This window comes from Pongo pygmaeus, chromosome 19, assembly GCF_028885625.2.
Source record: "Pongo pygmaeus isolate AG05252 chromosome 19, NHGRI_mPonPyg2-v2.0_pri, whole genome shotgun sequence".
Lineage (NCBI taxonomy): Eukaryota > Metazoa > Chordata > Mammalia > Primates > Hominidae > Pongo > Pongo pygmaeus.
Window position 1 is genome coordinate 69459433 of NC_072392.2, and position 143408 is coordinate 69602840.

The following is a 143408-nucleotide window of genomic DNA, read 5'->3' on the forward strand; positions in this document are numbered from 1 at the left end:
ATCCATCTACTTTTTTATCCACCTCCCTACCAAAAATTGCCAAGTGCCTATGCAAACCAGCTTTAGGTCCCAATTCGGGGCCTGCTGGAGTTCCGGCCTGGGCACCAGCATTTGGCGGCATGCAGGCGGGGCAGTGTGTGATGGACTGGGGAGCACAGGTGTCTGCCTAGGTCCACGTGTGGCCTCCATCCTGTTGCTGATGGAAGATTTGTGGATGAGGGCCCATGCGGCTGAACTGAGAAGGCAGGCCTCCGTCTTCCCAGCGGTTCCTGCGCAGATGCCGCTGAAGAGAGGTGCCGGGGAGGGGCAGAGAGGAAGTGGTCTGTCTGTTACCATAAGTCTGATTCTCTTTAACTGTGCGACCAGCAGAAACAGGTGTGTGTGAACTGGGCACAGATTGAAGAATCTGCCCGTTGAGGTGGGTGGGCCTGACTGTTGCCCCCCAGGGTCCTAAAACTTGGATGGACTTGGATAGTGAGAGAGGAGGCCTGGACCGAGATGTGAGTCCTGTTGAAGACTTCCTCTCTACCCCCCACCTTGGTCCCTCTCAAATACCCAGTGGAATTCCAACTTGAAGGATTGCATCCTGCTGGGGCTGAACATGCCTGCCAAAGACGTGTCCGACCTACGTTCCTGGCTCCCTCGTTCAGAGACTGCCCTTCTCATAGGCTCTATGCCTGCACTGGGAAGGAAACAACCATGGGAAGGAAACAAATGTGTATAAACTGCTGTCAATAAATGACACCCAGACCTTCTGGCTCAGCCATGGGTTGGTTTTTTGTTTGTGGGAGCCGTGGGATCAGAACAGAGTGTTCTAGCAGTTTTTGTGTGTACATGTTTGCATTGCCAGCTGGGACAGAGTCTCTAGTAAGGCAGAAAATGCTTTGTTTTCAGAAAACACTTTGTGCTGTGTTCCAGATCCATCCCCAACCCGAAGGGAATCTCTGTGGTAGCAGGTGAGGTTCGTCATGGGATAGGCAGTGAAGGTGGGTGGAGGGCAGTTAACTTGTTCTGTGTGTTTTGGTGCCACTACTCACTGGGAGTTACAGGCCTGCCCGCCAACTGCCAGCAACACCTTCCCCCATGCTAGGGAAGTGGTTGACGTAAATAATGTGTCCAGTAGCCCTCAGTTAGATGGCTTGGGGCACTCTGCAGTAGGTTTTTTTTTTTCTTGTTTTCTTTTCTTTTCTTTTTTTTTTTTTTTCTTTTTTGAGGCAGGGTCCCACTTTGTTGCCCAGGCTAGAGTGCAGTGGCATGAACATGGTTCACTGCAGCCTTGACCTCCTGGGCTGAAGCGATCCTCCTGCCCCAGCTCCCTGAGTATCTGGGACTACATGTGTGTGCCACTATGCTTGGCTAATTTTGTATTTTTTATAGAGACCAGGTCTCACCATGTTACCCAGGCTGATTTTGAACTCCTGGGCTCAAGTGATCCAGCCTTGGCCTCCCAAAGTGCTGGGATTACAGGTGTGAGCCACTGCGCCCAGCCAATGGGTTTGTACTGCTTATTCTGCTTTGCTTTGACAATAGGGAAATTGGAAATGCCTTGGCATTTAAGGGGAGCTGAGTTTGTGCATTTTGGATGATGGGGAGGGAAAGCCGACCTCAGGTTGAGAAATGAACTGTGTCAATCACCCACCCCAAATCCTTCTAGGAACAGAGTGGAAACAGCATGCAGTGAGTGGACAGCACTGACTGTGTTTTAAATCTGCTCTTCATTTAATCCCCAAGCTCACCACCTGGCCACAGAGAGGGGTCTTTAAGAAGACTCCACAGGCTGCTCTCTGACCTGGATTCCACATTTCCTCCCCCAGAGTGATTGGGCCACCACCTGTCAGCTGGGGAAGAGGGAGACCCAATGCACAGATTTGGGATGGAGCCAGGGATTGAGTTCTCCCAATCCCTGCATCCCGCACCCCTCCCAGGGCCTCCCAGCAGCCATCCCGGGAGCAGACCACAGTGTGTGGTGGGCTCCTGACCCTCCGCTGAACCTCAAACCTCCCTCCCGTGAGCCTCCCCACATCCAGCCCATCTCCCTGCCACCTCCCCAGCATCATTTATCTCAGGCCTCAGGATACTCTTCCCACTTTGGCTCTTTTGCTGTAAGAACAGGCTTTCGAATGATGAGGTGCCTGAACTCAAAGCGCGTTAAAGATTGGAGCAGAAAGAGCCTAATTCCTAAATAAGTTCCAGACCGGCTTCCGCTCTGCGCCCTTCCTCCTTTTCCTGCTGTTTATTGCTTTGGACACCCTTTTTGGGGGTGGGAGGGCAGGAGGCTCCTCTCTCTTTCCCAGGCTCTTTTTAAAAGAGCAGTTGTGTTTCCTGCATTGGCGGGAGACTGGGTTTCATCCTCCAGGTGTCTGTAAGGGAGCCCTGAGCTGCAAAGCTGCCCTGCACTGCTTTGAGGTTGCTAGTGCCTTCAGGTCAGCCCTTTCAGTGGCAGGCGGGCCAGGTTTCCTGCTGGCTTTGCCATTAGCCTCCCTGCCAGGGATGGCAAAGGCACATCCCAGTGGCAGCCCAGGGGCCTCATTTTGCCTTGACTTCCGCCAAGTAATTCTTTTCACAAATGTTCAAGGGCTGTTAACCAGCTTCTTAGCCCCTGATGGCCTCTGGGTTTCTCCAGAAACTGCCACAATGGGCCTTTATCAGCTCAGGATTCTCTGGGCCTTGGATCAAAAACCATGTCCTGTCCTGGCCAGGGAAGGGAGAGCAGGAAGTGTCTTCCTCCCTCTCCCCTTTGGTCGGGCTGAATAGTTCTCTTGTTCAGGCTATGAAGGGCGAAGAAGGCAGTGCACCCTGGGCAGGGAGAGGAGAGAAAAACCCTCAAAGGGTTGCCATTTTCCTGACTTCTGCTAGTTTTACACAACTTCCGCCAGTGTGGACTGATGGGGAGGAGGAGCGTTGTGTTAATCTCGATGGGTTTATTTGAAATACAGGGAAAGACAGTGGAATAGTAGTCAAATCCCGCCTTAGCAAATAATCTAGTTACATTCCAGCAGTCAGCCCCGGGATGTGCAGTTAGGACCTCCCCTTGACCTCTGCAATCCACCAATAATTGTGCCAAAGCAGCCCACCCAGATTGAAAATTACCTGGGTGAGAAGGACGCAGGAAGCTGCAACTGATTGGTCTGCCTCTCGTAGATCTTCCATTCATTCTGTACAGTGCTCCAAACTTCATTTTTCTTTTCTTTTTTTTTTTTTTTTTTTTTTTGACAAAGTCTCGCTCTGTCACCCAGGCTGGAATGTAGTGGCACAATCTCGGCTCACTGCAGCCTCTGCCTCTCAGGTTGAAGCGATTCTTCTGCCTCAGTCTCCTGAGTAGCTGGGATTACAGACATGCACTACCACACCCGGCTAATTTTTGAATTTTTAGTAGAGATGGGGTTTCACCATGTTGGCCAGACTGGTCTTGAACTCCTGGCCTCAAGTAATCTACCCACCTCAGCCTCCCAAAGTGCTGGGATTATAGGCGTGAGCCAACACGCCTGGCCCAAACTTCATTTTTCTAAAGCAGATCTCATCCCCTCCACAATGAAGAACCTTCAATCTAGTGCAATGTCTTGTCCTGACATTCAAGGTTCTCCGTGTACTGGCTACCCCTTTCTAGCCTAACAATAGTTTACTGCTTACCTCACAAACCTACCTAGTGGTTCTCACAGGGTGGGGAGTGCTGTTTGAAAATGCAAGCGGGCCAGGCACGGTGGCTCACGCCTGTAATCCCAGCACTTTGGGAGGCTGAGGCAGGTGGATCACCTGAGGTCAGGAGTTCAAGACCATCCTTGGCAACATGATGAAACCCTGTCTCTACTAAAAATACAAAATATTAGCTGAGCGTGGTGGCGGGCGCCTATAATCCCAGCTCCTCAGGAGGCTGAGGCAGGAGAATCGCTTGAACCCAGTAGGCGGAGGTTGTAGTGAGCCGAGATTGCACCACTGCACTCCAGCCTGGATGATAGAGTGAGACTCCAACTCAAAAAAAAAAAAAAACAAAAAAAAACATAGAGTTGTTCCTTTGGCCACATACATGCAAATCTACAAGAAAGGTGATATTGTAGACATCAAGGGAATGGGTGCTGTTCAAAAAGGAATTCCCCACAAACATTTCCATGGCAAAACTCAAAGAGTCTACAGTGTTACCAGCAAGCTATTGGCATTGTTGGAAACAAGGGCAAGATTCTTGTCAAGAGAATTAATGTACTTATTGAGCACATTAAGCACTCTGAGAGCTGGAATCACTTCCTGAAGCATATGAAAATAAATGATCAGAAAAAAAAAGACGCCAAAGAGAAAAGTACGTGGGTTCAACTGAAGCGCCAGCCTGCTCCACCCAGAGAAGCACGCATTGTGAAAACCAATGGAAAGGCGTCTGAGCTGCTGGAACCTGTTCCCTATGAATTCATAGCATAATAGGCACAAAATAAATAAATAAAAGACTTCTGGACTGTTAAAAAAAACCCAAAAAACAAAAACAGAGCTGGAAGTTGAGACTCTGAGTTCTCCTCTCATGCCATAGGTCAAGTTATCTCCAGCTGCTCTGAATCAGGGTTTTCTGGGTCTAACCGGCCAACCCAACCACTAATGCCACCTCCCTTCCCAAGACCAATTCCTCAGAATAATATCTATTTCACTTCCTATGGGTGTCCACTTGCGGACTGTCAGCCCTCCCTGTCGCCTACTCACAGCCCACTCTCTCCTGCTTCTGTCTGGAACACCACGCTTCTCTCTTCCCTCCTCTAATTCCTGTCCCTGTCCCTGTGAAGCTCAGCTTAAAATCCCCCTGCTCCAGGAATTCACCTCTAGCTGACCTCTTCCAAGCTTTCCTTGTATTTAAAATCTCCCTTAATAAAAGAGGCATTGGCTCCAGAGTTCTGGCAACACCAGGGTAGAGAATTTAACAAAATGGAGTGATGAGGCCTGCCCCAGCCAGTAGGGACTAAGGTGCCTTGGTAAGACCCAGGTGCACATAGTCGAGAGAGAGAATGGGTGGAAATGTACTGGGGAAACCAGTTTATAGCTAAACTGGGATGGGAAGGAGGGGTGGCTCTCTAGCACCCTCTAATCAAGCCACTTCAGAAGAGAAAATAAAGCTGAAAGGGTAAGGCTACTTTTAGGGAACTTCAAGCTGTTGCCATCCTTGGAGACTGGGACAACCCACTTGGATTAGCCAGAAAAGCTATGATCATTGAAAGGCTTGGACCATCTAAGTTTGGCTGAAAGAGGTGCAAACACTTTGGTCAGGAGTTGGCAAGCTATAACCTGTGGGCCAAATACAGCCTTTCACTTGTTTCTGTATAGCTCATGAGCTAAGAATGATGTTTACACTTTTTTTCCTTTCTGACGTTTAACTTGAATTTTTACACTTTTAAGTGCTTAGAACAAAGTCAAAAGAAGAGAATATTTTGTGACACATGAAGGCCAGGCGTGGTCACTCACGCCTGTAATTCCAACACTTTGGGAGGCCCATATGGGAGGATTGCTTGAGGCCAAGAGTCTGAGACCAGCCTGGGCAACATAGTGAGACCCCCATCTCTACAAAAAAAAAAAAAAAATCAAAAGATAAAAAATTAGCGGGCCAGGCGCGGTGGCTCGCGCCTGTAATCCCAGCACTTTGGGAGGCCAAGGCGGGCGGATCACGAGGTCATGAGATCAAGACCATCCTGGCTAACAGTGAAACCCCGTCTCTACTAAAAATACAAAAAATTAGCCAGGTGTGGTGGCGGGCGCCTGTAGTCCCAGCTACTCGGGAGGCTGAGGCAGGAGAATGGCGTTAACCCGGGGGGTGGAGCCTGCAGTGAGCCGAGATCGTGCCACTGCACTCCAGCCTGGGCAACAGAGCAAGACTCCATCTCAAAAAAAATAAAAAAATAAAAAATTAGCTAGGCGTAGGGGTGCGTGCCTGTAGTCCTAGCTACTCAGGAGGCTGAGGCAGAAGAATCACTTGAATCTAGGAGTTTAAGGTTTTAGTGAGCTATGATCAAGACACTGCACTCCAGTCTGGGTGACAGAGGAGACCCTGTCTCTAAAAAAATAATAGGGGCTAGGTACGGTGGCTCACGCCTGTAATCCTAGCACTTTGGGAGGCAGAGGCAAGTGAATCACCTGAGTCCAGGAGTTCAAGACCAGCCTGGACATAGCGAAGCCTCGTCTCATTAAAAAATAAAATAAAAATAAAAATAAATATTCTATAACATGAAAATTTGAAATTCATACTTCAGTCCATAAGTAAATTTTTTTGGAACATAGCTATGCTCCTCAGCACTACAACAGCAGAGCTAAATAGTTGCAACAGAAACCATATGGCTTGTACAGCCTAAAATATTTGCTATCTATTTCTTTATGGAAGAAGTTTGCTGACCCCTGGCTGGGGTGGTGACTCACATCTGTAATCCCAGCCCTTTGGGAGGCCGAAGCGGATGGATCACTTGAGGTTAGGAGTTCGAGACCAGCCTGGCCAACATAGTGAGACTCTGTCTCTACCAAAAATAAAAAATAAAAAAAAATTAGCTGGATATGGTGGCATGTGCCAGTAATCCCAACTACTTGGGAGGCTGAAGTGAGAAGCAGAGGTTTCAGTGAGCCAAGATCGAGCCACTGCTCTCCAGCCTGGGCTACAGAGCGAGACTCTGTCTCAAAAAAAAAAAAAAAAAGGTTGCTGACCCCTAACTTAGGGGATTTGATAGCCTTGGAGAAGAGAGGGAAGAACCCCAGAATTTGGAAGTCTCAGGCACCAGGAGTCAGATAGCAATGTAATTGTTACCAGTCTTTGATTGTGTCCAAGGCTATGGTAATCTGAGAAGCAAAGTCACATTGGGGCCCTGGCACACAGATTTATAACACCTGCTGTTCTCTGTGGCTTACACATGTTTCTGAAATGGCAGTAGATGAGAACGAGGATAGCAAACAGGTAGGAATTAGGAAGGAAGGTCTCCTGGTGGTCTGAGGTTGAAAACCACTTCTTTTCCACTCCTCTGGTCTCCAGGGAGTGTTTGCTGCTGGACTGTCTTTCCAGAGCAAGAAGAGGCCACGGCCAAGGAGGGGAGCCCAGTGCAGCAATGAATCCCAGACACTGGGGCCTCCAGGAGCTTTAGCCTCTGGGTGGAGGAGTGTCTTGACTAAGCCCATATTTGTCCCGGACAACTAGAAACTCCAAAAGAACCTACGGGTGCTCTTTATTGTGAACTGTGCCAGAGCTAATCTTTAAGAAGCATTCAAGAATGAGCTTTCTGTCTCTGGTGAGCAATCGCTTCTTTCCTTTGTTGCCTCTGCCAAGCTCTTATGTGCAGTGCCACTTCCCTCTTCCATGTCCTACCTTTCCCCTGCTCAAGGTTCTCTTCAACACTTACTTTCTTTAGGATTCCTCTCCTGTCTAGCTCCACCCCCATTGAAACTACAACAGCACAGAACTGAAGAGGAGGCTTTCAGATCCTCAGGAGCACCCCTTCCTTTGGGCGAGGAGGGTGAGGAGGTTTGCACAACGTCCCACAGGGTATGAGTAGCAAAGCCAGGGTTGGGATGTAGGTCCCCAAACTCTCTATCTAGTGCTGTTCCTATCCCATCTCTCAGCTTCAAATGCTCCAATATCTGGGGCACCTTGGCATATAAATCCTTCCTTTGCATCCACAGATGGGTGGCGGCATGTGTCCTGTCCATTCCCTTCATAAACACACTTTCATCCCCAGCTAGACTGGAAAAGTGGGGAGACAGAGACAATGTCTTCTCTTTTGAAAGTCCGTTCATGGGCTGGGCGCAGTGGCTCATGCCTGTAATCTCAGCACTTTGGGAGGCTGAGGCGGGCAAATCACCTGAGGTCAGGTGTTCGAGACCAGCCTGGCTAACATGTTGAAACCCTGTTTCTACTAAAAATACAAAAATTAGCCGGGTGTGATGGTGCATGCCTGTAATACCAGCTAGTCAGGAGGCTGAGGCAGGAGAATTGCTTGAACCAGGGAGGCAGAGGTTGCAGTGAGCCGAGATCGTGCCATTGCACTCTAGCTTGGGCAACAAGAGCAAAACTCTGTCTCAAAAAAAAAAAAAAAAAAGCCCCTCCTCTTCATGCCAGTGAACTACAGCAATGCTTGCTGACACTGAAACTGTGCTGGGCTGGACTTCCCAGGGTTCTCACTCCAGAAGGCAACTCAGTTTAGTGGAACTAGTGCAGGTTCTAGAACTAGAAAGATGTGGGTTTGGGCCAGGCGCGATGGCTCATGCCTGTAATCCCAACACTTTAGGAGGCCAAAGCAGGAGGATCATTTGAAGCCAAGAGTTTGAGACCAGCCTGGGCAGCACAGCGAGACCTCATCTCTACAAAAAAATCAAAAAATAAAAAATTAGCCAGGTGTGGTCATGCATACCTGTAGTCTCAGCCGCTTGGAAGGTGAGACTTCAAATCTCCCATTGAGGTGGGAGGATTGCTTGAGCACGGGAATTCACATCTGCAGTGAGCAACACTGCACTCCAGCCTAGGCAATAGTATTAAATCCTGTCAAAACAAACAAACAAACAAAGCCGGGCTTGTTGGCTCGCTCATGCCTGTAGTATCAGCAGTCTGGGAAGGTGAGGTGGGTGGATCACTTGAGCCCACGAGTTCAGGACCAGCCTGGGCAACATAGTGAGACCCTGACTCTACAAAAAATTTTAAAAATAGCCAGGCATGGTGGCACATGCCTGGCGTCCCAGCTACTCAGGCTGAGGTGGCAGGATTGCTTGAGCCTGGGAGGTCGAGGCTGCAGTGAGCTGTGATTGCACCACTGCGCTCCAGCCTGGGTGACGAGAGAGAGCCTGTGTCAAAAAAAAAAAAAAAAAATTCTGGGTTTGTATTCTGACTCTGCCACTGAATAGCTTCGGAAACCTTGGGTAAATTACTTAAATACTTCAAACAGCCTTATTTTTTTCCTCAAGAAACTAAAGATATGAATATTCACATTATAGTGTTATTGAAGAGTATATGAGGTGATTGATGTGAAGATGCTCTCAGCCAGAGCCATGATGCATTTATCAGTTTTACACGAGGGCCTTAGGCACTGCTGTTGTTAGAAGGAAGGGTTCTGCTGGGCGTGGTGGCTCATGCCTGTAATCCAAGCACTTTGAGGGCCCAGGCGGGTGGATCACCTGAGATCAGGGGTTAGAGACCAGCCTGACCAATATGGTGAAACCCCGTCTCTACTAAAAATACAAAAGTTAGCCAGGCATGGTGGCGTGCACCTGTAGTCCCAGCTACTCAGGAGGCTGAGATAGGAGAATTGCTTGAACCTAGGAGGCAGAGGTTGCAGTGAGCCAAGATTTCACTACTGCACTCCAGTCTGGCCAACAGAGCGAGACGTCTCAAAAAAAAAAAAAAAGAAGAAGAAGAAGAAAGAAGGGTTCTATGGCCAGGTGCTATGGTTCATGCCTGTAATCCCAGCACTTTGGGAGGCTGAGGCAGGTAGATCACTTGAGGTCAGGAGTTCAAGACCAGCCTGGCCAACATGGCGAAACCCTGTCTCTAAAAAAATAAATACGTAAAATAAATTTTAAAAGAAGGAAGGGTTCCATGGCTGTGGAAGTTTGAAATCCACTCTCCTAGAAGCGTTCCTCAAAAATTCTTTTCATCTCTTTAGTCTCAGACTGAGCCAGGCAAGGCTATGGCCCCTGTTCTCCACCAGATGGCAGCAACCTGCCTGTTACTAGCCGTGCCAGCCTGTGTCAACCAGCACAAGATGTTCAGAAAAATATCCCGGGGAAAGACTAGGAGAATGTTAGCACCAGTACTGAAGACAAGTAAACAGGTCGAAGTGACCCTCTGCAGACGACTTCCTGATACAGAACCCCCTGGGCATCTGTGGCTGTAAATATACCAACTGTCCTGCACCAGCCACCAGCCAAACTAGTGCTACCCATCTCTCTGCCAGGTGGGAGACCCACCACCCAGTTCTGTTTTAACTCCTTCTTAAACCAAGAAAGCTCTCAGGGCGCTGCATACACAGCCTTTGGTAGCCTAAGGTCAGTTTGGGCAGTTTACCCAGTTGTTAATAAATTAATATGGCACAGTGCGGCCAGGCACGGTCGCTCAGGCCTGTAATCACTTTGGGAGGCCGAGGCGGGCGGGTCACTTGAGGTCTGGAGTTCGAGACTAGCCTGACCAACATGGTGAAACCCTGTCTCTCCTGAAGATACAAAAATTAGCCAGCCATGGTGGTGGGCGCCTGTAATCCCAGCTACTTGGGAGGCTGAGGCAGGAGAATCGCTTGAACCTGGGAGGCGGAGGTTGCAGTGAGCTGAGATCACGCCACTGCACTCCAGCCTGGGTGACAGAGCGAGACTCCGTCTCAAAAAAAAAAAAAAGATACACAGAGGGGACATCAGATTCTCTTTCAGAGGCCCCAGGAGTTTCCTTCCAATTTACCAAAACACTTATGAGGAGGGGCAACGTTAAATCTGATAGGCTAAGTACTTGGGGAGGCTTGACCTTCTATCTTGTGGGTGCTTTTATCAAAGAACAGACTTGAAAAAGGACAAGTGCTGTGTACACAGTTGTTCCATTCACTCATCCAACAGGTATTATTGAGTACCTACTGTGTGCAGTCCTAGGCTACATGCTTCAGGGGATTCAAAGGTGAATTCCATTCAGGTCTTTCTTAAAGAGGTTAATATAACTTAGTCCAAATGACAGGTGATTGGGCCATGGGTATTGAAGTGCTGTACGTTGAGTTTTTGTTTCTTCTTTTTCTTCCTCCAGATTTCTGCTCCTTACTGTTTGGCTCAGGCCAAAAATTTAATGATGAGGCCGTGAAATGGGGAAGAAACAGGGAAAGGAAGTGGTTGGAAGGAAGCCAGAGAAGGCTCAAACATTTGCCACAGGACTCCGTGAAGCTGGTGGAGGCTCAGCCCAGGCGGGTTCTCGGCTTTGCCCAAGAAAGAATTCAAGGGTGAGCTGGTGGTGTTAGACAGCAACTTTTATTGAAGTGGCCGTGTCCAGCAGCAGCAAAGGTACTACTCTTTGCAGAGCAGGACTTCTCCATAGGCAGTGTGTCCAGAGCAGCAGCTCAGACAGAGGCAGGGCTGCAGTCATAGTTATACCCACTCTTAATTATATGCAAAATGAGGGGCAGATTCTGTAGACATTTCTAGAAAAGGGGTAGTTTTCCAGGTTATCAGGTCATTGCCATGGGAAGGGGCAGTAACTTCCAGGTGTTGCCATGGCATCAGTAAACTGACATGGCATGCTAGTGGGCATGTCTTATGGGGAGGTGTTTTCGCCCTGTCCCTGTTTTAGCTAGTCCTCAATTAGGCCCCGTGTCTGAGCTCCACCTCCGGACCTGAGCTGAGTCCTGCCTCCTACCTCAAAGTGAAGTGTAGAATCAGGGACACTGTTATTGATGTGTACAGATCTTAAAGCAAAGCATTTCTCCCATCATCTCCCATTGATTTTCCTGGAGAATTAGTGACCCTAGCTCTGACCTGTCTGATCTTGCAAATGCAGACTGCCTGATTCTTTAAATTGTCTTAAAAATAATACTTATCGGTTTAATGCATTTTGTTTTAAAAGATATAGACTGGGCCGGGTGCGGTGGCTCACGCCTGTAATCCCAGCACTTTGGGAGGCTAAGGCTGGTGGATCACCTGAGGTCAGGAGTTTGAGACCAGCCTGACCAACATGGTGAAACCCCATCTCTACTAAAAATACAAAAAATTAGCCAGGTGTGGTGGCAGGCACCTGTAATCCCAGCTACTAGGGAGGCAGGGGCAGGAGAATTGCTTGAACCTGGGAGGCGGAGGTTGCAGTGAGCCGAGATTGTGCTCCAGCCTGGATGACAAGAGTGAGACTCTGTTTTAAAAAAAAAAAGATACAGACCATGGCTGGGCGCAGTGGCTCACACCTGTAATCCCAGCACTTTGGGAGGCTGAGGCAGGCAGATCACGAGATTGAGAGATGGAGACCATCCTGGCCAACGTGGTGAAACCCCGTCTCTACTAAAAATGTAAAAATTAGCTGGGCATGGTGGCACGTGCCTGTAGTCCCAGCTACTTGGGAGGCTGAGGCAGGAGAATTGCTTGAACCCGGGAGGCGGAGGTTGCAGTGAGCCAAGATTGCGCCACTGCACTCCAGCCTGGTGATAGAGCGAGACTCCATCTCAAAAAAAAGGCCGGGCGCAGTGGCTCACACCTGTAATCCCAGGCTTTGGGAGGCCGTCTTAAACAAACAAACAAACAAACAAACAAACAAATAAATAAATAAAAGATACAGACCTTGAGGTCTCCTCTCTTGGCTTTGGAGCCCCCCTCCCTCTGTCTCCGTACAGGGGAGTTTCTTCCTTCTTTCTTCTCCCTTCTTTCTTACCTATTAAACTCTCCACTCCTAAAAAAAAAAAAAAAAGAAAGAAAGAAAGAAAAGAAAAAGAGAAAAAGATACAGACCTTGCCAGGTGCAGTGGCTCACGTTTATAAATCCCAGCACTTTGGGAGGCTGAGATGGGCGAATCACCTGAGGTCAGGAGTTTGAGACCAGCCTGGCCAAGATGGCAAAACCCTGTCTCTACTAAAAATACAAAAATTAGCTGGGTGTGGGGGTGGGCGCTTGTAATCCCAGTTACTCTGGAGGCTGAGGCACGAGAATCGCTTGAACCCAGGAGGCAGAGGTTGTGGTGAGCGGAGATCACACCACTGCACTCCATCCAGCCTGGGTGACATAGTGAGACACCATCTCAAAAAACAAGACAAAAAAAAAAGATACAGACCTAGGCTGGGCACAGTGGCTCACACCTGTAATCCCAGCACTTTGGGAGGCCAAGGCAGGTAGATCACCTGAGGTCAGAGGTTTGAGACCAGCCTGGCCAACATGGTGAAACCTTATCTCTCTTAAAAATACAAAAATCAGGGCCGGTCGCGGTCGCTCACGCCTGTAATCCCAGCACTTTGGGAGGCCAAAACGGGCAGATCACAAGGTCAAGAGATCGAGACCATCCTGGCTAACCCAGTGAAACCCCGTCTCTATTAAAAATACAAAAAATTAGCTGGGCATGGTGGCACGCGCCTGTAGTCCCAGCTACTCGGGAGGCTGAGGCAAGAGAATCGCTTGAACTGGGGAGGTGGAAGTTGCCTTGAGCCGAGATCGCGCCACTGCATTCCAGCCTGGGCAACAGAGCAAGACTCTGCCTCAAAAAAAAAAAATAAATAAAATACAAAAATTAGCCGGGTATAGTGGCGGGCACCTGTAATCCCAGCTACTCAGGAGGCTGAGGCAAGAGAATTGCTTGAACCTGGGAGACGGAGGTTGCAGTGAGTCTAAATTGCACCATTGCATTCCAGCCTGGGCAGTAGAGTAAGACTCTGTCTCAGAAAATAAAAAAACATACAGACCAGTCTGGGCAACATAGTGAGGCCTTCATCTCTACAAAAAAATTAAAAATTAGCTGGTCATGGTGGCACACGCCTGTAGTACCAGCTGCTTGGGAGGCTGAGGTGGGAGGATCGCTTGAGCCCAGCAGGTTGAGGCTGCAGTAAGCCAGGATCACGCCACTGCACTCTAGCCTGGGGGACAGAGCAAGACCCTGCTGCAAAAAACAAAAAACAAAAACAAAAACAAAAAACGAAATGTAAAGAATAAGACAGAATGAACCATAACTTCATTGTCCACAGGTAATATTTCCTAAATATATATACCTCACTATGCAATGTGAGAAAGATGAATAATGAAAAGAGAAAGCCCTCCCACCACTTTTCTCTCAAAATATTTCTAAAATAACCAGTTAGATTGTTTAAATTTCCTTCCAGAAAAAAAGAGTCATGCATTCAGCAGCTCATATATCTCTAAGCCCGTACATACTTACCCTCTGCTATTGTAATTATTTGCACAAAAGATCACACTGTACGTACTGTTCTGTTCTGCACCTTGTTTTCATTTATGGAAGTATCTTGGACATCTTGCCCTGTAGCACAAACTAATCCACCCCATTCTTTTAAATGGCTACATTGTTTTCCCTCATGTGGCTCTGTGATGTGTTGTCACCAGTCAGCTTTTGCTGTTGCAAAAAAACTGCCTGGTTCTTAAAAGGCCCAGCTATTTCTGCACACGATTTTCCCACAGGCCCCACAGTTGTGCCCGGGGTCTTAGGAAATAACCTTTGGGGTGAGGGGGAAGCCAATGCTTGGGCCCCTGGAGCTGCCCAGTGGCTTCATATTACGAATGTGTGGCTTTGACCTCTTTGGGGAAGTTGTCACTCCTCTACCTCCTGTTCCTGACAATCTGGCATGACTGCTCCCAGGCTGGCCCTCCGGACCATGGGCTGCCCTGGGATGGAGTCCTTGCATCTCGCAGCTGGGTGAGGGTTTGCTGGGTCAGCAGACGGGCTCCCTGGGGCTCTTGGCTCGGGCTGGGATTGCTGTGCTTGGTTGGTGTTCATGGCTGCACGGTGCTGCTCTGAGATTCATAAATAAACAGGAAGCCAGTCCACTTCCTCCTTGCTGGGGTTGGTCCCCAGTCCTTATCAGCCAGTTAGCCCAAAGGGGAAGGAGCAGCCCAGGATTCAGAAGGCTACTTCCTGGTAGAGGTGATGAGGGATTCTGGCCTCACTGCCAGCATAGCCTCCCCATCTCCATGCACCTATCTACCCAGCATGGATAGCCTTCCTGACAATCAAAGTTAGGCTCAAATTCTCCCCTTTGGGAAGATTTTTCTGATAAACGCTGACCTTATTTCTTTGGTTCTGAGGTCAAGTTCTTTTGAACTTGTAGGAAGCAACTGTCTAGGTGTTTGTGTGTGTTTTCTCCCTGAAGGCAGCACTGACACATTTTCTTCTGCTTCTTCCCAGTCCACACCCAGCATGGCTCTCTATTCATGGGGGATGCTCCACAGAGGTTTGAAGACTGAATTACCAATTATAAAAGCAGTGCCAGACAGGGCTGCAGCCTCAGCTCACAATGGGGCCAGAAAGCATTGCTTCTTGGGATCATGGGGCAGCTGAACAGGAGGGAGTGGTGAGGACTGTTACCAGAGTGTGAAGCTGAGGTGTGGCTGGGTGAGGCTGGTGATGAGAGCTGCAGATATTTTGTCTAGTCAACAAGTCCTGAAAGCCACTAGACCACATGGAAAATCAGTTCCCTAATTAAAGAGTCACTACATACATTATACCGGGGGTGCCCATTTTAAAGGAATTAGAATTTTAAAAATACAGTCAAACATAAACACAATGCGGAACATATTTAATCTTTTGCAGTGAGACTCAAAGCACACATCGGGATACCACTGTGCCTCAGGCAGTCATTATGACTATCAATTACTTTACAGAACATTAAACTTAGGCCTGCCAGCCTGGAGCAAGTGAGTCACTGTCAGTTGCTTTTTTTTTTTTTTTTTTTTTTTTTGAGATGGAGTCTCACTCTGTTGCCAGGCTGGAGAGCAGTGGCACGATGATCTTGACTCACTGCAACCTCTGCCTCCCAAGCTTAAGCGATTCTCCTGCCTCAGCCTCCCGAACAGCTGGGATTACAGGTACGCGCCACCAAGCCCAGCTAATTTTCATATTTTTAGTAGAGATGGGGTTTCACCATGTTGGCCAGGCTGGTCTCGAACTCCTGACCTCAAGTGATCCACCCACCTCGGCCTCCCAAAGTTCTGGGATTACAGGCATGAGTCACTGCGCTGGGCTTGTCAGTTCCTTTTTTAAAAATCTCTGCTATCACCTTGTTCAGTGGCCACCATTTTTTTTTTTAAGAAAGCTGGTGCAGAAACCAAACTAAAAAACAGACACTACAACCAAAACCTAAATGCCCAATTATCTCCACTTTGCAGCTGTACGGACTTCAAATAAAAGTTTCTCTATTAAGCACCTGGAGTGCAGAGAAGCATGGGACACATGAGGGTTGGAGACCCGCAGGTGAGGACGGAGTGGAGAGTGATGGGTGGGCCAGGCTGGGGGCTTAGGTAGGAGGACATTGAAGCAGAGACTTTCAAGGATGTGCAAGAGGGGCCAGGGAGTGAGGGCAGAGCTTTCTGAGCTGCACCTCAAGGCTGAGGCAGACGAAAGAGCACCTCTGAAGGCCCATAATCCCTCAGAAAGGCATCCATGTTTATAATGTGGATCACGAAAGTGGACTGAGGGATGATGCTGGTGGCTGTTCCAGGGACATGTGAAATTCAAGGTGTTTTTTGTTTGTTTGTTTTGAGACAAGGTCTTCTCTATCACCCAGACTGAAATGCAGTGGCTCAATCACGCCAGCTTTTTTTTTGTTTTTGTAGAAATGGGTGTCTCACTGTGTTGCCCAGGCTGTTCTCCAACTCCTGTGCTCAAGCAATCCTGCTACCTCAGCCTCCCAAGTGCTGGAATTACAGGGTAAGCCACTGCACCTGGCCTCAAAGTGCTCTTGATCTTCACCTAGCGGCAGCATCCTGGGAGTACGAGTGGGCATGGGGGGGGGGGGTGGAGGGGTGGAGGGGAGGGTGGGAAGTTCAGCTCCTTCCATGGCCTGCACAGTTTCCAAAGCTTCAACCCAAGGCCAGTTTAAGGTTATACTCCAGAAGTAGAGGAGGGGGAGCTCCATAGCTCCACAAAGATGGGTAAAGTCGGGGCAAAGGCTGGGCCTAGAGTGACGGATGCGGACTGTAGCCTCTGAGGCTAGCAAAACACTCCTAGCCCTTCAAGCACACTGGCACCCCTGCCCAGCCCAGTCCCAATCAGACAAGAAGAGATAAGTGGAAACCTCAGGTTAAAAATACCAAGTCTTGTAAAGAGAAATAAGAACAGGAAGGAAGTGTGGGGAGGCAAGGCGGAATAGAGAAAAAGCCCCAGAGAAGGAGATGTTCTGAGTGGCCAGAAGCTGATCAGGTGAAGCAGGTGTGGACACCGTCCAGGTGCCTGCTGAGTTGGTAGGCATAGCATGGGGTCGAGATGGGCTTTGCCTTCCTGGGCATAGTTCAGGCAGGTCCTCCCAGAGAAATGGTTTTGACTCACTAATACCAGGATTCAGATCCCCTCAAAGAGTTTCAGGCCAGGAGATGAGTGGATGAGCAGAGGGCCTCCTCCAAGGATGGTGGGGCATTCGTAACAGGAAGGGAGCCTGTCATATCTGTCACTTTCCCTGAGGGGGACGGGGCCAGCTAAGCCACCAGACCCTCAGCGTTGGGCAGGGTGGAAAGAGAGTTTAGCTGGCCTTGGGAACAGTAGCCACTCTTGTCAGAGGAAGTGGGGACAGTGAGAAGGCTGAGTAAGGCGGCACAGCGTTGTCTGTATGCCACAGAGGCTAATAGTAGGGCTCTGGATCTAGGGTGGCTGTGTTCGACTCCTGAGTCTGTCACCTAGCTGCATGACCTGGGACTAACATGTAATTTTGCTGTGTTTCAGTTTCCTCATCTGTAAAATGGGGCTAACAATAGGTGACCTCATGGCATTGTAGTGAGGGTAAGTGAGCTGATAAGCCCACGGCTGCTAGAACAGTATCTGGGCCCTAGTAATAGCTAACACTATTGGGGCTGGGGTTGAGGGCAGTGCAGCGGTGGATAGAAAAGACGTACCTAACACCTTATACCAGTGGAACAGTCCTTCACAGACAGGCTGACACCACAGCAGGCCAGGAGGGGGCTGGGAACAGCAGGCTGTAGAGATCAATAGAATACAGGCCCGAGTGCTCAGGAACCGATATCTTATGGAGGATACAAACAACTAAGCGACCACATTTGAGCATAACATAAGAGAGTTTCATACAAGCGCTACGGTGCCGAGACACAGAGCAACTTTATCTGCCTTCAGTGTTTGGAAGAGGCCAGGCAAGCTGGTCTTGGAGGTTAAGCAGGCCGAGAAGAAGGGACATGAAAAGATAGTCTAAGAAACAGGGAACACAGTGTACAAGGTGGCAGCTCCTGGGTGGCTGGCTGGGGCTTGAAAGTGAGTGGTGTGGCTGGGGGTGACCAGTTTGGAGCGGCCAGCAGGGACTGGTCTTGCAACACTCTGCCAAGAGTTTGCATTTTATCTTGTGGCAGGAGGCAAATGGAAAGACTAGGAAGTGGGGAAACCAATCAGATATGTGCACTTGAAAGATTTCTCGGCCAGGCGTGGTGGCTCACGCCTGTAATCCCAGCACTTTGGGAGGCTGAGGTGGGTGGATCGCTTGAGGTCAGGAGTTCGAGACCAGCCTGACCAGCATGGCGAAACCCTGTCTCTACTAAAAATACAAAAATTAGCCAGGTGTGGTGGCGGGTGCCTGCAATCCCAGGTACTCGGGAGGCTGAGGCAGGAGAATCACTTGAACCCAGGAGGCGGAGGTTGCAGTGAGCCGAGAGTGTGCCACTGCACTCCAGCCTTGGTGACAGAGTGAGACTCCATCTCGGAAAAAAAAAAAAAAAAGAGATTTATCTGGCAGAAGCATGGAGGGTAAATAAGAAGGGAAGGGAGCAGTGGCAGGGAGGTCCACTGGTTAAGTGGTCCCAGCAGCAGTCAGGACAAGAGACAATGAGGGAGGGGTCTTAGAAAGTGGATTTATCTGGAAGTATGACAAAGAGGAAGGGGTGGAGATCGGCAACTGGGCATTTAGTGATGTCCTTAATGGAGATCGGGAATACAGAGAGGGGAGTGGGGGTCTCGCTCCCATCGCTCAGACTGGAATGCAGTGGCGCAATCTCAGCTCACTTCAGCCTCAACTTCTTGAGCTCAGGTGATCCTCCCACCTCAACCTTCTGAGTAGCTGGGGCTACAGGCATGGACCACCACACCCACCTAATTTTTGTATGTTTAGTAGACTCGGGGTTTCACCATGTTGCCCAGGCTGGTCTCAAACTCCTGGGCTCAAGCGATCCACCCACCTCAGTCTCCCAAAGTGCTGGGATTACAGGCACAAGCCACCATGCCCGGCCTACAAAGAAGGTTTTAGAAAGGTAAGCTTGAAGTGGCTGAGACTGCCAGGAGGGCACAGGAGAGAACAGAAATGATGAGTGCCGCCATGACAAGGAGGTCCAGCAGGAGATGCCCTTCACGGTGAGTAGGGCAAGCTTTAACATGGTGCAAATATATGGACGGACACTGAGTCACAGGCAGAGTGTAGCATGTGGGGTCTCCTGCAGGAGGTGTGGGAAGTGTATTGCAGGGGCTGAGAGGGCTCCCTCGCTCCAGCTCATGGCCAGAAAATCGCAAAGGATCACAGCTTACATTGCCTGGTTAAATTACATAATGGAGTATATGATCTAACATAAACTAAATTAACCTTTACAGAATGAACAAGGGGTTTAAAAAGATTCCAGCAAAAACCCTGCAGATTAAAGATCATCCTAATTTAGCAACCACAGGCACACAAGAAAACGGAAAAGCTGGCCCTGCTCCTCACAGGAACTCTGCCAGCCCTGTTATGAGGCTAAAACAGTGACTGTCTAATCAGGGCTAACCGGAAGATGGCCAAAAGCTTTTTTTATTTTTAATTTTTATGGGTATATAATAGTTGTACCTATGTATGGGGTATGTGTGATATTGTAACACAAGCATACAGTGTGTAATGATCAAATCTGGGTAACCGGGATAGCCATCACCTCAAACATTGATCATTTCTTTGTGTTGGGAACATTCCAAATATTCTCTTCTAGCTATTTTAAAAAATACAATAAATGATTGTTAACTATAGTTGCCCTATTGTATTATCCAACACTAGAACTTATTCCTTCTTTTTTGTAATTTGTAATTATCAAGGTGACTATTTGAAATGTGGACTTTCACATCTACCATTGTTAAAAAAACGAACCTCACCCCAAATATATATTGTATCTTGAGGTCCTAATGAGAGTAGGTTGTGTACACAATGTATACATAATTGAACATATATTAAGGGTACATGCTCAAATGTTATGACTATGTGATGTAACACCTCAGTTTGGGGGTTTTCATCTCACACAGAATTTGATTTGGGCAAAAATTTTTAAGTCATGGGTTTTGGGTCTCGGGAATGAACGGGTTTCCTGCTTATCAGTTCCCCACATCTGAAATCCTATGTATTGCACTTACCTCTAAGAACAAAGGATGCTTGTATTCCAGAGCGTGGCTGCAATGGCTTGTTTGTCCTTCATTACCTTGGTCCTCTCTTCTTTCTGGAGATGAGAGAAAGATTAGCTGAGCTCCCTAGAGAAAAGCCTTACATAAACACAAAGTGTTGCTGAAGTTATTGTTACTATTTTCAACAACACTAAGAGGCAGCAATGGTGTATGGTGCTCCAAGGAGTTCTAATCAGGATCCAGGAGTGGAGCGGTTCTAACCTCTTAACACCATGTGAATCCAGGGTTCCTTCTGGCACATGAGTCCTATGGGGCCTGGAGGCTGCTGGGGCTTAGAAAAGATGACCCATGTGCAACACTTGCAGGGAATTAAAAAAATAAAACAAAATAAAAAGTAGAAAAGATGAAGCTCCCAAAGGGTGAGATTATCATTCTCTAACAAGGGAAGAACCCACCTTGTACTAGACAGAGTCTGAGATGGAACTGGACCAGCCACTCGTCAAGGAAAGGGTTCCTAGTGTCAGCCCAGGAGCCAAAGCCAGAGAGCTGATGTCTTCATGGAGACTTGGGTACCTGCATCCTACCTACAGAGGAGGCTGGGGTGGGGGTAAGGGGACTTCCTGGCCTTTGTACTCTTTATTTCTCTCTCAAGCCAATAATACACACTCAGAAAATGTTATATTAAATAAACATTTTGGAGCTAGGGAGACAGGGTCTTGCTCTGTCACTCAGGCTGGAGTGCAGTGTTATGATCTTGGCTCACTGCAACTTTTGCCTCCTCAGCTCAGTCAATCCTCCCACCTCAGCCTCCTGAGTAGCTGGGACAACAGGCATGGGCAACCATGCCTGGCTAATTTTATTTTTTGTAGAGATAGGGTCCCACTATGTTGCCCAAGCTGGTCTGAAACTCCTGGGCTCAAGCAATCCTCCTGCCTCGGCCTCCCAAAGTGCTGGGATTACAGGTGTGAGCCATCACACCTGGCCTAAAATAATTAGTTTTATTTTTTGAAGCACAATTGTGGGAGGATTTAATAGAGCGAGGATGATTATTCTCTACAATGTATGTCCGGAACTTATGTATTGATCCCTTGCCCTGTGTGCAAGGTGCTGTACTAGCCACCATGGAGACACAGAGATGAACGAGACATCGGGATGCTGATGATTAAGATATGCACACACCCACAGCACAGTGTGAGTACTGGGGCTTGAAAGGGTCTGAGGAAAAGGAAGTAGGGTTCCAAGGTGGATGAGGGTCAGGCATAATCATGGAGGAGATGGCCCCTGGCCTGGGCCTTGAAGGCTAGGAGGGTCTTGCCAGGTGGAGGTAGAGGTGGAAGGAATGACATTCCCAAAGAAGGAGCAAAATCCCCAAATGGAAAAGCATGGGATGTGCATGACCAACGATGAGTGCTTCCTTCTGGCTGGCATCCCAAAGGTGAAGGAGAAGAGTGGATTTGGAAAGGTGTTTTAGAACCAGATTTCAAATGGCCACGTACTAGACCACTAGATCCAGAGTTTATCTTCACTGAGCCATGGGGATCCTTGAAAAGCTTTTGGGCAGGCGAGGCAGTGAACCCAAAAAAGTTAAAAAACGAAACCAAACCTGTCCAGGGTCCTGTGGTGAGTTAGTTTAAGGCCCAGACCGGACTTGAATCCAGATTTGGATTGACACAAGCAAGGCACCTGGCCCTCACATTGACCAGACATAGATGGGTCTATGGGAAAGTGCTCCAGGCCAGGGGTGGGCAGACTGCTTCTCCCAGAAGCCATGGAGCACGAGTTTCCAAGTAGCTGGGCGTCTTACCCTGCTGCTGGCTTAGGTCTTGGAGCTGAATCTTCCCATGGAACCTGGTGGATGAGCCGGTGGCTGGACTGTAGTTCTTGGGAACCCAGATGGGTTGGGCTGGGAATGGCAGAGTGTGGGATCACTGCAATAAAATAAAGGGAGAGGAGCCCTTGCGATGTCCTGGGGTGTGAGGCACACAGGGCGTGGGGCCTTGCATTCCTGGATGGTTGAGATGCTGCAGCTGATTATTATCATTATTATTCCTGTTTTGGCTTCTCCGAGCTTTCATCCTGCAGGACCTTGCCTTGCTAGGCCAGCATCACCAACTAGCAAAGGGCGGGGCGGGGCAGGCGTCTCCTGGCTGCAAGAGAACACAGCATGACTATGGGTTTCTCTCCCAAGGCTGAGCTCCTTCCTAACCCTGGAAGAATTTCTCAAGGGGAAACTGAGGCACAGAGGCAAGGAATGATTTCACCAAGTTTCTGTAGTAGAGATTCCTTCTCTTCCCCATCACCTCCCACTCACTAGGCCATCCCTGTCCTCCCTCAGTTGGGGCAAATCTCGCTGGCCTGGAGGGGAGCCAGAGAAGGTGTGGATTCTAGAAGAGAGAACTGGGCTGCAGCCAGGACAGCAGAACTGGTACCCTCTGTGCCAGACGCTGCGGGCACCATGAGGTCAGGCTCCTGGTTTCGCGTCTCTCTGGAAGGTTCTGCCATATGGGTGGATCCTCCCCAACCCCCTGAGGGAAGGCAACACTGCAGACGTGCAAAATGCCCAGCTCCCTCCTGTCAGGGGCCAGATTCAGCATCCTTGGATACGAAAAGCCTGGATCTCTGGATCTCGTAAAGATGGGCCAGGCCCAGAGGCAGAGGTCCAGACAATGGCTCAGAGACAGGGAAAGGTGTGTATATGTGTGCTGTGTGCACATTTGCTAATGCCAGGCTTCCAGTGGTGGCATGTCCCTGCCTGCTGAGATGAGATGAAAGGGAGAGAGACTAGAAGGGAATGTGAGTGACACGCTGAGGAGTGGGTGCGAATAAGTGGAATATTCTACAAAATGCCTGGGCCCTGCCAGACAGTGGGTACCCCGAGGAGGAGGGAGTTGCAAGCTGCAGGTGGAGACCATTTCCTTCCTCAATACCTGCTGTCCATGTGGAGAGTAGCAACCTTTGGGGACATCTTCTGGCTTCAAGGAGAGGTGGGACAACACAGAAGGGTAGACTGAGAAAGTTGGAGGAGAAAGGACAATAAACACTGCTTCAGTGGCCTCCCCAAGCTCTGGCATCATCCATGCCTCCCAGAGCCAGCCAGGCAGCCAAGCATTCGTGTGTCAATTTATTAAGCAGCTTCTCTGTGCAAGGAGCTCCGCTTGGAGCTGTGAGTGTAGATGGATAAGACATGTCCTCTGCCTTTAGGATGCTCTCTCTGAAGAAAGACAGACCTTACTTTGGCTTCACTTCTACTCTCCACACCATCCAACACCAGACTCCTGGGCTGAACCCCAAGGCATCTTCTTCCTCCCTGGCCATTTTTGGCCATGACTGCACTGGCCCCTGCCTCTGCCATCAAATTGCCTATCAGCTCTCTGAGGTCACACGGGAACAGTGCTCACCAGAATTCTTAATTCTTGCTGGGTTTCTTGTTTTTTTTTGTTGTTGTTGTTGTTTTGTTTGTTTTTTGAGACAGGTTCTCACTCTGTCACCGAGGCTGGAGTGCAGCAGCATGATCACAGCTCAGTGAAGCCTCAACCTCCCAGGCTCGAGTGATCCTCCCCACTTCAGCCTCTGAAGGAGCTAGAAGCACAGGCACACGCCACCACACTTGGCTAATTTTGTTATGTTTTTATTTTTGTAGAGACAGGGCTTCCTTATGCTGCCCAGGCTTGTCTCAAACTCCTGGGCTTAAGGGATCCTCTGTCTCGGCCTCCCTAAGTGTTGGGATTACAGGCATGAGCCACCACGCCTGGCGTCTTGCTGGTTTCTTGACACCCACCCAGCTGAAACATTCAGCCCTCAGCCATAAAATTGTCTCCTGAGCTTGCCACTGTGATCAGGCTACTCCAAGACTCACTGTTTGTCTGTGATCCTACTATCTTCCAGATCAAATACACCTTTCAGCCTGGAAAGCCACCACCTGCTTGCCTACTGGTGACCTGAAGAACCTGCAGTGGCTCCCTGTTGCTTATCAGATACAATGTGAACTTTTTGGGCTATTTTCCAGGGCCGTCCCACATGTTTCAAGCACTTATTATTACCCAACAGTGTCCCTTCCTATCCCCAGCACACAAGTGTTTGTAATGTAACTCTGCATCTGAACAAGAATGAAGACCTTTTTAAGGGAATCATTTTGATGTTTATAGTTGATTTATTCAACAAACATTTACTGAATAACTGCTATGTGCCAGGCACCGTGACAGGTACTAAGACAGTTTTGATGGTGACTAGGGCAAACATGCCTGCTCTGGAGGAGCCCATGAGCTAGCAGGGAGGACAGGCACAATGATGAAAATAGAATGTGTTGGCCGGGTGCAGTGGCTCATGACTGTAATCCCAGAACTTTGGGAGGCCGAGGGGTGGGGGTGGATCACCTCAGGGTCAGAAGTTTGAGACCAGCCTGGGCAACATGGCGAAACCCCATCTCTACTAAAAATACAAAAGTTAGCTGGGCGTGGTGGCACATGCCTGTAGTCTCAGCTACATGGCAGGCTGAGGCAGGAGCATCGCTTGAATCTGGGAGGCAGAGGCTGCGGTGAGCCTAGATCACGCCACTACACTCCAGCCTGGGTGACACAGTGAGACTCCATCTCAAAATAAATAAATAAATAAATAAATAAATAAATAAAATGTGGTGAGTTGTCAGATGGGACAATTTTGGGGTCCCTGAGAGTCCTGCTGAGCTGCATTTCCACTGTGGCCTCATAGATTTTTTTTTTTTTTTTCCTGCCTGGGTTCTTCACAGAGCAGAGTGTGTCTTGCTGGGACAGAATGGAGACTGTTCCAGGAGGATGTTCACATGGCAAACCCAAAAGGGCGTCAGTCCCTAGTCTGTTCTTCCCATCATTGGTGAGGTCTCCCTCTTCCCAAATTCAGTGTCCTGTGGAAGTGACACGGGAAGCAGGGACAGAATTAAGTGTCTAAGAATTCCAAAAGCAAACCTTTTGGATGATGAAATTATGAAGGGCTGCAAAAAGCACTTCACAATTTCACCGTGTTAGGAAATATTAGCTCCCACCCTCTCCAGAAAGCAGCTTTTTCTGTCTTGTTGGGTGTGATCTATTCTCTTCTGTTCTGACTAAATTGCTTATGACAGGTGGTGCTCCCGTGTTTTTGAAACTTGTCCACGAATGAAGGCTCTGACTTCTCATGCCGTTGTTTGATGTTGAGTCAGTGTTTAACCACTATAATTGGCAGAAAAGTCTTCCAACTGTCTCACCAAGATGAGATGCTGCAAATTCCACCCTCTTGCTTGTCTGCTACCCTCTGCAGAATGGAGAAAACAAGGAAAAGTTATAAAGTATTCTCTACTCTGAATGCTCCATAAAAACTCCTACAAAACTGATATAAATAAGTAAAAAGCCATTGGATTTGATGACCCTCACTCTGTCAACATCCCCTATGGACAATTTTTAGAGGATGCGATAGGGGAAAGAAGACGACGTAGGGTTTGGGCATGCTTGGGTGCTCTCCGAGGGCCCTCTCCTGAATGGGATTTTCTCCCCATTGGTGCCTTTGTCACCAAGGCACATTGGGCTGAGGGTAACATTCCTGGTCGTGGAACTGGAATGGATCCCAAGAAGGCTGGGGCAGAGGGAGGATGTACACATGCAGCACAGCGGTAAAGCGTTCCTTTTTAGGTTTGCCTGTGAAAAGTGAAAGTGACTCAATTTCTAAAGGGAGAAAGGCATTGGAGAAAGAAAATTTTCTTTTTCTTTTTTTTCTTTCTTTTTTTTTTTTTTAAGACGGAATCCTGCTCTGTCACCCACGCTGGAGCGCAGTGGTGCAATCTCAGCTCACTGCAATCTCTGCCTCCCAGGTTCAAGCGATTCTCCTGCCTCAGCCTCCCAAGTAGCTGGGACTACAGGCTCATGCCACCACACCCAGCTAATTTTTTTGTACTTAGTAGAGATGGGGTTTCACCATGTTGGCCAGGCTGGTCTCAAACTCCTGACCTCACGTGATCTGCCCCCCTTGGCCTCCCAAAGTGCTGGCATTACAGGCGTAAGCCATGGCGCACAGCTGAGAAATAAATTTTCAAAGGCTGCTGCACAAAGTTTGTGGAAGTTTCCTAAATCAAAGGGCAAATCCTTTCCTCCCTCCCTCCTTTTCTTCTTTCCTCTGTCCCTCTCTTCTTTTCCTCCCGATTTCTTGCTTTCCCTCAGAGTCTAAAACAGTGAGTCCCCGCAGAAGGATGTCTTTGTTCTTGCTGGAGTCCACAACCTGGAACACCCTTCCCCTTTTCTCTTCCAGGCGCAATCTTACCATCCTTTCAGCTAAAGTCTAAAGTCCTTTATGCCCCCTTCCCCATCCAGATAAGCTCTGGCTGAACTCTCATTTCTCCCAATTCCCATTTAATTCCACTAAATGACGTGGCTTGATATGATTACATAATGTCTCATGTTCTCCGGCTGTGTAACGCAGTACATGAGTCTTGTCTCCCCAACAAGGTTGTAAACATCTGGAGGGCAGAGCCCAGGCCTTCCATCTGGGAGTCCCTCAGAACACTGAGCACAGGGCTGGGTGTGTAACAGGCTTTTATTGAGACCTTCACTTGCCTTTTGCTTCTCATTAAACATCAGAGAATTCATACTGGAGAAAACATTTATAAGTGTAATAAGTGTGCATAAGCCTTTATTTGAGTGGAGTAATCATATTCTACAACATCAGAGAATTCCTACTGGAAAGGAATCTTGTGTCTGGCTCTGTCGTGGGAGAGCCCTTGGGGGAATTTGGAGGCTTGGAAGGCACGCTTTACTCAATACCATGGAACTCAATTGCTTGAATGTAGTGACTGTGGGGAAACCTTCACTCAAGATGATATCCAACATCAGCAAGCACCTTAGAGAGGTGAAACTATGAATCTAAAGATTGTGAGACATCCGGGCACGGTGGTGCATGCCTGTAATCCCAACACTTCGGGAGGCCAAAGTGGGCAGATTACTTGAGCTCTCAGGAGTTCAAAACCAGCCTGGGCAACATAGTGGGACCCCATCTCTACAAAGAATTTTTTTTAAAAATAGCTGTGCATGGTGGTGTGCGCCTCTGGTCCCAGCTAGTTGGGAGGCTGAGGTGGGAGGATCACTTGAGCCCAGGAGGTCAAGGGTCAAGGCTGCAGTGAGCCATGATCGCACCACTGCACTCCAGCCTGGGTGACACAACAAGACCCTGTCTCAAAAAGAATGCGAGAAAGCCTCCTCTAAGATCTTCACCAGCTAACACCAGAGAATCCACCTGAGAGCAAAGAACAGTGCTAGATGCTGGGGATACAATGGGGTGCAAAGTAGGCACAGTTCCTGTCTTCATGAAGCTTGTCTCTAGATCCATTTCCCAAAGGGATTGATACTTGGAGAGGAAACATTATAGACCGTGGGTACAATTGAAATATTACAGGCCAGAGATGGGCTTATGCCTGTAGTCCTAGCACTTTGGGAGGCTGAGATGGGAGGATCGCTTAAGGCCAGGAGTTCTAGACCAGCCTGGGCAACATGGCAAGTCCAAGAAAAAAAGGGGAGGGGAGGGGAAGGGAGGGAAAGGGAAGGGAGGGGAGGGAGGGGGAGGGAAGGGAAGGAAAGGGAATATCACAAAACTTTGGGGAGGCACGGTGGCTCACACCTATAATCCCAGCACTTTGGGAGGCCAAGGTGGGCAGACTACTTGAGGTCAAGAGTTCAAGACCAGCCTGGCCAACATGGTGAAACTCCATCTGTACTAAAAATACAAAAATTAGCCAGGCGTGGTGTTTCAGGTGGCTGAGGCATGAGAATCACTTGAACCTGGGAGGCAGAGGTTGCAGTGAGCTGAAATTGTGCTGCTGCACTCCTGCCTGGGCAACAGAGGGAGACCCTGTCTCAAAAAAAATTTTTTGAGAAAAGAAATACTACAAAACTTTGATAAACACCTTTTTCTTTTTTGAACCCGAAGCACTTCCATGTCTGACTTCCTTTGTCCCTGTCTCTTAATAGAGAAGAGAAGGGATGGCTGACCTAATGCATGTTACTGATGGAGAGGTGGAGCTGGAGGGGCTGCATCTCCAGTCCAGGCAATGCTGGCAGGCAGGGTAAGAACTCTTGTCCCTGGGGACCTTTATTTGACGAGCTGAGGACCATGCCAGGTACTAAGGGAGACCAAAGGTGAAATGGGAGGTCCTATCCCCTCACGTAGCTTACAGTCCAGTGAGGAAATGAACAGCTCCTTAAAGTACAGGAGCTGCTTTAAATGGAGTGGATGTAAAACACAGCGGAGGCACAGGAAAAGGAGGCCTAAGTCCCTTTGGGGGAAGTAGGAAAGGCCTCACAGAGGAGGTATTGTTTGAGCTGAGATGTAAAGGATGAGGAGTTTGCCAGATAAACAAATAAGGAGAGGGTGTTCCAGGTGGAAGAAACAGCACAGACAAGGGTATGGATGTAAGAAAGGGCATGGCCTATTAAGGATGCTGGAGAAGTTCCATATGCAAACCCCTGGTGAGTGAGTGGGGAGACCAGGCTAGCCAGGCGGCTAGGCAAGGGCCAGATAGCATAAGGCCCTCGAGTGCCTTGCAAAGCAGTTCAGACTTCCCTGTAAACAATGGGGAACCAAATTTATTTCCTACAGCTGCTATAACAAACTACCGTAAATGTAGTGGCTTAAAACAACCCAAATCCATTACCTTACAGTTCTGGGCTTAAGTCAACCTGTCGGCAGGGTTGTGTTCCATCTAGGGCTACTTGCATTTCTTGACTCCTGTCCTTCTCCCACCTTCAAAGCCAGCAGTCACATCACTCTAATCTCTGCTTCCACAGTGACACACTCTGAAGCTCCTGCCTCCCTCTTCTAAGGACTCTTGTGGTTACACTGGTCCCATCAGATAATCCACGATAATTTCTGCATCTCAAGATCTTTAACTTAATCACATCTACAAAGTCCCTTTTGTCATGTAAAGTAACATATTCACAGGTTCCAGAGATTAGGATATGGACATCCTTGGGGGCCATTGTTCTGCTCACTCCGGTAATCCCAGCACTTTGGGGGGCGGGTGAATCACCTGAGGTCAGGAGTTTGAGACCACCCTGACCAACATGGTGAAACCCTGTCTCTAGTAAAAATACAAAAATTAGCTGGGCGTGGTGGTGGGTGTCTATAATCCCAGCTACTTGGGAGGCTGAGACGGGAGAATTGCTTGAACCTGGGAGGTGGAGGTTGCAGTGAGCCGAGGTTGCACCATTGCACTCCAGCCTAGGCAATAAGAGCGAAACTGTCTCAAAAAAAAAAAAAAAAAAGATGGAGTCTGACTTTGTCACCCATGCTAGAGTGCAGTGGTGTGATCACAGCTCACTACAGCCTCCATCTCCCAGGCTCAGGGGATCTTCCCACCTCACCCTCCAGAGTAGCTGGGACTACAGGTACATACTACCATGCTGGCTTTTTTTTTTTTTTTTTTTGTATTTTTTGTAGGGATGGGGTCTTGCTATGTTGCCCAAGCTGTTCTCAAACTCCTGGACTCAAGCAATCTTCCTGCCTCAGCCTCCCAAAGTGCTAGGATTACAGGCATGAGCACTGTGCCCAGACCCTGCTTCCTCTCTGTTGGCATAGATAAATGAGGTCTAGAAGCTGCCCATCTGTTCCCACTTTATGGTGGGATTCTGTCTGGGTGTTGGATAATATTAAAGAGTAGATGATATTTTGTTTTAGGCTTTCTTTCCTGAGATCTCTGAAACAACTGTTTAATTTGACATGGAGGCCAGTTAAAGACTTCGCAGCATCTTACCTGTGCACCCAGTGCTTCTCAGAGTCAGTGGGCACCTGGTTCTGAATCCCTTGCTTCCCTAATACATTATACCTCCTATCTCTCCATTTCCTAGTACTAATGAATCCGAAGCTAGCAGAGTATCTTTCTCCCTCCTGTTGATTTTTTCCTCTGGAGAACTCCCAAGGAGTAGATATGGATCTCTTAGCAGTGGACCAGACCTGCAAGAAAATGTAGTAGGCTGTTCTTTTTTAAATTTTTTAAAATTATTTTATTATTATTATTTTTTGAGACAGAGTCTCTCTGTTACCCAAGCTGAAGTGCAGTGGCATGATCTCGGTTCACTGCAATCTCCGCCTTCCGGGTTCAAGCAATTCTTGGGCCTCAGCCTTCTGAGTAGCTGGGATTACAGGTGTGTGCCATCATGCCTGGCTAATTTTTTGTATTTGTAGTAGAGACAGGGTTTCACCATGTTGGCCAGGCTGGTCTCGAACTCCTGACCTCAGGTGATCCACCCACCTCAGCCTCCCAAAGTGCTGGGATTACAGGCATGAGTCACTGCGCCTGGCTGTAGGCTGTTCTTTTTGTTTTTTTGGTTTGGTTTGGTTTTGAGACAGAGTCTCATTCTGTCATCCAGGCTGGAGTGCAGTGGCACAATCTTGGCTCACTGCAACCTCCACCTCCCAGGTTCAAGGGATCCTTCCACCTCAGCCCCCCAAGTAGCTTGGACTACAGGTGCGTGCCACCAGGCCTGGCTAATTTTTTTTTTTTTTGGGGGGGCTCAAGCAATCCATTTGCCTCAGCCTCCCAAAGTGCTGGGATTGCAGGCATGAGCCACTGTGCCCAGCCATTAGGCTGTTCTTACATCGCTATAAAGAAATACCTGAGACTGGATAACGTATAAAGAAAAGAGTTTAATTGGTTCACAGTTCTGCAGGCTGTACAGGAAGCATGGCAACAGCATCTGCTCCTCTTCTAGGGAGGCCTCAGGAAGCTTTTACTCATTGTAGAAGGTGAAGTGGGAGCAGGCATATCACACGGCAAAAGTAAGAGCAAGACAGTGAGTGATGGGGGTGGGGGTGGCGGGGGGTGGCGCCACCTACTTTGAAACAACCGGATCGAGAGAACATACTCACTGTGGCAAGGACAGCACCAAGCCATGAGGGATCTGCTCCCATGACCCCAATACCTCCCGTGAGGCTCCACTTCCAATACTGGAGATTATATCTGAACATGAGATTTGGAGAGGACATCTAAGCCGTATCAGTAAGGTTTCCAGACAAAATACAGAACATCTTGTTAAATTTGAATTTCAGATAAACAGGGAATAATTTTAGTACAGGTTGAGTATCCCTTATCCAAATGCTTGGAACCAGAAGTGCTTTGGATTTCAGATTATTTTGTCAGGGACACTCAACCTGTATAAGTATATCCCAAATATTACTATACGTTGAGTGCTACTTTGTTAACCAGATTATTTGATTAACAAGAACTCTCCATTCCCTAACTTCACCAAATAATACTTTACTGTATGTTCTCTAATGTAACCTATAAGGCAGATTGTTATTCAAGCCCTGAAAGTTCCAATACCTTCTTACAGATGACTTTGTAGTAATACAGGTAAGAGAAGAAAGGCTATGATTCTAAAGGAATAGGGGAGGGGCCTAAGGTCAGAAGAGTGGGGACTGGTCCCTCTTATTTCATAACATAGATTCTTCTGCTGCCCAGCTCTGAGATTCAGACAGGTTTAGCTCCTGCTCTAGATTTCACCTGCCCTTTTACTAATGGACAACATCATGCCCCCGCCTCATGACCTAAGGACCACCAGGAAGACCCATTCTGTTTAGGTACATTGAGGTTTTGTTGTTGTTGTTGTTTAAAACAAGGTGTTGCCCAGGTGCAGTGGCTCATGCCTGTAATCCCAACACTTTGGGAAGCTGAGGTGGGAGAATTGCTTGAGCCCAGGAGTTCAAGAACAGCCTGGGGAACATAGTGAGACTGCCATTCCTACAGAAAATTTAAAAATTCACTTGAGGTCAGGAGTTCAAGACCAGCCTGGCCAACATGGTGAAACCCCAACTCTACTAAAAAAAAAAAAAAATACGAAAATTAGCTGGTCGCCATGGTGCATGCCTGTAGTCCCAGCTACTCCGCAGGCTGAGGCAGGAGAATTGCTTGAATCCGGGAGATGGAGGTTGCAGTGAGCCGAGATCATAACACTGTACTCCAGCCTGGGTGACAGAGCAAGACTCTGTCTCAGAAAGAAAAAAAAAGAGAGAGAGAGAAAAGAAAATTTAAAAATTACCTGGACACGGTAGCACAGGCCTGTAGTCCCAGCTACTCAGGAGGCTGCAGCAGGAGGATCACTTGAGCCTGGGAGGTCGAGGCTGCAGTGAACGGTGATTGTGTCACTGTACTCCAGCCTGAGTGACAGAGCAAGACTCCGTCTAAAATAAAATAAAAAATAAATAAATGTACTATACCATACACGCTCTATATTGCTGCCTTTGATATTTGACTGGAATAATGATGATGACTTTCCCATCTACCAGATGTGAATACAAAGTCTGTCTTTGGATTGGAGCATATATAATAATTTGTAGTAATCGCTGCTATGTTTAACTCTGCAAGGCCAGCCAGTATTGGCACTAAGGTTTGCTCAAGGCTTTTGGAGCAACCGCTATCCCATGTGATTCCCCCAATCTAAGAAAACTCCTTTTTTTACTTCCCTCAAGCCTTTGCTCTAAATTTCCCTTCTTGGTCCGCCGGGGCAGATAACTGAAGTCTTGCCCCATCTCTAGCAGAGACTCAGCCAATCAGGGCCTCGCCATGCAGTATTGGGGCATTTCCAGGCCATTCTCCACTGCAGCATATTGTTCAGGCTGGTGCTCTCAGGTGGGGCTTGAGTTTGTTTCCTTCCTTTCTTTTCTTTTTCTTTCTTTCTTTTCTTTTTTTTTTTGACAGAGTCTTGCTCTGTCACCCAGGATAGAGTGCAGTGGCGTGATCTCGGCTCACTGCAACCTCTGCCTTCCAGGTTCAAGTAATTCTCGTGCCTCAGCCTACTGAGTAGCTGGGACTACAGGCGTGAACCACCACACCTGGCTAATTTTTGTATTTTTAATAGAGACGGGGTTTTATCATGTTGGCCAGGCTGGTCTCGAACTCCTGGCCTCAAGTGATCCACCCACCTTGGCCTCTCAAAGTGCTGAGATTATAGGCAATGAGCTACCGCTCCTGGCCGAGTTTTCAACATCAAAGTTGTGTAGGCATCTTATGGTGGCGATTTCTGACCTCACTTCATTTAAGCATCGTTTCAGAGACTTTAGATAATGCAAAAAATTATAACAGTTTATGATGCCCTAATAGAACTCTGGATATTATCCCCGTGTAAATGAACTAACCCAGCCAGCCAAGGGCAGCAAGCCTAGCAGACTGGCCACAGGACGCCAGTTCAGTCCTCAGGTGCACAAGGATTGTTTGTGTTTGCTTGCACCAACATTTACTTTTTAGGAAAAGGTGGCCCTCAGGGGCCAGGGGAATTAATGACTTAATGCCTACAATCTCTAGGAACAACTTTCTCCAGATAAGGTCTCATTATCGTTAATTGTTATTATTATTGTTATTAACTCAACTCCTAGGAAAAGCTGCCACAGCTTTGTTAACGACCTCAGGTAAGGGGTTTAATTAACACCTCCTCTGAGTGCTGAGGCCTCAGGCACCATGTTACCGCCCCCACACCCAGGCTCCACCTCCTCTGAGCTCCGCCCATAGGCCTCTCCACCCCCGATCCTTCCATTCCCTACCGGAGCTGCTACACCGTTCTCACACCTGCGAACCCCTCCCCCTCCCATTCCAGCCCCCTGGCTTCCCCTCCCCCAAAATCTCGCCTGCCCCTCTCACATACTTCCATTTGAATTTCCCACCTCTTTTCCCCAGTTACCTAGTCCCCCCAAACAGTTCTCAAGAGCTAAGTCTTTGGGGGATCATGAAAGTGAAGAGTGGGTCCCTTGAGCCCCGCCGTTCCCCCTTGCAAGCCCCCCTTCCCTGCACTGCTTCCCAGCACTTCCATCCCATCTCATCTCCATGAGAGCTGCAGGGATTGTTCCTCAGGTGGTGAGGCCAGTTGGGTTGGTTGGCTGGTTTAGGGTTACAGAGCTTGGCACCACCTACCAGGCCCGTGCAGCTGCCTTCTTTAATTAATTAATTCCAATTTTTTAAAAAAACCATCTCAATTGGACCTCAGTGCATGCCTCTGGGGCATATGTCACATCAATTACAGACAACAATTAAGCTTGCTGCTTAAAAAGATTTGTGAGTCTCTTTAAAGACTCAAACAATTTGGGCCTCGCTCCCTTAGATCCTTAGATCATTCTACCGGAGACAGAGCCTGAGGCAGAACCCCCAAAGGATGAATTGAGGGCTGCAACAGTCTGCTCTGAGATAGGAGGATAGGGAATTCTCCGGCTGCAGGTCTTTGCCCACACTACCTAACCCCAGGGTTCCTTTCTACCTTTGCTCAGGGATCCAGGAAGCCAAGCTATTGCAGGTGGGTGGTGGCCTCACTTCTCTGGGATAAGACCAAGTTCTCTCAAATTCAGAAGTCCACCTCTTCATTGTCCTACCCGACTGTCCTGCATGGATAAGGACGAATCTCAGGCCCTCTAAAAATAGGATGGGTATTGAGTTGACGTGTCTTTTTTCCCAGCAGTAGAGATGGTATATACAGAATATACATTTTCATCCCAGTGGTTTGAATTAGGCGAATGGTTAAAGATGTTGCTCGAGGGCACAGATGATTTTTTTTCTTTTCTTTTCCTTTCTTTCTTTCTTTTTTTTTTTTTTTGAGATAGAGTTTTGCTTTTGTTTCTCAGGCTGGAGTGCAATGGAGTAATCTCGGCTCACTGCAACCTCTGCCTCCTGGGTTCAAGCGATTCTTCTGCCTCAGCCTCCTGAGTAGCTGGGACTACAGGTACATGCCATCATATCCACCAAATTTTTTTTTTTTTTTTTTTTTGTATTTTTAGTAGAGACAGGGTTTCACCATGTTGGCCAGGCTGGCCTCGAACTCCCGAGCTCAGGTGATCCACCCGCCTCGGCCTCCCAAAGTGCTGGGATTATAGGTGTGAGCCATCGCGCATGGCACAGAGATGATTTCTTAATGGCCCTTCGTTCCCACTTTGTGTTACACTTGGTAGCTGCTCAGGGAAAGTTTACAGATTGTTGAAGACGAGGAGGGGAAAGAGTTTGCATGCAGTTACAAATATTTTTCCAGGTGCAAAGCAAGTAGGCAAAAATGGGACTGGCCCAAAACCTTAGTCTTATTAACATTGCTCTCTACTCAATGGGAATTTAAAAAATATCAGTAGACCAGGTAAACATGCCTTTCCTTATCTATTTAACTCAGTTATTTATTGCGTATGTGAGTTGACACTAAATCACTTTGTCCTTTTATGTTTGCCAGAATTGTGGCTGTCCATTTGAGTCCAAACTTTCAGAGGGCAGAGACCACATCTGCTCAATTTGCTTTGTATGGTATCCAGCAAAGGGCTGCGGTAGGGTGTCATAGAGAAGTCCTGGACTTGGACCTTGGAGACCCAGGTTTTAGTTCTTGCTGCTGTGTGGCCCTTAAAATCCAGACTGCATTTTTATTTGCTGTACAACAAACAAACAAAAACAAAACAAAACAAAACAAACAGCAAGGGGCCAGGCACAGTGGCTCACTCCTGCCTGTAATCCTAGCACTTTGGGAGGCTGAGGCAGGCAGATCCCTTGAGCCCAGGAATTCGAGACCAGCCTGGGCAACATGGCAAAACTCTGTCTCTACTAAAATACAAAAAAAAAAAAAAAAAAAAAAAACTGAAGTGAGAGGATCACCTGAGCCTGGGGAGGTCGAGGCTGCAGTGAGCTGTGATCATGTCACGGGACTCCAGTCTGGGCAACAGAGTGAGACCCCATCTCATGAAAAAAACAAAAAAAAACAAGGGCCAGATCTCCCAGCACTTTGGGAGGCTGAGGCAGAAGGATAGCTTCAGCTCAGGAGTTGGAGACCAGCCTGGTCACATAGTGAGACCTCGTCTATACTAAAAATAAAAAAGAATTAGCCAGATGTGGTGGTGTGTGCCTGTAGTCCCAGCTACTTGGGAGGCTGAGGTGGGATCACTTGAGCCCAAGAGGTCAAGGCTACAGTGAGCTACGATCACGCCACTGCATTCCAGCTTGAATGACAGAGCAAGAGCCTGTCTCAAAGAAAAAAAAAGAAAGGAAACAAACCAAAACCAAACAGTGGAAAACAGTGGGAACAACATTTTCTGTCCTTCACTCTCAGGATTGAGAGAAGGATTAAATGAAGTAATGCAGAAGAAAGATGTGTAGAAATTGCCACGTAAATATGTTTTCTTTAACACTATAAAATGCATTTTGTTTTTTTGTGGGTTTTTTTGTTTGTTTTTGGTTTTTTGAGACAGAATCTCGCTCTGTCGCCCAGGATGGAGTGCAGTGGCACGATCTCAGCTCACTGCAACCTCTACCTCCCGGGTTCAAGCGATTCTCCTGCCGAGGCCTCCTGAGTAGCTGGGACTACAGGTGCCTGCCACCACACTGGCTAATTTTTTGTACTTTTAATAGAGACAGGGTTTCACCATGTTGGCCAGGATGGTCTCGATCTCCTGACTTCGTGATCCGCCTGCCTTGGCCTCCCAAAGTGCTGGATTACAGGCGTGAGCCACCGCGCCCGGCCCATGAAATGCATTTTGATGTTAACACCAGAGTAGTCAAAATTCAAATTCTGAGGTGTTTCAAATGGAGAAGCTGATGTACAGAGACCAGAGCTTCTGGCTGCAGTCCAGGATTTGCTGCAATGCCCGCTGTCAGGACATGGGGGCAATATTAGGGTAGAAGAAAGCTCTAGCTAAAACCAAACTTGTATGTGACATTGGCTATCCCAATGGCCTCCTTATCACTACAGCTGCACTCATATATCTGGCCTCTTAGTACATACTCTTTTGTTCTTCTAGGCATTCTGATATTTTATTTATTTATTTATTTATTTATTTATTTATTATTGAGGCGGAGCTTCGCTCTTGTTGCCCAGGCTGGAGTGCAGTGGCACAATCTCAGCTCACTGCAAGGGCCTCCCAGGTTCAAGCAATTCTCCTGTCTCAGCCTCCTGAAGTAGCTGAGATTACAGGTGCCCGCCACCACGCCTGGCTAATTTTTTTGTATTTTTAGTAGAGATGGGGTTTCTTTTCTTTTCTTTTCTTTTTCCTTCCTTCCTTCCTTCCTTCCCTCCCAACCCCCCTCCCTCCTTCCTTCTTTCCTTCTTTCCTTCGAGATGGAGTCTTGCTCTGTTGCCCAGGCTGGAGTGCAGTGGTGTGATCTTGGCTCACTGCAACATCCGTCTCTCAGGTTCAAGTGATTCTTCTGCCTCAGCCACCCAAGTAGCTGGGATTACAGTTGTGTGCCACCACACCCGGCTAATTTTTGTATTTTTAGTAGAGATAGGGTTTCGCCATGTTGGCCAGGCTGGTCTCGAACTCTTGACCTCAGGTGATCCACCTACCTCGGCCTCCCAAAATGCTAGGATTACAGGTGTGAGCCTCTGTGCCTGGTCCTGGCATTTATTTACTATTTACTAAAATTCAAGTAGGGCTGGTGGGAGGTGGGGGGCCACAGAGTGAAGGTGCCCATGGCCCATATCCCTTTAAGAATGAACATATACATACATTTGTGCACGCATGCATGTACATAAAAGCCCTATGACGAAAAGCCAAAAATCCAGCCTTCTGAGCTGTCTCTGGGTACTATCACTTAGAGATATGAGAAAAAGTGAGGAAAAAACGGGAATCTAGGACAACTTTATTCATTCTGTAAAAGGGGCAGTTTCTTGTAGGAAGGGCTTAGGGATGATCTTTGGATAGTAATTCTTAGGAAAGGAATGAAATTGCAATGTATTAATGAACATAATCAAGTCTTTAGATTACAGTCCTGGGTATCAGATCTGGAGGACCCTAACAGCCATATAATTCCCCCATTTTATTTATTTATTTATTTGAGATGGAGTTTCACTGTGTCACCCAGGCTGGAGTACAGTGGCATGATCTCGGCTCACTGCAACCTCCGCCTCCCAGGTTCAAGCGATTCTCCTGCCTCAGCTGCCTCAGAGTAGCTGGGACTACAGGCATGTGCCACCACACCTGGCTAATTTTTGTATTTGTAGTAGAGACAGGGTTTCCCCATGTTGGGCAGGCTGGTCTCAAACTCCTGACCTCAGGTCATCCACCTCCCTCGGCCTCCCAAAGTGCTGGGATTACAGGCATGAGCCGCCGCGCCCGGCCAGTCTCCCCTTTTTATAAAGCCTAAATGGTGAAATGATTGAGTAAAAGTCAAATATGAGAACCTAGGAGGCCATGACCAGGGCTCTGGCTCCAAGTCTGGTACTGTAGGATGTGCTATTAGTTAATGGGCAAGCAAGGAGCCGTGGCCACTGACCCTGTATATGTACAGGTGGTAAAAACTATTATTCACTGTAGGTACATCCCTAGGAATTTAGGAAGTGAGGAAATGCAGTGAGCAGGCAGCTTGTATCAAGCCATCCTGTTCACTTTACCAGGAACCAGATATCTCTGCTGCTGTTTAAATTAAATGTGTGAAGGTTTTAAGAATTCTCAAAATGTATAGAACTTTTAAATAAGAATTTTAAATTAAAAAACACATTCTGGGCTGGGCGCAGTGGCTCACGTCTGTAATCCCAGCACTTGGGGAGGCCGAGGTGGGCAGATTACCTGAGGTTGGGAGTTCAAGATCAGCCTGACCTACATGGTAAAACCCTATCTCTACTAAAAATACAAAATTAGCCGGGCATGGTGGCGCATGCCTGTAATCCCAGCTAGTTGGGAGGCTGACGCAGGAGAATTGCTTGAATCCAGGAGACAGAGGTTGTGGTGAGCTGAGATAGCGCCATTGCACTCCAGCCTGGGCAACAAGAGCAAAACTCCGCCTCAAACAAACAAAACAAAACAAAAACAAACAAACAAAAAACAGGTTCTGGCCAGGCACAGTGGCTCACACCTGTAATCCCAGCACTTTGGGAGGCTGAGGCCAGCGGATTGCTTGAGTTCTGGAGTTCAAAACCAGCATGGGCAACATGGCAAAACCCCATCTCTACAAAAAAATACAAAAATTAGTTAGGCATAGTGGCATGCACCTGTGGTCCCCAGCTACTCGGGAGGCTGAGGTGGGAAGACTGCTTGAGCCCAGGAGGTTGAGGCTGTAGTGAGTTATGACAGCGCCTCTGCACTCCAGCATGGGTGACAGAGGGAGACCCTGTCTCAAAAAAAAAAAAACAATGAAACAAAACAACAACAACAACAACAAAAACCCAAAAAAGAAAAAACAGGGTTCTGCTGCTTTCTGCCCACTGCCTTAATGAATAAAAGTTAGTGAAGAACTATCCAAGGCCAGGAAACCAGGATGACAGAAGCCTGATCTTCCAATCAGGTCAGATGTAGGAGCTAAATGTTGCCTTCAATGACTGCCAAGCTGCAGTGTCAGCAGCTGAACAAGGGAGGCACTGGAACTAGCCCTCTTGTGGTCTGTCAAGTGGTAACATTGGTTGGCAGCCCTCACTCCCTCCCTGAGACAGATGTGTGAGGAGAAAGAGGTAAAGGAGGGCGGGCAGAGGAACTGGAATCTCCAGAAAGGGACCTTGCTAGCCCTGAGGCCCAAGGCCCTCCAAAGCACCAGATCACAGAGGCAAGTCCCAGGCTTCTAGGGAGAGAAAGAAAGAAAGAAGAAGGAAAAAAAAAAACATTAAATAAAGGAGATGGAGAAGTAGAACTGAATGTTAGAATTATTCTCCATCACATGCCAAGGGCACCTGTTTTCACTACATGGCAATAAATGGCGGGTTCTCAGAGTAGGCCTGTCAAAGACCAGCAGGCTGGGAGTCAGGGAGCCTGGGGCCTGCTTTGGCTCCGTTGTTTACTGAGCTGGGTGACTTTGCCTGAGCCATTAAACATTCCTTGGCCTGAATTTCCTTCATTGGGAATAATATCTGTCCTGTCTGCCTTGCAGGGTTGTTGGAAGATCTGATGAGATAATGGACATAAGTCCGGACGCGATGGCTCACGCCTGTAACCCCAGCACTTTGGGAGGCTGATGCGGGAGGATTGCCTGAGGTCAGGAGTTTGAGACCAGCCTGGCCAACATGGCGAAACCCCGTCTCTACTAAAAATACAAAAATTAGCCGGGCGTGGTGGTGCACATCTGTAATCCCAGCTACTCGGGAGGCTGAGGCAGGAGAATCACTTGAACCCAGGAGGCAGAGGTTTCAGTGAGCCGAGATAGCGCTACTGCACTCCAGCCTGGTCAACAAGAGCAAGACTTCGTCTCAAAAAAAAAAAGAAAAGAAAAGGAGATAATGGACTAACTTCCCTGCAAAAACCATACTTAGTTACTAGGAATCCTTCAGAGAGTTGGCCTGTGGGTGGAGAGTCACAGACACTGGGAAAGTCACCTCATTCATTAGCCATCACTCTGCACACCCCTCTTCCAAGCTGGATAGCACTGACTAGCAAAGGGTGGGGAACGGATCAAATGTCTAAGAAGGCAAAGTGAGACATTGACCTCACTGAGATGTCCCAGGCTCACCAGCCCCTATGGATACCATGTTCTTTCTCACATTGTATCTGTCTCTCCTTTTATTACTTTTGCTTATTTCCTCCTGTTCTACCTGAAGATTTTCTCTCTACCTGCCAAAATATGGTATTGTTTTTAGTGTTTATTCACTGAAAAAAACTCATTATTGAAAAACATGACCCAAAGTTGCCAAAATTATCCCTGGAGTCCAAAGACCAAATGTAATAAAAGTCAAGGATCTGTTTTTGGAAGGGGTCAAGGACAGAGTCAGCTCTTGGTCCCCTTTGCTTAGAAAGTTTCAATCTTTTCCCTAACCTTGTCCCAGACTCAGGTCATCTTACTCCCTGCAGGATTTTGGGTCACGGGAGTGGGGTGCTTGTTGGAGTCTATTTTGTGTTGCTGTAACAGAATACCACAGACTGGGTAATTTAAAAAGAATAGAAATTTATTTCTTACAGTTCTGGAGGCTGGGAAATCCAATATCAAGGTGCCCTCATCTGGTGTGGGTCTTCTTGCTGCATCATCCCCTAGCAGAAGGCAGGAGGGCAAGAGAGTACATGAGAGAGCAACAGAGCAAAGGGGTCCAAACTTGGTTTTATAACAAGCCCACTTTTGAGATAACTAGCTCACTGTTTATTTTTTTAATTAATTAATTTATTTATTATTATTATTTTTTGAGACAGAGCCTCACTCTGTCACCCAAGCTGGAGTGCAATGGCGCAATCTCAGCTCACTGCAACCTCCGCCTCCCAGGTTCAAGCGATTCTCATGCCTCAGCCTCCTGAGTAGCTAGAATAACAGGTACATGCCGCCATGCCCAGCTAATTTTTTTTGTATTTTTAGTAGAGATGGGTTTCACCATGTTGGCCAGGCTGGTCTCAAACTCCTGGCCTCAAGTGATCTGCCTGCCTTGGCCTCCCAAACTGCTGGGATTACAGGCATGAGCCACTGCGCCCGGCCTGGAGATAACTAACGCACTGTTTATGATATTAATCCATTCATGAGGGCAGAGCCCTCATGACCTAATAAACTCTTATTAGGCCCCAGTTTCCAACACTTTTGCATTGGGATTATTAAGTTTCCAACATGTGAACTTTGGGGGACACATTCAAACCAAGCAGTGCTATTTTAGGGAAAAGTAGCTGCATGTGTATTGAAAATGTCAGCCAGGTACGGTGGCTCACACCTGTAATCCCATTACTTTGGGAAGCTGAGGTGGGAGGACTGCTTGAGCCTAAGAGTTTGAGACCAACCTGGGGAACATAGGGAGACCTTGTCTCTACAAAAATTTAAAAATCATCCAGGTGAGGCAGCACACTCCTGTAGTCCCAGCTACTCCAGAGGCTGAGGTGGGAGGCTCATGCGAGCATGGTAGGAGGAGGCTGCAGTGAGCCATGATCATGCTACTGCATTCCAGCCTGAGTGACAGAGTGAGACCCTGTCTCAAATAAGAAAAAAAAAAGAAAAAGAAAATGTTTATGTGCCATTGGGGTCAGCCTTAGTGCAAGAACATTAGTTAAGTGTGTTTTTAATAATGGAAGGAGTTCCAATTAAGATAGGATTTGGACAACTTCAGAGAAGTTTGGTTTATGGTGGGAAAGGGAACCCTGACCTCGGATTTGCTGTCTTGGGTCTTTTCCATCCCAGGCCTTCACCTTGCCAGGTTCATTTCCTCTCCCTGTACCCTGAACACTTTCAATTATGGACACTCTCGTCTCTGAACTCGGATAAATGCTACCTTAACTAATAGTACCACTGAGTATATTAATCATTAATAGCTAATTAGTCATAATACTGTAATACAATGGAGGCTTCCTTTACCGCAGCAGCTGTAGGTCTCAAACACACACATCCCCTTCCCTATTCCTGGCCACAGGACAGGCGAGGCTCTAAATCTGTTTTTCTGGGCACCCTGGCAATCTCGAAACTGTTCAGTTTTTAGCGGTCCCATTCACACGGCGAATGACCACTACTGCTTGCATGCTGCCGAGCTGATTTCTGCCCCCTCGTCACTCCCACTGCCCTCCAAGGAGAACAAGGAGGTCACCAGTCGTTAAGTTTTTATTCAAAGTCTCTTTTACTTCCACATCTCACGTCGACCCACTTTTCTACTTTGGCCCCTTTCTTCACTTTACCTTCCCCCATCCTAACCCGCGCCTATTTTGTAGAATCCCACAGCAGCCCCTGCTACAACCCCCTGCACTGTTCGCTTTTGGCTTCCTTTCAGCAACCACGCCCCCCGACCCACGGAGAGCACCGCGCATGCGCAGCGCTCGCCTTTACCTGGGCTCCCGGGAGTGGGCGGAGTGGGAGAAGGCGGGGGCGGCGCGGGGAGCCGGCGGTTATCTGGGCGGCGGAGCGCTCACAATGTGGCAGGAGACAGAAAAGGTGCGCCCGGGCCGGCCCGAGGGCTGCGCATGCGCGCCGCCGCTCCCAGCGGCCGGGATGCCGAGGGGGCGGGCGGAGGGAGGTGTCGGGATCCCTGTTGGGCGGGGGGGGGCCAGCGAGGGAAGGGGCCGCGGGCGCGCGCGCGCGCGTCCTCGCCACCGCTCGCCTCCCTCCCTGCCCCCTCCGGCCCACACATCCACACACGCACACCCCCTCCCCTGCCGCCCGCCCCGCGCTGCCCGCCCCGCCGGCCCCGCTCGCCCTCGCGCGCTGGGAAGGGAGTCGCGAGACGTCGGAGTGGCGGCCACGTAGCGCTGCGGCGGCGGCGGCGGCGGCGGCAGCGGCCGAGGCCGGGTCTGAGGAGCGGCCCTGAGGACAGACGTTGGGCAGGGGGGAGGGGCCGGCCCAGCCGGCGGTTGTGACTCGAGCGCTGCGGCTGCAGGCCCCCGTCGCAGGGATGGACCGCCGAGGCGGCGGCCGGGGCGGCGGAGGCGGAGGCGGCCGGCCCGGGTGAGTAAGGGCCCCTTCCCCCACGCACTCGCCACCGTCGCGGTGGCGCCCCCGGCAGCCCTTCCTCTCCGCCGCCCGCGGGGCTGGCCCGGGCTCCGGGGGCCGGCGTAACCCTTCGCCGAGGCAGCTGCGTGCGCTAGGCCGGAGCAGCCCCCATCCGGCTGGGAGGCCCCGGGCGCTGAGCTCCTCAGGCACCCAGCTTGGGCTGGGGGCGCCCCGCAGCTGCCCTTTCGCCCCCTTCCTCCTGGACCCGGGCTTGGCTGCAGTTTTGCAGCGGGTCCGCTCGCCCCGAGGCCTGAGGGGAGGCTGGGGCGGCACTGGTTAGCGGGCCGAGGGGAGGTTTGCACCGGTCCTCCTGCTAGCGTTCTCCTGCCCTGCAGCTGGTGGCTTGCACCCACTATCTCCCCCGCCCTGCGGTTGCACCCAAACCTCCAACCCCCGGGAGTATTGTGCCGCCAGCAGATAAAATGCGTCTGATGTACACCCGCCACCGGCAGCCCCACACTCACCCCAGTGGGTAATGCAGACCTTTCTCCACCCCCACCTCCTCCTCCCCTCCAATCAGGCTCTGCTGAAGATTCTTAAATCGGAGACACCAAAGGTAGTGACACCCCCGTTACATCTCCACGTAACATGTTCATTGTCGAGGGATGTCTCCAGTAGAAATGATAAATGCCCCTGCTTCACCTCGAAGTCTGTCTTCAGGATTCGAGACCTTCTCTGAAAAGGTCCAGCTTTGATCACAACTAGAGCATCCCTCCCCCACAACACACAGACACACTCATACACTCACTCACTTCCTGATTGCCGAGCAGCCCCTGTCACCGCGGATCCATTGTCAGAAATGGCTTGTGCCAATCAAAGGAATGTGCTTGTGCCTTTGGAGAAGGGTGCTTTCCACATCCACGTTTTCGGGGTGTTCGTGCGTGAGTCTGCCTTTGCCCCCAGATTGTCCCCGTGTTCAAGCATCATTATCATAGTGTATCCCTTACATGCATCTCCCGTGGACCCTCAGGAACACCTGAGTGATGCTTTTTTCCCAGTTGATTAGATATGGTGTGTGTAAGTTTCTCCTATTTTGTTGTAGTGTTTGGGATCTATGATGAAGGCATAATGTATTCGTAGGATAGTATTAGGAAAGAATGTGTATTTTTTTTTTTTTCCAGAGGATGGCCAGGCCCGTATTGTTCTGGGAATGGCAACTAGCACACGCTTTGTTGACATGTGTGTGCTTAGGGATTGAGGAGCTGCTGTTGCTGGGATGTGTGGTGTCTGAGCTGAATACAGGTGATGTCGAGTAGGGCTGTTTTGTGAGTGGGGCTTGACACTGATTGTCAGTGGTGGCAGGCAGCTTGGTTGTTTATATCAGGACCGTGCACAGTATTCAGATAGATAATATCTTTAGTATAATTTTTTTAAACTGTTCACTAAGTTTTAGTGATCCTGGAACTGACTTCAGTGGTTAGTAATCTTTGTTGGGGGTCATGGAAGTCTTTAGAACCGTCTTCTCCGTTAAATGGACCCAATTTTGTATGCCACTACAGTCAACTTGAAGCTGGTCCTGGGACTTCAGGTTAAGATCTATGTTATGCAAAAGTGAAAGGAACTTGCGTTGTGTGTTTTGTTTCGTTGGTTAGTTTTTTTTAAAAGGATTAGAGTTACATTATCTGGCCCTGAGCAATAAACAACAAAGTAGCTTATGCATGTAACCTTGTGTTTTTTTCTTTGATTAGGATAAGTTAGGTATTTGTAAATTATCATTTCCTCGTCTTCCTGTAAAAAGGAAATGTATGTGAGAGTCTTTCAGAAAAAGTTAAAACTAGAGTCAAAATAATTTGTTTAGACTTGACCAATTGGTAATGTATGTTCCTGGCACCAGATTCTAAATGAAGCAAATTTCAACAGCAAAGTCCAAGGTCTGTTTTATAATGCCTATACTGAATCTTTATGTGTTGGCTGAAGTTGATCTGATCTCTTAAAAGAAGGCTATATCATTCTCATAGCGGTGTACCTGCTCCATAAAAAGGATTTTTTTTTCAACTTTGTTAACTGTGATTTCATGTCTTAATGGGGATGGTGCCGTCAAAATCATTCATTTGGAAATTTTGTTTTAATGGAAGGATTTTAATTGTGGTTAGGGAATTCAGCCTCCATATATAGAATCTGGGACTGAGGATGAACTTTGCACTATTCTATCAATAAGCAGGTGACAAATATCAGCTATTTTTGTTTAAATTACTCTGCACCCAGCTTTTGCCTTTCGGTCGTATTGCAATCAGGAGATATTTATTCCAGCTTGTGATAGTGTTGGAATGGATCGTAATTTTAAGCACAGTACCGGCTCTTTAGGAGCTTACGATTCTGCCATTATTTTTCACTTAAAAAATCCTTTGAGACCTTCCTATTCTTTGCATCTGGGGGGTTCTGAGAAGCTAAGGAATTTATATTAACTGGCACTTTGGAAGGTAAGGGAGCCTTGGAATCTTACCTATAGAACCTGTTCCATACACCTGAGGAATAGCATTTATTCTACTAATTATGCAGCCTGCCCTATAAGTTTGAAAGCATGCTGAAGTTGCAAATACTGCCTTTTTTATTATCTCATAAACATGCTGCCAGTGCTTTATATTACACGTTATATTTTTTGCTCATGTCATGCCTGAAGTTTTACTGTCAGAAATCATTTGGCTATTCTAAACCCAAACCATTTCAAAGTTGCAGGTGGGTTACTTTTCTTTGTATATACTTTGTAGTATACTGACAGACCATTAAAATCTCAGGGGACAGCGTGCTTGCTTGATTTAGTATTGCAGAACCTCTTCTAAACCAGTCACTTACCTAGTTAAACACCCACACATCATGGAGCAGCTGATCATATAACATATACGGTTGTGAGAACAGCATTCTCTCCCTGCCAGATTCAGAACTTGGAAGCTGGAAAACAATTGCATAGCAGTGAAACACTTAAGGAGTAGTGGTGCCAGCAGTTCACTCTCATTAATACAAATAGCTTGCTTTAGTTTCTCCAACACTCTTCTTCAGACACCCTTCCCTTAGGAGGTTTCAGATCAGCAGCTCCTACTCAAGGGAAGCAGCACCTACTTTCTGCAACTGTGGTCTCAAGATCTGATTCGTGACACCCAGAACTGTTTCCATTTCTGTTCTAAGTATGGGAAGTAATCTCGTAGTGTGGTAAGAAAATACTTTTCAAGTCTGTAGAAAAAAAAGTTGATTAGTAATGCTACTGATGTGATTTTGTTTTTGAAAGTCTGAAGCCTAATGAAGCCTAATGTAAACTAGAATGTGAACTTTTGAAGTCACCCTTTTCTCAGGGGTTTTAGATAATTTTACCAAAAAAAGTGTGAATATAATCTTGAGTTTCATTTCCCTTGTTATAAAAAAGTCAGTTGAGAGACAACAACAACAACAAAAAAGTGGATTGTCTTGTATTTTGGACCATAGCCTTTAAAACTCGTTATTCTAAAGGGCATAACTACACCTCCTTGTTGTGAAGTCTTAGGTCTTGTGCTACCATTTTAGGTGTGATATTTTTCTCAGGTGTTGTCATCATTTCAGACAATCAGCACTTGAATTTACTTCGATAGAGGTGAATTGGTGCTGCGTTTAGTGACTTTAGCTGAAGAAGCCTCATGGAGATGATGCTTTGGAGGTAGGCATAACTAGATTTAAAACCCCCGCTCCACCATGTACTGGTCTTATGATATTGAACAAGTCACTTTGACCTCTCTGGCCTCAGTTTCCTCATCAGCAGAATGGAATTTGTTATGAGGATTAGAGATAATGTATGCAAACTCCTAGCAGTTCCTGGCATATGATCATATTAGAGACTCAATACATGTTAGGATATGGAGCATGTTGGAGTAAAACTACAGATCATTTTGTCTTATGAAAAGATTTAGAAGTCTGGCACTGCTATCTGCATTTTTTCATTTGTGCAGATTTGGGATGAAAAAATTGCAAATATTTGACTTGGAGCATACCTAAGTCTTGCAGGTGCAGTGTGCTTATTGGAACTTTGATTTGTTGCTCCATGGCTGGCTGAACTTGGTGGGGACAGTAAAATCTAGCTCCAAATTCTACAGTGCTACCCATAGGCTGTGCTTGTTTTAAGCCTATTCAGAGCTTATGTAGTGAAAGGGGTATTTTAGGACATTAACGTATCTCAATGGGTTCTGTGTCCAGAGTTGAATCACGTGCAAAGCCTTGTATAAATTTTCATGGTTAATGCAAGCCATAAAGTACTTTGTAGAATCAGTGGCAATATCAGTTGCTTATTTTAGTTATCTGTTTGTTTATATGGTAGTTATGTTTGATTTTTAAAAATACTTATGAACATTTTATCTAATACAATTTCACTTGTCTTCTGAGATTTTTATTATAAACTGCTATTGGGGCTATAGATTTGAGCGCTTTATGAATTTTTACTTTGGCAAGGGAAGGAAAGAAAAGTAGGGTCCCTTTACCTGTCAGATTTTATGAACTCTGCTTTAGGCCTGTAGATTATATATGTAGTTCCTTCTCTTGTTTTTTAGCCAGAAAGGCAGCTTTATGGTAAAGATGACATTATCTTTTTTTTTTTTTTTTTTTTTTTTTTTGAGACAGAGTCTCGCTCTGTTGCCCAGGCTGGAGTGCAGTGGCGTGATCTCAGCTCACTGCAACCTCCTTCTCCTGGGTTCAAGCAATTCTCCTGCCTCAGCCTCCCAAGTAGCTGGGATTACAGGCCTGCACCATCATGCCCTGCTAATTTTTTTGTATTTTTAGTAGAGACGGGGTTTCACCATATTGGTCAGGCTGGTCTTGAACTCCTGATCTTGTGATCCGCCCACCTCAGCCTCCCAAAGTGCTGGGATTACAGGCGTGAGCCACTGTGCCCAGCCTCTTTTTTTTTTTTTTTTTTTTTTTAAAAAAACATAGTTCAAGTGATTGATTACCTTGAAAAGTAAATGCAATTAGGGCCATGTATACAGTTTAATTCCATGCATACAGCTTTTAAAATAGGATTTCTTAGGTTACTATAGAATTAAATTATTCTGTAATTTGTTGCAGGATAGCATTGTGATAAGTCTGTGAGCCCACAGGAGTTACCTAGAGACTTTTCAGATAAGGTGGACACATCAGTAATACAGTAGGATTTACCTCAGGAGAATCTGCTAATCCTTATTTTCTTTTATTATTGAGCCACCTACAGGCTTGCCCATCAGTGGACTCAGTCACTAGTATTGGATTGCTGATAAAGAGGGATTGACATATGGTGGTCTTTGACTCACCTTAGATTTTGCAGTATACTTAAAAATCTTAATTTGGCCAGAATGTATAATAGCCCTAATGCTGTGTGAGCCCAGAATGACTAAACAAACAAAATTTAGGTGATTGATTTACTGTCATACATTTTGCTAAGTAAACTTTTTCTTTGTGGGGAGGGGTGTTTTTTTTGTTTTGTTTTGTTTTTGTTTTTGTTTTTTTCTTTTTTTTTTGGAGACAAGAGTCTTGTTCTGTCCCCCAGGCTGAAGTGCAGTGGTGTGATCTCGGCTCATTGCAGCCTCCACCTCCTGGGTTCAAGCAATTCTCATGCCTCAGCCTTCCCCAAGTAGCTGGGATTATAGGCATCTGCCACCACGCCCGGCTAATTTTTGTATTTTTAGTAGAGAGGGGGTTTCGCCATGTTGACCAGGCTGGTCTCAAACTCCTGACCTCAGGTAATCTGCCTGCCTTGGCCTCCCAAAGTACTGGGATTACAGGCATGAGCCACTGCCTCTGGCCTGTGTTTTGTTTTTGTTTTTAACTGTTATTTTTCCCTGGTTCACAAATCAAATGGCCTAGCAGATAGCTGGTTTCTTCTGTTAGTTCCTTGATAAACCAGTGAGTGTGTGACGAGTTGGGATTTTGGGGAGAGAATAAAAATGGGAAAGAATGGCTACACAGCCTGATTTCTTGGTCTTTACTGTGCATGTGGCATCAGAGAGTTATGACTCTTAGCTGGGTTAAATAAAGATACACAGTGTTGGATTATTCGCTTTGTCTTTTAATGCTAGTGCAGAATATAGTCTTTAATACATTTATACTTTTCAGCTTTGGAATTTTAATTCCATTTTTTGGGACTCGAGGGAACCTAGCTTCTTACAGAAAATGAAGGAACACTTCATTTTGAGCCTTATGAGAAAAATCTGGGTACTAGGCTCGGCTCTGCCATCAGCTAGCTGCTGACTTTAGAGGAGCCAGTTAACTTTTCTTACAGAAAAGTAGGGAAATCATAGGTGTACAGTTTGATGAATTTTCTCTGTATAGTCAGTACCAAGAACAAGGAATTAGGATTAATGTCCCGATAGCCTCTCATGTCCTTTCCCAATTACTTCTCTCCCAAAGGTTTTCACCATCCTGAGTTCTGCAATCATAGAGTAGGTTTGCCTGTTTTTTTGAACTTTATGTAGATGGTATACATATAAACTTGTTTGTGTCTGGCTTCCTTAGCTTAAAATTATATTTACGAGATTTGTCCATATTGTTGTATGTAACAGTAATCTGTCCTCATATAAGCCATAATTATGTACATTGTATGTATATATTATAATTTATTTGTCCATTCTATCATTGATGGAAATTTGGGTTGTTTCTGATTTTTGGCCATCATGAATAATGCTACTGTAGTCTCTATATATTCTTTTATACTTAAAATTTTGATATACGTGAATGTATACCTATTAATTTTTTTTAAAATTTAAAATATACTCCCCAACTGATCCATAGGAAGATTGTAATATCCTATTTTTTTTCTTTTTTTTTTTTTTTCGAAGTGGAGTCTCTGTTGCCCAGGATGGAGCACAGTGGTGGGATCTCAGCTCACTGCAACCTCCGCCTCCTGGGTTCAGGCAATTCTCCTGCCTCAGCCTCCTGAGTAGCTGGGATTACAGGCACCTGCCACCGTGCCTGGCTAATTTTTGTATTTTTTAGTAGAGACGGGATTTCGCCATGTTAGCCAGGCTGGTCTTGAACTCCTGTCCTTACGATCCACCTGCCTCGGCCTCCCAAAGTGCTGAGCTTACAGGTGTGAGCCACTGCGCCTGGCCCTGTAATATCATATTTTAAACGAAATAACGAAGTATTTAGTGGGGGAAAATAATTTCAAACCATTTTTTAGTACATTCTCAAAGACCTAGCTTGGATTTTCACAATATTAAGAGAATTCCCAAGTCAACCTAAGAGCAAAACCTGTATACTTTTATCCTTAAATAAAGAGGGGCTAAAATGATGGAAAATGTCTTTAAAATGATTATAACACTTGAGGGATTTGTTTTGTAGATACTCTTTTTTTTTTTTTTTTTTTTAGTTGGTGTCTCGCTCTGTTGCCCAGGCTTCAGTACAATGGTGCAATCTCGGCTCACTGCAACCTCCGCCTCCCGGGTTCAAGCAATCAAGCAATTCTCCTGCCTTAGCCTCCCAAGTAGCTGGGATTACAGGTGCCCGCCACCATGCCCAGCTAATTTTTGTATTTTTAGTAGAGACGGGGTTTCACCATATTGGCCAGGCTGGTCTCGAACTCCTGACCTCATGATCTGCCCGCCTTGGCCTCCCAAAGTGCTGGGATTACAGGCGTGAGCCACCGCGCCCGGTCACTACTAATTATTTTTATTTTTTAATTTATTTTTTTATTTGAAACAGGGTCTCACTCTGTCACCCAAGCTAGAGTGCAGTGGTGCCATCTTGGCTCACTGCAGCTTTCACCTCCCAGACTCAAGAGATCATCTCACCTCAGCCTCCTGAGTAGCTGGGACTACAGGTGCGCACCACCATGCCTGGCTTCTTTTTGTATTTTTTCCCTCACTATGTTGCCTAGGCTGATCTCAAACTCCTGCTGAGCTCAAGTGATTCTCTTGCCTTGGCCTCCCAAAGTGGGAGTGAATACAGGCGTGAGCCACCGTGCCCAGACAAATTTTTTCTTTTACTGTCTCATTTCATAATATTGAAATCACAATCCCTCCTGAATTATTAAATTTTTTTATTTAATGTAACTTTTATAAGTAACATATTTAAACTTTTTACAACCCCGAAGTTCTAAACAAAATAGCAACATGAATAACTTACTTAAAATAGTTCATCTTGTTTTGAATATTTTGGAATTTGGAAGACCTGTCAATCAATTGGTTGATGAAATTGTATGTAATTGTATGTAGCCATGCTCTTTAATACTGCCAATGTGGCCGGGTGCAGTGGCTCATGCCTGTAATCCCAGCACTTTGGGAGGCTGAGGTGGGCAGATCACTTGAAGTCAGGAGTTCGAGACCAGCCTGGCCAACATGGAGAAACCCCATCTCTACTAAAATTACAAAAATTAGCCGGGCATGGTGGTGCATGCCTGTAATTCCAGCTACTTGTGAGGCTGAGGCATGAAAATTGCTTGAACCTGGGAGGTGGAGGTTGCAGTGAGCCGAGATTGCACCACTGCTCTCCAGCCTGGGTGACAGTTGAGACTCCATCTCAAAAAAAAGAAAAAGAAATAAGCTAGGTAACTTTCAGAATAGTAATGGTGTTTTATATATGAAGATTTTAGAATAAGTTTTAGTGGACAGGTCTTTTTTTTTTTTTTTTTTTTTTTTTTTTGAGACGGCGTCTTGCTTCCATGACCAGGCTGAGGTGCAGTGGCGTGATCTCGGCTCACTGCAACCTCTGCCTACCAGGTTCAAGTGATTCTTCTGCCTTGGCCTCCCGAATAGCTGGGACTACAGGTGTGAATCTTTTTAAAAATAAGTTATTTATGGTCTGCTGGTGGCTAAAGCCAAATTATCTTGGAATATAGCTTTTATCTGAAAGGTTATTCACAAAGAGAAAAAGCCTTTTTATATATTACACAGCAGAGACTTAGCAGTATAGTTTTCTTAAAAGTAGATACATTTTTACCTTTTTCCCTCTTTCTCTTTTATAATTTTTATTTTTGTGATCTTAATGTGTGTCTTACCCTGCTCTAATAGAATATAATTTGGTTCTTTGAGATATATTTAAAGCTTGTATAATAGAATAAGTTAAGAAACTATTGCTAAGTGAGAAAATGTTTAAATTAAAATTTGGAAATGATATGCATAGTAGAAATTATCGAATTTCATATGGCTAATTTCTTCTTGTTGTATTATGGTAAAGAAATAAACACTTCTGCATGTATTATAATTTGTCACGTATTATAGTTAATATCCAAAAGGTAGTTTGTTCTGCCTTCCAATCTCTCCTCAATCCTTTCATCACCTCGTATGGAAAGTTAGATTTTTTTTTTAGATATTTTTTATTTCTTTAAAGATGATTTATGTTTGTAAGACCAGGTGGTGCACTGTGTACTAAATACATGTCCACAGAAGCCAACTGTTGCAGGGCTGGACTGTTCTAAATCTAGAACTGTTGTTTATTTAATTCCCTCTAGCAGTATTTCTCAAACTTTTTGACTATGATCCACAGTAAGAAGCAGTGCATGCGTGCCCACACATATTCACATTCATACCTACACCCACAACTGAAACAAAAACTTTGAGACAGTACTTACTCTTACTGTGAGGCAATCTGTTAGAATTTTTATTCTGTTTTATTTCATTTAGAAAAATTGGGTTGGTACGGGCACTTTGAAAAAAACACTGCCCTATATAGTGCTTAACAAAATATATTTTCCCAGGAGGTGGAGGTTGTAGTAAGCCGAAATCACATCACTGCACTCTAGCCCGGGTGACAGAGCGAGACTCTGTCTCAAAAAAAAAAAATTAATTTAAAGAATTTGGCTGGGTACAGTGTCTCACCCCTGTAATGCCATCACTTCGGGAAGCTGAGGCAGAAGTATCACTTGAGTGTAGGAGTTTGAGACCAGCCCGGGCAACATAGTCAGACCCGTCTCTACAAAAAATAAAAAAATTAGCCAGGTGTGGTGTAGTCCCAGCTACTCAGGAGGCTGAGATGGAAGGATCACCTGAGTCCAGGACGTGGAGGCTGCAGTGAGCCAGAATCATGCCACTGCATGCCAGCCTGGTGACAGAGTGAGACCCTGCCCCCCCCCAAAAAAAAAGAATTTGAAATTTATAGGTATTTCTGGCTTTTAGAAACCAGAGACTGAGTAAATAATTTATTTTTTAAGTTAATATACAGTAAAATTGACATTTTGATATTCATACAGTTCTGTGAATATCAATTTGTATAACCACCACCACCACAGCCAGGACACAGAACAGTTCCATCACTCCAGATAACTCCCTCCCACTGTCCCATTGCACTCATACCCTCCCCTCACCCTGGGCAACTATCGATCTGTTGTCACTGTAGTTTTGTCTTTTGCAGAATGTGACATGGACTCATATAGTATGTAACCTTTAGAGACTGGCTTCTTTTACTCATAGTAATGCCGCTGAGATTTTTCCAAGTATTTGGGTTTATCAACAATTTGTTCCTTTTTATTGCCAGGTAATACTCCTTTGTATGGATATACCACACATCACTTACATCCTTAACCATTTGAGGGACATTTGGCTTCCAGTTTCAGGTGATTATGAACAGAGCCACTGTAAACATTCATGGCAGGTTTTGGGGTGAATATGTTTCATTTCTTGTGGGTAAATACCTAGGAGGGGGATTGCTAGGTCATATAGTATGTATCTTTAACTTACAAGAAATTACCAAACTGTTTCTGCATCCCTACTGGAAAGACATGAAAAATTATACTTTTTCCACATTTTTGTCAGCAGCTGATACTGTTAATATTTTTATGTAGGAATACTTCATTTTGAGCCTTATGAGAAAAATCTGGGTACTAGGCTCGGCTCTGCCATCAGCTAGCTGCTGACTTTAGAGGAGCCATTTAACTTTCTGAACCTCTTTTTTCCTCATCTCTCATATAATAGGTTTATCTTGGATACATTATAAGTTCTTTCAGCTCCCAAATTCATTGATTTGGAAAGGTTAGTCCTTGGCAAGAAGATGAGAGATTTATTTGCTTGTGAAAAAAAAAAAAATCTATTGACTGATCTTCTCAACTAAAGTATAAACACTATTAGTAGTGTATATATTTACAAATGGAATTTATATGAAATAACTTGATATTTTAAGTTACAGTTTGTCCATTGGAGTTAAACAGTATTGTGATGGTGTATATTATATCTGTAAGCTAAAATTATACAGCTAATATTGCAGTTAACATTGACAACCTGTGAACTTAGGGTCTTTTGGCTGGTGGCTAACTTTTTGTTTGTTTTTTTGTTTTTGAGACAGTCTTGCGTTGTCACCCAGACTGGAGTGGTGTGATCGCAGTGGTGTGATCCTAACTCACTGCAGCCTTGAATTCCTGGGCTCAAGTGATCCTCCTGCCTCGGCCCCCTGAGTAGCTGGGCTTACAGACGTGTGCCATGGCACCTGGCTAATTTTTGTACTTTTTCCTGTATAGGTGGGCTCTCACTGTGTTGCCCAGGCTGGCCTCAAAACTCCTGAGCTCAAGCAGTCCTCCCACCTCAGCCTCCCAAAGTGCTGGGATTACAGGCATGAGTCACTACATCAGACTACATGCTTGTTTTAAAACTAAGGATTCTAGAAAAATATGAAGAAAAAAAAGTATGGCCTTTTCTGCCTTTACTTCTGTCCTGAGACATCTCTCAATATGAGTGCACATGTATATATGTATGTCCGTGGTTTTGAGTAGTGAAATTGCATGACACCATCCTCACATGTTCTTTAACCTTTTTTATATGGTCGTATTTCTATGTCAGTTATTATAAATCTGCATCATAATTCAGATGGCTATACAGTTGCCTGTGTCTGTATGTACCATTATTTATGTTATAATAAATAATGCTATAATGAATGTTCTTGTATACACTTTTTTTATACTTACCATCTTCTGGTGGTGAATTCTTCAATGGCTACATCCAAAAATATGCACGTTTCACAGTTAGGAATAAGTGCTGAATTCCCATAGTGTTATGATCTGTAATCAGCCATGCCAGTTAATGTCGGAAGTCAGTCAGGTTTTCTTGGCATTAGCCAGTTTGGGATTTGTGCCATAAAGCATACTTACATGTGTTTGTACGTGGATTCTGGTGAAAAAACCAAGTCAATTTGCTAATTGGTAGTCTTTACCAAGAATCCTGATAATGTCTTAAAACATCGAAGTTTAAAATATATATAAATATTTATATAAAAATATGTATATGTGTGTGTGTGTGTGTATATATATATATATATTTAGACAGAGTCTTGCTCTGTCACCCATACTGGAATGCAGTGGTGTGATCTTGGCTCACTGCAACCTCTGCCTCGGGTTCAAGCAATTCTCCTGCCCCAGCCTCCCGAGTAGCTGGGATTACAGGCATGCGTCACCACGCCTGGGTAATTTTTGTATTTTTAGTAGAGACAGGGTTTTGCCATGTTGGCCAGGCTGGTCTTGAACTCCTGACCTCAGGTGATCCGCCTGCCTTGGCCTCCCAAAGTGCTGGGATTACAGCTGTGAGCCACTGCACCCAGCCATTTTTTAAAAGTCTCACTTTTGAGGAAAGTAAGGTGATAAAGCAGCCTGCCTTTTTAAATCAAAGAAAATCTGTTAATTGAAGTGATTATAACTCAGTTTATGCTATTGCAATAAGTTCTCTTTACAATTTTTTTTTTTTTTTTTTTTGAGGCGGAGTCTCTCATCTCTGTCACCTGGGCTGGAGTGCAGTGGCGCGATCTCGGCTCACTGCCACCTCTGCCTCCCGGGTTCAAGCGATTCTCCTGCCTCAGCCTCCCAAGTAGCTGAGATTACAGGCATGCGTCACCACGCCTGGGTAATTTTTGTATTTTTAGTAGAGACAGGGTTTTGCCATGTTGGCCAGGCTGGTCTCGAACTCCTGATCTCAGGTGATCTGCCCGCCTTGGCCTCCCAAAGTGCTGGGATTACAGGCATGAGCCACCTGCCCAGCTTACAAATTTTTTTTTTTTTTTTTGGAAAATCTTAAATTTACAGAAAAGTTACAAGTAGAGTGCAACTCTGTACTCATAAACTCCTCATGGTTTCTTTTGTTAAAGTCATAACCATAGTGCGTTTCTCAAAACTAAGGAACTGACATTGGCATATTACTATTAACTACACTTCATATTTAATTCAGATTTCATTAGTTTTTCAGCTAATATCCTTTTTCTATTTGGAAACATCTTAAGCTTTTAAACTCTATTCTGAAGCCTGAATATCTGTTCATGGATTCGCTTTGGTTATAACATAGATTGTACATATATATGTACTATATATAATGTAGCTGGATCTCTGTATTTGTTTAAACAAATGTAAGTTATCTTTGACATTAGTATCTTTAAGGGTTATCTTTTGACATTCACAGAGAGTTCTGCCCAAGGCCATTTTAAGGTAGGGCAGAATTTTCCCCACCCTTCTTGTATTCCATGCAGAAATATGATTTATCACTTCTGTGAGTATAGTTCTTGCACAATAGTACCCTTTTCAGTATAGTTATAAGCCCCTAAGTCCATTAGTGTATGGAAAATAGCCAACTTTTGTTTACTAGGAAATTAACTGTTAACAGAGTAGTAGTCAAGAGTCTTCTCTGCAGGATGGTTTCATGTCTTGCTCTGAGAAATTTAATTATTTAGTGATTCTTGAAGGAGAAAAAGCTACTGATCTTGAGGCAGAATACCATTGTAGATAAGGTAGTACTTGGGTATCTTTCACTCCACACTTACTAATGCAAAGAATCCCTGCTATGGCAAACCATGGCATCCATGCATTACATTTGTTTTTTTTGTTTTGTTTTGTTTTCTTTTTTGAGATGGAATTTTACACTGTTTCCCTGGTTGGAGTGCAGTGGTGTGATGTCGACTCACTGCAACCTCTGCCTCCCGGATTCAAGCAATTCTGCTGTCTCAGCCTCCCGAATAGCTGGCCTGGCAAATTTTTGTATTTTTAGTAGAGACGAAGTTTCACCATACTGACCAGGGTGGTCTTGAACTCTTGACCTCAGGTGATCCACCTGCCTCAGCCTCCCAAAGTGCTGGGATTACAGGCGTGAGCCACCGCACCTGGCCACTGCATTAAATTGAGTAATTCCTTGAAACAGTTTAGTTTATGGCAGAGGAGGAAGGAATTGGCAATATGAAGTAGATATGGATTTTTTAAAAATCACTTTTTCTCCCAGCTTAAATGGAACTCTTAAGTGTTCCTTCCATTAGCAAATCACTTTTTAAATTCTTTTTTTATTTTGTTTTGTTTTTCATTCAGCAGTTTCATTCAGAAGCATACCACTTTTTAGAAAAAAAGAAAAAATCCTCTTAAGCATTCTAGGAAACAAAAATGCACATAGATAACTTGGCAGTTCCATAAGAAAAAACACACTAGAATGAGTGGAGTGTGCATATCTGTAACCCCAGAACTTTGGGAGGCCATGGCAGGAGGATTGCTACACTCACTACACTTCCCTACCTGTCCCCTCATTTTAAAGCAACTCCAGACATATCATATTATTTATAAAAACTTCCTGAACATCATTAAGTATTCAGTCAGTGTGTGTATGTCTCAGTTGACTCATAATTGTTTTTTCAGTTTGTTTGAATTAGCGTCCCAAGAAGTGATTGGGTAGGTTTGTTTTCTTTCTCTCCCCTCCCGCTTTGCCTCTCCATTCCTCTCCTTGCGGGGTTTTTATTTTGTTTCTTTTCTTTTCTTTTTTTTTTTTTTTGAGGCAAGGTCTTGCTCTGTCAGTCACCCAGCCTTAGGCTCAGTCTTGGCTCACTGTAACCTCAATCTCCCGGGCTCAAGTGATCCTCTCGCTTCAGCCTCCCAAGTAGCTGGGAGACACACACACACCACCGTGTCCAGCTAAATTTTTTTTATAGAGATGGGGAGGGGTCTCACTATGTTGCCCAGGCTGGTCTTGAACTCTTGATCTCAAGAGATTCTCTCACCGTGGCCTCCCAAAGTGCTGGGGTTAGACATAAGCCACCATGTGCAGCCTCCTTGCAGTTTTTTGTTGAGGAATCCAAGTCATTTGTTGTAGTTTTCCATTGTCTGAATTTGGCTAATTATATCCACATGGTGTCATTTAATATGTTCCTCAGTCCCTTTTATTTCCTGTAAATTGGTGTTTAGATCTATAGGCTTGATAAGATTAAGGTTTGGTAGGGTGCGGTGGCTCATACCTGTAATCCTAGCACTTTGGGAGGCCGAGGCAGGTGGATTGTTTGAGCCCAGGAGTTTGAGAACAGCCTGGGCAACATATTGAGATCCCCATCTCTACAAAAAATACAAAAATTAGCTGGGTGTGGTGGCGCACACCTCTAGTCCCAGCTATTCGGGAAGGTGAGGTGGCAGGAGTGATTGAGCCTAGGAGGTTGAGGCTCTAGTGAGCTGTGATCATGCCACTGCATTTCCAGCCTCAGTGACAGAGTGACTGTGTCTCAAAAAAAAAAAAAAAAACAAAAACCAAATTTCAATTTTTCTTGCAGGCATGGGGCAAGATTACTTAATAGGTAGTGGTGTATAATTCTAGGAGATATAAAAGCTGGTTGCCTCTTTTTGGGTATTGTTATGAGTCATTGATGATCTTTTTGGCTACATCCATTCATTAGGGGTTGCAAAATTTTATATATGTTTAAAGACAGAGTCTTGCTCTGTCACCCAGGCTGGAGTGCAGTGGCATGATCACGGCTCGCTGCAGCCTCTACCTCCCAGGCTCCAGCGGTCCTCCCACCTCAGCTTCCAGAGTAGCTGGGACCGCAGGCGCGTGCCATCACGCCCAGCTAGTTTTTGTATTTTTGGTAGAGACCAGGTTTCACCATGCTGCCCAGGCTAGTCTCAAACTCCTGAGTTCAAGCAATCCACACATCTTGGCCTTCCAAAGTGTTGGGATTACAGGCATGAGCCACCACGCCTGGCCTCAAAATAATGTTTAATTCTATAATTTGTTTTTCAGTTATTAGCCGGAATATTTATATAAAATTTCCCCTCAGCTGTTTAGTTTCCTTAGGGTACAGATCTCATAGGAATGATTTTTGCCCTTCATTTATCTGTTTTCAAAAGAATGAGTTGGCTGTCTTAGCATCCTCTAAAGGTGACCAGTGGATTTAAGCATATTTGGTGTGTTTCAGTCCTTGACTCTTACTAATCCTTTGATACTTAGTTGTCCTATCTTTGGCAGATAGGCATTTATCAGGCTGGTTCCTCATTCTTTTTGACACATTCCTGATAGTTTTTGATAGCTTCCTTTCTTTCCCTTACGACAAGATATTCCAAACTCATACATTTCCTGCCCTGTTTCCTTTTAGTGGGAAATATCTAGAAACCATAATATGTTCTCAGTACTAAGATAGGCACAAGCTAGAATGCTAAAGTAGTATTTTAAAAAGAGCTACCTGCCCACAAGGGACTTGGTCTTTGACATTTTGATTTTTTAAATTCATTTTATTTACTTTGTATACATTTTGATGTGATAAAATCAGAGTTGATTTCCTCTTTTTAAACTAAAGCAAATATTTGCTTTCATTATATAACATGTATATATCAAAATGAGAAGAATGTCTAAAATAAGTTTGAAGCTAAAGATTAAAATCTTAATATACATTTTACAAACATGTGGCCCTATAGGAATAGTTGTTTGTTTGTTTGTTTGAGACGGAGTTTCACTCTTGTCACCCAGGCTGGAGTACAGTGGTATGATCTCAGCTCAGTGCAACCTCTGCCTCCCAGGTTCAAGTGATTCTTCTGCCTCAGTCTCCCAAGTAGCTGGGATTACAGGTGCGCACCACCATGCCTAGCTAATTTTTGTATTTTTGGTAGAGACAGGGTTTCGCCATGTTGGCCAGGTTGGTCTCGAGCTCCTGACCTCAGGTGATCTGCCCACCACGGCCTCCCAAAGTGCTGGGATTACAGGCGTTAGCCACTGAGCCCGTCCTGTTTGTTTTTTTATAAATAAAGTAACCATGTAACTTGCCCAGACTTGGAGACCTGTGAGGGGGCATCATTAGCGTTATTCTAGGAGAAAACAGTGATAAACTAGGACTTTTCCCAGTAAACTAGGACAAATGCTCACAATCTGTTTATAAACAAATTGTGAGACTGTAAGCCTCCTGAGACCAGGAATCCTATCTGTTGTACTACACTTGTAGTTGTGGCTGTGGCACTTGGCACATAGTAGGTGCTCAATAAATATTTTGTGAATTTAATAAAAGTCTGATATTTTGAGGCTTGATGTTGATTTTAAGTGTTTCTTATGCTTGTGCTTTTTTCAGCATCCTTTTGTTAACTCTTGGCATCTAAATGATCTTAGGCATTGAATCTGAATGGGTTTGATTACTTTGTTTCTTTTTTTTTTTTTGAGACGGAGTCTCGGTCTTTCGCCCAGGCCAGACTGCAGTGGCGCTATCTTGGCTCACTGCAAACTCTGCCTCCCAGGTTCACGCCATTCTCCTGCCTCAGCCTCCTGAGTAGCTGGGACTACAGGCACCCGCCACCACGCCCGGCTAATTTTTTGTATTTTTAGTAGAGACGGGATTTCACCGTGTTAGCCAGGATGGTCTTGATCTCCTGACCTTGTGATCCGCCCGCCTCGGCCTCCCAAAGTGCTGGGATTACAGGCGTGAGCCACCACGCCCGGCCTACTTCATTTCTTTTTAGAGTTTAGCCTACAGCCAGGCGCGGTGGCTCACGCCTGTAATCCCAGCACTTTGGGAGGCTGAGGTGGGTGTATCACTTTAGATCAGGATTTCGCGACTAGCCTGGCCAACATGGTGAAACCCTGTTTCTACTAAAAATACAAAAATTAGCTGGGCCTAGTGGAACATGCCTATAATCCCAGCTACTTGGGAGGCTGAGGCAGGGGAATTGCTTGAACCCGGGAGGAGGAGGTTGCAGTGAGCCGAGATTGCGCCACTGCCCTCCAGCCTGGGTGACAGAGCAACATTCTGTCTCAAAAAAAAAAAAAAAAAAAGAGAAAAATCTAGATAACTTCCTTACTACCACCCCTCAGTGCCCCTTCCAAAAAGTCGCCAATCATCTGAATGGATTTTATCTTAAGGGAGAAGAGCGCATAGCAGTTATAAATTTGGCTAATTCTTACTCTCAGGGCCCCTCTGACTCATCTTTTAGCCAGTGGGCCTTAGTTTCCTGCATTTATAAAAGAGACTGATAATTACTTGACAAGGACTTTTTGATTCTTAGATAAATGTGCTTTTTTGAGGGGGGATTAGTTTTGGGGGGGGGGGGTTAGGTGGGAGTTGGGGAAGGAGGGAATGCTAACTTGAACAATGTGTCTGTGATCAAAACTATCTTTGGTTGTCCTAGCCACATTCCTTGAAGATGTTAGCAAAAGTAGTGATAGAAAATTTGCTTTGATGGGCCAGCGCGGTGGCTCACGCCTGTAATCCAAGCACTTTGGGAGGCTGAGGCGGGCAGATTGCCTGAGCTCAGGAGTTTGCAACCAGCCTGGGCAACACAGTGGAACTCCGTCTCCACTAAAATACAAAACATCAGCCAGGCATGGTGGCGTGCACCTGTAGTCCCAGCTACTCGGGAGGCTGAGGCAGGAGAATTGCTTGAACCTGGGAGGCAGAGGTTGCAGTGAGCCGAGATTGCGCCACTGCACTCTAGCCTGGGCGACAGAGCAAGACTCTGTCTCAAAAAAAAAAAAAAAAATTTTGCTTTCATGTGAGCTAATGTGAAAATTCTTTGATTTTGGTAAGGGAAGTATATTTGAAGAATATTATATATATTAAAAACATTATTAATTAAAATCTTTTCTGCAACATAAATCAGTGAAGGGGAATAAATTTTTTTTTCTTGTTTTTTGAGACAGGCTCTCACTCTGTTGCCCAGGCTAGAGTACAGTGGTGCAATCACAGCTCATTGCAACTTTGAACTCCTGGGGTCCAGTGATTCCCCTGCCTCAGTTTTTCAAGTAGCTAGGACTATAGGCATGCACCACCATACCTAGCTAATTTTTAAGTTTTTTGTAGAGATTGAGTTTCACCATGTTGCCCAGGCTGGTCTTGAACTCTGGGCCTGAAGCAATCCTTGCACTTTGGCCTCCCAAAGTTTTGGGGTTACAGGCATGAGCCACTGTGCCCAGCTGGGAATTAAACTTAGTTATGTGTACCCAGGGCTCTGGGCAACCTGCTCGGTCACATCCTTGGTTTGGTTATCTTGACCACGCATTGGATTTGGGTTATTTAAAAAAAAAAAAAATTATTTTTTTTTAAAGGCAAGGAAGCAAAAACAAAACGTTTATTAAGGTTTTCGACTGATGACATCTATTTATAGCACATACATTGTGAAGAGCTGTGGTTTCCTTTAGATTAAGAAAGATATTGTATAAAATCATCTCCCCACATAAATGTTTCCACCACCTACTCATTTGTCTGCAAGCCAGGAGTCTGTTCACTTCCTCTTGGGCTCTGTCACCTTGGTGTTCATAGGCTAATTTTTTAGACATTCCAGTGCAGTTAGAATGTAAATGTCTATGGTGTGTAATGTTACTAATCGATTTGTCTTATATCCTAAAAGAAACTTCTCTGGAGTTTATAGGGAGATAGTGTCTTGAACAGGTTGTTCATTCAGAAATGTAGATGTTTGGGACTTTTGTTTTACTGAAATATTCAGTCATTCATTGTACATTATAGAGAACAGTATTTTGGGAAAAGATAGTTAAGAATTACATGTGGGCCGCATGCGGTGGCCCACGCCTGTAATCCCAGCACTTTGGGAGGCTGAGGCAGGTGGATCTCTTGAGGTCAGGAGCTCGAGACCAACCTGGCCAACATAGTGAAATCCCATCTCTACTAAAAATACAAAAATTAGCCGGGTGTGGTGGCATGCACCTGTAATCCCAGCTACTTGGGAGGCTGAGGCAGGAGAATCGCTTGAACGTGGTAGGCAGAGGTTGCAGTGAGCTGAGATTGTGCCATTGCACTCCAGCCTGGGTGACAGAGCGAGACTCCGCCAAAAAAAAAAAAAAAAAAAAAAAAATTATATGTGGAAAAAACCTTTGTATATTTGAACATCTTCCATCAGCTTTCACAGCTCATGTTATTACTGACCAGTTGTTGTGCCAGTGAGTAAATAGCTAAGAATTTTATGTGATACTGAGGGGGGTTTTCTCCTCACAAGCAGATCATTGAATTGTCACATGTTCTGTAGTTCAGCCTTGAGTTGAAATTTTCGTGTGGTCACCAGTAACTGAGATTTGTCAATATGATACACATGTGTGTTCATAAGGACTGTGCTTTTCTTCTTTGAAGAGTGAAGATATGTTGTAGCATGAAAATGTATTGATTCCCCCTCCCCCCCCAATCTGTTATCTGGCATTTAATGAAAAAAGTCTTGCTCGAAAGTTGCAGATCCCTTGAGGGCAACAAACACTATACTCAAAATGAAACTAGGTTACTGTTTCTGCAACATGCAGTGGTTTGTGTCAAAAGCTGTTCTGGTCTTAACTTTGAAATTATCCCCTTTTCTTTGAAGTGGTCATGTTTTAATTTGGAGTGGTTTTACATTTTAGAATTTCCTGAATTTAACATAAAAATTTTAAAATATTTTCTTATGTGGTTCTTGTACAGAAGTTTATAGAAAGCTTATCTCAAGACAACATGCTTCTTCAGTAAGACCAAAGCGAAAAAATACTTTAGATTTGAGAAAATTCTTTTTTTTTTTTTTTTTTTTTTTTTTGAGACCGAGTCTTGCTCTTGTCATCCAGGCTGGAGTGCAGTGGTGCAATCTTGGCTCACTGCAACCTCTGCCTACCAGGTTAAAGCGATTCTCCTGCCTCAGCCTCCTGAGTAGCTGAGATTACAGGCGCCCGCCACCATGCCTGGCTAATTTTTGTACTTTTAGTAGAGGTGGGGTTTCGCCATATTGGTCAGGCTGGTCTTGAACTCCTGATCTCAGGTGATCTGCCTGCCTTGGCCTCCCAAAGTGCTGGGATTACAGGCATGAGCCACCACGCCTGGCCAGATTTCAGAAAGTTTTGAAGACTGAAAGTGTTTTAAGGGGATATTCCAGATGGTTTCATGTAGTTGTATTATAGATTTTCTTAGCTCTTAAAGTACCTGGGCTTTTGTGGTTTAGTACTTTGAGTTTGTGTTTTAATTATGGAATGATCTTTGTAATATAACCAAGAGAAAATTAGACACTTGTCCTTTACTATTTTCTATTACTACTTTTTTAAAAGGTATCCTTTTTCTTTTTTTCTTTTTTGAGAGTCTTGCTGTTGCCCAGGCTAGAGTGTAGTGGTGTAGTCACAGCTCACTGGAGCCTTGACCTCCCTGGCTCAAGCGATCCTTCCTTCTCAGTCTCCTGAGTAGCTGGGACTATTGGCGTGCACCACCACACCCGGCTAATTTTTTTTTTTTTGTAGAGATGAGGTCATACTATGTTGCCTAGGCTGGTCTCAAACTCCGAGGCTCAAGTGATCTTTCCACCTCAGCCTCCCAAAGTGCTGGGATTACAGCCATGAGCCACCTTGCCCAGCCATCCATCTTTTTTCTTTTCCTTGTCAGGCCATCCATCTTTTTTTCTTTCAGTCGATGTGCTCTGAAATGAGGCAGAGTTTAAGATTTGTCATAGTTTTTCTTTGACATAGTTTTGTCATAGTTTTTCTTTTCTTTTCTTCTTTTCTTTTCTTTTTGAGACAGAGTCTTGCTCTGTCACCCAGTCTAGAGTACAGTGGCCTGATCTCGACTCTCAGCTCACTGCAACCTCCACCTCCTGGGTTCAAACGATTCTCCTGTTTCAGCTTCCCGAGTAGCTGGGATTACAGGAGCCTGCCACCATAGCCAGCTAATTTTTTGTATTTTTAGTAGGGTTTCACCATGTTGGTTAGACTGATCTCAAACTCCTGGCTTGAAGTGATCCACCCACCTCAGCTTCTCAAAATGCTGGGATTACAGGTATAAGCCACTGCACCTGGCCATACTTTTTCTTCTATATATAATTTTGTTGTTGTGGAGACAGGGTCTCACTCTGTGGCCCAGGCCCCAAATGTTCCACTCCACTGCAGCCCCAGCCTCCTGGGCTCAAGCTGTCCTCCTGCCTCAGCTTTCCAAGTAGCTGAGAATACAGGTACACCACCCCACCTGGCTAATTTTTTGTATTTCTTGTAGAGATGGGGTTTTGCCATGTTTCTCAGGCTGAACTCCTGAGCTCAACCTATCCGCCCGCCTCAGCTTCCCAAAGTGTTGGGAGTATAGGTGTGAGCCACCATGCCAACCAATTTTTAAAAGCTTAATGAACTAACCTCCTATAATGAATTCCAAAATGTATGTCTTTCTTTTTTTTTTTTTTTTTTTTTTTTTTTTTTTTTGAGACAGAGTCTCGCTCTGTTGCCCAGGCTGGAGTGCAGTGACGTGATCTCAGTTCACTGCAACCTCTGCCTCCCAATTTCAAGAGATTCTCCTGTCTCAGCCTCCGGAGTAGCTGGGATTACAGGCATTTGCTACCACGCCTGGCTAATTTTTGTATATTTAGTAGAGACAAGGTTTCGCCATGTTGGCCAGGCTGGTCTCGAACTCCTGACCTCCAGTGATCCACCCGCCTGGGCCTCCCAAAGTGCTGGGATTACAGGTGTGAGCCACCGCGCCCAGCTGGGATTAATTTTTCTATCTTTGGTAGAGATGCGGCTTTGCCATGTTGGCCAAGCTGGTCTCAAAATCCTGGCCTCAAGTGATCCGCCCGCCTCGGCCTCCTAAAGTGTTGGGATTATAGGCGTGAGCCACTGCACCCGGCCCCAAAATGTTATTTCTGTAATAGAGTTTTGTAATCAGAGGTGGTCTTTCCCTTCAGCATTTAAACATGCTGTTTCTCCCATCGTTAAAAGTCCAAACTCAAGGCTGGGCCCGGTGGCTCACGCCTGTAATCCCGGCACTTTGAGAAGCAGAGGCAGGTGGATCACGAGGTCAGGAGTTCAAGACCAGCCTGGCCGATGTGGTGAAACCCCGTCTCTAGTAAAAATACAAAAACTAGCCGGGCGTGGTGGCATGTGCCTGTTGTCCCAGATACTCGGGAGGCTGAGGCAGAAGAATCGCTTGGCTTTTACATCGGCCTTCGCTATCGTTTGGTCGTGTGGCAGGAACAATGGCTCTGTCTTCAGTGGCACAGTGGAGCAACTCTGTGAAGATGCAAAAATACACGAAAAAAATTCCAGAACATCTGGGAGAATATTTAATGGAAAATCGCTTGGTTAAAACCTGACACTCTTCACAGCATTCTGAGTGTGGACGAGTAGCCAGTGAAGATAATGTCGGATGTCACTGACTAGCAGCTTCATTTTGAATGAGGGTTGCTGTCTGCCCATTGATAGAGGCCAGATTGTCTTGGAAGTTCCAAAGTTGCAACGATTTCTGGCTAGTTTACTTGACTGTTTACTTGACTGTACGAGGTTTACTTGACTGTTGTGTGAAAAGCTGATAAGAAAACCATCCAGAAAAACCTCTTCATTTTACAAACATGAAAATAAAACATGTAATTTTGGATTATGTTGCTTTTTGTTATTACTTTTAAGTAGGTCCTGAAATAACATGGGGGGTATTAAATGGAAAATCCACTAAAAAAAAAAAAAAAAAGATTCGCTTGAACTCAGGAGGCAGAGGTTGCAGTGAGCTGAGATCATGCCACTGCACTCCAAGCCTAGGCGACAGAGTGAGAACTACGTCTCAAAAAAAAAAAAAAAAAAAAATCCAAACTCAGACCTTTTCTTTGTTTTGAGTTCTACTCCAGCTCTGTTCCTCAGCTTCCATTCCCCTGCTGATCACACTTTTAACTAGTGTGGCTGGTTAAGTATCACCCACAGCTAGTGAGTGATAGCTCCAGAAGTCAGCCCAAGTCTGAGCCCTTAAGTCTGAGCCCTGAGTCTGGTGTTTTTTCAGAGAGGAGGGGGCTGGTGGAAGGACAAGGGGACCTTCATGTTAAGGAATTATTGAGTCACTGAATTCAGTGGTCATTTTTCTCTGTCTTTTTTAATCTCTTGGCTTCTGTGCACTGCACTTGATTGTTTTTGTTTTACCTCACTGTTAATTTCTTCTTTCTTCACTGGTATCCTTTTCTTCTCTGCCCTTGGGGTGCCCTAAGGCTTGGTGCTCAGCCCCTTCTTTTCTGTTTATCCTGTCTCCTCAGCCCCCAAATGTAAATTCTTTCTGTTTGCTGATATATCCTAAATATGTAGCTATAGTGTTGACTTTTCCTTTGATCAGGTGCTTCTATCCAGTTGGCTATTGGACAACTCTACTTAATTGTCTAATTTGCATCTCAAACATGACTGTATACATTATTAGGATGCTGTAGACTTCAAGTAATAGAAAATCCAATTCAAAATAATTCAAACTAAGGAAAATATATCCTTACAAGTAACAAGATGCCTCAGTCTAGGGTTGGTTTAAATCTGTGGTTTAGTGACATCAGTCAGGACCCCTCTTCTTTTCGCCCTTCTGTTCTGCCAGCTTGAACATGTCTGCCTTGTTTTTTGGCCAACACACATCATAGATGCAAGATGGTTACCACAGTTCCATGCATCACATCCAGACAAGGTGACATCTAGCGGAAGGTGTTGGTTCTCGTTCTTATGCTTTTTAAGAGTTCAGAAACTGGTGGAGTGCAGTGGCTCACGCTGTAATCTCAGCACTTTGGGAGTCTGAGGCAGGAGGATCGCTTGAGGCAAGGAGTTTAAGACCAACATGGGCAGACCAATACAGTAAGACTCCGTCTCTACCAAAAAAAAAAAAAAAAAAAATTAGCCAGGCATGGTGGCGTGTGCCAGCTACTCAGGAGGTTGAGGTGGGGGGATTACTTGAGCCTGGGAGGTCGAGGCTGAAGTGAGCCATGATCACGCCACTGCACTCCAGCCTGAGTGTTGGATCGAGACTCTGTCTCAAAAACAAAAAATTGTTGTATTTGGCAATCATGACTTATTTTTTTGTGCATAGGTCTTGCTTCTCAACCTAATTTTAAACTTGTGAAGGTGAGGGTCAATGCAATGATTATTTTAAAGAATAAATAAATATTTTCTCTTTATATTAGCCTCTTGGTACTTTGCATGTAGATAATAATCAAAGCTTGTGAATGCATGAATAGAATGTAGGAATTGGACAGACAGCGCTTAGTGTATAAACCCATGAGACCTATAAACTTCACATTTTAATTAGAAAAGAAAAAGGAATTTCTGCATTCAGGGAAAAAAGGAGACATGGGCTCCTTGTTTATTATTTACCTCTAGATAAAAAATAAATAAATCCCTTGTTTGAGTAGCAGTAGTTTTAGTAACACAGAGTCCCATTACTTCTAAGACTGATATACTGGATGTCTCGTGAAGATTCATAAAGCGTAACTCAGTGTATTTAGGGTAACAACTCAAACCCTAGTAATCAGTCTCTTCTCTGTGTTCAACTATACCTCCCAAAAGGGAGGAAGGATCCACTGGATCAGTTTGCCAACATCCAGTGTAGAAAACCTCTATTGAGTTAAATTTTGTTCTAAGTAAGCTACCTACAGAGTTGTCGGGCATTTTGCCTTTAATTTTTCTTTTTTTTTTTTTAAGAGAGAGGGTATTGATCTGTTGCCCATGCTGGAGGACAGCAGCATGATCATAGCTCACTATAGCCTGGAACTCTCGGGCTCGAGTGATCCTCCCACCTCAGCCTCTTGAATAGCTAAGATTGTAGGCATGCACCACCACACCTGGCTAATTTTTTAAAAATCTTTGTAGGCATGGGGTCTCACCATGTTGCCCAGGCTGATCTCAAACTCCCAGCCTTGAGTGATCCTCCCACCTCGGCTCCCAGTGCTAGGATTATAGGCATGAGCCACCATGCCTGGTCACCTTTAATTTTAACAAGTTGTGTTAAAATTTGACAGTTGTGGCATTGTTACCAGATTTTATTTCACTCAACCTGTGACTTACGTACTTCAAAAAAAAAAAAAACAAAAAAAAAACACCATTAAGAAAAGTAGGCCAGGGCCGGGCGTGGTGGCTCATGCCTATAATCCTAGCATTTTGGGAGGCTGAGGTGGGCTGTTCTCGAACTCCTGACCTCGTGATCTAACATGATGAAACTCCATCTCTACTAAAAAAAATACAAAAACTAGCTGGGTGTGGTGGCGTGCGCCTGTAATCCCAGCAACTTAGGAGGCTGAGGCAGGAGAATCACTGGAACTCGGTAGGTGGAGGTTGCAGTAAGCCGAGATTGCGTCATTATACTCCAGCCTGGGTGACAGAGCAAGACTCTGTCTCAAAAAAAAAAAAAAAAAAAAAAAGGGCCAGGCACCGTGGCTCATGTAATCCCAGCACTTTGGGAGGCTGAGGCAGGCAGATCACTTGAGGTCAGATGTTCAAGATCAGCCTGGCCAACATGGTGAAACCCCGTCTCTAATAAAAATACAAAAGTTAGCTGGGCATGGTGGTGCATGCCTGTAATCCCAGCTACTTGTGAGGCTGAGGCAGGAGAATCACTTGAACCTGGGAGGTAAAGGTTGCAGTAAGCTGAGATCATGCCATTGCATTCCAACCTGGGCCTAGGTGACAGAGTGAGACTCTGTCTCCAAAAAAAAAAAAAGGCTGAGCGTGGTGGCTCATGCCTGTAATCCCAGCACTCTGGGAGGCCAAGGCAGACAGATCATGAGGTCAGGGGTTCAAGACCAGCCTGGCCAACATGGTGAAACCTCATCTGTACTAAAAATACAAAAATTAACTGGGCATGGTGGTGCGTGCCTGTAATCCCAGCTATTCAGGAGGCTGAGGCAGGAGAATTGCTTGAACCCAGGAGGCGGAGGTTGCAGTGAGCCAAGATTGCGCCACTGCACTCTAGCCTCGGTGATGGTGGGAGACTCCGTATCAAAAAAAAAAAAGTAAAGGTAACAATAGATTTGACAGGTCTTAGGCTTCATGGATTTCTTCTACATCCTTTTTTGCATATTGCCTTAAATGCTTTCTGACTAAGGCAGAGGATTATAAATAGAATCATCCAAGGAATGGTGTTAAGTGTGCTCATGTCTCTGTCTACCCTAAGAAAGTGTGGTAGACTCTGTGTTGTGTTTAGAAAAACCTACCTATTCCATGGTTAGGGTTGTGGGGTCATTTCCATCAAGCATCATATTTGTTTAAAGACTGTGGACTGTTTTCTTAACCCAAGTACCTCCAAACTGAGATTCATAAGCTAATTTTTGTGTTCAAAGAGTCGAATTGAAATTATGGTAACACTTTACAGTGTAACCAAAATATCATAACTGGCTGTTTGTATATATTTGATTAGTAACAAATAAAGTATGACCTCAATGCACATTCTTAGACACAGGTTTTTTTAATAATAAGAGAGAACATGGTGGGGTAGGGTGGGGTAAGGGGTGTGTGATAACCCTTAATATTGAAAAGTTGGGAATTACCTGTGTAGCATTAGGTGACCAGATGAATTAGGTAACAGAATAGACACAAAGAATCAGCACAAACTTGTAGAACATTAAATGTCAGTCGTGGAAGGGAATCCCGTAAGTTCGTGGCTGAAAAAACTGAGAGCTAGAAAGGTGAAATAACTGCCCAGCAGTATGGAAGAGTTCCAAATAGAGGCCATCCAGATCTGTTGACTCTCAGCACTGTGACCAGGTTGCAGTTTATGAGCTATCCAGTAAATCAATAATGTCATTTTATACAAAATATCATAATTTATTTTCACATGATCTTATTACTTCAGATCACCTTTGAACTATTTATATCCAAATAGCCTATTTGATTTTGTTATTGAAATATTCATTTACTATAAAATTTATCATTTTAAAGCATACAAGTCTGCAGTTTTTATTATATTCACAAGATTGTGCAACCATCACCTATGTCTAATTCCAGAACATTTTCCTTGCCCCCAAAAGAAACCTGGAGCCCATCAGCAGTCACTCCCCACTCCTCCCTACTCCCAGCTCCTGTTAATGACAATTTACTTTCTGTCTCTATTTGCTTATTCTGGCTGTTTCATATAAATAGAGTCATACAACTATGTAGCCTGTTATGTCTGGCCTCTTTCACTTAGCATAATGCTTTCGGGGTTTTTCCATCTTGTACCACATATCAGTACTACATTCCCCACACCTTTTTTGTTTGTTTGTTTGGAGATCGAGTCTTGCTCTGTCGCCCAGGCTGGAGTGCAGTGGCAAGATCTTAGCTCACTGCAACCTCTGCCTCCTGAGTTCAAGCAGTTCTCCTGCTTCATCCTCTCAAGTAGTTGGAACCACAGGTGCATGCCACCACTCTCAGCTAAATTTTGTATTTTTGGTAGAGATGGGGTTTCACCATGTTGCCCACGTTGGTCTTGAACTCCTGAGCTCTAGCAATTCGCCTGCCTTAGCCTCCTGTAGTTCTGGGATTACAGGCATAAGTCACCATGCCCGGCAATTTTTCTTCTTTTTGAGACAGGGTCTCACTCTGTTGCCCAGACTGGAGTGTAGTAGAACGATCATGGCTCACTGCAGCCTCGACCTCCCAGGCTCAAGCAATATTCCCACCTTAGCCTCCTGAGTGGCTAGGGACTACAAATGTGCACCGCTACACCCAGCTAATTTTTGAAGAACTTTTTGTAGAGACGAGGTCTTGCTATGTTGACCAGGCTGGTTGCAAACTCCTGAGCTCAAGTGATCATCCCACACAGCCTCCCAAAGTGCTGGGATTACAGGCATGAGCCACTACACCTGACTTCTTCATTCCTTTTTATAGCAGATAATATTCCATTGTATGATTATATATTTTGTTTATCCACTCATCAGTTAATGTATATTTGGATTGTTTTTGCCTTTTGGCTATTATAAATAATGCTTCTGTGAACATTTGTTTACAAGTTTTCGTATGAACGTATGTTTTTGGTTCTCCTGAGTTTATGCCTAGAACTGGAATTGCTGAATCATATGTTAACTGTTTAATTTTTTAAGGGACTGCCAAACTGTTCTCCAGTGTACCATTTTATATTCCTACCAGTAACATATGAGGCTTCCAATATCTTCACATCCTCACCAACACTTGCTGTGTTCCAATTTTTTATTATAGCCATCCTAGTAGGTGTGAAGTGGCATCTCATTGAGATTTTGATTTGCATTTCACTAATGCCGAATAATGTTAAGCATCTTTTCCTTTACGCATTGGCCATTTGTATATCTTCTTCTTTTTTTTTTTTTTTTCTTGAGACAGAGTCTCACTCTGTCGCCCAGGCTGGAGTGCAGTGGCACGATCTCGGCTTACTGCAAGCTCTGCCTCCTGGGTTCACGCCATTCTCCTGCCTCAGCCTCCCGAGTAGCTGGGACTACAGGCGCCTGCCACCACACCTGGCTAATTTTTTTTTTTTTTTTTTTAGTAGAGACAGGGTTTCACCGTGTTAGCCAGGATGGTCTCGAGCTCCTGACCTTGTGATCCACCCACCTTGGCCTCCCAAAGTGCTGGGATTACAGGTGTGAGCCACCGCGCCTGGCCCATTTGTATATCTTCTTTAGAGAAATGTCTTCATATCCTTTCCGTTTTAATTTTTTAAATTATTTTATTTTGGCCGGGCACAGTGGTTCATGCCTGTAATCCCAGCACTTTGGGAGGCCGAGGCGGGCGGATCACGAGGTCGGTAGATCGAGACCATCCTGGCTAACAAGGTGAAACCCCGTCTCTACTAAAAATACAAAATATTAGCTGGGCGTGGTGACAGGCACCTGTAGTCCCAGCTACTCGGGAGGCTGAGGCAGGAGAGTGGCGTGAACCCAGGAGATGGAGCTTGCAGTGAGCTGAGATCGCGCCACTGCAGTCCAGCCTGGGTGACAGAGCGAGACTCCGTCTCAAAAAAAGAAAAATTATTTTGTTTTATTATTTTTTTCAGACAGGGTCTTCTTGCTCTGTTGCCCAGGCCGGAGTACAGTGGTGCAGTTATAACTCACTGTAGCCTCAACCTTCTGGGTTCAAATGATCCTCCTGCCTTAGCCTCCCAAAGTGCTGAGACTATAGGCATGAGTCTTGTTAATTCATTTCTGACCATAGATATGCTGGAGAAATTGGAGAAAAGCGGGTAGGGAGAAGAAGGAAAGATGGTAGAGAAAAATTTAATTTACAAACTTTGTCTAAGTAAATATATGCTACAGGCTGGGTGCAGCAGCTCACACCTGTAATCTCAGCACTTTGGGAATCCAGGGCAGGAGGATCATTTGAGGCCAGGAGTTTGAGACCAGCCTGGGCAACATAGCAAGACCCCTGTCTTCAAAAAAATTTAAATATATATCACAAGGAAAGGTAAAATCTGCTCTGTGATGAGAGTTTTTAGCCTGGGGTTTTGAGACCCCTAGAGAATCCATGGATGGATTTCTGGAAATAGGTGGATCCCTTGAAATTGTTTGTAAAATTGTGTGTGTTCCTTTTGGGAAGGAGAGGATTTGTATATTTCAAAAGAATCGGAGAGGGAACATACAGGTTTATGGGAAGGAAAAGGCAGAAGGTATGTTAGCAATTTGTCTTTTTCTGTTGGCTGTGTTTTGCATACATTATGGTTTGGGTTAAAACTTCCTACCTGGTTTCAAATATTTTTGTTTTAGACTGTTTATTCATACCTCTTGGTTTAAGACTAGTTCAGTTAAGATATTTTCAAAATGTTATATTTATTTATTTATTTTGAGGCAATGTCCCCAGGCTGGAGTGCAGTGGTGAGATCTCAGCTCACTGCAACCTCAGTCTGCTGTGTTCAAGCAATTCTCTGCCTCAGTCTCCCAAGTAGCTGGGATTACAGGTGCCCACCACCAGCTAAGTTTTTGTATTTTCAGTAGAGACAGGGTTTCGCCACGCTGGCCAAGCTGGTCTTGAACTCCTGACTTCAGGTGATCCACCCACCTTGGCCTCCCAAAATGCTGGGATTACAGGTGTGAACCACCATGTCCAGCCTTTTATTTTGTATTTTATTTTATTTTTTGAGACAAAGTCTCACTCTCTCACCCAGGCTAGAGTGCAGTGCTGCGATCTCAGCTCACTGCGAGCTCCGCCTCCCTGGTTCAACCGATTCTCCTGCCTCAGCCTCCCAAATAGCTGGGACTACAGGCATGCACTACCATGCATGGCCAATTTTTATATAAAATGTTAATTTTTGAAGTGTCAAAAAATTTTTGTTAATGAGAAAACAATAACACTCCTTTGTCTTTTTGTAGGCCAAATGTATAAAATAAATTCCCAGCATTTTCTGATGTTATCCACAAATCTAAAATATTTGTGATTTTTATTTTTTTAATTTTCATTTTTTTAATAAAATACAAGAATGTAATAAAGGCATTTCTGAGTTATTTTCATTTTCTAAATGAGTTTTAAATTCAGGTTCACAATGATCTAGTCAATTTGACATATCTCATAGTGGATTATATTATAGGTAGCCACAATGTGAACATCTGTACCTATACTTATACCTGATAAATATACCTCAGTTCTAATTTGAGGTGTTACCTTTAGGAGTTTAAGAAAAGGCACATTTGGCCAAGCGTGGTGGCTCACGCCTGTAATCCCAGCACTTTGGGAGGACAAGGTGGATGGATGATGAGGTCAGGAGATCGAGACCATCCTGGCTAACACAGTGAAACCCTGTCTCTACTAAAAATACAAAAAATTAGCCCAGCGAGGTAGCAGGCGCCTGTAGTCCCAGCTACTCGGGAGGCTGAGGCAGGAGAATGGTGTGAACCTGGGAGGCGGAGCTTGCAGTGAGCTGAGATCGCGCCACTGCACTCCAGCCGGGGTGACAGAGCGAGACTCTGTCTCAAAAATAAAAAAAGGGCACATTCATAAGCCCTTTTCTTTTCTTTTTCTTTTTTTGAGATGGAGTTTTGCTCTTCTTGCCCAGGCTGGATGCAATCTTGGCTCACCACAACCTCCACCTCCCTGGGTTCAAGCGATTCTCCTGCCTCAGCCAGTGGAGTAGCTGGGATTACAGGCATGTGTCACCACGCCCAGCTAATTTTGTTTTTTGGTGTTTGTTTGTTTGTTTGTTTGTTTTAGTAGAGACAGGGTTTCTCCATGTTGGTCAGGCTGGTCTCGAACTCCCAATCTCAGGCAATCCACCTGCCTCAGCCTCCCAAAGTGCTGGGATTACAGGTGTCAGCCACTGTGCCTGGCCTCTGATTTTTCTTAATAAAGTTAATAGGCAGGATATCGGTTAATAACGATCAAGATACTGACATAGTTGCAGTTTTAAAAATGGACTGCTCCATTTAATAATTGTATTTTGGCCAGGTGTGGTGGGTCACACCTGTAAACCTAACGCTTTGGGAGGCCGAGGCGGGTGGATCACCTGAGACCAGGAGTTCGAGACCAGCCTGGGCAACATAGTGAAACCCCATCTCTATTAAAAACACAAAAAACTAGCCAGGCATGCGCCTAATTAAAAATTAGTCATGCTAAAAATTAAAATTAAAATTAAACATTAGCTGTGGTGTGCGCCTGTAGTCCTAGCTACTCAGGAGGCTGAGACAGGAGAATCACTAACCTGGGGGGTAGAGATTGCAGTGAGCTGAGATCGTGCCACTGCACTCCAGCCTGGGTGGCAGAGCGAGACTGCATCTCAAAATAATAATATAGCCCACGTTTTTGCAAAAATAAAAATAATTGCATTCCATAAAGCGACCTTTGGTTAAGGCTAGACTGAGACCTTCCAAGGTTATATAGCTTGTAAATATGTTCTTCTGGTTGGTTTTAAGGGCACTGAATTTTATTTGAGCCAGTACTTTGTCCGATTCTGACAGAAAATATGGCAATAGTACACACACAAGTTACCTTCTTTTTAAAAATTGCTTCTTTAAGTTATATTCTTCTATCTGTAGATGACATTTGTGAATGGAATTGAATAATGGGAAAATATTCTGAATATACATTGTGATCGTGTCGGTCCTGTGGTATAGCTTAGTTAGTATTTGATTTCTTCTTTGGCCCTGGGCGTGGTGGTTATTGGTGAAAGTTAAGATTGCTTCAGCTGACTTGTGTAATGACTAATGCACATTAGTTTGTATTATCTTATATGGAAATGTAGAAACTGTTGATGCTTGAAGGTAATTAGGTAGTACCTAGGAAGAGTGCATCTCTCCTTTGTCCTCTTTTACTAGTTGCACTTGCATACTGTGGAGGAAACACAATGGCAGTCTCGTTTAAATGCGTGTGTAAAAAACTACAGTGAAATTTTATTTTTATAAAAGCTTTGTCTAAAACTGAAGGTGACAAGCATTTCTCAATTTCACTTCTTACAGAGAGTGGATTAGGTGGATTGCTTAAAAATTGTTTGACATATTACATTTTTATTAGATGAGACTGTAGTTTTGTTTCTTGACCATATAAAATATATGCATCTGAGAACAGCTTGTAATGCTTATCCAAAATAAGGCCCAGTGATATATGGCATTTGATGTTTTTGTTTGTTGTGAAGATGACTGTTACAAGTTGATATTGGTAGCTTTTCTGTTGTATTTCAGGTCGATATTGTGAGCACCTTTGGAAATGAAGGACATTTATAAATATGCGTTGATACTGTAATAACAAAACCCTTTTCAATGTAAATTTTGTTTCTATAACTTCTACTTTACATACAAAATTCAAAGTTGACAAATTTATTAGGTTTTACCCATTTGAAAGCTTACCATTTTGTTGCAAGAAGATGAACTAAAAATATACTTTAAATTTTGAGTCTTTAGTTTGTTAAAAGTGGTTACTGTGAAACCCAGACTACAGGTGGATCAATTTGAAAATTTAAATGTATCCATATGAATTAACCTAACATTCTGGACATTCTGAAGGAAGGTATGAGTTTCACCAGCTAAGGATAAAATTTATACCCTCAAACACGAGTCTGGAATTCTGTTATTTGCTTTGTATTGTAAAGGTATTTTGTTATTCAAAAACCTAAGTACATCTTTTGAGACTGTTGTTTACCATTAACTCAGTGGGAGACAGTGTGGTAAACTTGAACTAGGAGTTAGAAAAGCAGAATTCAAACACTTGTTCCATCACTTACCAGGAATGACAATGGGAAAGTTGAGCCTCAGCTGTAAAATGGGAGCAGCGTTTGTATTAGTCTGTTTGCATTGCTATAAAGGAATACCTGAGGCTGGGTAATTTGTAAAGAAAAGAGGTTTATTTGGGCTTGCAGTTCTGCAGGCTGTACAAGCCTGGCACCAACATCTGCTCGGCTTCTGTTAAGGGCCTCAGAAAGTGTACAATCATGGCAGAATGCAAAGGGGGAAGCAGGTGTATCACATGGTGAAAGAGCAAGCAAGAGATAGAGAGGGGGGAAGTGCCACAGTCTTAACCAGATCTCATGTAAACTCAGAGCAAGAAATAACTCACTCCTTCGAGGACAGCACTGGGCTGCCCCCATGACCCAAACACCTCCCACCAGGCCTTACCTCCAACATTGAGGATTACATTTCAACATGAAATTTGGAGAGGACAAAACATCCAAACCATATCAGAATTCCAAGTTATTGTAGGGTAATCATGCGTAAGTAGGTAAAAAAAAAAAAACCCACACGGTTTCATTCCTGTGGTGTTTTTTGTGTGCAACATTCTTACCTTCCCCCTTCTCCATCTGACTTCTGCTTGTCCTTCAAGACCAGCCCCAGCTTTATCTCATCTCTGAAACTTCCCGTGGCCTGTTCACCACCTCCCTTCACACACTGCCACTGTATGTTATGTGTATAGGTGAGTGTATTTAGCAAATACTTATAATAGTGCTTACTATTGCTAAGTATTTTCATAAGCATTTATACCAGTAATCCATGAGGTGGAATTACTACTATCTCCATTGTACATATACAGAAAATGAGAAGGTCATGACCCACCTATGAGGTTTTAGAGCCAGATTTCTAATGCAGGCAGTCTGGTTTCAGAGTTTGTGCTCTTAACTGCTATACTGTGTTTTTACTTTTTAAAAAATTACAGGTGTGATGGCTCATGCCTGTAATTCCTACTCTTTGGGAGGCCAAGGCAGGCAGATTACATGAGGCCAGGACTTCAAGACCAGCCTGGGCAACATGGTAAAACCCTATCTCTACTAAAAAACAAACAAACAAACGACAAATATATATATATATTTAAAAGTAGACACAAGGTCTCGTTATGTTGCTCAGGTTAGTCTTGAACTCCCTTGCTTCAAGCGATCCTCCTGCCTCAGCCTCCCAAAGTGCTGAGACTACAGGCATGAGCCACTGTGCCTGGTCTGCTATGCTATATTTTTCATGTCTGTCTCCCCAGGTAGATCTTTGAGCACCTCGATGGTTCCAACTCCTACAATACCTAACACATAGTAGGCACTTCATAAATGTTTAACAATTATATGATAAATATGCCTTAGGTAGGCCAGGCTCAGTGGCTCATGCTTGTAATGCCAGCACTTTGGGAGGCTGAGGTGGCGGATCACGAGGTCAGGAGTTCGAGACCAGCCTGGCAAACACAGTGAAAGCCCGTCTCTACTAAAAATACAAAAATTAGCTGGGTGTGGTGACAGGTACCTGTAATCCCAGCTACTAGGGAGGCTGAGGCAGGAGAATCGCTTGAACCCAGGAGGCAGAGGTTGCAGTGAGCTGAGATTATGCCACTGCACTTCAACCTGGGCAACAGAGCTAGACTCTGTCTCAGGGGAAAAAAATATATCTATATCTATATCTATATATATGTGCTTTATGTAAACTGTAAAGCATCATATAAATGCAAATTATAACCACTACCAAATGCATTTTGTAAATCAGAGTAGAATTTACCATGCGTTTCAGTTTTGTAGTACAGTTTCTTGGCCCCAGCTTTTCAGAATGGGAGTTTACTAAGGTATAGATTGGTAAAATTTACGGATTGACAATATCAAATCATGGCATCAGGCTCAAAGTCTAGGACCTCAGTGATGCAACAGTGAGATGCTTGGTGGCATCACCAAGAGAAGGTGATGCGTAGCAGTCTCTACATTGGGTCCAGACGTTGCTCTTCTTGATCCAGAGATTCATGAAAGAAATTGACAAGTGATCTGCTGCCCCCAATACAGTATATATTACAATAGTGAATAGTGAAAAGATAATAAAAATAAACACTCCCGTTTAAAAGGAGTATGAATAGGAGACATAGAGCAGTTGATGAGCTGCAACAAATTCTGAAATCCCTCTGTGCTGTCATTGAGGAGGCCCTCTGCAGGAGTGGGGAATATTCTTAGACAGGCCTTGATTTTGCCCCTGAGGAGTAGTTCACATATCGGTTTTTTCTTTGGTCCCTAGGTTCATCTTCATGGACCACCTTTTTATTTTTTGTTTCTATTACCTTTCTTGGCCGTGTCCAAAATAGACAATGGGGGATATACTCCCTTAGGAGGATGAATACCTTTCCTAGCCTACTTTCTGTCATTGACACTTGAGAACCCAAAGATCACTTTGGTCTTGAACAGTGACAGTCTCTCTTAGCCCAAGCTGGTTGTTCTTTTGGCAGTATAAAGCAGTATAACTTTCAAAACTGAGTTGGCTTTTTGCTTGTCTCCTGTCAGCTCCAGGTTCTCTAGCCACATCCACAGTTCTTTTCTTACCATACTTCTTTTTTCTTTTTTTTTTTTTTTTAGAGATGGGGTCTTGCTGTGTTGCCCAGGCTGGTCTCCTGGGCTCAAGCAATTCTCCCACCTTGGCCTCCCACAGTACTGGGATTACAGGCATGAGCCACTGTACCTGGCCCATACTTATGTTTGCTACATAGCTCTGCTTTATTGGTCCCATACTTCTTCTTGACTTAATTTTGAGTACAAATGTTTCTGCTATACTGCCATATATGCTTTTCCGAAAAGCCCCCATTCTGCAAAATTGTGCACTAAAGTAAACAGGGCTTACGGGAAAAATAGAGTTGAGGCAAACCACTCTAAATCTGTGGAACACCGTAGTTTTTGCACTAATAAAAACAAAAATAAATGTTACAACTCTGTTAGAATTTGTCTAGCAGGTTTTCTGGTCTTTGTGGAAAAACCCCCAAAATAAAAAAATTAAAGAAAATAAAATTAACCATAATAAAAACAGTAGCATATTAAATCTCCACTGGCACATATTTCAGTGTTTATAGACTTAATTCCTTGGGTGGTTGTTTCCTTTTCTGAGATTTCGGGCCATCAGGGCATTTGCTTCCAATATAGACCAGTTTCATCAAAATAGATTTTTTTTTTGTTTTCTTTTGAGACAGGGTCTCACTCTGTCACCCGCTGGAGTGCAGTGGCACAATCTTGGCTCACTACAGCCTGCGCCTCCTGGGTTCAAGCAATTGTCGTGCCTCAACCTTCCAAGTAGCTGGGACCATGGGCATGCAGCACCATGCCTGGGTAATTTGTATTTTTTTTTTGTAGAGACGAGATCTCACCATGTTGCCCAGGCTGAAGGCCTACCTTGTTTTATTGCACTTTGCTAACAAATTGAAGGTTTGTTATAACCATCAACGGAGCAAGTCTATCAGTAACATTTTTCCAGCATGTGCTCACTTTGTGTCTCTGTGTCACACTTTGGTAATTCTCCCAATATTTCAAACATTTTCTTTGATATCTGTTAACGGTGATCTGTGATAAATGATCTTTGATGTTACTGTTATTATTGTTTTGGGGTGCTATAAACCATACTCATATAAGATGGCAAACTTAATTGATAAATGTTATATGTGTTCTTACTGTTCCACAGACCAGCTGTTACCCCATCTCTCTCCCTCTCCTCAAGCCTTCCCATTCCCTGAGACACAACAATATTGAAATTAGGCCAATTAATAACTCTACAGTGGCCTCTCTCGTGGTCAAGTGAAAGGAAGAGTCACCCCTCTCTAATTTTAAATCAAAAGCTAGAAATCATTAAGCTTAATGAGGAAGGCATGTCAAAAGCCAAGACAGGCCAAAACGTAGGCCTCTTGTGCCAGACTATCAAGTCGTGAATGCAAAGGAAAAGTTTTTGAAGGAAATTTAAAAGTGCTACCCCAATGGGCCGGGTGCAGTGGCTCACATCTGTAATCCCAGCACTTTGGGAGGCCAAGGTGGGCGGACCACCTGAGGTCAGGACTTCGAGACCAGCCTGGCCAACATGGTAAAACCTAGTCTCTATTAAAAATACAAAAATTAGCCGGGCATGGTGGTGCATGTCTGTAATCCCAGCTACTCGGTGGGCTGAGGCAGGAGAAATGCTTGAACCCAGGAGGTAGAGGTTGCAGTGAGCTGAGGTCATACCACTGCATTCCAGCCTGGGTGACAAGAGTGAAACTCCATCTCAAAAAAAAAAAAAGTGCTACCCCAGTGAACACACGAATGATAAGAAAGTGAAACAGCTGGTTGGGTGGGGTGGCTCATGCCTGTAATCCCAGCACTTTGGGAGTCCAAAGTGGGCGGATCACCTGAGGTCAGGAGTTCGAGACCAGCCTGGCCAACATGGTAAAAAAACTCGTCTATTAAAAATACAAAAATTAGCCGGGCATGGTGGCATGTCTGTAATCCAGCTACTCGGTAGGCTGAGGCAGGAGAAACGCTTGAACCCAGGAGGTGGAGGTTGCAGTGAGCTGAGGTTGTACCACTGCACTTCAGCCTGGGTGTCAAGAGTGAAACTCCATCTCAAAAAAAAAAAAAGTGCTACCCCAGTGAACACACGAATGATAAGAAAATGAAACAGCAGGCTGGGTGTGGTAGCTCACGCCTGTAATCCTAGCACTTTGGGAGTCCAAAGTGGGCAGATCACCTGAGGTCAAGAGTTCGAGACCAACCTGGCCAACATAGTGAAACATCATCTATACTAAAAATACAGAATTAGCAAGACGTGGTGGTACACACCTGTAATCCCAGCTACTTGGGAGGCTGAGGCAGGAGAATCACTTGAACCCAGGAGGCGGAGGTTGCAGTGAGCTGAGATCACGCCACTGCACTCCAGCCTGGGTGACAGGTGAGACTCCGTCTCAAAAAAAATCAAATCAAATCAAATAAAAAAGGTGAAACAGCCTTATTGCTGAGATGGAGAAGGTTTTAGTGGTCTGGATAGAAGAGCAAGCCAAACACAACATTCCTTTAGGCCAAAGCTAGAACAAGGTCCTAACTCTGTTCACTTCTTTGAAGGCCGAGAAGTGAGGAAGCTACAGAAGAAAAGTTGGAAGCCAGCAGAGAGGTTGGTTCATGAAGTTTAAGGAAAGAAGCTATCTCCATAACGTAAAAGTGCAAGGTGAAGCAGCAAGTGCTGATGTAGAAGCTCCAGCAAGTTATCCAGATCTACCTAAGATCATTTTCTGGTGTAGACAAAATAGCCTTATATTGAAAGAAGATGCCATCTAGGACTGTCATAGATAGAAGTGAACGTCTGGCTTCAAAAGATAGGCTGACTCTCATGCTAGGGGCTAATGTAGCTGGTGAGTTGAAGGTGAAGCCACCTTGTTTACTTACTATTCCAAAAATCAGAGGCCCTTAAGAGTGATGCTAAATCTACTCAGCCTGTGTGCTAGAAATGAAACAACAAAGCCTGAATAACAGCACACCTGTTTACAGTGTGGTTTACTGAATATTTTAAGCCCACTGTTGAGACCTACTGCTCAGAAAAAAAGATTCCTTTCAAAATATTGCTGCTCATTGACAGTGCACCTAGTTGCCCAAGAGCTCTGATGGAGATGTACAAGGGGATGAATGTTGTTTTCATGCATGATAATTTAACATTCATTCTGTAGCCCATGGATCAATGAGTAATTTTTACCTCCTAGTCTTATTATTTAAGAAATTGATTTTGTACTATAGCTGCCGTAGATAGTGATTCCTCTGATGGGTCTGGGCAAAGTAATTTGAAAATCTTCTAGAAAGGATTCACCACTCTAGATGCCATTAAGAACATTTGTGATTCATAGGAAGAGGTCAAAATATCAACATAAACAGGAGTTTAGAGGAGTTGATTCCAAGCCTCATGGATGACTTTGAGGGTTTCAACACTTCAGTGGAGGAAGTCACTGCAGATGTGGATATAGCAACAGAACTAGAATTAGAAGTGGAGCCTGAAGGTGACTGAATTGCTGCCATCTTTTGATAAAACTCAAACAGGTGGAATCTACTTCTTTAGATGGAATCTACTCCTGGTGAAGATGTTGTGAACATTATTGGAATGACAAAGGATTTAGAATATTCATTCATAAACTTAGTTGATAAAGCAGTGGCTGGATTTGAGAGGATTAACTCCAATTTTGAAAGAAGTTCTACTGTGGGTAAAGTGTTATCAAACAGCATCACATCCTACAGAGAGATCTTTTATGAAAGGAAGAATAAGTTAATGCAGCAAATTTCATTGTTGTCTTATTTTAAGAAATTGCCACAGCCACCCCAACCTTCAGCAACCACCACCCTGATCATGTAGCATCCATCAACATTGAAGCAAGACCCCCCCATCGGCAAAATGATTGATTCACTGAAGGATCAGATAATCGCTAACATTTTTAACATTTATTTATTTATTTATTTATTGAGACGGAATCTTGCTCTGTCACCCAGGCTGTAGTGCAGTGGCGCGATCTCGGCTCACTGCAAGCTCCACCTCCTGGGTTCACGCCATTCTCCTGCCTCAGCCTCCTGAGTAGCTGGGACTACAGGCGCCAGCCACCACGCCCGGCTAATTTTTTGTATTTTTAGTAGAGACGGGGTTTCACCATGTTAGCCAGGATGGTCTCGATCTCCTGACCTCGTGATCTGCCCACCTCGGCCTCCCAAAGTGCTGGGATTACAGGCATGAGCCCCCGCGCCCGGCCACAATAAATTATTTTTAAATTAAAGCATGTACATTTTTTTTTAAGATATAAAGCTATTGCACACTTAATAGACTACAGTGTAATGTAAACATAACTTATATGCACAATGAAACCAAAAAATTTGTGTGACTTGCTTTATTGAGGTGTTTGCTTTATTGCGGTGATCTGGAGCCGAACTGGCAATATCTCTGAGGTGTGACTGTTCTCTCAGCTTCATCAAGTATAAAGTGGAAAGAGTTTTTGTTCATGAAGCCACTGAATGAACCATTACTTGTATTAAAGGAAGGTACAGAAGTAGAGTGTTTAGCTTTTTTCTTGAGGTCTTCGTGTATTTTACTAAGGCTTGCTTTCTCTGTAATTTTGGGAAAGCTTGCTCCTGATCACTTCAGACATTTAACTTGGGAAAATCTTGTATAAACTCACATTATTTCTGAGTTATTCTGCTATCATTTCCCTATTTACTAATAGCATTTGAATTAATTCACATTAGAGAAATATGCTTTGTAGCAGAACTCATCTTTAGTCTCTTTAGAAAAGCTATTTTATTGAGTACCATCTTAATAAGTGATTGTGAAAGCCAAATATTTGATTTGATCCTTGCCTCAAGACTGAATTATATTCAGGCTTTGTAGCTCAAAGACTTCAGTTTTACATTAAGCACTTGCCTGTTCTTACTCTGCAAATCCCTGACTTTCTGGATTTCTTTTATTCTTGATTATAAACTGATCATTATTTTCTGAATTCATCCTTTTCATGTAATAATTTGTTAAATACAACTAACAGTGTTAACAGTACAACACACTTGTAATAGTCCATTTTCCCACTAGAGCTGCTAGCTCTTGTGGTATAATATGTACCTTCTGCGATAGCTGATAGTTTCACTGATCATTTCACCACTGCATAATATAAGTTGCTAATCTTTTAGCCTCCAATAACTTTCCTTGCCTCCTTCCACCCAGCTCCTAAGGCTTCGTCATATATTTTAGGCTTTTTGGTAAGGCAGCACCCCACTTCTGGTTTCTACTCGTAGCAGCTTGGATAAGCCAAATTATGCTGTGGTAATAAACAATGCAAGATCTCAGTGGCTTTGAAAACACACTGTGTGGCTGGGTGCGGTGGCTCACGCCTGTAATTCCAGCACTTTGGGAGGCCAAGGCGGGTGGATCATCTGTGGTCAGGAGTTCGAGACCAGCCTGACCAACATGGTAAAACCCTGTCTCTACTAAAAATACAAAAAAAAAAAAAACAAAACGGGTGTGGTGGTGGGCGCCTGTAGTCCCAGCTATTCAGGAGTCTGAGACAGGAGAATCGCTTGAACCTGGGAGGCAGAGGTTGCAGTGAGCCGAGATCATGCCACAGCACTCCAGCCTGGGTGACAGAGTGAGACTCTGTCTCAAAACAAAACAAAAAACACCAAGAAAATACATATGTCTATCCAGTAGGTCATCTTAGTTAGGGGACCAAGCTGAGAGCAACCATCACCTGGAAGATTGCTAGCCACTGTGCCAGAAGGAAAAGAAGTCTTAAGGATTTTATATTGGTTAGTAAATGCCCTGCGTCTCCCTGTCACTTCTCATAATATGCTGACCAGAAGTAGTCACAGGGCCCCATCTAACTACAGGGAATAGAAGTTGTGGGCGTGGCTTTAAAAGTGTAGCCTAGGCTGGGTGCAGTGGCTCACGCCTGTAATCCCAGCACTTTGGGAGGTTGAGGCAGGAGAATTGCTTGAACCCGGGAGATGGAGTTTGCAGTGAACCAAGATTGCGCCACTGCACTCTAGCCTGGGTGACAGAGCAAGACTCTGTCTCAAAAAAAAAAAAAAAAAAATGAGCTGGGCATGGTGGTATGCGCCTAATAGCCCCAGCTACTCCAGAGGCTGAGACAGGAGAATTGCTTGAACCCAAGAGGTGTGGTTGCAGTGAGCCAAGATCGCACCACTGCACTCCAGCCTGGGTGACAGAATGAGACTCCGTCTCCAAAAAAAAAATAGCCTACCATGTGCCCAGAAAGCCGAGAGCCAGAAATATTTGGAAAATGAATTAATGATTACTCTATTTTTTTCTTTGACTTTCTGATTTTTGTTTAACTCTTAGCTTTTGCTAGTTAATTGAACTTTACCATCATTCCTCCCTTACTTGAGATAATATGAGTTTATTTAAATGATAGTCATAGTAGTTCACATTATTTCCATGGGTGAGAAGTTTTGGCAAAAGTAGAATAAGGTTGCTAGGATTTTCCTGCTTAAAATATGAGGCATGAAACTGGTACAAAAAGATAAGCAGTTAAAAGAATAATTGAGTTTAAATTATTTCAAGGTGTCATCTGTCATAGTAGAAATAGACCATGAGCTTTGGAGTCGGGCAGGCCTGGAGTCAAATACTACCTCTGTCGTTTGAGCGACTTGTGATCTTAGACAAATTATGTTGCCTCTCTGAGCCGTAATTTTACCGTTTATAAATACAAGAAAGTAGGAATATGTCTATCCAGATGTCAAGTAAAACATGGTAACATTTATTACCACTCCTTCCTGAAATTCCATGAAAGCAAAAGTAAAATAATTTTTTTGAAAAAGAATAAATTCACAAGGAAAAAGGAAATGGAAGACAAAATGGAAGAGAAGACAAAGGACTAGCATAAGAGTGATAGAAATAATTGTGAACTACTCATAGTAATAATGTTAGTCATAAATACTGATTTTTTTCAAAGTTGTGATATAACTATATTGGGAGCATGAGGGAAGAGTTGGGAACAATAAGGTAAGAAAACTATAGAGAAAGACAAGGTAATATCTGAAATTGAAATAAAAAGTCCAGAAACAGAAATATAATCAAATTATGTAGAAATATAGAATTAAATGGAGAGGGGGGCAGCTAAAACAGCATTATTGCCTCCAGGGAATGGGACCGAGATAAATTGGAGTATGGCCAATACATTTGAATTGTAAAACTATGAATTTTTAAAATGATTATTTTGATAAAAAATGCATTTAAAAATCAGTCCCACCAGCCTGGGTAACATAGGGAGACCCCATCTCTAAAAATTTTTTTAAAAATTAGCCGGGTGTGGTGGTGCATGCCTGTGGTCCTAGCTGTTCAGGAGGCTGAGGTGGGAGGATCACTTGAGCCCAGAAGGTTGAGGCTGCAGTGAGCCATGATTGCACCACTGCACTGCAGCCCAAGCAACGGAGTGAGACCCTGTCCTTTTTTTTTTTTTTTTTGAGACAGAGTCTAGCCGTGTCACCAGGCTGGAGTGCAGTGGCACAATCTCAGCTCACTACAATCTCCACCTCCTGGGTTCAAGCAATTCTCCTGCCTCCGCCTCCTGAGTAGCTGGGATTACAGGTACATGCCACTATGCTCAGCTCATTTTTGTATTTTCAGTAGAGATGGGGTTTCACCATGTTGGCCAGGATGGTCTCGATCTCCTGACCTCGTGATCCGACTACCTTGGCCTCCCAAAGTGCTGGGATTACAGGTGTGAGCCACCATGCCTGGCCCGAGACAGTCTTAAAAAAAAAAAAAAAAAATTCAACCCCACAGTTTTGTGGTGGGTATTAAGCATAAATAATGAACGATAAAAACTATTATAGTGCCTATGTCCATAGCAGGCATTTAATAAATACTCATTTCCTTTTGTCAACTAGACCCGGTATGTGTTTATAGTAATATTCATATGACTCAGAGGATAGGTGGGTTGGCTAAACAGCAATGTGAGGTATGTCACAAAGCAAATTATATGCCGTTCTAAGCTTTTTAAAAATTAATATTGGATGATTTTATTTTTCTTGGAACCATATCAACCTCATGGTTATGGTTTCTTAGAATTTAGACTCCTGTGCAACTGACATAAAAAATCACCAACTTACTGAGTGGATGTAGTGAGCTATGCACAGAACAAATGTTAAAATATTTGGCAACTTTGAAATTCCTCCAATAAACCTGAAAACAATTATATTTAAACCTAGATTATAAATTATTTAAGGCCAAGGACATTTTTCTTCTCTTCTATAGTTATGTCAATTAGCTGTTTTATTTCCGGGGACCACAATGCCTGCCCCACTACCACCTTTGTTCTGCGAGCTCTCACTGTGGTGGACATGGTGATTGATGTTGAAAGAAAGTCAGCCAATATAAAGCTCTTACGTGTTTCATGCCCAACACGTTGTAAACTAGACTGTAAAGGTCTTGTGGATAGAGACCGTATATTTTGCCATATCAGCATATTCCGTAGTATCTAGGAAAATGAATACTGTGCAATACTATTTTATTCATCAAATATATACTGTATGCTAGACACTGTGCTAAGCTCTGAGGATATCTCAGTGAACTGGACAGATGTGGCTTTTGCTGTTGTAAAATTTATAGTCTAACAGAAAAATGTTTATGAATTCCTGTAATCCAGTAAAATAATGGCTCATACTGAAACATTTAAGCAGTTAAAAGCATTGTATATGTAAAGAGTTTAATAATTTTGGCCAGGCGTGGTGGCTCATGCTTGTAATCCCAGCACTTTGGGAGCCCCAGGCAGGTGGATCACAAGGTCATGAGTTCAAAACCAGCCTGGCCAAGATGGCGAAACCCCGTCTCTACTAAAAATACAAAAATTAGCCAGGTGTGGTGGCGGGCGCCTGTAACCCCAGCTACTCGGGAGGCTAAGGCAGGGGAATCGCTTGAACCCAGGCAGCAGAGGTTGCAGTGAGCCAGGATTGCATACTGCACTCCAGCCTGGGTGACAGAGTGACACTACATCTCAAAATAATAATAATTATTATTATTATTTAAGCCATGTTTCTTGTGATTTAAATACATGCTATAAAAATGAAATAGTGGTATTACCTGATTTTTTTTCCTCTTTGCTTTTCTTTGTAGATAACATGCTCCCAAGTCGCTTGCAGCTCTCTTCAGAAGAAAAATCACTAGTGCTCTGCTCTTGCCATAATACCAAACCTTTTTGACTCATGCTTTGGTGCTGCAACACTGGAAAAATTGCACACAGTTTCCAGGAATATCTTTTTTTCATTTGAGTGATTCTTTGTGGATGAGAAAAGATTTGAGTCTTAATAATTACCTTGTTTTAAAGCTATTTTCTTTATAGTCTGAACTGTTTAATAAATTGGGCCACTTACCAATGAGCCACACAGCCAGTTCTTGTCAGGAGCTGGTTGAAAACTGTGCTGTGCATGTAGCAGGAATGGCACAAGAAGATAGCCGTCGTGGTCAAGTGCCATCTTCCTTTTATCATGGTGCCAACCAAGAACTTGACCTGTCCACCAAAGTGTACAAAAGGGAGTCAGGAAGTCCTTATTCTGTGTTAGTGGACACCAAGATGAGCAAACCACATCTCCATGAAACAGAAGAACAGCCATATTTCAGGGAGACAAGAGCAGTGTCTGACGTGCATGCTGTTAAGGAAGACCGGGAGAATTCTGATGACACAGAAGAGGAAGAGGAAGAAGTCTCTTACAAAAGGGAGCAGATCATAGTGGAGGTAAACCTTAATAATCAAACATTAAATGTATCTAAAGGGGAAAAGGGTGTCTCTTCTCAGTCCAAAGAGACTCCTGTTCTTAAGACAAGCAGTGAGGAGGAAGAGGAAGAGAGTGAGGAAGAGGCCACAGATGACAGCAATGACTATGGAGAGAATGAAAAGCAGAAGAAAAAGGAGAAGATAGTAGAGAAAGTCAGCGTTACACAAAGGAGAACCAGGAGAGCTGCCTCTGTTGCCGCAGCTACCACTTCCCCTACTCCCAGAACTACAAGAGGTCGTAGGAAGAGTGTAGAGCCACCTAAGCGTAAGAAGCGGGCCACAAAGGAGCCCAAAGCACCAGTCCAGAAAGCTAAGTGTGAAGAGAAAGAGACTCTGACCTGTGAGAAGTGCCCCAGGGTATTTAACACTCGCTGGTACCTGGAGAAGCACATGAACGTTACTCATAGGCGCATGCAGATTTGTGATAAATGTGGCAAGAAGTTTGTCCTGGAAAGTGAGCTGTCCCTTCACCAGCAAACAGACTGTGAAAAAAACATTCAGGTAGGTTTCATCACCGAGAGGGCAAACTTTTCAGGATAGAACCTGGCTGTTCAGATTCATCTGGTATCCGCCCAAGAGAATAAATACAATAGAGGCTGAAGGGACAGATTTCACCAGTTTATCATTTGAAAAGCTCCTGCTTTGGTCTTTTCTAAACCAAGGCTTTTATTTCAAAAGCATTAAATTTGACGCTGGACTAGTGGGAACCCAGGCACACTGGAAGGGGGATCTGTTATAGTTGATTGACCAGGAGGTTAAAATCAACACCAACTTTGCACTGAGATTCACTGTTGTAGGACGTGTATTAGAATTCATTCTGGCATCTTCTCTGTGGAGGTAGGAGTTACTGATTAAAGGTTAGGAGTAGAGAAAGGTCCCTTTCTGGGTTTACAAGGATGCCAGATTCTAGTACAGCTGATGGGGACAAAAACCATAATGACTCAGACCGGTGGAAATGGAAGATCTTCAGCAGTGAGTTTGCTTTTACCTTTGGAGAGATGACAACACTAAATTTGCCAAGAGGCTGAGCCCATGGGAATATGCAAACTTTAAGCAGAGGCTGAGCTGGTTGAAAATGTTGCCCACCTGGCAGTAGGGTTACATAATGCCACTGTACAGTATTGTTAAGGTAACAAAATAATGGTATTCAAACCAGGCTGGTGTTGTGAAAGGACTATATTGTGATAGGTTAAAGAGGTATGCTAATTATATTGTCAAGTAGATTGCAGTTATATTGGTTTGCACATGTGAATGCATATTAATGAATATTCATAAGAGGTAAGTCTATTCATGTCTCCATAAGATATGTAACAGAAATATTTTGTACCATATTTAAGCTAAACTTATAAAGGATAAATTGTGTTGGTTTGGTTTGTTTTTTGGTGTGCTTCTAATATTGGTAGTCACTTTTTAAGTTTCACTTTTCTTCTGTTGCTTTTAATCAACATCTGAGATCATTGCTCTACCTTAGAGTTTTAAAAAATGGAAATTGCATTTGCTAAAAATTCACCGCTTTTGATTCATCAATTGTGACTTGATCTCCGACACGCTGGGTAAATAAAAGAAGACTGAGTCATGGAGACCATATCCTTCGGTAACTGCCAGTGCCCTGGCTTGGGTATGAATTGTTTGCACCTCTTCAGGCCAAAGGGAGTGTGGTGCACTGCTGCACTCTAGGGGTCAAACTTGGATTCTGTAATGATCCATTACTGAAAGTGTTCTTGATCTTTATATATAGGTTTTGTGGGTTTTTTTTTTTTTAACTTAAATCTGTTTAAGTTACAGAAAAGAAAACATTTAATAAATACTTCTTGTGTGTGACTTTCCTCACGATTCTTCATCATACTACTTTTAAATTTGTGTTTAAGTTTTGTGGATTCTGCTAAATGAACTTTATTCACATTCCTAAAGAACACTGTACTTTGTTCTTATGTATAGATCCTAATAATCCTGATGACCTGGTAACAAGTAAAAACTAAAACCCAGACCGGGTGCAGTGGCTCACACCTGTAATCCTAGCACTTTGGGAGGCCAAGGCGGGTGGATCACCTGAGGTCAGGAGTTCGAGACCAGCCTGATGAACATGGAGAAACCCCGTCTCTATTAAAAATACAAAATTAGCCAAGTGTGGTGGCACATGCCTGCAATCCCAGCTACTCAGGAGGCTGAGGCAGGAGAATCTCTTGAACCCGGGAGGCGGAGGTTGCAGTGAGCCGAGATTACGCCGTTGCACTCCAGCCTGGGCAAGAAGAGTGAAGCTCCGTCTCAAAAAAAAAAAACTAAAACCCTCCCCTGAGGCTGGGTGCAGTCACTCACGCCTGTAATCTCAGCACTTTGGGAGGGTTGCCTGAGCCCAGGAGATTGATCCTGCAGTAAGCCATGATAGCACCACTGCATTCCAGCTTGAGCAACAGAGTGAGACTGTCTAAAAACAAAACAAAAAACCTGCCCTACAAAATGGCTGATAGTAGTAGTCTGTCCTTTTCTAGAGCATTTTCCAACCAGAGGTTTATCTTTTAACTCTTTTCAGAGTTCTTGTTACCTGAAGTGACAATGATGTTTAGAGATCTTTATAGTGAATATTAACATGTTCCCTTAAGTATCCAAGGGTCTAATGATTACCAAGGGCTTTCTAGTATTGTTTTGCTTTAACCAGAAATATTTTGATACACATTATGCCTAATATTCCAGGCTATTAATGATTCATGATACAAGGAACTAGGCAGTGTGGTGTGTGTTTTCTACAGATTCTTGCAAGAGAGCCCTGGAACTGATCTGTAAGGGAAAAGGGATAGGCTTTAGTTCATTAAAGTTTAGACTAAAAAAAAAATTTTTTTTAAATTTTTTTAAGAAACAGATAGTGAGGCTGGGTGCAGTAGCTCACACCTGTAATCCCAGCACTTTGGGAGGCCGAGGTGGGCAGATCACAAGGTCAGGAGTTCGAGACCTGGCCAACATAGTGAAACCTCGTCTCTGCTAAAAATACAAAAATTAGCCAGGCATGGTGGCACGCACCTGTAGTCCCAGCTACTCGGGAGGCTGAGGCAGGAGAATTGCTTGAACCCAGGAGGTGGAGGTTGTGGTGAGCCGAGATCACACCACTGCACTCCAGCCTGGGTGACAGAGTGAGACTCCATCTCAAAAAAAATAATTTTAAGAGAGAGAGTGATACTAAGAGTTCAGAGGGTATATTCTGCCCGAGGGACGTGTTTGAAAGTATAAATTAGATTTGGGGAAATATAACATTTCAATTATTCATATTAATAAATGCTCCAAATGCGTTTTCTTTTCTTTTTTTTTTTTTTTTTTTTTTTTGAGATGGAGTTTCACTCTTCGCTGCCCAGGCTGGAGTGCAATGGCGCGATCTCGGCTCACCGCAACTTCCACCTCCCGGTTCAAGAGATTCTCCTGCCTCAGCCTCCTGAGTAGCTGGGATTACAGGCATGCGCCACCACACCCGGCTAATTTTGTAGAGATGGGGTTTCTCCGTGTTGGTCAGGCTGGTCTCAAACTCCTGACCTCAGGTGATCCACCTGTCTTGGCCTCCCAGAGTGCTGGGATTACAGGCGTGAGCCACTGCGCCTGGATCCAAATGCATTTTCTAAGGCATAAAAATATTTGTATATTTCTACCTTCCTATGATACCTATACCACTAATATGTATTTTGTTTAATCTTGTTTTTATTACACTAATTTAAAATTAGTTTATATTCTCTGGTAAACCCTTACTAACTGATGTGGAGGAGGCAGCCACACTTGCTTAATACATATATTTTTAAAACTTGAATGTCTTGCAACTTCTGTTTAAAAATAAAAAAACTTGGCTGGGCGCAGTGACTCATGCCTGTAATCGCAGTACTTTGGGAGGCTGAGGTGGGTGGATCACGAGGCCAGAAGACCGAGATCACCCTGGCCAACACAGTGAAACCCTGTCTCTACTAAAAATACAAAAAAAATTAGCCGGGAATGGTGACGCCCGCCTGTAATCCCAGCTACTTGAGAGGCTGAGGCAGGAGAGTCGCTTGAACCCGGGAGGTAGAGGTTGCAGTGAGCCTAGATCGCGCCACTGCACTCTAGCCTGGGCGACAGAGTGAGGCTCTGTCTCAAAATAAATAAATAAACAAACTTGACGTTTCTTTTCATAGGTACAATACTAACTTCATAATAGCAGTGAATTCTTTGATGTTAGTGGAACTTTCCACTTTTTGTCTTAGTTTTTGCCATTGTTTTCATACTCCCAAAGAGTGTCTAAAAGATGCATCTTAGAAAATAGAACATACGGATGATGGTGTTGGAATCTGGGCTCTGTGGAAGAATAGCACTTATCTGGATTCTGGCCTTGTGCTGTGAACCTAAAGCACATCTGCTTCATCTGCCAGTAGGCTGGTATGGCATGCTGTAAGCCCCTATAAATATTATTTCTATTTATCCTGCTCAGTGTGTTTCCTGTAACAAATCGTTCAAGAAACTCTGGTCCCTTCATGAACATATCAAGATCGTCCATGGATATGCAGAAAAGAAATTTTCCTGTGAAATTTGTGAGAAGAAATTCTATACCATGGCTCATGTGCGGAAACACATGGTTGGTAAGTTTTTCTGCTTTTCTCTTATACCTATAATTTTCCCTTGTTCTTCTGTGTGCTTTATGCCCTGGATTGGGCAGGATATGAGGAATTGCCCTAATCAGTTTTGACGTGTTGAAACTGAATGCAATATGTCTTCAGTAAGTATCACCAAATTGGACGGTACACACTCAGCTTTCTTTTCAACATTATTTTCTCTTCAGACATTACTATTAGAGCCTCACAAAGGCCAGGTGTGGTGGCTCACGCCTGTAATCCCAGCACTTTGGGAGGCTGAGGTAGGCAAATCACTTTAAGTCAGGAGTTCGAAACCAGCCTGGCAAACGTGGCGAAACCCTGTCTCTACTAAAAATACAAAAATTAGCTGGGCGTGGTGGTGCATGCCTGTAATCCCAGCTACTTTGGGAGGCTGAGGCAGGATAATCACTTGAACCCAGGGGGCAGAGGTTGCAGTGAGCCAAGATTGTGCCACTGCACTCCGGCCTGTGCGACAGAGCAAGACTCCATCTCAAAAAAAAAAAAAAAAAAAAAAAGCCTCACAAATCAGTGTAGAAAATTAGGATGGCATAATTGCTTTACAGTAGGATACCTTTTTAGTTTGAGCTTTTTGGTGGATTTTGTTTTGACACTAAGTACATTCTGTGTTGCAGCACACACAAAAGACATGCCATTTACATGCGAAACCTGTGGAAAATCATTCAAACGCAGTATGTCACTCAAGGTGCACTCCTTGCAGCATTCTGGAGAGAAGCCCTTCAGATGCGAGGTAAGGAATGTGCTACCTACAGGCCCAGGCCTAGGGGCTAGTGTTTGCGTAGATGGCGGACCAGTGAGAGAGAGGTGTGCTGGAGCAGGAGGCACAAGGCTGCCTTCCACAGAACTTTCAGACATGTGTTCTGAGCTCTGTGTGTGCTATCACTGCAAGGTAGAAAAATGTCACTTTTAACACACTGTTAACTCTCTTAGATTGGGTTAACTTGGAAATAACACATAATACTTATTTTTCTTTCCTGAGTGATTCTGAGAAGTCGAGTATACTTCAGTGATAATTTTGTGAGGAAATTTCCCTTTTATTAGTAACTCACCTGCAGAAATACAGCAAAGCCAAATAGCTGACACAAGCAGGTTCTATTTTGAGTATGAAAAATAAGCCTAGTATCAGACGCTGTGTTAGGGTGGGCTTAGGTAAAGCTACTATGCTTGGCATTCAAAAATCTCCACTGTGTCCAATGCAGAACTGTGACGAAAGGTTTCAGTACAAGTACCAGCTACGCTCCCACATGAGCATTCATATTGGGCACAAACAGTTCATGTGCCAGTGGTGTGGCAAGGATTTCAACATGAAGCAGTACTTCGACGAACACATGAAAACACACACTGGTAAGAATTTCTTGGGAAAGGTACAGATAATGTCTCAAGCACTTGTTGATGATCATCTGTGGGTCTATTTTTTAAAAAAATCAAAACCACAAATTTGCGTTCAAAGCAAAAATCCCACTTTAAATAAACCTAATATGTAAAAATATAGATTAGTGATACTGAAAAATTTAACTTTAATAACTATGGTTGTTTAAAAAAGAATTATTTGTGAGTGCCTTTTAACTTTGAGCTCTTTTAAGACAATGGGGTTTTTACATAGGGTTCAGGAACTCCTGAAATTGTATGAAACTTCTTTTGTGTATGTGCATGTTATTTTCCTAAGGAAAGGGTTCTGGACCTTAGAAGGATGGAGGACACTGACTGCTTTAATAGAATACCCCTCTCTCTCTGTTTTTTGTTTTGTTTCGTTTTAAGACAAGGTCTCGTTTCCATTACCCAGGCTGGAGGGCAGTGGCGCGATCTCAGCTCATCGCAGCCTCTGCCTCCCAGGCTCAAGCCATCCTCCCACCTTAGCCTACCAAGTAGCTGAAACCACAGGTGCGCGCCACCACGCCTGGCTAATTTTTGTAATTTTTGTAGAGACAGGGTTTCACCATGTTGCCCAGGCTAGTCTCGATCTCCTGGGCTCAAGCGATCTGCCTGCCTCAGTCTCCCAAAGTGCTGGGATTACAGGTGTGAGCCACCAAGCCCAGCCCCTCTCATTGTTATTTAAGTTTGATTTGATATGATTTACCAAAATTCACTACTTTTCAGGAACACATCCGTTCCAAGAGGTTAATTAATATTTTAACCACTTTGTGGTTTTAGGAGCATATGTTCCATAGCATGGATTTGAGTCTTACAAGCATTTGATTATCCTGCTTCCAGGGAACTGGCTAAAATAATAGCTCCCCTGTAAACACTATCATTGTATCACAGTCTAAACTTGATGTTCTGGGATTAGCCATCTTTGCATAAATTGAACAGGATGAAACATTTTTCAGGTTTCTAAATAAAATGTAATCACAGGATTCCAGGTTCCATTAGTCTACAGAGTAGTGGAGCTAGAAAGAACAACAGAGGGCCGGGCACAGTGGCTTACGCTTGTAATCCCAGCACTTTGGGAGGCCAAGGCGGGCGGGTCTCAAGGTCAGGAGATCGAGACCATCCTGGCTAACATGGTGAAACCCTGTCTCTACTAAAAATACAAAAAATTAGCCGGGCATGGTGGCGGGCGCCTGTGGTCCCAGCTACTCAGGAGGCTGAGGCAGGAGAATGGCGTGAACCTGGGAGGCGGAGCTTGCAGTGAGCCAAGATCGCTTACCCAAGCTCCAGCTTGGGTGACAGAGCAAGACTCCATCTCAAAAAAAAAAAAAAAAAAAAAGAACAACAGAGATTGTCTTGCTTAGCCTGCTGTTCTTTTTGCTTAACTAGTGGTGAGGAAATTCTGCCCATGGCTGGATCTCTTTAGTTCCCAGTTCTCTGTTGAAGCCCAGAGAAAAATGCCTACCTAGTGGGCTTCTTTCTCATTCAGAACAGAGCACCCTCAGATTTTAAGGATTTTTAGTCTACATGAAGAGTCATGAGAGCAGTTTTATTAGTTAAATTAGACCTGAAAAGAAAATGATAACTTTGAAGATATAGCCAAGTGGATAGCAGGATACATCAGAATAGTTAACAGATTCTCCTTATAATTTGGTGGCTCTTGGATAGGCTCTTAGTTCTAATGTCATTTTTAGGGTTCAGGTTTTTTTGTGTGTGATATGGCAAGAAAACATGGAACTAAACAGAGCATAAGTTTTGTGAGGTTTTTTGGTTTTCTTTCTTTTTTTTTTTTTCCGAGGTGGAGTCTCGCTCCATCACCCAGACTGAGTGCAGTGGCACCATGTTGGCTCACTGCAGCCTCCACCTCCCAGGGTTCAAGTGATTCTCCTGCCCCAGCCTCCCTAGTAGTTGAGATTACGCGAGTTCACCACCATGCCCAGCTAATTTTTTTTTTTTTTTTTTTTTTTTTTTTTTTAGTAGACACAGGGTTTCACCATATTGATGAGGTCGGTCTAGAACTCCTGACCTCAAATGATCCACCTGCCTCAGCCTCCCAAAGTACTGGGATTACAGGCGTGAGCCACCACCCCTGGCCAGAACATAAGTTTTTTGTGAAGGCGGAAGTTATGTCATATTCACACACACTGCTTGGCACATAGATGCTTGGTAACTGTCACAGAATTGAAAGGAACCTCTAGCACTTAAGTCTCTGCCTCTGCATCCTCCTTATCTTCCCTGCCTGTCTCCCTGTGTGTTTTTCTCCCCATTCCTTCCTCCCTCTTTCTCTTGTATTTCTTTGTTTCTTCTTGTCATTTTTTTTTTAGACCCTTAAATGTTCATAATGTGAAACAAGTGTTTCTTTCATAATTATTTTAGTTATTATATAAATTTATGTTGAGTATTCATCTTTGACCAAATAGGCAAACTGAATACTTCTTGTTTCTTCTAAAGGAATACAACTACCTAAATTCCCATCCCCACCAAAACTTTTTTTTTTTTTTTTTTTTGAGACGGAGTATTGCTTTGTCACCCAGGCTGGAGTGCAGCGGTGTGACCTCCACTCATTGCAACCTCCACCTCCCAGGTTCAAGCAATTTTCCTGCCTCAACCTCCCGAGTAGTTGGGACTACAGGTGTGCACCACCGTGCCTGGCTAATTTTTGTATATTTAGTAGAGACGGGGTTTCACCATGTTGGCCAGGCTGGTCTTGAACTCCTGACTTCAGGTGATCCACCTACCTCGGCTTCCCAAAGTGCTAGGATTACAGGCGTGAGCCACCATGCCCAGTCCCCCAAATTTTTATCTTTCTCATTAAAAGCGTAATTCATATACACCTGGACATGGTGGCTCATGCCTATAATCCCAGCACTTTGGGAGGCCAAGGCAGGTGGAAATCTTGAGCCCAGAGGTTCGAGACCAGCCTGGGCAACATGGCAAAACCCCATCTCTGCAAAAATACAAAAGTTAGGCAGGGGTGGTGACATGTGCTTGTGGTCCCAGCTACTCAGGAGCCTGAGGCAGGGAAGATTGTTTGAACCCAGGAGATCGAGGCTGCAGTGAGCTGTGATTGTGTCACTGCAGCCTGGGCAACAGACCAAGACCTGGTCTCAAAAAACAAACAAACCAAAAAAAGAATAACACATACTTATTAAAATATATGGGAAACTATGAAAATTGCAAACAAAGTAAAATCATACCACCAAGAGATCACCACTCTTTAACATTTTGGCACATACACATTAAAAAAAATTCTTTAGTTTCTTAACACACATATAGACCGATACTTTGCATAAGTGTTTATGTGTTCATGTATATAGTAAAAACAAATGTTGGGTCTTTATACTCTGTTGTAACCTGCTTTTTATTTTACTGTATTATGTCATCAGCAATATAATTTTAATGGCTATATAATATTTCTTCTTATAAATTTGCTATAATATTAGCTATAATTTATTACACACATGTATGTCAGGCATTATCTTAAGTGCTTTTTCTCATTTAATTAATGTACACTTTGCAACAATCCTATGAAGTGAAGGATTTTTGTTGTTGTTGTTAGTTTGTTTTGAGATGGAGTCTCGCTCCTATCGCCCAGGCTGGAGTGCAGCGGTGCGATCTCGGCTCACTGCAACCTCCGCCTCCCATGTTCAAGCGATTCTTCTGCTTCAGCCTCCTGAGTAGCTGGGATTACAGGCTCATGCCGCCACGCCCAGCCTATTTTTGTGTGTGTGTGTGTTTTAGTAGAGATGGGGATTTCACTGTGTTGGCCAGGCTGGTCTCGAACTCCTGACCTCATGATCTGCCCGCCTTGGCCTTCCAAAGTACTGGGATTACAAGCTTGAGCCACTGCACCTGGCCTTTTTTTTTTTTTTTTTTTTGAGACAGAGTCTCACTCTGTTGCCCAGGCCAGAGTGCAATGGCCCGATCTCGGTTCACTGCAACCTCCACCTCCCAGGTTCAAGTGATTCTCCTGCCTCAGCCTCTCAAGTAGCCGGGATTACAGGCACGTGCCACCACGCCTAGCTAATTTTTTTTATTTTTAGTAGAAACGGGGTTTCACTGTGTTGGCCAGGCTCTCAAACTCCTGACCTCAGGTGATCCGCCCGCCTCAGCCTCCCAAACTGCTGGGATTACAGACATGAGCCCCCCTGGCTGAGCCCAACCAGTGAAGGATGTTTTCTCCATTTATTTAGCCAGTTCCCTGCTGGACATTTATGTTATTTCTGTTTCCAATTTTTCTACTGTTATAAATAGCCACAGGCCAGGCACAGTGGCTCACACCTGTAATCTCAGCACTTTGGGAGGCCAAGGTGGGTGGATCACTTGAGGTCAGGAGTTCGAGACCAGCCTGGCCAACATAGCAAAACCTGTCTCTACTAAAAATACAAACAATTAGCCGAGTATGGTGGCGCATGCCTGTAATCCCAGCTACTCAAGAGGCTGAGGCAGGAGAATCGCTTGAGCCCAGGACAGGGAGGTTGCAGTGAGCTGAGATCGCGCCACTGCATTCCAGCCTGGGGGACAGAGCAAAACTCCGTCTCAAAAAAAATAAATAGCTACAATATTGTTTATCATAGTGTTATCACAGCCATAATTATTTACTTAGGATAAATTTTTGGAAGTAGGATTATTATAGCAAAGAGATATATACATTTTTAAGACTTAGTGTTGTATTACAAAATGCCCTCCACATGTACTCCCGCCAGCTGTATGAAAATACTCATTTGCAACCAGGTGCAGTGACTCAGTCTGTAATCCCAGCACTTTGGGAGGCTGAGATGGGAGGATCACGTGAGCTTAGGAATTCAAGACCAACCTAGGCAATATAGTGAGACCCCATCTCTAGTAAAAACAAAAAAAATTGAAAAAGCCCAGAGGGAAAAATACTCATTTGCCCAGCCCTTTATAATTGTAAATAAAATCCTTGCTGATTTGATAGGTGAGAAATGATTTCTTATATTAATTTGCATTTAATTACTAAGAGTGAACATTTTTATTTGCTTGTAGTTATCAATGTATTTTCTTTTCTGACTTGCTTGTGCCTTTTCTGTGTTCATCTTTCCATTACAGTGTTTGACTTTTTAAATTTCATTAATGTTGAAATACTTTCCCCTGGTTTGTCATCTGCCTTCTAATATTATTCAGTGTCCAAACTGGAAAAGCAGGTAGATGGTGAAGTTGGACAAACCTGGCTCTGCCAGTCACTAGCAGAATTGTGTAACCTCTCTAGGCCTCTGTTTTCTTGATATTAAATAAGAATGACAGTAATACCTAAAGGGTGCAGGAGAAATGTTGGTTTTAGAGAAGGATTAGCTTTAGAGAAGGAAGGGGATGCGGATAGGTCTCTAAGGCTGAATGAAACTACATTTAGAGACAGCAGTGTGTTTTGGTGGGGATTAAGGACATTGTATGAACTGACAGTATTGGACTGTTTCTTTGCAGTTAAAGAGAAATGAGGCAGACCTTATCTAGGAAGGGTGACCAGCTGTCAGTCAGGGTTTACTAGGATGATGTGGACATAGGGTGAGTTCAAAATAGAATACCTACTGATTCTCCTTATACCAGGCACATTGCTATGTGCCTAGAGATACAAGGATGAATTAAGACCTGGTTTCTGCTCTTAAGGAGCTTATAGTCTGGTGACTGGTAATGATGATGTTGATGATGATGATAATAGCAGGTAAAATGCATTGAGTACTATGTGCCAGATACTGTTGTAAGCACTTTACCAGATACTGTTGTAAGCACTTTACTTGTGTTTTGTATCATAATAATGTATTAAGGAGATTATTATCTTTATTTTATTTATTTATTTATTTTGAAACGGAGTCCCGCTGTGTCAGCCAGGCTGGAGTGCAGTGGTGTGATCTCAGCTCACTGCAACCTCCGCCTCCCAGGTTCAAGCGATTCTCCATCTCAAAAAATAACAAGATAAAATAAAATAAAATTTATGGTAATGGCAACGGATGAGATTAAAGTGATAGACAAAGTAGAACTTGGTGAATTGACTGGATATCAGTACTATCAAATTAGTCTTCAATCACCAAGTTTGAATGAACTTTTAAAAATTTATTTGTTTGAATGAACTTGGTGATTGATTGGATATCAGTAGTATCAAAGGGTAGCATAGAAGGGAAGAATCAAGGGTTATTCCCAGATGTGGGGTATAAAACTATTTGTCAAGATAGAGAATAGTAGAGGGAAGAGCAGGTTTGCTAGATAGGATAATGAATTTAATTTTGTACTTGTTTAGAGATATCTCTGGGGCGTTCAAGTAAGCTGTTTGAAAAATAGGTTTAAAGTTCAAGAAAGATTTCGGTTAGATGTATATATGTAGGGGTGTGTGTTTGTGTGTATATATGTACATGTGTGTGTATGTGTGTGTATATAGTGTATGTGTGTGTATATATGTATGTGTGTGTATATGTGTATGTGTGTGTGTGTGTGTGTGTGTATATATATATATATATTTTTTTTTTTTCTGCCCAAGGATAGTCACCCTAAGCAGACTGGAATGCTTGTGTTTATTGGACAGATCACATACAAAAGACAACTAGCCAAATTTTTGCTCTTTTCTATCTTCTCTGTAGGTTCTCTGTCTTCATTTATACTGTTCTTTCTTCAGACTCATTACATTGCTGTACAATTAGGTTAGCTTTATCTACATGTAACAGCTAGGTGATATAGTTAGATGTATTAATATACATGCTTTTCCAGTTACCTTAATAACTTAACTGTTACTATTATCTTCTTGCCACCCATTTACCAGCTCTTCCTTAAAGTGGGACATTGTACAGGTAGTTGATTTTAAATGCTACATTTGTATTTATCCTTGTTTCAACCTCATTGTAATCTTAACCTTGAGGTTTCAGAGAAACCTTAATATCAACCATTAAACACATTTAGGAGATGCGGCCTAATGAATAATGAGATTTAGAGGCAGATGGGATTGTGGGTTAATGTCAAGTGAAGGTCTGGAACAACAAATGTGGACATTAAGAAGTGGGTAAAAGATTACTAAGCAGTAAAAAAGACCAATTTTAATTTGAATCCAGGCATTTGTAGTAGGCTAGTTCTAGTAGTTTTTGGTCTTTCTGTGGCAAATCACTTATAGTATAGAAGACTACAAATGAGGGCCAGGCGCGGTGTCTCACACCTGTAATCCCAGCACTTTGGGAGGCTGAGGTGGGCGAATCACGAGGTCAGGAGATTGAGACCATCCTGGCTAATACAGTGAAACCCTGCCTCTACTAAAAATACAAAAAAAAGAAAAAAACAAAAATTAGCCAGGCATGGTGGCGGGCGCCTATAGTCCCAGCTACTCGGGAGGCTGAGGCAGGAGAATGACATGAACTGGAGAGGCGGAGCTTGCAGTGAGCTGAGATCGCGCCACTGCACTCCGGCCTGGGTGACAGAGCGAGACTCTGTCTCAGGAAAAAACAAAAAAAAAGAAGACTGTAAATGAGAGATTGATTAGAGAGATCCAGGAAGGAGATTTGAGCACATAAAAAACCTAAACATCCATACATTCAGTAACTGCTCAGGGAATCCATTCTGTCTGTGAGTAGTGTCTAGTGTGCCTAAGAAGTGATTAGTAAATAATGTGGAGAGGATTTGCTCATACTAGACTAAAATTCAAAGATTAGGGCCTTTGGCTATGTTTCCATGTGGCTGCTGGGTGTGAAGAATACTAACTCTGAAGTTACAGAGCAGGGGAGCTTAGAGGTTAATCAAACACGTGCTTTTAAAGTATTTTATTGTACAAGTAAATCATATTTAATTTATAAAAACAAACTACATGGCCAGGTGCAGTGGCTCACACCTGTAATCCCAGCATTTTGGGAGGCTAAGGTGGATGGATCAGTTGAAGTCAGGAGTGTGAGACCAGCCTGGCCAATGTGGGGAAACCTGTCTCTACTAAAAATACAAAAACTAGCCAGGTATGGTGGTGCATGCCTGCAGTCCCAGCTACTTGGGAGGCTGAGGCAGGAGAATTGCTCAAACCTGGGAGGCGGAGGTTGCAGTGAGCCGAGATCATACCACTGCACTCCAGCCTGGGTGACAGAATGAGACGCTGTCTCAAAAAAAAGAAAAAAAAAAGCATAAAGAATAAAACATCACCCATGAGCCTATTACCTAGAGATAATCACTGGTAACATTTGTTGTATTTTTTTCTTTTAATAAAGTTGGGGTCTCACTATGTTGGCCAGGCTGGTCTTGAACTCCTGGCTCAAGCAATCTGCCCTGCCTCAGCCTCCCAAAGTGCTGGGATTATAGGTGTGAGCCACTGTGGCTGGCCTGTTATATTTCTTTCCATGTATATATATTTTTAAAAGGTAGATAATACCATGCGTGCTTTTTTTTTTTTTTTTTTTTTTGAGTTGGAGTCTTGCTCTGTCACCCAGGCTGGAGTGCAATGGCACGATCTCGGCTCACTGCAACCCCTGCCTCCTGGGTTCAAGCGATTCTCCTGCCTCAGCCTCCCCAGCAGCTGGAACTACAGGTGCATGCCACCACACCCGGCTAATTTTTGTATTTTTAGTAGAGATGGAGTTTCACCATGTTGGCCAAGCCTGTCTCAAACTCCTGACCTCAAATGATCCACCTGCCTCAGCCTCCTAAAGTGCTGGGATTACAGGCATGAGCCACCACACCCGTCCTCATGCATGCATTTTCATAACTTGCTTTTATTTAATAGATCATAGATAAACTTAATAGATTATACATTTTCATGTTAATTACATTTCTGGGCTGGGCGCAGTGGCTCACGCCTGTAATCCCAACACTTTGGGAGGCCAAGAGGGGCAGATCACAAAGTCAGGAGATCAAAACCATCCTGGCTAACACGGTGAAACCCTGTCTCTGCTAAAAATACAAAAAATTAGCCGGGCGTGGTGGTACGTGCCTGTAGTCCCAGCTACTTGGGAGGCTGAGGTGGGAGAATCGCTTGAACCCAGGAGGCAGAGGTTGCAGTGAGCCGAGATTGCACCACTGCACTCCAGCCTGGGTGACAGGGTGAGTCTCCACCTCAAAAAAAAAAAAAATTACATTTCTATACTTTATAACATTGTTGTTGTTGTTCTGACACAGCATCTCTCTCTGTGGCTCAGGCTTGAGTGCGGTGGTGCAATCTTAGCTCACTGCAACCTCTGCCTCCCAGGCTCAAGTGATTCTCCCACCTAAGCCTCTTCAGTAGCTGGGACTGCAGGTGCACATCACCATGCCTGGCTAATTGTTTGTATTTTTTTGTAAAAACAGGGTCTTACCATGTTGCCCAGGCTGGTCTCAAAGTCCTGGGTGTAAGCAATCCTCCTGCTTCGGCCTCCCGAAGTGCTGGGATTCCAGGTGTGAGCCACCTTACCTAGCCTGTAACGTTGTTTTCAATGGTATTTTCCATCAAACAAATATACTACAATTGATTTGCTTAATTCCATTTAACACAGAAGTTGAAGGGCTTTTGTTTGTTTTTTACTATATAGACAGGGTGCCACTGTGTTGCCCAGGCTGGTCTCAAACTCCTGGCCTCAAGTGATCCTCCTGCCTTGGCCTCCCAAAGTGCTGGGATTACAGGCCTGAAACACCACATCCTGCCAGAAGTTGAAGTTTTTAAGACAGTTAGAGGAAATCGATTAAAAAGAAGGAAAACAATCTGGGCTCAGAATTCATCCAGAAAGATGAATATGAGTCACAGTAAGGAGCCTAGCTGTGGCAGTGATTGAAGAATGAAAAGTGTAAAGAGGGCCAGGCGTGGTGGCTCACACCTGTAATCCCAGCACTTTGGGAGGCCGAGGTGGGCAGATCACCTGAGGTTAGGAGTTTGAGACTAGCATGGCCAACATGGTGAAACCCCATCTCTACTAAAAATACAAAAATTAGCTGGGTGTGGTGGCACATGCCTGTAATCCCAGCTACTCTGGAGGCTGAGGCAGGAGAATCACTTGAGCCCAGGAGGCAGAGGCTGCAGTGAGCTGAGATCGTGCCACTCATTACACTTCAGCCTGGGCAACAGAGCAGGACTCCGACTCAAAAAAAAAAGCATAAAGTCAAGGGAAATACGATAGTCTTCAAATAATACTGATAGTTATGGAGAAAATTGACTCTTCACTGTCTCAGGAAAGTGAGGAAAATTCTGGCTTCCATGGAAGAGGCCATAGGGGATGTCAGTTTTCTACTATAATGAAAAGCTGGAGACAAGAAATTTGGACTATGATATGGGTAAAGAGGTGTTTTCTCCTAGGTATAAGAAGGGGTCCCGGGGGGTGGGGAAAAAGGAGTCCCAAAGTAGATGAGAAAGTAAGAAAATACATCCCTTCATGTGTGCAGAAATGCACATTGAGTGATTTGTGAAATACTGTGGTTTATATGTCAAAAACATAAACTCTAGAACCAGGCTGCAGATTTTAAATCCTAACTCTCCATTAGCATATAAACTTAAGCAAGTTTATTAATTCCATTATGAGTAAAATAAGGGGTAATAATATACCTGCCTCATACAGTCACTGTGAGGATCACCAAGGTTAATAGATGTAAAGCAGTTAGCAGTGTCTGGTACACAGTAAGACCCAATACACATGAGTAGAATAAACACACTCGTTGGGAGAAGAGGGAGCAGCAAGGGAAGTGACAGCAATGCTCTTATAGCAGGAGTTAATGTGAAGAGACAAACTATAGATATGGAGGACTGATGCAGGAATTGATCAGTACAAGCGTATGGTTCACCGAAGTGCATATACAGAAGTACTCCCCGCCTCACCTCAGCATCCCATGTAAAATCATTGATGGACATATAGAATCATAAAGGATTTTATTTTCTATAGCCTGGGTAGAGAAGCAGGCAGACACAGCATGGAACTAAGCAATAAATTCAAAAGAAATTTAGGGAAGCTTAAAAATTAAGCCCTCAGAACCCAAACCTAATTTCCTTTCTAAATGCCCTAAGAACTATGGGATTCTGTCTCGTTTTTTGACTCGCTGGCCCACTCGTCCTCAGCTAGGAGCAATAGCCCCCAACACCCTCCCTACACCCACAGACATTTGGAAATGGCATAGGGGCATTTTTTTATTGTCGAAATCTCTTCTGGGTATTCAGTAGGCTGGCACCAGGAATGCTGAATGCCAGCTAGTCCCACATAATGAGGAATTGTCTGCAGAAATGCCAGTAGCACTCATTGAGAAACACTGTGGTGTGAAATTCATGTTTTGTAGGTTTGTCAAGCCAGTATTTTCTTAAGTTCAGTGCCAAAAAGCAAGCTGTATGCTAAGGATTGTGTATGAATAGACAGGAAGAGACTTCTTTGTCCCACAGGACATTTTCAGAAAATTCTTACTTTTGTTTGGAGTATCAGAAATTGCTTACAGGGCAGGGCCTTAGCTCATACCTGTAATCTCAGCACTTTGGGAGTCTTGAGGCGGGAGGATCACTTGAGCCCATGGGTTCGAGACCAGCCTGGGCAAAATTCAGAGGCCCTGCCTCTACAGAAAAAAAAAAAAAAAAAGATAGCCAGGCGTGGTAGCTGGCACCTGTAGTAGTCCCAGCTATTTGGGAGGCTGAGCTGGGAGGATTGCTTGAGCCCAGGAGGTTGAAACTGCAGTGAGCTGTGATCACACCACTGCACCCCAGCCTGGGTGACAGCAAGATCCTGTTTAAAAAAGAAATTGCAGCCAGGCGCAGTGGCTCACACCTGTAATCCCAGCACTTTGAGAGGCCGAGGTGGGTAGATCACCTGAGGTCAGGAGTTCGAGACCAGCCTGGCCAACATGGCGAAACCCCGTTTCTACTAAAAATACAAAAATTAGCCAGGCGTGCTGGTGCACACCTGTAGTCTCAGCTACTCGGGAGGCTGAGGCAAGAGAATCATTTGATCCTGGGAGGTGGAGGTTGCAGTGAGCCGAGATCGCACCATCGCACTGTAGCCTGCGTGACAAGAGCAAAACTCTGTCTCAAAAAACTAAAAAAGAAAAAAGAAATTTCTTACAGATTAACTTGCCTAAATTTAAAGGCAAAGAGTCATCTAGGATATTTCCTTGAGCACAGAAAGCCATTTGAACTGTTCTTTGTGTAGGATGTAGAGGATCACTAATGTAGATGCCTTCTCCATCTTTATCTTCTTCTTTTAGCTAAGCCCAGATGGTAGGGTGTATGTAAGTTTTAGTTGTGTCTACTCTGATCTGTTAAGTCCAAATTTGAGAGGATTTTTAAATGACTCTAGAATACAGTCTCATAGGCCAGGCGCAGTGGCTCACACCTGTAATCCCAGCACTTTGGGAGGCCAAGATGGGAGGATCACTTGAGGCCAGGAGTTCGAGACCAGCCTGATCAACATAGTGAGACCCCATTTCTATTTAAAAAAAAAAAAAAAAAAAAGCATGAGCACACAATTGCCACCTAGTATGTTAATCATTTTTATGTCTGTGTTCATCTCAGGAGAGAAACCCTTTATCTGTGAAATCTGTGGCAAAAGCTTCACCAGCCGCCCCAACATGAAGAGACACCGCAGAACTCACACAGGCGAGAAGCCCTATCCATGTGATGTGTGTGGCCAGCGGTTCCGCTTCTCGAACATGCTTAAGGCCCACAAGGAGAAGTGCTTTCGGGTGACCAGCCCCGTGAATGTGCCACCTGCTGTCCAGATCCCACTTACAACTTCCCCAGCCACCCCAGTTCCTTCTGTGGTGAACACACCCACAACCCCAACCCCTCCAATCAATATGAATCCTGTAAGCACTCTTCCCCCTCGGCCCATCCCCCACCCCTTTTCACACCTGCACATCCACCCACACCCTCACCACCCACACCACCTTCCCATCCCTCCAGTCCCTCACCTCCCCCCACCTCCAGCTCTCTTTAAGAGTGAGCCTTTAAATCATAGAGGCCAGAGTGAGGACAACTTTCTGCGGCACCTGGCAGAGAAGAACAGTTCAGCACAGCATCATTAACATCCGTCTCCTTAGTGTGTTCTCCAGGAGACACGTCCCCATGTGTGAGCGTGCACAGAGGGAGTCGGTGAGCATTTCCTTAGTTCTCAGACTCTCCTCCGCCTCTACCAAGAGCTTCGCCAGTGTCACTGAATCAACAGATCCAAGGGAATGAACAAGAAGACTACCTTGAGCTCACAGAGGGACTGTCATCTAAACCAGGGGAACCACTGAACTAAAGCCCAATTTGCTTGCATTTTCTGATGACTTTTATAAGTTTCAAATACTCAGACTTGTGGAATTTTATAATTTCATATCAGCTGATGAGGTATGCTTGCTTTTATATCCCGGACTTCTCCTCAAAGAGGGGATAGGCCTGGTTTCCTTTGTACTAATCGGGAAGGCTGTGAGATTAATCCAGAGCATTAATTGTATCACTGTGTATGGTAAGGAATTCTTTTCAGCTTTTGGTGCCAGCTACAGAGTTGAGCTGGCCATGTTTCACAGTATATCAAGCATTATAGAGAAAGACAGAAATTTTCTTCTTTGTGTAGCTCTCCTAACGCACTCTTTATTTTACTACAGAAATTATTTTAGAGTTTTTGTATAGACTTCTTTGGTAGTCTGTTTCTAAAATGAAATGTATTTCAATAAGCAGTGTAATTTTTTCAGTGTAGCTGAACCTATGTTGTAAAATAGAAAAAAATTTTTATAATCATCAAAATGTGATTCTTAAAAGATGCATATAACTTCTATAATTCAAAGCTATTCTTACATCCGTACAACTCAAAAGGTGCTTCAGAGACTAGATGTATCTGAGAGGGTCTCCAGACCAGGTTACTGCAAAAATGAGGTTTTGCTTTCAGGATTTGGCATAAATACTTGGTAGTTTTGACATCTCTGCTTAACACTCAGAGAGGCTCCCTAATGTGCTCCTGTCCTCCATGTTCTGCTTGGCTTTGTTAGTGCATTACATGAAATGATTTGCAGGGGATGGGGCCTTTTCCAGGGAAGTCACCTAAAGCTTGCATATTTTGAAAATTTGAATAAGGCTGTTTGCTGACAGGAGGAGGAAGTAGTGGAGATCATTTCATCTCAGTCACGTCTGTTTCTCACTTCCCTTAGGAATTGTGTTCATGTTTAGCTTTTATGGGATGACAAATTGAAATCTCTCATTTTGAGGTTGCTTTATTTTCCTAGAATTGTTGTAAGAAGCTAAAATAGTAAACTTAAAATCACAAACATGATGTTGCTGATAGTGGCTGAGAAATTCAGATGAGAAGACAAATTGGTTATGAATTTTGAAATATCTATTACATGTAAAATGTGGATACAACCTTGAGCTATTTTAACACAGTTTAAATATAGTGAGGGAAAACTCCTAAGTTTTACTGCCCTGTCCTCTGCAAATTATGTAATACCAGCATTCTTAGGTGATAAAGAGAGCAGCACCTCTAGTACCTTTAGGCAGATTACTTTTTCAAGTTTGGGGAACTTCAAAAGAACATAATCAACCAGGAGCTTATTATAGGAAAGGCTGAACAGAAGGGCTAGTATATTGATTACACTTAACTGATCATATTTATCCAGACTCAGTATAGCTTAAAATTTTGTATTTCTTTATCTCAGAGAACTGAGTTCCCAGGCTAAATCACTTACCTCCCACCCCCTCTCCAATTTTTTTTTTTAAGAGACAAGGTCTTGCTATGTTGCCCAGGCTAGAGTGCAGTGGCTCTTCACAGGTGCAGTTATAGCACACTACAGCCTCCAACTCTTGGGCTCAAGCAACCCTGCCTCAGCTAACCAAGTAGCTGGGACTACAGGCGCATGCTACCATGCCCAGTCCATTTTTTAATCTTGAAGTTTCTTCATTTTTCTTTCTTCGGGTTCTTAAAATCTTTGCCTGAATCAGAACGCTGGCTTTTATTTATTTATTTTATTTTTAATATTAAATGTGCAGATATGCTTTGAGCACTTTTCTAACTAATGAGCTCTGTGGTAGGAAAAAATGAACTCTTTCAATTGAGATTAAGTCCATATTTTTCAAACATCACGTTCTCTATTGGCTTTTTGGTTTAGTGTTTCTAAATTTTCTCCTTCTGATTTTGCCTGTCTTATAAATGAGCATAGGAAAATTTTGGAATGAGGCAGAAAAGTATCTCAAGACATACTTCCTGGTTTTGGATGTAAGTTTTAAAGAATGATATTTTTAATATTTGTACACATTCTTTGAGCACCCAGGTACCCAAGCCAATAAGGAAAGTTAATTCCTTGCATATGACTGTTATATCTTTAGTGGTTGTCCTCCCCCTCCCTCCAGTCTCCTTGGCATTCCATGACAAGTTCGTCAACCTACACTTTTATATAGACATACCATTATTTCATGGTCAAGCCTGTAGTATTAAAATGATTTTTTTTAAAGATGTAAACTGTGCTCAGTTAATTGGTTATATTTTGTTCTGTTTTTTTTTTTTTTTTTTTTTTTTTTTGAGGCAGAGTCTTGCTCTGTTGCCTGGGCTGGAGTGCAGTGGTGCAATCTTGGCTCACTGCAACCCCCGCCTCCCGGGTTCAAGTGATTTTCCTGCCTCAGCCTCCCATGTAGCTGGGATTACAGGCATGCGCCACCACTCCCGGCTAAGTTTTGTATTTTTGGTAGAGACGGGGTTTCACCATATTGGCCAGGCTGGTCTCAAACTCCTGACCTTGTGATCCGCCCACCTCAGCCTCCCAAAGTGCTGGGATTACAGGCGTGAGCCACCGCGCCCAACCGCCTTATTTTGTTCTGAATAAATTTACAGTATTGGGCAGCAATTCTGAATTCTAGACTTGAGACCACAGAATCAACCATTTCATGAGGTTGTACTATAATCATACACTGGAATATTCAGGTAGTCATCTTTGATTTTTCATTCAAGTAAATATAGCCATAAGAAAATATCTGCTATACAGGAAAACCAGTATTAAGCAAATACCACCATCCTTAACAGAAGCAAAAAATATATATATATATTATTTTTTAAAATTAGCATTGTCATACAGTACAATTCTTAGTGAAGTGTATTGTGGAACAATTTAGAAACTTCCTTTTTTTCCCCTAGATTAAGGATACTTTCCTTGACTTGAGATTTGTGGTCTTCAGGAAAACTGCTCAGAATATAATGACTCCTCATCAGTATCATATTGCATATGAATAATGAAATGCATTAAGAATATTCACAACATTAATGCTTCTGAATATAAGAACTGCAGGATTAAGCCTTAAACATATATGTGCAACACGTTTAACATGCTTAAGACTCAAACTCAGGGTTGAAAATTTGGTTGGGGTCCTCTTTGTAAGATAAAAGTTGCATTATGTGGTATGTTCTCTTCCATATATGCTACAGCACCCCATGAATTCTTCAAAACTTTTTACCTACTTGTTATCTGTTTATGAAAAAAAGAATTATGGAGAAGTTTGAGTTCTCAGCCCTTATCTGTACATGTCTGTTAAAGACAACAAAGGCTGCATTTAAGCATTATATAGACAACAAATTGAGGCTGTCTCTCATTACTTAGTTTTACTGTCTTCAAAGGCTTGTATCATTGCTAGGGTTAAAACTTATTTGAGGATGAGTTGGCATTGTATTTTTTTTATGTGTGGGTTGGTTTGTTTGTATTTGTTTCGTTTTTATTTTTCTATTTTCTCTCATAGATTTATCAGTAAAATATAAACTCTTCCTTAGCCTTAATAAAGGCTGCTGCTTTCTCAAATTGAGTCAGGTAGGCTCATTCTGAGTTAGATTTTTAAATTTGAATGAAGAAAAGACAACAATTTAAAGGCATGTGGCTTCATTTCCACATATATTTGTGACTGGATTCTTACTTTTAGCAAGAGGGGAGATCGCCACAAACAAAACTTTAGTTCAGAGAAGCCTGTGCAAATCAGTTACCTGTATTTTCATAGTCTACCATTTACATTAACTGTTCTAGATTAATGACTAAGCATGGACATTACCATAATTATACCATTTTTTTAAAACCACATTTGTTCAAAGTATCCTTTTCTAGTGGTTAGAACTTTCCCTATAATTTGATTGTCCCTTATATACTAACCGAAAGCAGAATGCTCTGATGAGATGTTTATAAACTATGAATTTTTTTAATTCTTGAAATTTTTTTCAGTTTTTATGTTTGTTGAATAGATATGTATGTTTAGTTTCATTATTATTTCACTGGAAGTTTTAAATTTTGAGAAGATGAAGCAGAGATAGAAATCCATTGCAGATATATGTATATTTACCCCATCTTGCAGATTTCGGTTAGTAAAACACAGAATGATAGGTTGGTTTTAATGTTTAAAAAAAAAAAAAAACTAAAAAACTAAAGTTAGAGAAACCTTTCTGTTTGAGCTACTGTATAGAAAAGACAACTTTTATTGCATTGCTGGTCCACATGATAAATATTTCAATGCTGTTCTAAACTGTATGAGAAGTACTTAATGAAAAAAGGGATACATTACATTTAAGAATTGTATCAGCTAATTACTGCTTTTAAAAATTCAACTCATTTGCAATTCTTCAGACTATAAAATTGAGCAAGTAAAGTTTGGGTTTTAATTTTCCTTTGCCTGAACCAAGATAGGAAATTTCTTAGGAGTTTTTATTTTTTTTATTTTTATTTTTTTAGGAATGAAAGGTCATAAGCCATTAGAAATAGTGGCATTATTATGCAATAACAACACCCTAGCTAACCTGCTTTTGTCATCGGTAGCATTTAGAATAAAGAATGATGACCTTCCAACCCTGGACACTACCTCGATAAAACAAACCAGAGATCCTCTCTACACTTTCTATGGAAGCCATAAAAGTTGCCATCAATATATCCACTTTCATAGTTCTATACTTTTATACTTTCTAGACTTTTTTATAGACTTTATGATCAGATCTTTTTGTCTTAGAGGATAGGTTTTGCAAGATTCAAAGGAAAATCAAACTCCTTCGTTGTTCCAGCTTTGAAGCTTTTGCTTCAGTAAATTTGTTTAAAGAACCAGATCACATACCATTTATCAAATTCTTTATTTAAGTCAGAATACTTTGCAGACATGCATATTTGGAAAACAAACTCTTTCTTGTTCACTAGATAGAATCTGTATTGTTGTAAGAAACTACTTATAAGGTGGCTTTCTTTCTGCTTTGTTACTCTATGTATTACTCAATAATATATGTATGGTCACAGGTTCCTGGAGTTGTTTTATTTCTTTATGACAGACACATGAGTATGCACCTCTCTCTAATCCTCTGATGTCACTGCAGCTTCAGTCTCTCTCACTCTGTTTTTGAGTGCCTTCAAAATGCCAGCATCCTGGAACATTCTTTTCCTGATCTAAATCCTACCTCTGACTATTTCATTATCCATGAATATTGGAATTCACCCATATTCCAGTGGGCTTAACTCTACAAACTAGCTAAAACCTTGGACAAGAATTTTGACCGTATTTCTGTTTTGTTCCTCCATGTCATTTTTAGGTTACATTTTTAACTTTTATTTATATCTTATTTCTTCACATATTACAACTCTCTGTTGAAAGATTTTATCCTTATTTGACTCTTCACTTTCTTTACTTTCACCAGAAATTTGACGTTCCTTTAAAATTAAAGGTCATTGAATGTCTTTTGAACACCTTTTTCTCAACTGAAGTCTTCCTGAATGCCTCCCCTTTCTGAAGAAAGGATCCTGAGTGCTGCTGTTGCTCTGCCCTGTTCCCATGTGCCCACTCTCTTCCGTACACATTTTGCAAGACTATACTCTTTATTTTAGTCAAATTAATTTAAAATTGCCCTCTGGGTTTCTGCTCTCTCATGGCCCTGTCCCTCAAAAACTTGTTTACTTTTTCTAGCTGTTTTCATCTAATTCGTTTAAAACGTATGGTGGATCCATAATATATGAAGGATGTAATGAAAAGGAGGTTGCAGTGTTTTATGTAATATGATCGAGCACCTCCGTGATGAAACATTTAGCAATTGGCTAGTCCTTCACAGCCAGAGTGGAAGTTTGTGCTGTGTACAGGTCTTTTTACTCCCTTCCAGTTCTCCTCCAAAACTGGAGAAAAAGAAAAAAAAGACCTCTTTCAAATGAGGAGATTTGATTGCATTTTTTTAGGTGAATGAAAACTTGGAGTTGAGCATTTGGGCCTTAGTCAGCATTTTTCCTTTCTGACTTAAAATCTCATGTCCTTTTCCTTAAAGTTAATAGTACTCAGGTTTTTAAGACTAATAACCACACAAGGTGGGTATCTAAGAAGGCAGCTGTTAATACATTCTCTATCTTTCCCGTCTGGCAACAGACACTATATTGTTGGTGAGATAGTGCAAAATTGTGAGAATTGGTTATGTTTGATGATGAATAAATTCAAGATTTTTGAAGGCTTCACTGCTATTTGGGATGGGAAGGTGAGTTTACAAAATGAAAAAGGTAGCTTTTTATGTTACAGAAATCAGTAACGGGTTTCTTGTGTTAATTACCTTTCACTTCATTAGCCGTGATGTTTCTTCCTCATTATTGATCTAGAAGTTTGCCTCTTGGATAGTAACTAGCAACTTAGTATCTACTTTAAAATTTGTGGCTTCTCTCTTCAGAGTCCCAGGCCATAAAACAACGGAGAGCTGTACTTGCTTGTCACTTGGAGGAACCACATCCTTGAGATAGCCTGCTGTCTTGTATGTCTTCAGTAGGAAACTTCTGACACACGCATCCAAGGGAGTTCCTGCCCCTGAGAAGTGTTCCCATACCTTTCCAGTCGCAGGGTACTTTCACACTACGTCAGCTTCTCTGGTGAGATCAGGGATGTTACATATTACTTGAAAATTATTTCATAGGAAGTGAGGATGGGGCAAGAAAGGAGATAGAAGCTGAATTTTGCTTAACTTCAGAAGGAGATCTGATACTTGCCTTGGCTAGTTCTGATCAACTAAAGAGCCTGTGTCTGTACTGGATGTGCCAAAGAATCAAGTTGTTTCTGGAATATCCAGCTCCTCTGAATGAACACAGCTTCCTCCCTACCTGTCTTTTACGGGTGAAAAGGGACCGTCTGATGAGCATGATAGACATCCTGTACAGGACTCAAGACTGTTTCATTGCATTTGAAAGTTGGTGGGAAGTATTTTATTCTGCTAGAACTCCTAACCCTCCTAGAAATATCTTTTCATGCTCTATTCAATTCATTAGGTTAAAAAGAAACAGTGTGACATAATTTTGGTGTTTACTTCTTAAGTTGTCTCCCCAAGGGCATATATGTAGCCTCTGAAAATGGGATGATTTCTTCTCAATCTTCTGTAAATTGGAATATGCATTTTATTCATTTCTTGACATGGGCTATGTGACTGTTTTCCATCAGCAGTTCTGGCTTTGTCCACAAGGGAGCAATAAAGTACTTAAGTTTATTCTCAACCTTCTAAAGAAAGATCCCACTTTTAAATCTCTTCTGGAATAGCCTCTTGGCTCAAAGCTTATTAATATATTTTGATTATTTAAGAAATTTTCCCTTATTACAAAGTCCAGTCGTTCATCCCTCATGATGCCAAGCAATGATTGATGTGTGGGTCTGGAGTCCTTGTGGGTCAGGCATCTTAATTAATTAGACTTTTTACATATTGATGATCCCCAGATTGAAAGCCAGGACCTTCCCATGGGGGCGCCTTTGTGTGCTGAAGGCAGAGCAGGCAGGCTTCTCCATTCCTATCTCCTCCGCAGGCCACCACCATCACATCTATGGGAGGAACAAGAGCACTGGGGGAACTCTGGAGTATGAGTAAGGAAATGCTTCTCACCTTCTCTGCTCCAAAGAGATATCTGTTACATCAGGGAACAAGTCCTCTAGGTCAGGCACTTCCTCCTGACCAGTGCAACGGGCACTCCAGGTTAGAAACTGTGTGTGCTCCCTCTCTGTCAGTTACTTGTCTAAGGGCTCCTATCCGTGATCATCAGCTCTCTGGCCTAGAGTTCTGTTTGTGCTTATTGCAGCAGCATCTTCACAACAAACAGGTCAGTAATCAACCTGGGAAGGGAAAAGACCGGACAGTAAATATTACCCCCTGTAGAGCCGGGAGGCATTTACACCTGGAATGGCCTTCTTAACTGATTTCTGCCTGGCCCCTCACCCCCAGCCAAGTCTGAACCTGAGCAATACCAGGCACAGAGAGGTGTCTACTTGTAACTCCAACACTTGACAAAAAACAAAACTGAAGCTGTGATTGGTTTAGGCAGCAAGTGGCCAGGTGCAACTTGTTTGTTTTTATTTTTGTTTTCCCCAACAGTACTGAGATCACTTGCACTTTTCCTCATTTCTTAAGAAAATCCAGTTTGCTTGCCATGACTTGTTTAGCATTAGGTTTACAAAGCTTGTTGTTGAATGTTGAATATTTGTCCAAAGGAGTTTGACAAAATAGAAGCTGCTTGGTCCCTGTTCTGCCTGCTAGGTCATAAGGATGAAGGCCATGTGGCTGGGGTACTTATGTCAAGTCCAGAATGGGGCAGTGTCCCTCTCCTACCTCTCTGCGGAGACGCAATTGAAGGTCAAGTAGACTCAGTGTAGGGCAGGCAGCTGTCATGCTGCAAAGAAGTTTAGAGGAGGCTTTGGGTTGGGGAGGTGACAGGTAGGTAGGACAGGATCTCTTAAGATGGGAAGGATACTGGGGAGAGGAGGGCTGCTTGTCCCCAGGGAACTGCAGTGAGGTGGAACTGAGCTCCGCTCCTGAATCTCCAAAGGAGCCCATGCTGCCCGGCTTCCCTGAGTCATTTTTTCCAGCATCCTGTCAGATCCCTCAATGTACTGATTTCCCCCTTGTGTTAACTATACCAATATTATTTTTTTAGCAATTGAAATGCACTTTTTTATTTCAACTCAATCATGATTTTAAGTATAAAAAATTTATAGATTGTTAAAACTACTTTTTTGTGTATTTTTAACCACTCAATGTAGCATTGTATATTTTATTCTTGTGAGACTCTGGTACAGGTGTGCCGCCTAATGATTTTTCTGAGATGCTGGGCCTTTGGATGTGTACGGTAACCAACTTAATGCTAATGTTCAAAGTAAAAAAAAAAAAAAAAAAAAAACAGCCATATCCCCTGTGTGTCTTTCTTCATTTCTTCCTTACCCTCAGGTGACAACATTTTGAGGTCCCCCTGGCTAACAAATTGCCCTTTTTGAGAAAAATGAACCATCCTGCCGTCCTCTTCTGCTGTTATTTGTTGTTTCTAGTGATGGTAATAGGCTGACCTACCTCAAACCCTGCCTGATCTCTTCATGAATAACATGTTTTCAAGGCTGTTAACCAAAGGCAGAGTGATTAGTTCTCTCTTTGCAGCGCTGTTTGGTTTCAGTAACACTAGTTTGCTCAGCCGAGCAATAATCTGAAAGTATCCTTGAGAACAGTGTTTGGAAAAAGGATCAGGATTGGGTTCTGAACCATTTTGAAGAAAAATCAACACAGATGGAAACAGCTTACAAAGTACAGTCAGTGAAAAGCAATAATTATAAAATATGGTACTTGGGATGAGGCATCTTTCCCTACCTCTGCCCTCTTCATTCAGTCATTCATTTATTCCACAAATGTTTATTAGATGCCTGATACGTGCCGGACATTGATCTGGCCACTGGAGATTCAGCAATGAGAAAGACAGGCTCTACTCTCACAGACCCTGCTTTCTAGTGGAGAAACCCTGACAATAAACAAATGATGATCTTATATAATGTCAGGTGGTGTGGGCCCTTGTACTGTGAAGCTTGCCCTCAGAGCTGTGACTGTAGTCAGCTGGAAGATCAACTAGCTTCTGTCATAATAAGCTTTCCCAGCCCATAAGCCACCTGATTTTGTTCCTTCTAAGGATTCCAGTGAGGGAGTTGGGTGTATAGGAAGGAAATCTTATTGTTCACGTTTCCCTTTGAAACCTCTTAGAATGGAATAAAACTGCCCAAATCATAGAATTACTGTTCTTTATCATCTTGTATCTTTAACTAGATGTAGATGTTAACACAGTTTCTTCATAGATACAGGGTAGGTAATCACTCCCACCTGAGTATGTACTAAATAAGTGCTTTCAAACTTTCACCATGACCCCATAGCAAGAAATATTTTTACCAGTACTTTGCTACTCAATACATATATACATGAGTTTATATAAGTGAATAAAAGGTTCAAGAAAAATATATGTGCTGCACTTTGATATTTTCTATTTTTCTTTTTTCTTTTTTTTTTTTTTTGAGATGGAGTCTTGCTCTGTTGCCCAAGCTGGAGGGCAGTGGTGTGATCTCAGCTCACTGCAACCTCTGCCTCCCGGGTTCAAGCGATTCTTCCGCCTCAGCCTCCCGAGTAGCTGGGACTATAGGTGCACGCCATCATGCCCAGCTAATTTTTGTATTTTTAGTAGAGATGGGGTTTCACCATGTTGGCCAGGATGTTCTCGATCTCCACCTTGTGATCCGCCTGCCTTGGCCTCCCAAAGTGCTGGAATTACAGGCATGAGACACCGCGCCCAGCCTCTGCCTTTATTTTCCTTTCTTGAAACATGCCTGCCAAGTAAAAAGCTCAGGCTAGACCAGAGCGATGAGAGCTGTATCGAGACAAGAGTTCCCAGCTGTGCCTGCCCAGCTCCAGATGTGGGTGAGGACATCTTGGACCCACCAGCTCAGCTGACCCACAAGTAAATGCATGCTTAAGAGTCCAGGCGGGGCCGGGTGCGGTGGCTCACACCTGTAATCCCAATACTTTGGTAGGTTGAAATGGGTGGATCACTTGAGGTCAGGAGTTCAAGACCAGCCTGGGCAACATGGCGAAACCCCATCTCTACTAAAAATACAAAATTAGCCAGGCCTGGTGGTGGGCGCCTGTAATCCCACTACTCAGGAGACTGGGGTAGGAGAATCACTTGAACCCAGGAGCCGAGATTGCACCACTGCCCTCCAGCCTGGGCAACAGAACGAGACTCCATTTCAAAAAAAAAAAAGTTCAGGTGAGACCAGCAGAATAACCTCCCAGCCAACCCATAAGATCATGAGATATAAACTATTATTATAGTATTATTATAAATCACTAAGATTTGGGGTGGTTTGTTACACAGCAATAGATAACTTGAAACAGCCCCCAGATTTAGGTCTAAGTTACTGAAAGCTTATTTATATCTTTGTACAAGTTCCTTGTGCAAGAAGCTTGACTTTTTTGGCCATAACTAAGTACAGGTTGAGCATCCCTAATCCAAAATTTAAAATGCTCCAAAATCCAAAACTTTTTTTTTTTGGAGACAGAGTTTCGCTCTTGTTGCCCAGGCTGGAGTGCAATGGTGCGATCTTGGCTCACCGCAACCTCTGCCTCCCAGGTTCAAGCGATTCTCCTGCCTCAGCCTCCTGAGCCACCGCACCCGGTCGACTTTTTTTGTTTGTTTGAGACCGAATCCCACTCTGTCGCCCAGGCTAGAGTGCAGTGGTGCAATCTTGGCTCACTGCAACCTCTGCCTCCCGGGTGCAAGCAATTCTCCTGCCTCAGCCTCCCGGGTAGCTGGGATTACAGGCACACACCACCACCCCGGCTAATTTTTTTTTTTTATTTTTAGTAGAGATCGGGTTTTGCCATGTTGGCCAGGCTGGTCTTGAACTCCTGACCTCAGGTGATCCACCCACCTCGGCCTCCCAAAGTGAGGTTGGGATTACAGATGTGAGCCACCCGGCCAGGCCAACTCAGTGACTTCAAACAAATACAATATGGCAGAAATGATGTGATGTCACTTCCAAGATTAAGTTATACAAACAGACTTGGTGTGGTCTCTTGCTCTCCATTCACCAGCTGCCATGTCACGACGATACTTAGGCAGCCTACGGAAGTCGTGCCATGGATCGCAAGCCTGCCAGCACCCAGTGAGTGGGCTTGCAGTGGGTCTTCTGAGGCCTGCCGACAGTCACATGAGTGAGCTTGGAAGTGGTTCCCTCCAGCCACAGCAGAGTCTTGAGGTGCTTCTAAGCCAGTAGCTTGATGACTGTCTCCTGAGAGCCCCTGAGCCAGACACCCAGCCTCAGATTCTTGACCAGCGGAAACTACGAGGTTACAAATATTTGTTGTTTTAAGCCGCTAAGTTCAGGGGGTAATTTGATATGCAGCAATAGACAATTAATACAAAGTACAAATATTAACTATTGGGAGATGCAGAAAATAATAATGGCAGTGGATGGGGCAGGGGGGCCACCCAGGTCCCCTCCCTTCAGGGACTGAGGCACTCATCCTCCCGGCTGTTTGTGCCAATAGCTGTCAGCTGTGTCCCTCTCCTGGAATTGAGGAAAGCCACCTCTCCTCCCCCGGGCAGTTCACATACAATGGCTGGTTGATGAAGAGGCCATTTCCTGGAGCTGAGGAAAGCCACCTCCCCTCCCCCGGGCAGTTCACATACAATGGCTGGTTGATGAAGAGGCATAAAGACCCTTATCTGTGCCTTGGGTGGGACAATTCCAAAGAGCCACCCTCTCCCAAACTCCATGAGATCACCTGAGGCCCTTGTGACTGCATGACAGCTCACCTCTGCACCCCACATGGCCTCTTGTCCAATCCTGCTTCCTTCAGTCCTCAGGTTTTGGTTCTCAGTCGTCGCGTCGGTTCCTGGGGAACCTGATCTAATACAGTTAGCACCAGGAGTGGTGTGGGGAAGCCAACTCTAAAAAGGAGTTTGGGGGCTAGGTGCGGTGGCTCACGCCTGTAATCCCAGCACTTTGGGAGGCCGAGGCGGGTGGATCACCTGAGGTCAGGAGTTCAAGACTACCACATGGTGAAACCCTATCTCTACTAAAAATACAAAAATTAGCCAGGGGTAGTGGCACACACCAGTAATCCCAGCTACTTGGGAGGCTGAGGCAGGAGAATCGCTTGAACCCAGGAGATGGAGGTTGCAATGAGCCGAAATCACGGCACTGCACTCCAGCCTGGGTGACAGAGCTAGACTCCATCTCAAAAATAAAATAAAATAATAAAATAGGGTTTTGGACCTGGATCACTTGCCAGCCATCACTAGTGGCAGGTGGAACTGATATCCCGAGTATGCTGAAGTGGTGGAATTGTTCAAACTTTCACTAGTGGTGAACCTATGGAAGGGAATGCATGGTGGTGCGTGCAGTATCATACTTTTCTTTTAGAGACAGTCTCACTTTGTTGCCCATGCTGGACTGAAACTCCTGGCCTCAAATGATTCTCCCACTTCAGTCTCCCAAAGTGCTGGGTTTGCAGGCATGAGCCACCATGCCCGGTTATCATAGGCTTTTGAGAGGTTGGAGGGAGTACTGATTCTACAGATGGTGAACACTTCAGATTCCAAAGAATCTGAAGGCTTTTGGTGAACACCACTGATGCATTCAAGAAAGCTAATGAAAGGTTACAGGCGTTTAGCCACCAATTGAGGTCATGTGTGAAAATCAGAAGGCCTTGTGCTGTTTAAAGCCACCACACTTGTGGTATCTGTTATGCAGCACTAGAAAACTAAGAGAGATGTGGCTACCCAGAAGTGGGATGCTATAACAAATATCTAAAAATGTGGGAATGACTTTGGAATTGCGCAGTGAGTGAAGGCTGGAAGAATTTTGAGGAACTTGATAGAAAAAGCCTAGATTTCCTTAAACAGACCTTTCTTAGAAATATGGATACTGGCTGGGCATGGGGGCTCATGCCTGTAATCCCAGCACTTTGGGAGGCTGAAGCGGGTGGATCACCTGAGATCAGGAGCTCAAGACTAACTAGCCTGGGCAAAATGGTGAAACCCCGTCTCTACTAAAAATACAAAAATTAGCTGGGCGTGGTGCACACCAGTAATCCCAGCTACTTGGGAGGCTGAGGTAGGAGAATCGCTTGAACCCAGGAGGCAGAGGTTGCAGTGAGCCGCGATCACGCCACTGCACTCCAGCCTGGGCGACAGAGCGTCTCAAAAAAAAAAAAAAGAAATATGGATGCTAAAGACGTTGCTGGTCAGAAGAAAGGAGAATCCTAAATTCTAAAGAATGTATAGAAATTCTAAATATCTTAGATAAAGGTTCAGTCTCCACGAACAGACCATTAGTAGAAAGCTGACTTGACACTGACAGTGGGAGCTCAGGAGGAAGTGAGGAGCATAGTATTGGAGGCTGGGGATGGGAGATTCTTATCATGTAGTGGCAGAAAGCTTAGTGGAATTGTGTCTAGCAGTTCTATGGAAAAACAACTTGTAATCAATGAATGTACATATTTAGCCAACGACATTTTTCTAGGCAAAGCCTACTTTCTTTTTGCTGCTCATAGTAAAATGCAAGAGGATAGAAATAAATTGAAGAGGCTGGGCATGGTGGCTCACGCCTGTAATCCCAGCACTTTGGGAGGCAGAGGCGGGCGGATCACTTGAGGTCAGGAGTTTGAGACCAGCCTGGCCAACATGGAGAAACCCCGTCTTCACTAAAAAATGCAAAAATTAGCTGGGTGTGGTGACGCACACCTGTAGTCCCAGCTACTTGGGAAGCTGAGCAAGAGAACTGCTTGAACCCGGGAGGCAGAGGTTGCAGTGAGCCAAGATCACGCCATTCTACTCAAGCCTGGGCAACAGAGTGAAACTCCATCTCTCAATAAATAAATAAATAAAGGAATAAATGAAAGAAGAACTGTTAAAGGAACCAGGGATGGACACCGTGGCTCACACCTGTAATCCCAGCACTTTGGGAGGCTCAGGAGGAAGGATTGCTTGAGTTGAGGAGTTTGAGACCAGCCTGGACAACATAGTGAGACCCTGTTCCTACAAAAAATGAAAAATAAAATTAGCCAGATGTGGTGGCCATGCACCTGTAGTCCCAGCTACTTGGGAGGCTGAGGTGGGAGGATCGCTTGAGCCCAGGAGGTCAAGGCTATGAAAAGCTGTGATTGCACCACTGCACTCTAGCTTGGACAACAAAGCAAGACTCTGTCTCAAAAAAAAAAAAAAAGAAAAGAAAAAAGGAATCAGGACTTGATAATTTGGAAAATTCTCAGCCCATCCAGGTTGCGAAAGAGGCTAAAATTCAGAAGTGCCTGCCCAAAACTAACATAGAAAAAAGGCCAAGTATGGGACTACACAAACTTTTGCTGACATCTCAGAAAGATCAAAATGTCAATCATGAGCAATTAAAGGTTGTGTTAGTTTCCTAAGCCTGCTATAATTCAGTACCTCAAACTGGGTGGCTTAAACAACAAAAATGTATTGTCTCTGGCTGGGAACGGTAGCTCATGCCTGTAATCCCAGCACTTTGGGAGGCCGAGGTGGGCAGATCACTTGAGTCCAGGAGTTCAAGACCAGCCTGACCAACATGGTGAAACCCCGTCTCTACTAAAAATACAAAAAAATTAGCCAGGTGTGGTGGTGGATACCTATAATCTGAGCTACTTGGGAGGCTGAGGCCCGAGAATCAGTTGAACCCGGGAGGCAGATGTTGTAGTGAGCCAAGATTGAGCCACCGCACTCCAGCCTGGGTGACAGAATGAGACTGTCTCAAAAAAAAAAAAAAAAAAAAAAAAAAAAAAAATACTGTCTCACAATTCTAAAGGCAACAAATACAAGATCAAGGTGTCTGCAGGGTTGGTTCTTGTTGGAGTCGGACAATCTGTCCCATGCCTCTTCCCTAGATTCTGGGGTTTGGTTTGCTGGCAATCTTTGGTGTTCCTAGGCTTGTGGAAGCATCATCCTTGACCTTCACTTTCACGTGGCGTTCTCCCTGTGTGCATGTCTGTGTCCAAATCTCCCCTTTTTATAAGAGCACCAGTCATATTGCATTAGGGGCCCACCTGAGTCCAGGTTGACCCCATCTTAACTAATTACCTCTGCAACTACCCCATTTCCAAATAAGGTTACATTCCAAGGTGGGATGTGGGTGGTTAGGATTTAAACTTAGGAATTGGAGGAGGGGGTGGGCAGGACACAATTCAACCTATACTACGGCTGTCTTCATAGATCTCACTTAAACCAGGGTGTCTCTAGGAAGCTTACAAGGTATTATCCCTTAGCCTTCTCAGCAGAAGCCGAATATCAAGAAGGGACTATTTTAGAAAAATCCATGGAAGAGCATTTGTCTGGTGGAGTGAATCCCTACAAAATCTATGCAAAGCCCACAAGGTTCTAGAGAAGTTTATACCAGCAGAAACACTGTGAGCTTGGACTGAGAGGGACAGAGTACAAAATAAAAAAAATTCTAGGCCGGGCGCAGTGGCTCACGCCTGTAATCCCAGCACTTTGGGAGGCCGAGGTAGGTGGATCACCTGAGGTTGGGAGTTCGAGACCAGCCTGACCAACACAGAGAAACCCTGTCTCTATTAAAAATACAAAATTAGGCTGAGCGCAGTGGCTCACGCCTATAATCCCAGCACTTTGGGAGGCCAAAGAGGGCGAATCACTAGGTCAGGAGTTTGAGGCCAGCCTGGCCAACATGGTGAAGCCCCATCTCTACTAAAAATACAAAAATTAGCTGGACGTGGTGGCACGCATCTGTAGTCCCAGCTACTCAGGAGGCTGAGGCAGGAGAATCACTTGAACCCGGGAGGCGGAGGCTACAGTGAGCCGAGATCGTGCCACTGCATTCCAGCCTGGGTGACAGAGCGAGACTCTGTCAAAAAATAAAAAATAAAAAATTAGCCGAGCATGATGGCATATGCCTGTAATCCCAGCTACTTGGGAGGCTGAGGCAGGAGAATCACTTGAACCCAGGAGGCGGAGGTTGTGGTGAGCCATTGCACTCCAGCCTGGGCAACAAGAGTGAAACTCTGTCTCAAAAAAAAAAAAAAAAAGTCTTTTGAGTCCCCAAAATTTTAGTGGCAGAAAGCAGATTGATAAAACTTAGCTGCAGGCCGGGCACGGTAGTTCACGCCTGTAATCCCAGAACGTTGGGAGGCCGAGGCAGATGGATCATGAGGTCAGGAGTTCGAGACCAGCAGCCTGGCCAACATAGTGAAAACTTGTCTCTACCCAAAATACAAAAAATTAGCGAGGTATGGTGGCAGATGCCTATAGTCCCAGCTACTTGGGAGGCTGAGTTAGAAGAATTGCCTGAACCGGGAGGCAGAGGTTGCGGTGAGCCGAGATTGCGCCACTGCACTCTAGCCTGAGCGACAAGAGTGAAACTCTGTCTCAAAAAAAAAAAAAAAAAAAAAACTTAGTGGCAAACATGTGCTATGTTTCATGAAAAAGTAAAGATGACTCAGGAGTTGGACCCAAGAGCACAGAGGATAGAGTCAAGGGCCGTGAAGGATTATTTCCAGGCCTTGAAACCTAATGGAGTTTGCTCAACTGGATTTAAAAATTGCTTTGGACCAGTGATCTTTCCCCCTTATTGGACCAGAATATAACTATTATCCTTTGCCTGTCCACTATTGTAAGTTGGGAGTGTTGGGGGCATACAACTTGGGTTTTTTGTGTTTGTTTTTGAGACAGGGTCTCACTCTGTCACCCAAGCTGGAGTGCAGTGACGTGATCACAGCTCACCGCAGCCTCGACCTCCTGGGCTCAAGCAATCCTCCTGCCTTATTTTTTTAATAAGGAGACAAGGTCTCACTGTGTTGCCCAGGCTGGTCTCGAACTCCTGGCCTCAAGTGATCCTCCGACCTTGGCCTCCCAAAGTGCTGGGATTACAGGCATGAGCCACTGTGCCCAGCCACAACTTCTCTTTTTTTTTTTTTTTCCTTTCCTTCCTTCTTTCTTCTTCTCCTTCTTCTTCTTCTTTCTTTCTTTATTTTTTTTAGAGGCGGGGTCTTGCTGTGTTGCCCAGGCTGCTGGTCTTGAACCTCCTGGCCTCAAGTGGTCCTCCCACCTCGGCCTCTCATCGTACCCAGCTTCAATTTGTTTAATTTCCTAGGTCCATAGATGGTGAGGAACTGTGTCCAGGAGCTATACTTAGTGGATCATACGCAGCGAATTCATCTGTACCTGATGTAGATGATATAATTTTGGGCTTTTGAGCTGATGATATTTAGATAACATTTGAGACTCTGAATTTATGTCGTAGTAGGATGAGACCTTTGGGATGCTTCAGAGGAGGTAAATGTATTTTGCAATGGGGGCAAGGAGGATGTGAATCTTTGGGAGCCAGAAGGCAGACTGTAGTAGGCAAAGTTCTAAAAACAAGCCCCCCTTGGGCCGGGCACTATGGCTCATCCTTGTAATCCAAGCTCTTTGGGAGGCCAGGGCAGGAGGATCGCTTGAGCCCAGGAGTTTGAGACCAGCCTTGGGCAACAGAGTGAGACCTTGTCTGTACAAAAACAAAACAAAACAAAACAAATCTAGCCAGCCATGGTGGCCCTTGTCTGTGGTCCCAGTTACTTAGGAGGCTGAGGTGGGAGGTTCACTTGAGCCTGGGAGATGATGACTGCAGTGAGCTGTGATCACACTGCTGCACTCCAGCCTGGGTGACAAAGTAAAACCTCCATCTCAAAAAAAAAAAAAAAAAAAGAAGAAAAAAGAAAAGAAAATAAATAAAAATAGCACCCCCCTACAAAGATTCCATACCCTGAACCCTGGAATCTGTTAATGTGATGAGATATTACTCCTGTGATTATGCCATGTTATATGATGTCATATGGCACAGTTGACCTGATACTCTGAGCAGAAGCCAGTCAAGCATGGGCCGGGTGCAGTGGCTCATACTTGTCATCTCAGCACTTTGGGAGGTTGAGGCAGGTGGATTACTTGAGGTCATTTCAAGACCAGCCTGGCCAACATGGTAAAACCTTGTCTCTACTAAAAATACAAAAATTAGCCAGGCGTGGTGGTGGGCACCTGTAGTCCCAGCTACTCAGGAGGCTGAGGCACAATAATCACTTGAACCCAGGAGGCGGAGCTTGCAGTGAGCTGAGATCGTGCCACTGCACTCCAGCCTGGGCAACAGAGTGAGACTCCATCTCAAAAAAACAAACAAACATAAGCCAGTCAAGCATGTCCAGGTTCCTGACCCACAGAATTGTATGATAATAAACAGATGTTGTTTTAAGCCACTGTTTGTGGTAATTTGTTACACAGCAATAGAAAACTAACACAGCTCCCTTGGCAGCCAGTGAGGAGAAACTCAACTCCTGTAGCCAAAAGGCAGAAAGCTGAGGATCATGCCCAGGACGTAATTATAAGAAGAGCAGAACTCCATAAAAAGTTGAATTCTCGGCCGGGCTCGGTGGCTCACGCCTGTAATCCCAGCACTTTGGGAGACCGAGGTGGGCGGATCACGAGGTCAAGAGATCAAGACCATCCTGGCCAACGTGGTGAAACCCCATCTCTACAAAAAAAAATACAAAAATAAGTTGGGCATGGTGGCGCACTCCTGTAGTCCCAGCTACTTGGGAGGCTGAGGCAGGAGAATCGCTTGATCTTGGGAGGTGGAGGTTGCAGGGAGCCAAGATCGCGCCACTGCACTCCAGCCTGGTGACAAAGCGAGACTAAGTCTCAATGAAAAAAAAAAAAGAAAAAGAGAAAAAAGAAAAAGAAAAGTTATTTTGTCATCCACTGCAAGCCTACTATGACGAGGTGAAGGTCCTGGTTGGGACGGGGTGGGATCCTGAGATTTGGGATGGAGACATCTGGGTCCATGAAATCCCAGATCTCCCTGAATTCTCTGGGACTGCAGACATGGTCCACTCCTCTCTGTAAGAGGCTAATGTTCCCTTCTTGCTTGAAGACAGAGGCTTGTGCCTTGTAGTAATGCACACTTCTCTGGATGTACCCCCTCATCACTTTTCCTTGCCACTAGGCCAATTGCTACAGTCAAGTCACAACATACCCTAGCTATGTAAGTGCTGCCCTCACTAAAGCAAAAGGACTATGCCAGTTGTCATTTTTTTTTTGCCACTTCACTGCAAATAAATCCTTCATTGCCTTCTCTATGAAAATGGATCGGAGCCCCTCAAGTATTTCTCCTCTGCCAGTTGGCACTATGTCAAGCTTTGTCATTAGAGGCTGCTGGAGAAACTTTGCAGGAGGAAAGTGTTTTCCTCTCTAGTGCAAGTGTGCTATTCTCGGCAGCCTCCTATGGCTCCTCTAGCTCCCAGCTCCTGCAGTGTGAGCAGCTTCTCCACTGCCCAGCTCTACTGCATGCAAACAGCAGCCCCCAGCAGCTAGCAGCCACCCCCAGCATTCCCCTGAGGAGTTGCTTAGGGAGCACTTCTGATAACACACCTGTGTGTGCACGATTTCCCCAGGCACCCTAGAGGTCAGATTGCCAGTGAGTTCGGCAGGCAGATTGGCTTTAGTCCCACAGTGATGTTTTTGACATCCAAGGAGCCATGACCCTTTCCTGCCAACAAGATTGGGATCTCAGCCCTGGGATGGCCCCTTCCTTGGGTGCTCTATCTCAACATTAGGGGTAGTGACTGTTCCTTATGTCTGCTATTCCTGTACTCTTGAAAGTTTCCTTTTTACTAGCTAATCCTTCATTACTCCAGTTCCCTGGTATACTTAATTAGTCTATGTATCAAACTTTCTCCCTGTTCAAACTACTAGGTGTTTTTTTTGTCTTCTGATTGGACTGTGACTCATTCAGGCTCTGTATCCTGAAGAAGTTGCAGGACCTAGCCAACATGTACTCACAGCAGCTGGGGCAGTATTACAGGACTTGACGGGGGTGAGAAGGGCATTGTGTAAGGTTGGAGAAGTGAAAGTTTATTGATTGGAGGCCGGACGTGGTGGCTCATGTAATCCCAGCGCTTTGGGGAGGCCGAGGTGTGCGGATCACCTGAGGTCGGGAGCTTGAGACCAGCCTGACCAACATGGAGAAACCCCACCTCCGCTAAAAATACAAAAATAGCCGGACATGGTGGCGCATGCCTGTAATCCCAGCTACTCAGGAGGTTGAAGCAGGAGAATCACTTGAACCCGGGAGGCAGAGGTTACGATGAGCCGAGATCGCACCATTGCACTCCAGCCTGGGCAACAAAAAGCGAAACTTCATCTCAAAAAAAAAAAAAAAAAATTATTGATTGGAGCATCTTGGGAGCATCCTGATAATGGACTCTAGCAAAGCTCCCAGGAAATGGTACTAATATACTACCAGGGTGGCTCTTGGAAGCTAGGAGAAAGCAATGGCCCACACTGAGTGAAGTAGAAAAGCTGAAACTGCTGTGGAAAACAGAGAATTGGGCATCCTTGGCAACATGGCGAAACTCCATCTCTACTAAAACTACAAAAGATATTAGCAGGCGTGGTAGCACGCACCTGTGGGCCCAGCTACTTGGAGGCCTGAGGCGGCAGGATCACTTGAGCCCAGAAGGCGGAGGTTGCAGTGAGCTGAGATTGCACCACTGCACTCCAACCTAGGTGACAGAGGGAGACTCTGCCCCAAAAATAAAAATAAAAAGAGAATTGGGCATGCCAGAGTGTACATATTGGAAAAAAAGCTGGAAAATCTATCAGCTAACTATGCTCCATGGGAGGGTCTGGAGGACATCCCTTCTATCAAATGGGTGAGAAATTTCTGGTGAAAGGGACACCATCATCATTGAGAAGTTACAGAACTAGACTCCTTAAAACAGTGAGAATGGTCATGTCCTTACCTAATAGAGGCCAGGTGGCAGCACTGAAACATCAGAAGCCAGGTGGGTTGAATTATCATAACAAATGGCCATGTCAGGGGACTGTAGGGTGGGGTGGTTCATCTACAGAGAGCTATGGAGGTGATTAGGATGCAGCAGGAGTGCTGGTCTCCATTATATCTTTTTTTTTTTTTTTTTGAGACAGAGTTTCGCTCTGTCGCCTAGGCTGGAGTGCAGTGGCACGATCTTGGCTCACTGCAACCTCCGCCTCCCCAGTTCAAGTGATTCTCCTGCCTCAGCCTCCTGAGTAGCTGGGATTACAGGCGCCCGCCACCACGCCTGGCTAATTTTTTGTATTTTTAGTAGAGATGGGGTTTCACCATGTCAGCCAGGCTGGTCACGAACTCCTGACCTCAAGTGACCCACCCACCTCGGTCTCCCAAAGTGGTGGGATTACAAACATGAGCTACCGCGCCTGGCCGGTTTTTTTTTGTTGCTTTGTTTGTTTGTTTGTTTTTGAGATGGAGTCTTGGTCTGTCACCCAGGCTGGAGTGCAGTGGCATGATCTTGGCTTCCTGCAGCCTCTGCCTCCTGGGTTCAAGTGATTCTTGTGCCTCAGCCTCCTGAGTAGCTGGGATTACAGGCGCACGCCACCACAGATGGCTAATTTTTGTATTTTTAGTAGAGATGGGGGTCTCACCATGTTGGCCAGGTTGGTCTCGAATTCCTGACCTCAGGTAATCCACCTGCCTCGGCCTCCCAAAGTGGTGGGATTACAAGCGTGAGCCACCACGTCCGGCCTCCCATGATATCTTTATTAAATTCACCAGGCAGATCCTAAAGGATTAAAATGGACTACTGCAAACTCAGCAAGAGGTAAGCCTCACTTGACACTGCCGTGCCAGAGGTGGATCACTGCTAAAGCTGATCAGCACAGCCTCAGCTACATGGTTTATGGCCATTGCTCTAATAAATGCTTTGTTTTTCATCTCTAGCAAGAGGAGGATCAGAAAAATTTCCATTCACTTTAGATGGATAAAAGTTATGTTTATAGGGCTGGGCATGGTGGCTTATGCCTGTAATCCCAGCATTTTGGGAGGCCGAGGCAGGCAGATCACGAGGTCAAGAGATTGAGACCATCCTTGGCCAACATGGTGAAACGCTGTTCTACTAAAAATTAAAAAAAAAAAAAGCCAGGAGTGGTGGTGTGTGCCTGTAGTCACAGCTACTCAGGAGGCTGAGGCAGGAGAATCGCTTGAATCCAGGAGGCAGGGGTTGCAGTGAGCTGAGATGGTGCCACTGCACTCCAGCTTGGTGACAGAGCAAGACTCCATCTCAAAAAAAATTTTTTAAAAATGTACGTTTATGGTCTTATTTCATCCCCCACGCCACCACACACACACCCTGCCTATGTTATCTCTCTCACCCTCTGATATAATGTAATCCAAATGGACTTTACTGGACATCCTGAAAAACAGCATTTTAATCCACAACAGTGATGTTAATCAGACTGGATGGGAAAGAAGTGGCAGTTGCAGTTGGAGTATGTTGGAGTTTTTGCTAAGAAACATGTACTCTGGGCCCGGCGCAGTGGCTCACGCCTGCAATCCTAACAGTTTGGGAGGCCAAGGCAGGTGGACCACCTGAGGTCAGGAGTTGGAGACTAGCCTGACCAACATGGCGAAACCCCATCTCTACTAAAAATACAAAAAAAAAAAAATTAGCCGGGCATGTGCACCAGTGTTCATGTAGCCAGAACTGCCCATCATTAACTCGATCCTATCAGACCCACCCATTCATCCAGTTAGGTAGACCCAAGAGCACTCATGGATGCAAAGAGTATCCAGGATTGAACTTGAGCAAGAACAGAGAACACAAGTAGGAGGTACGAGTAAGCTGCACGAGCATGTGGCCCAGCCCCGCACTATTGTCATCCACCATGGCTGCACCCAGACCCCCATGTTGTCCACCACTATTGCACTGCTACCTCTTCTTTAGCTTGCATGTACGGTGGCCACATGGGGAAGTGGGAATCCTTTATGATTAACTAAGGAAAAGGAATAAAAGCAGAGCTTGGCTCACAGATGGATTGGCTCAGTGGATGCAAGCTGGGAATGGGCTCCTGCTGCACTACAGTCCTACTCTGGATTGTTCTGAAGACGGCAGTGAGGGAAAATCCTCTCAGTGGGCAGAGCTTTGGCAGCACACCTGGATATCCACTACATATGGAAAGAGAAGGAGCCCAAGGTAAGAATATACCAGAGTCACGTGCAATGGCAAATGGCTTGACTGGTTTGCCAGGGGTTTGAGAGAGAAAGATGGGAAGATCAGAGACAAAGAGACATAGTAAAGGGGCATGTGGCTAGGTGTGGTGGCTCTGTAATCCCAGCACTTTGGGAGACCGAGGTGGGCAGATTACAAGGTCAGGAGTTTGAGACTAGTCTAGCCAACATGGTGAAACCCCATCTCTACTAAAAATACAAAAAAATTAGACTGGCATGGTGGCACACACCTGTAATCCCAGCTACTTGGGAGGATGAGGCAGGAGAATTGCTTCAACCCAGGAGGCAGAGGTTGTAGTGAGGCAAGATCGTGCCATTGCACTCCAGCCTGGGCGACAGAGGGAAAAAAAAAAAAGACATATGGATGGACCTGTGGGAGTGAGCATGGGCATAAAGTACAAAGATCGTTGCATTAATGCCCATCAGGGAGCAACCGCCATGGAAGATGTACTATGTAACTAAGTAGACAGAATAACTAGGCCAGTTGACATGAGCCAGTCTCTGTCATTGGTCAACTTAGTTCTTCCCCAGTTGGTGCATGAATGAAGATCCATGGTGGTAGGGAATGAAAGCTATAACTGGGCCCCAGAGCATGGGGTCCCACTCACCAAGACTCATTTTAATACTGCCAACCAACCTGCCAGTAACAGACCAATGCCACGCCCCATACAGCACCATTCTTCCTCAGAGATCAACTAGCCACATGATGAGTCGATTACACTGGATCCCTTCCAGTCTGGATGAGGCAACAATCCATCTTGACTGGAATTGACATTAATTCTGGGTATGAATTTGTCTTTCCAGCCACAGGACCTGTGATGGTTAGCTTTTTATTTCAACTTGCCTAGGTTATGTAGTATCCTTATTCAGTCAGATGTTAATCTAGGAGGCACTGCAATGGTATTTTGTAGATGTCAGTTGACTTTAAGTAAAAGAGACTATCTTTGATAATTTCTGTGGGCCTTATCCATCAAGTTGAAAGGCCTTAAGATCAACTCCCGCCAGGCGCGGTGGCTCACGCCTGTAATCCCAGCACTTTGGGAGGCCACGGCAGGCGGAGCATGAGGTCAGGCGTTCCAGGCCAGCCTGACCAATGCCGTGAAACCCCGTCTCTACCAAAAATACAAAAATTAGCTAGGTGTGGTGGCGCGTGCCTGTAATCCCAGCTACTCAGGAGACTGAAGCAGCAGAATTGCTTGAACCGGGGAGGTGGAGGTTGCAGTGAGCCAAGATTGGGCCACTGCACTCCAGCCTGGGTGACAGGGTGAGACTCCATCTCAAAAAAAAAAAAAAAAAAAGGCCAGGCGCAGTGGCTCACGCCTGTAATCCCAGCACTTTGGGAGGCCGAGGCGGGCGAATCACAAGGTCAGGAGATCCAGACCATCCTGGCTAACATGGTGAAACCCTGTCTCTACTAAAAATACAAAAAATTAGTCGGGCGTGGTGGCGGGCGCCTGTAGTCCCAGCTACCGGGAGGCTGAGGCAGGAGAATGGCGTGAACCCGGGAGGCGGAGGTTGCAGTGAGCCGAGATCATGCCACTGCACTCCAGCCTGGGTGACAGAGCGAGACTTCGTCTCAAAAAAAAAGATCAACTCCCGGACGGGCATAGTGGCTCATGCCTGTAATTCCACCACTTTGGGAGGCCGAGGAGGGTGCATCACCTGAGGTCAGGAGTTCGAGACCAGCCTGGCCAACATGGTGAAAACCCATCTCTACTAAAAATACAAAAATTAGGCCGGGCATGGTTTCTCACACGTGTAATCCCAGCATTTTGGGAGGTCGAGGCAGGCAGATCAATTGAGATTGGGAGTTCGAGACCAGCCTGACCAACATGGTGAAACCCCGTCTCTACTAAAAATATAAAATTAGTGGCATGGCAGTCCATGCCTGTAATCCCAGCTACTGGGGAGGCTGAGGCAGGAGAATTGCTTGAACCCAGGAGGCAGAGGTTGCAATGAGTTGAGATCACGCCACTGCACTCCAGCCTGGGTGACAGAGAAAGACCCCGTCTCAAACAAACAAACAAAAAAATCAACTCTCAACTCCTAAGGTTCCCTTGAGGAAGAAGAAATTCTCCTTGGGCACTGCAGCATCAGCTCCTGCCTGAGCGTTCCAGGCTGCCTTAGGGATTTTGAATTTGCCTATCCAGCCCCCACAACTGTGTAAATCAGTTCCTTGTGGTCTCTCTCTCTCCTTTTTTTTTTCTTTGAGGCAGAGTCCACTCTGTCACCCAGCCTGGAGTGCAGTGGCACAATCTTGGCTCACTGCAACCTCCGCCTCCTGGGTTCAAGCGATTCTCCTCCCGAGTAGCTGGGATTATAGGTGTGTGCCACAACGCCCGGCTAATTTTTTGTATTTTTAGTAGAGACAGGGTTTCACCATGTTAGCCAGGATGGTGTCGATCTCCTGACCTCGTGATCCGCCTGCCTCTGCCTCCCAAAGTGCTGGGATTACAGGCTTGAGCCACCGAGCCCGGCCAAATCTTTCTCTTTACACACACACACACACACACACACACACACACACACACACACACACACACACACACCCCTACTGGTTCTGTTTCTCTGGGAGAGCCCTGACTGACACAGGACCTGTACCAGCATCACTATGGTTTGAATGTATGTGTCCCTCCAAAATTCATGTTGTAACTTAAACCCCAAGGTGATGGTATTAAGAGGTGGGTACTTTGTGGACATGATTAAGTCAAGAGGGTTCCACCACCCTCACAAATGGATTAGTGCTCTTTATTTATTTTATTTATTATTATTTTTTTTTGAGACATAGTTTCCCTCTTGTTACCCAGGCTGGAGTGCAATGGCGCGATCTCGGCTCACCACAACCTCCGCCTCCCAGGTTCAAGCAATTCTTCTACCTCAGCCTCCCAAGTAGCTGGGATTACAGGCATGCGCCACCACCCCGGCTAATTTTGTATTTTTAGTACAGACGGGGTTTCTCCATGTTGGTTAGGCTGGTCTTGAACTCCCAACCTCAGGTGATCTGCCTGCCTCGGCCTCCCAAAGTGCTGGCATGAGCCACCGTGCCCGGCTATTTATTTATTTATTTTGAGACAGAATCTCACTCTGTTGCTCAGACTGGAGTCTAGTGGTGTGATCTCAGCTCACTGCAACCTCTGCCTCCCGGGTTCAAGCGATTCCCCTGCCTCCGCCTCCTGAGTAGCTGGGACTACAGGCAAGTGCCACCACGCCAGGCTAATTTTTGTATTTTTAGTAGAGACAGAGTTTCGCCATGTTGGCCAGGCCAGTCTCAAACACCTGACCTCAGGTGATCTGCCCAGCTCGGACTTTTTCGCCATGTTGGCCAGGCCAGTCTCAAACACCTGACCTCAGGTGATCTGCCCAGCTCGGACTCCTAAAGTGCTGGGATTACAGGCGTGAGTTGCCACACCCAGCCAGGATTAGTGCCTTTTTTTTTTTTTTTTTTTTTTTTTGAGACAGAGTCTCGCTCTGCCTCCCAGGCTGGAGTGCAGTGGCTCCATCTCAGCGCACTGCAAGCTCCGCCTCCCGGGTTCACGCCATTCTCCTGCCTCAGCCTCCCAAGTAGCTGGGACTACAGGCTCCTGCCACCATGCCCGGCTAATTTTTTATGTTTTTTTAGTAGAGAAGGGGTTTCGCCATGTTAGCCAGGATGATCTCGATCTCCTGACCTCGTGATCCGCCTACCTCAGCCTCCCAAAGTGCTGGGATCACAGGCCTGAGCCACCACGCCCAGCCAATTAGTGCTCTTTTAAAAGAGGCTGGGCGGGGCACTGTGGCTCACGCCTGTAATCCCAGCACTTTGGGAGGCCGAGGTGGGCGGATTGCGAGGTCAGGGGATGGAAACCATCCTGGCTAACACGGTGAAACCCTGTCTCTACTAAAAATATTTTTAAAAAATTAGCTAGGCGTGGTGGCGGGCGCCTGTAGTCCCAGCTACTAGGGAGGTTGAGGCAGGAGAATGGCGTGAACCCGGGAGGCGGAGCTTGCAGTGAGCCGAGATGGAGCCACCGCACTCCAGCCTGGGAGACAGAGTGAGACTCCGTCTCTAAATAAATAAATAAATAAATAAATACATAAATAAAAGAGACAGAAGGAAACTCCCTCATGCCTCTTCCCTCCCATGCCTTACCCCCAGGGAGGACACAACATTCATCCACTCCAAAGGATGCAGCAACACGAGCCATCTTAGAAGCAGAGGCAGTCCTTGCCAGCCACCACATTTGCTGACACCTTGATCTTGGACTTCCCAGTCTCCAGAACTGTGAAAAATAAATTTCTGCTGGGCATGGTGGCTCACACTGGTAATACCAGCACTTTGGAAGGCCAAGATGGGCGGTTCACGAGGTCAGGAGTTTGAGACCAGCCTACCAACATGGTGAAACCCGGTTGCTACTAAAAATACAAAAATTAGCCTGGTGTGGTGGCACGTGCCTGTAGTCCCAGCTACTCGGGAGGCGGAGGCAGGGGAATCGCTTGAACCCGGGAGGCAGAGGTTGCAGTGAGCCGAGATAGCACCACAGCACTCCAGCCTGGCGACAGAGCAAGATTCTGTCTCAAAAAGAAAAGAAAAAGAAAGAAAGAAATTTCTGGGTTTTTGTTTGTTTGTTTGTTTTGAAACAGAGTCTCGCTCTGTCACCCAGGCTGGAGTGCTGTGGCGCTATCTCAGCTCACTGCAACCTCTGCCTCCCGGGTTCAAGAGATTCCCCTGCCTCAGCCTCTTGAGTAGCTGGGACTACAGGCATGCGCCACCACGTCTGGCTGATTTTTTTTGTTTTTTGTTTTGTATTTTAGTAAAGACGGGGTTTCACCATGTTGGCCAGGATGGTCTCAATCTCCTGACCTCATGATCTGTCTTCCTCGGCCTCCCCAAAGTGCTGGGATTACAGGCGTGAGCCACCGCGCTTGGCCTTAAATTTCTGTTTTTTATAAATTACTCATTCTTAGGCATTTTGTTGTAACATCTTGAACTGACTGAGACACTATCTGAGGGCTAAGCAAAGAAGGATGGGCCACAGGCACTGAACCTCCCACGCCTGAATCACCTGTTTCCAGGAACTGACTTCAGCACTGAGTGCCTGTCGTGGGGTATTTGTTAGTCTAGACTTGACTGGAGAGGAAAACTGCATTTGGGGCCAGAATGCCCTGGGCTGGTAATCCGTTCTGCCCGCTGACACCCGGTAAGTGTTAACAAGCACAAATAGTGGTAAATCACATTTTGTGATGCTGTCCATTGATGGCAGGATGGTAAACACAGAATGTGGCCGGCCTGGGTGGGTGGGCGCAGATTAATCCAAAGAAGACTTTTCTGAGAAGTGACACCTTGAGTACATGGACAGATGTTGATGTTCGGGGTGGGGGTCGGGGGTCCCTGTGAGATGAATACAGACGCCCAGCCTCCCACATGTGTGAAGTGACCAGGTCACGTTCTGAAAGGGGTCAGAAGCTGAGGAATGATAGATGGACCAGAGTAATGAGGGATGCTCCCCTGCAGTCAGGAATATGGAACTGAAAAATGAGGACAGCTGTGGAAATTACTTTTCTTGCTTTCTGGTTGTGACTTTGTGGAAATCAGTTTAGGAAGCCACTGAGTTGCTCTGACTGATGATGCACTGATTTCACAGCTGGGGTTTTTCTTTGCCTCATGCTGGGCCCAGGTGAGAGGATATTCATTAGTGTAGGCCAGCACGATGGTGGATTAAGTCCTTGGGAGAATGCCAGCCCAATGCAGACCTGGGCAGGTGGAACTTTTTTTTTGAGACGGAGTGTTGCTCTTGTTGCCCAGATTGGAGTGCAATGGTGCAATCTCGGCTCACCGCAAACTCCACCTTCCGGGTTCAAGTGATTCTTCTGCCTCAGCCTCCCGAGTAGCTGGGATTACAGGCATGTGCCACCATGCCTGGATAATTTTGTATTTTTAGTAGAGTTGGGGGTTTCTCCATATTGGTCAGGCTGGTCTCGAACTCCCGACCTCAGGTGATCTGCTTGCCTCGGCCTCCCAAAGTGCTGGGATTACAGGCATGAGCCACTGTGCCCTGCCAAGTGGAACTTTTAAAGAACAGGAATGTCGGCAGGCCGTGGTGAGCGCTGGTGGCTTGGGTTAGCAAATAACATCCCAGACAATTCTAGACCACAAAACAGTGTTCACCCTGGAGAGCTACAAAATTAGAGCTTCCAACCTCAGCTAGTGACAAATTAAGACTCCCTTATTTACCTTTCTCACCCTCAAGAGGCCACATGTTTCTGCCCAGGTGGCTCCCACAAGGAGAATGAATAGAATTATGTATTGGGAGATGATGTGACATGTTTGGGTTGGGTCTATTAAGAACCACACCCAGTGTCTTGAGTGAAAGAACAAGGGCCTTTTCAAAGGAATTGGTTTTTTCCACCTTTTTGTGATCCAAGTTTTCAGACCCTAGGGAAGGGTGAAGGGGAGAACTGGGGACTTTAGCTCAGGAGACCAATTGCAGAGAGTCTGAAAGCTCCACAAAACTCAGGTACGCACAGGAGCTACCCCACCAGTTGAAGCACCGGTGGTGGGATGGCAGGAGAGCAGGGGACAGCAGGGGACAGCAGGGGAGAGCAGGGGACAGCAGGGGACAGCAGGGGACAGCAGGGGAGAGTGGGGGAGAGCAGGGGAGAGCAGGGAAGAGTAGGCCTCCTCAAGCCCAGGACCTGGCAGAACTGTCTGCAGCACCTTCTGCCTTCTCTGCATTCCCCCAGACCAGCCCTTTCATCACCAGATGGTCCCTCTGCCTGCCCTAAGCCCATGGCTCCCTGACCTCCCTCTGCATGTGCTCAGCTGGACCTGGGCCTTGGGTGCAGGCTTCTCCTCCCCTGTCCTGGCCTTGCTCCTCACTTCCGTGCTCTAAACTGATGTGTAGGACAATTACCTGGGGACACCGTTTCCCATTGTTTTTAAAATTAGGCATCAGGGTTTAGGAAAGAACCCTGAGTCAAAATTTTGTGCTACACATACACTGGAGTCTTCCCCCTCCTCATTTATAGCTGAAAAAACCGACTCCAGGAGAGCAATGGCCACCCAAGGCCACACTGAAAATTCTTGGTAGAGCTGAGGCAACATACCTGAGTAAGTCAGCCCAGGCCCTCACCAGAGCACCCCTTTCTCATCCTTCCTCTTGCATATTGGTATTTATCTTACTCCACGGAGTCTCGCTGTGTTGCCCAGGCTGGAGTGCAGTGGCGTGATCTTGGCTCACTGCAACCTCCGTCTCCCTGGTTCAAATGATTCTCCTGCCTCAGCCTCCCAAGTAACTGGGATTACAGGCATGCGCCACCACTCCCAGCTAATTTTGTATTTTCAGTAGAAACAGGGTTTCTCCGTGTTGGTCAGGCTGGTCTTGAACTCCTGACCTCAGGTGATCTGCCCGCCTCGGCCTCCCAAAGTGCTGGGATTGTAGGCGTGAGCCACCACGCCTGGCCCAGAAATTCTTATTTGTTCACATGTTAAAGGAGATATGCCATCAATATAGAGACTGATCCAGAAGACAGCAAGAGATTCCAAATTGTTCTTTTTTTTTTTTTCTTGAGATGGAGCCTTCCTCTGTCACCCAGGCTGGAGTGCAGTGGCGTAATCTCAGCTCACTTCAACCTCTGCTTCCTGGGTTCAAGCCATTCTCCTGCCTCAGCCTCCCAAGTAGCTGGGATTACAGGCATGTGCACAGCTAATTTTTTTTTTAGTAGAGACGGGGTTTTGCCATGTTGGCCAGGCTGCTCTCCAACTCCTGACCTCAGGTGATCCGCCCGCCTTGGCCTCCCGAAGTGCTGGGATTACAGGCGTGAGCCACCGTGCCCGGCCCCACATTCATTTTTATGGAATACTTGTTCTTTAATTGCATGTTGAATGTAGCAAGTTTCCATCCTAAGTTGGGTTTGTCTTGTGCTGTGACACTGGCTTCCTCTGAGCACCCCATGCCAGATGGCAGGGACCAGGAAGTCTGGCAAGCAGTTTCTTCACTAGTGGGTAGGCCACACACTGATAATCAAGAAGCAAATGTTCAGACTCATCAGGCTAAATACTTATGGTGCCTACAAATAGAGTGAGAAATGGAAAGTACCTCTCCTCTCCTTGCCCAGATAAATGGAACAACTAGACCAATTAGACCCTGGTTTCCCTCCAGGCTATGCCAAGATTTAAAGGATTCACATCTTCACTGCTGCTGTCTAGCACAGTGTATCTGCCTGAGAGGTTGTCTCTCATTTCCTCCCTCTACTGCCCAGGCAGGTCTGGTCCTGCTGATGGATGCTCCGTCAAGTCTGAACATAATAATGGCCCTTCCTTGGCTGCTGCGTAGGGACCCAACTCCCAGTCCACTACCTTCAGGCAGCTGGAAAACCAGGTCTTCAGCTTCTCCAGCAAATCATCTCAAGGTGATAGAAATAGGGACCATGTACTGGCTGGGCATGGTGGCTTATGCCTGTAATCCCAGCACTTTGGGAGGCTGAGGTGGGTGGATCATCTGAGGTCTGAGGTCAGGAATTCGAGACCAACCTGGCCAACATAATGAAACCCTGTCTCTACTAAAAATACAAAAATTAGCCAGGCATGGTGACATGCACCCATAGTCCCAGCTACTTAGGAGGCTGAGGCAGGAGGATTGCTTAAAACTGGGAGGCGGTTGGAGTAAGCCAAGATCACGCCAGTGCACTCCAGCCTGGGCAACAGAACAAGACTCCATCTCCAGAAACAAAAAAGAAATAGGGGGCTGGGCACAGTGGCTCACACCTGTAATCCCAGCACTTTGGGAGGCCGAGGCAGGCAGATCACCTGAGGTCAGGAGTTCAAAACCAGCCTGGCCAACATGGTGAAACCCCATCTCTACTAAAAATACAAAAATTAGCCGGGTGTGGTGGCAGATGCCTGTAACCCCAGCTACTTGGGAGGCTGAGACAGGAGAATTGCTTGAACCTGGGAGGCGGAGGTTGCAGGGAGCCAAGATCACCCCATTGCACTCCAGCCTGGGTGACAAGAGTGAAACTCCATCTCAAAAAAAAAAAAAAAAGAAAGAAAGAGCCAGGCACGGTGGCTCACACCTGTAATTCCAGAACTTTGGGAGGCCGAGGTGGGCAGATCACGAGATCAGGAGATCGAGACCATCCTGGCCAACATGGTGAAACCCCATCTGTACTAAAAATACAAAAAATTAGCCAGGCACGGTGGCGGGCGCCTGTAGTCCCAGCTACTTGGGAGGCTGAGGCAGGAGAATGGCGTGAACCCTGGAGGCGGAGCTTGCAGTGAGCCAAGATGGTGCCACTGCACTCCAGCCTGGGTGACAGAGCGAGACTCCGTGAAAAAAAGAAAGAAAGGAAAGACAGAGAGAAAGAGAGAGAGAAAGAAAGGAAAAAGAAAGAAAGAAAGAAAGAAAGAAAGAAAGAAAGAAAGAAAGAAAGAAAGAAAGAAAGAGAAAGAAAGAAAGAAAAGAAAGAAAGAGAAACAAGAAAAGAAAAGAAGGAAGGAAAGAAGGAAGGAAGGAAATAAATAGCGGCCATGTATGGGGAGAGCACTGCCTAGAAAACGGGGTTCTTGTCCTAACTCAACCTTTATCCCAACCCACCTTTCTAGGCCAACCATGCAGCATCCCTTCAAAACCCAGCTCACACATCACCTCTGTGTATTCAATTATTCCCCAGGCAGAGATGGCCCCTCCTCTTCTCCCTGTCACTCCTGCACTCTGCACATAACTGTCATTACAGTACTTACTTATCCCATTGTTTGTAACTAGTGGCAGACTTGTCTTCTAGTCCTGTGAGGTCCTCAAGGGAAGAAAATTGTCTTGGTCATCTCATTTTTCTATTTACAGCACATGGCAGGTATTCAATATATAAACAAATAATTATGGAATCTCTCCAAAACAAGAGGGTGGGTCAGGGTGATTTTTTTTTCTTTCTTTTTTTTCTGAGACAGAGTTTTGCTCTGGTTGCCCAGGCTGGAGTGCAATGGCACGGTCTCAGCTCACTGCAACCTCCGCCTCCCGGGTTCAAGCGATTCTCTTGCCTCAGCCTCCCGAGTAGCTGGGATTACAGGCGCCTGTGACCAGGCCCAGCTAATTTTTGTATTTTAGTAGAGACGGGGTTTCACCTTGTTGGCCAGGCTGGTTGCAAACTCCTGACCTGAGGTAATCCACCCATCTCGGCCTCCCAAAGTGCTGGGATTACAGGCGTGAGCCACGGCGCCTGGACTTTTTTTGTTTTTTGAGACAGTTTCTCTCCTGTTGCCCAGGCTGGAGTACAATGGCACGATCTCGGCTCACTGCAACCTCCGCCTCCCGGGTTCAAGCGATTCTCCTGCCTCAGCCTCCCAAGTAGCTGGGATTATAGGCATGTGCCACCACGCCCGGCTAATTTTGTATTTTTAGTAGAGACGGGGTTTCTCCATGTTGGTCAGGCTGGTCTCAAACTCCTCACCTCAGGCGATTTGCCCACCTAGGCCTCCCAAAGTGCTGTGATTACAGGCGTGAGCCACCGCACCCGGTGGGGCTGGGTGATCTTAAAGGTCGCCTTCCTTACCTAAGAGTCTATGATGACCCCAATCTCATTTCCAGTATTGATGACCCAAATCTCACTTTCAGGCACAGAGAAATGAAAGACCCAAGATTCCCAAACCCTCAAATCAAGTGTGTTTGAGCCACATGTCCCAACCTAATTGGGCTCTGGGACATAAAGAAATTATATCTATACATTTTGTACAGGGGTATGTGAGTGTCCAGTAGAAAGGATGTGGGGGTTAGAGGTGCCTCTCTTCCTTCTATGAGCATGTATCAGTCATCTAAAAGCATTTTGGGGTCTGTCATGACAGTGTCCCTATAAGTTGGTGTTTCTCTGATAGGTAAGATGATGGAGGGATTCTCCAAGGGAATGGGGATGGAGGCAAAGCATATCTAGAGGGGGTGAGTGGTTTGCTAAACCACGCACATGTTGAGGAGTGGTGGAGATTCTCAGCTAGTATTCTCAATTCCCCCCCTTAGTCATTCTGACCCAAGAAGGTCTTGACTAGGCTAAGGTTTACAATCTGCCACAATGGGGGCAACTAGTCATTTCCTCTCTCTTTTATTTGAGGGCAGAGCAGGAATCTAGGAAGAGCTAGTTTTGAGGGACTTTCAAGTAAAGGATCCTCCTTGATGTGGTTTGAAACATTGCCACTGTGTGTTTGGATAATGGCTAAATTAGCCCTCCATAAAGACTGGGAATGAAGAGATGTCTAAATATAACTTGAAGGACACAGACTGAGAAAAGCCTGTGGGTAGAGTGGAAGAACCCAGCCCAAGGT

At 44.7% G+C, this 143408-nt stretch overlaps 2 protein-coding genes, 2 long non-coding RNA genes and 1 other non-coding gene across 11 annotated transcripts in view; 4 read left to right on the forward strand and 1 right to left on the reverse strand.

Moving 5' to 3' along the window:
- Positions 1 to 762, forward strand: part of PHB1 (prohibitin 1) — a 10841-nt gene extending 10079 nt beyond the window's left edge. The window contains exon 7 of the mRNA XM_054460011.2: positions 1 to 762. This exon is cut by the window's left edge and continues 406 nt beyond it. The gene's annotated coding sequence lies outside the window, so the exon portion shown is untranslated.
- A 14626-nt stretch (positions 763 to 15388) lies between these two features.
- Positions 15389 to 23917, forward strand: LOC129018366 (uncharacterized). Its single transcript, XR_008495245.2, has 4 exons — positions 15389 to 15465; positions 16213 to 16306; positions 21047 to 21133; positions 23828 to 23917. It is a non-coding gene; the product is annotated as an uncharacterized LOC129018366 (long non-coding RNA).
- Positions 23668 to 42770, reverse strand: LOC129018367 (uncharacterized). Of its 2 annotated transcripts, XR_010124605.1 has the most exons (5): positions 42585 to 42770; positions 40758 to 40828; positions 31972 to 32113; positions 29688 to 29887; positions 23668 to 25207 (listed from the first exon to the last, which is right to left on the reverse strand). It is a non-coding gene; the product is annotated as an uncharacterized LOC129018367 (long non-coding RNA). The 2 variants fall into 2 exon arrangements; XR_008495246.2 differs by lacking the exons at positions 23668 to 25207; positions 29688 to 29887 and adding an exon at positions 30594 to 30893 and having other exon boundaries at positions 42585 to 42762.
- Positions 42605 to 114591, forward strand: ZNF652 (zinc finger protein 652). 6 transcript variants are annotated; one of them, XM_054460015.2, is made up of 7 exons: positions 42843 to 43199; positions 88774 to 89932; positions 93870 to 94017; positions 94665 to 94780; positions 95250 to 95394; positions 107843 to 108135; positions 108288 to 109050. In XM_054460015.2, exons 2-7 carry the CDS (start codon positions 89033 to 89035, stop codon positions 108297 to 108299), a joined length of 1614 nt encoding a protein of 537 aa, XP_054315990.1. In that variant the 5' UTR covers positions 42843 to 43199; positions 88774 to 89032; the 3' UTR covers positions 108300 to 109050. The 6 variants fall into 6 exon arrangements, with proteins under 6 accessions (XP_063512041.1, XP_054315990.1, XP_054315987.1 ...); XM_054460017.2 differs by lacking the exon at positions 42843 to 43199 and adding an exon at positions 53651 to 53724; XM_063655971.1 differs by lacking the exon at positions 42843 to 43199 and adding an exon at positions 42605 to 42689 and having other exon boundaries at positions 107843 to 114591.
- Positions 80086 to 80147, forward strand: LOC129018478 (U7 small nuclear RNA). Its single transcript, XR_008495300.1, has one exon. It is a non-coding gene; the product is annotated as a U7 small nuclear RNA (small nuclear RNA).
- Positions 114592 to 143408: the final 28817 nt, after the last annotated feature.

What these genes read in the sequence shown, in the direction of transcription:
- ZNF652 (XM_063655971.1), top strand. Translation starts at nt 89,033, where the DNA reads ATGAGCCACACAGCCAGTTCTTGTCAGGAGCTGGTTGAAAACTGTGCT. An exon ending in ACTGTGAAAAAAACATTCAG is followed by an intron (nt 89,933 to 93,869) that starts GTAGGTTTCATC and finishes TATCCTGCTCAG; the next exon opens with TGTGTTTCCTGTAACAAATC. An exon ending in AGAAGCCCTTCAGATGCGAG is followed by an intron (nt 94,781 to 95,249) that starts GTAAGGAATGTG and finishes TGTCCAATGCAG; the next exon opens with AACTGTGACGAAAGGTTTCA.